Source organism: Gastrolobium bilobum, unplaced genomic scaffold (assembly GCF_033153095.1).
Source record: "Gastrolobium bilobum isolate Gb01-03AN ecotype WA unplaced genomic scaffold, APGP_CSIRO_Gbil_v1 utg53966, whole genome shotgun sequence".
Classification (NCBI taxonomy): Eukaryota; Viridiplantae; Streptophyta; class Magnoliopsida; order Fabales; family Fabaceae; genus Gastrolobium; species Gastrolobium bilobum.
This window is the reverse complement of record NW_026896101.1, coordinates 72,969-195,949: the sequence shown is the minus strand read 5'-3', so window position 1 is coordinate 195,949 and position 122,981 is coordinate 72,969. Positions and strand designations below refer to the sequence as shown.

At 34.5% G+C, this 122,981-nt stretch overlaps 12 protein-coding genes across 16 annotated transcripts; 6 read left to right on the top strand and 6 right to left on the bottom strand.

Moving 5' to 3' along the window:
* Window positions 1-8,489: 8,489 nt before the first annotated feature.
* Window positions 8,490-12,121, bottom strand: LOC133297785 (trihelix transcription factor GT-1-like). Its single transcript, XM_061496984.1, has 5 exons — window positions 11,574-12,121; window positions 11,229-11,360; window positions 10,626-10,850; window positions 8,918-9,108; window positions 8,490-8,646 (listed from the first exon to the last, which is right to left on the bottom strand). Exons 1-5 carry the CDS (start codon window positions 12,031-12,033, stop codon window positions 8,590-8,592), a joined length of 1,065 nt encoding a protein of 354 aa, XP_061352968.1. The 5' UTR covers window positions 12,034-12,121; the 3' UTR covers window positions 8,490-8,589.
* A 224-nt stretch (window positions 12,122-12,345) lies between these two features.
* LOC133297783 (uncharacterized) lies at window positions 12,346-14,361 on the top strand. The gene is made up of 2 exons (XM_061496978.1): window positions 12,346-12,451; window positions 13,264-14,361. Exon 2 carries the CDS (start codon window positions 13,292-13,294, stop codon window positions 14,249-14,251), a length of 960 nt encoding a protein of 319 aa, XP_061352962.1. The 5' UTR covers window positions 12,346-12,451; window positions 13,264-13,291; the 3' UTR covers window positions 14,252-14,361.
* A 2,663-nt stretch (window positions 14,362-17,024) lies between these two features.
* On the bottom strand, window positions 17,025-20,833 carry LOC133297770 (F-box protein SKIP14). The gene is made up of 2 exons (XM_061496965.1): window positions 19,061-20,833; window positions 17,025-18,191 (listed from the first exon to the last, which is right to left on the bottom strand). The coding sequence occupies exons 1-2, from the start codon at window positions 20,030-20,032 to the stop codon at window positions 17,658-17,660; spliced, it is 1,506 nt and encodes a 501-aa protein (XP_061352949.1). The 5' UTR covers window positions 20,033-20,833; the 3' UTR covers window positions 17,025-17,657.
* A 2,366-nt stretch (window positions 20,834-23,199) lies between these two features.
* Window positions 23,200-25,030, top strand: LOC133297778 (uncharacterized). The gene is made up of 4 exons (XM_061496973.1): window positions 23,200-23,707; window positions 23,816-23,844; window positions 23,903-24,543; window positions 24,595-25,030. Exons 1-4 carry the CDS (start codon window positions 23,200-23,202, stop codon window positions 25,028-25,030), a joined length of 1,614 nt encoding a protein of 537 aa, XP_061352957.1.
* A 4,791-nt stretch (window positions 25,031-29,821) lies between these two features.
* LOC133297780 (uncharacterized) lies at window positions 29,822-36,533 on the bottom strand. Its single transcript, XM_061496975.1, has 6 exons — window positions 36,350-36,533; window positions 36,094-36,230; window positions 34,586-34,938; window positions 31,731-31,827; window positions 31,357-31,638; window positions 29,822-31,192 (listed from the first exon to the last, which is right to left on the bottom strand). The coding sequence occupies exons 1-6, from the start codon at window positions 36,483-36,485 to the stop codon at window positions 30,194-30,196; spliced, it is 2,004 nt and encodes a 667-aa protein (XP_061352959.1). The 5' UTR covers window positions 36,486-36,533; the 3' UTR covers window positions 29,822-30,193.
* An 11,196-nt stretch (window positions 36,534-47,729) lies between these two features.
* On the top strand, window positions 47,730-49,052 carry LOC133297777 (stemmadenine O-acetyltransferase-like). The gene has a single exon (XM_061496972.1). The coding sequence runs from the start codon at window positions 47,730-47,732 to the stop codon at window positions 49,050-49,052; it is 1,323 nt and encodes a 440-aa protein (XP_061352956.1).
* A 9,612-nt stretch (window positions 49,053-58,664) lies between these two features.
* LOC133297776 (stemmadenine O-acetyltransferase-like) lies at window positions 58,665-60,023 on the top strand. The gene has a single exon (XM_061496971.1). It carries the CDS (start codon window positions 58,665-58,667, stop codon window positions 60,021-60,023), a length of 1,359 nt encoding a protein of 452 aa, XP_061352955.1.
* Window positions 60,024-69,733: 9,710 nt separating this feature from the next.
* Window positions 69,734-71,089, top strand: LOC133297775 (stemmadenine O-acetyltransferase-like). The gene has a single exon (XM_061496969.1). The coding sequence runs from the start codon at window positions 69,734-69,736 to the stop codon at window positions 71,087-71,089; it is 1,356 nt and encodes a 451-aa protein (XP_061352953.1).
* A 2,769-nt stretch (window positions 71,090-73,858) lies between these two features.
* LOC133297784 (two-component response regulator ARR11-like) lies at window positions 73,859-78,199 on the bottom strand. Of its 4 annotated transcripts, XM_061496983.1 has the most exons (7): window positions 78,084-78,199; window positions 77,844-77,927; window positions 77,587-77,749; window positions 76,286-76,438; window positions 75,784-76,170; window positions 75,510-75,586; window positions 73,859-75,133 (listed from the first exon to the last, which is right to left on the bottom strand). In XM_061496983.1, the coding sequence occupies exons 3-7, from the start codon at window positions 77,744-77,746 to the stop codon at window positions 74,135-74,137; spliced, it is 1,776 nt and encodes a 591-aa protein (XP_061352967.1). In that variant the 5' UTR covers window positions 77,747-77,749; window positions 77,844-77,927; window positions 78,084-78,199; the 3' UTR covers window positions 73,859-74,134. The 4 variants fall into 4 exon arrangements, with proteins under 4 accessions (XP_061352967.1, XP_061352966.1, XP_061352963.1 ...); XM_061496982.1 differs by having other exon boundaries at window positions 77,587-77,927; XM_061496979.1 differs by having other exon boundaries at window positions 77,844-78,196.
* A 5,512-nt stretch (window positions 78,200-83,711) lies between these two features.
* Window positions 83,712-92,421, top strand: LOC133297781 (E3 ubiquitin-protein ligase AIRP2-like). 2 transcript variants are annotated; one of them, XM_061496977.1, is made up of 6 exons: window positions 83,712-83,754; window positions 90,509-90,563; window positions 90,968-91,130; window positions 91,294-91,360; window positions 91,513-91,753; window positions 91,865-92,421. In XM_061496977.1, exons 1-6 carry the CDS (start codon window positions 83,712-83,714, stop codon window positions 92,073-92,075), a joined length of 780 nt encoding a protein of 259 aa, XP_061352961.1. In that variant the 3' UTR covers window positions 92,076-92,421. The 2 variants fall into 2 exon arrangements, with proteins under 2 accessions (XP_061352961.1, XP_061352960.1); XM_061496976.1 differs by lacking the exon at window positions 83,712-83,754 and having other exon boundaries at window positions 90,221-90,563; window positions 91,865-92,416.
* A 9,667-nt stretch (window positions 92,422-102,088) lies between these two features.
* Window positions 102,089-102,613, bottom strand: LOC133297774 (agamous-like MADS-box protein AGL29). Its single transcript, XM_061496968.1, has one exon. The coding sequence runs from the start codon at window positions 102,611-102,613 to the stop codon at window positions 102,089-102,091; it is 525 nt and encodes a 174-aa protein (XP_061352952.1).
* A 14,596-nt stretch (window positions 102,614-117,209) lies between these two features.
* On the bottom strand, window positions 117,210-117,749 carry LOC133297772 (agamous-like MADS-box protein AGL29). Its single transcript, XM_061496967.1, has one exon. The coding sequence runs from the start codon at window positions 117,747-117,749 to the stop codon at window positions 117,210-117,212; it is 540 nt and encodes a 179-aa protein (XP_061352951.1).
* Between the last annotated feature and the right edge of the window lie 5,232 nt (window positions 117,750-122,981).

Below are 122,981 nucleotides of genomic sequence, written 5' to 3'. Positions count from 1 at the left end.
ATGCCCACATCTGCTTCGGCTCGGTTGGTCTGTACTACCTTATTGTCTGAGAAGATGAGAAGGGTAGGTTCTGAAGGTACCAACAATGAGGCTCTGGTTGCTAGGGAGGAGTGATGACAAATCAAAGTCTGGTCACAGAGGGAGATCGAGGGGACGATCAAAGTCCCGTGATAAATCTGATAAATCTGAAATGAGGTGCTGGAGGTGCAAAAAGGTTGGACATCTGAGAAGGAATTGCAGAAGTAAAGGCCTGCAAGGGAAGCTGAGGGGGTTCTGGACTTGATACACAGCGACGTGTTTGGCCCCACACCTGTAGCATCACATGGAAAATCAAGGTATTATGTTTCTTTTACTGATGATTTTTCAAGATATGTGTGGTTATATTTCTTGCGCAGCAAGGATGAAGTGTTCGATAAATTCTGCGAGTTCAAGGCTTTGGTGGAAAATCAATTTGATCAAAAAATCAAGGTGCTGAGAACTGACAATGGAGGGGAGTTCTGTTCAACAAAATTTGACCAGTTTTGTGCGAGCAATGGGATTGTAAGACAGAAGACTACGCCCTACTCACCTCAACAGAATGGGGTGGCAGAAAGGTTGAATCGATCTCTCATGGAGAAAGCACGGAGTATGCTGAGCGGTGCAGGCTTGGCAACTGAGTTTTGGGCAGAGGCAGTGGCTACTGCTTGTTATCTGAAGAACAGATCTCCTACATCAGCTTTGAAGGAGAAGACTCTGTATGAAGCACTGTTTAAAAAAAGGCCAGACGTATCTCATATCAGAGTGTTTGGCTGTGAAGCTTATATGCACGTACCCAAGGAGAAAAGAAACAAGCTTGACAGTAAATCTGAAAAGTGTATCTTTATTGGGTACAAGGATGGCGTCAAAGGTTATAAGTTGTGGAATCCGGATACTAGAAGTGTAACTTACAGCAGAGACGTTGTATTCAGAGAATCTAAGTTGAATCAGATTTTTCCTGAAGCTCCTGAAAAGTCACAGACGGTGGAGTTGGATGTGGGTTTGAAAGAGGATACAATAAACTCACAGATTGAATTGGAAAATTTGAATTCTGAAGCTGCTAAATATAATGAGGTAGAGGATGAATTTTCTGAAACTGAGGCTGAGGTTGAAGCACCAGTGCTGAGGAGATCCACGAGGGAAAGAAGACCATCTGAGAGGTATACACCTGAAAATTATATCATGTGTGCTAGTGATGATGTTTGTGCATTTAGTATTACAGGTGATGATCCGAGCACTGTAAAACATGCGAGGAGCTCGGAGGATGCCAAACAGTGGGAGGAAGCTATGAAAGAAGAGATGAAGTCTCTGATGAAAAACCAAACTTGGAGTTTGGTGAATCTACCTGCAGACCGAAAAGCAATTGGTTGCAAGTGGGTGTTCAAGAAGAAGGTTGGTGCCAATGGGGAGATTGAACGCTACAAGGCTCGATTGGTTGCAAAGGGATATTCACAGACAGAAGGGGTTGATCATGGTGAGGTATTTTCACCTGTTGCAAAGTTAAATTCCATAAGACTGGTTTTGTCTGTAGCAGCTGCATATGACCTAGAGGTGGAGCAGCTGGATGTGAAGACAGCTTTTCTTCATGGTGATTTGGAGGAGGTTATTTTCATGAAGCAACCAGAGGGGTTCATTGCAAGAGGCAAAGAGGAGCTAGTCTGCAAGCTGAATAAATCTCTGTATGGCCTGAAGCAGTCCCCAAGGATGTGGTACATGAAGTTCGACACTTATGTGCTGAAGCTTGGCTTTGACCGTTGTGATGCTGATCACTGTGTTTATGTGAAAAGGTTAGAAGGTGACTTTGTTATTCTAACTTTGTATGTTGACGACATGTTACTCGTTGGAAACAGTTTGAAAATGATCAGCACTATTAAAGGACTGCTAGCAAAGCAGTTTGAAATGAAAGATCTAGGCACTGCAAATGTGATCTTGGGTATGCAGATTAAGAGGGAGCGTGACAAACGAAGATTATGGTTAAGTCAGCAGAAGTACATAGAAGATGTTCTGAAGAAATTCAAGATGACTGACTGCAAGTCTGTGTTGACTCCCATGTCTACTGGTTCTAAGTTATCGGCTGACCAGTGTCCCAAGACTGAAGAAGAAAAAGAAGAGATGGCGTCAGTTCCTTATGCTAGTGCAGTAGGGAGTCTGATGTATGCCATGATTTGTACTCGACCTGATATTGCTCAAGCAGTGGGAGTATTGAGCAGGTATATGTCCAAGCCAGGAAATGAGCATTGGACGGCTGTGAAGCGTGTGTTCCGCTATCTTCGTGGTACGTCTGACCTTGGGTTATGCTATGAAGGCGTGAAGGGCTCAAGGGGACAGACATTGTTAGAGCTGAGATGCTTTGTGGATGCTGATTGGGGAGGTGACATTGATAGTAGAAGATCTACAAGTGGATATGTTGTTTCTTCATTTGGCGGAGCTATCAGTTGGATGAGTAAGAGGCAGAGCACTGTTGCTTTATCTTCTACAGAGGCTGAGTACATGGCCTTGACACATGCTGTTAAGGAAGCTATTTGGTTACAGAGGTTGTGTAAAGAGCTTGGTTTTGCACAAGGAGAGATGATCGTTGGGTGTGACAGTCAGAGCGCCATTTTCTTGGCTAAGAACCCAAGTTTCCATGCGAGGACCAAGCATATCGGCATACAGTACCACTTCATCAGAGAGAAGATTGAAGACAAGGTTGTATTGCTGGAGAAGGTTGACACAAAGGTCAACAATGCTGATTTTCTGACCAAGGCAGTGACTTCGGAGAAGTTTGAATGGTGTACAGATGCTTTGGAATTGAAGAAACATGTGAAGCATTCACCAAGTGGGAGAATGTTGGGTATGGCTCATACTTCACATGATGATGTTGGCCCTAATTGTCGGGGTCAGCAGAAAGGCAACTGGGGTCCCGCTAGGTAATGTTTAGGCCTCTGTTTCTATTGTAATTTTCTTAGCAGTTTGGGCTTGGGCCCATGAATAGCTGCTGTTAGGGTTTCTTGTAATCCTATTTATATTTGCCTTGTAAACCGAGAGACTTGTAACGAGTGGCGGTGAGGTGAATATAGTACAGACAAGCTGGACGTAGCCTATATTGGGTGAACCAGGGTAAATCATCGTGTCAATCTCTCTACTCTTATCTCTTTTTTTGTTTTCTCGATTCTGTGTGATTGTCGATTTCCAACACATCCAACGTTTATAGAAGCGATAATGACTTAAAAATATAATGGTTTTAGGTTTAAATTGTTAAATTGGAGCATTGGAGCAATTGTTAAGTTAGAAGAAATTAAAGCGATAAGTGAGGAGCACTCATTTAATGAAAATCTCCCTAAAGCTATCTTCCAACCAATTTTTAGGATCTAAGATGATGGATTTGGATCTCGTGTTATAATATAAGTTGTATATCTCTCTTTTATCTTTCCAATGAGACCAAGATCATATCAATTGGACGAGTATAGCTCAAGTTATGCCCAAAATACGAAACCATATTTTTGATGTCAAATTTGCTCGTGAATTTGCTCATTTGAGCGAGCAGCGTCGTAAAAAAGGACCCATGGACTTCCTGCGATTAAAAGACTTAACCTAGGGTTTTCTATTCATTCTTGGACGACTTGGGAGGCAGAACACGAGCCCGGGGGAGAGGAGAATGCAGAGGAACGGTCAAGGCTTCATCGTGGAGACCTGTTACTTCGTTCTTTTATGTTTCTCTTTAGTTTCTTTTCTATTTTTTTAGTTCTCCTAACTATGTCAGGTTAGGTTTCTTTGTGGTTAGGGTAGATAGAACCAATGAATTTTTAATGTTTTCTATTCCTTTTCTGTAATTAATGGTTGATTCTATGTTATGCAATTAATTTATTTTTCACTCCTAGTTTGTTTATGATCTGGCAATTATGAATGAACACATGAGTCTTGCATAACAATAGGGATATTGGTGTAGGATTCTGATTGATTGATTGCTGAATTTTGTATGATCTAGGGGTAGACTTATAAATCTATGACTTGTTAATTCTCATTCTTAATGCTTGTTTTAGGAGAAATCACTAAGGGATTAGAATTTTGAATAAAGTAAAGAGTTAAATTACCAAGGGATTGAGATTTAATCACTAAAAAGAGAATTGTCAATAACATGAATTAAGTATCAGTTGTAGGAAATAGTAGAATCATTAGGAGGAAATTGGAGAAATTGAATCCATAGCTATGCCTTTGCATAATTAATTTCAATCCATTCTTGATTGCGTTCTTGAATTCTTGTTTCCGTTTTTTTTATCTTATTAGTTGATTGTTAATTTAAAATTTTGTTTTATTAATTTTGAATTATATTCTCAAAACTTTTTAGGTCGATCTTACTTCGATCGTATAGATATGTTATTGCTCGATACATCAATAGGAAGCGATACTTTACTCTTTACTTTGTTATTTGTATACCGATATACTTGTCGTGATCTCGTAACAATATTCATTTAGCTAGAGTCCTGAAAAGTAAATAGAATATTGGAGGATTCATTCAAAATTGCTACGGTAGGGAATCTTGTAACCTTTGTAGGGGAATTGTTCAATAGTAGCAAGATTCAGAATATTAGTAAGGAATACTATTTTTCAGAATGAAAGGTTTCTAGTTGTGTTACGCTGAAGGGTAATCGAAACTAGCATCTATTTTAGATCCTATTTCAATGGAAGCAGCAATGCAAATTGCTAAATCACTTACTCCTTGTGATCAAATGGCCAAGATCGAGTTATTTGAAATTAAATCTAATAATGAGATCTTGTCAGTCAATTCTGCCACAAACATTTTTTTAAAGGATAGAATGGTTCTTATTAAATTTGTTTGTTCCTTATTTAGAGTAAAATTATATAGAACCAGTTTGCGTTTATCAAAATTATATAAATTATTTTACGTTGTTAAAAAATTATAAGAACCATTTTTCAGTCAATGTCTGATAGATACATAATTGTTGTACTAAATTTGGTTTTGAAACAATAAAAAATGCAAAAAAGAAGACGACATTATTACTGTGCTGATGAAAGCATTGTTACAATGCAAGACCTGGACAAAGACATTAACCAGTGCAACACGGGTTACCAAATGAGAAATAGAATTCTCATCAATTAGAATCCAATAGCACATGTGACCACTTAGACGAATGACAAAGTCAATTCATCCACGTGGAGGGAAGATGAGGCATACTTACTCAGTAGAATCCAAAAAGTTATTTATTAGAGATACCCATGTAAATTACACGTCCTATTCGGTTCAAGATTCTTATGAAAAAATGACAGAGAATGAAACGATACAAGTGAGAAAGACAGAGGTTGTGGAATGTCGACCATGAAGTGTCATAATGTCGACATAATGACATTAGGCTGAAAAATTAGCCCTATCTTTTAGACTTTTGCACCCTAACCCTATTCTAATTGTCTGGGAGCCTAGCCTCGAGAGGGAGGACCACGGTTCTATAACCTAGGTGCTTCCAAATTCTATTCACATAAAGTCTCATCACTTACAACTTTCTTTCTTAACAAAAACATATGAAGGATATGTTATTTTTAACACTTCTAATTTAGGCAGGGATCAGAGATTTACTGAGGCATTGATGACCCACCAAACCAGACCGATTACTCAGAAGGGCATTCAAACTCGTTCACGTGGAATGCGTAAAAGTTTCGTTCAAATAAAAAATATTAGACGACCAATTTTTTTTTAATCAAGATTTTCATAAAATGATGAGTTTACATACGTTTAAATTTTAAATAGATGGATAGTTTTTACAACTTTATTTCAGCTAATGAAAATTCTTATGTTTAGTTTAATTTTGTCAAAATTATAATCGATAGATTCCTTTAACCAATTGATCGAAGTTCATATTAGCTCAGAACTTATACTTCGATAGCTTATCTCTAACACATTAACAGGATATTAGTATATAAATTGTATAAAACTATAGGATTTAATTTTTATCCAATGCTGGTGTAAAAACTTTTTATATAATTATTTGTGAAGCTACATTAATAAAATTTTAAATTATTCACAAGAATGTTTGAAATTTTAATTAACTTTTATTATAGCTAAATAATTTCATGTCCACTCTAACCGTGACTTGAGTTCGATTTCCGGATTGATATTCTTCGGACCTTGCAAGTAGGGGATGAAACTGAAAAGAGCCAGACCGGTCTACAGAGGTCTACGGCTCAGCTTACATTAGGTCAAATCTGATCTAATATATTTCGTAAAATAGGCCGGACTCGGGTCTTGAAAAAAGTTTATTTAATAAATCGATCGTAGGCCCACTTTCACAAGGCCTGACCTATAAGTCTACAGACCGGTCAATATTGTACTATTTACAAATTGTTTGCCAACTTATGTAACGTTGGAATTGTATTTGTAGGGGAGAGAACATGAAGAGAAATTTTTGGCTATTACAAACATCATGATGTGTTTGTTGGATTCGTTTAGTTATTTTAATTTACATAGTATAGATTGGTTTGTTGGATCTGAAGAAATATATGTTATTTAATTTGGGCATTTTGCTTTTAAGAGTGACTTAAAAGCAGATTGTGATAAGCTGTTGTTGTGATTTATGGTTCTGTTTGGATATTGAAATTGTGATTTTTGTTTTAACAACATAATTTGAGTTTTTTTGTTAAGTTGATTCATGTTTTACTTGGAAGTTAAAAATTAATAGGCTAACGGGACATGACAGGCCATTTATTTTTTATAAATGAGACAGACCAGACTAATAGTTAGACTCGTGCTATACTATCGAGCAAGGTCAAATTAGAATATTTTGTCATAGGCTTGAACTTTTTAAGGCAAAGCTCGACCCATCTCAACCCAGTTTCACCCCTATTTGCAAAGAACATGGTTTCCCTTGATCTGAATTTTTTACTTACTAAAAAAATGTTTTTAGTTACATGCCAACGGATCATTATATAAAAGTGTAGAAAAAAAAATCAAATTAATTGTAGATTAAAAATAAAGAAAAGATAATAAAACTTGTGACTTACTGTTGGATATTTAATTATATTTTGGATATAGACTGCATCTTCAACCCTCTTCTTGTGTTTGGTAATTAAACTCGTGAATTAATAACTCTTTGCCTTAAAATGTCAAAAAAAATTCCAGCGGAAAAAGTAATTTTGAAGAGACACATTGCTAAGAGATGTTTTATGCAATACAAATAATTTAAACTTGTAAGGATATTATTAAGAGGAACATTTTTTTTTTTTTTGAAGAGAGGAACAATTTCAGTATCCCAAACAAGATTACTGTTTCACGTGAAAGCATAAAATTACCTAAACAAATACCCCCCAAAAAAGTTCTAAGAGTGCGTTTGGATTGCTTTTAAAAAAAGTTATTTTTATGTCCTACTTATTTTAAAAGTACTTTTTATTAAAGTTACAACTATTTAGATTTTTAAAAAAATATTTATTTTTTGAATTGCTTTTTTGATAAGTTAAAATTTTTAGTTTTTGAAATAAGTAAGTTTTTAACTTTTTTTTACGTCTTCTGCTTTTTTTAGAAGCAGTATCCAAACGCACTTTAAAATAAAAGTGTTTTTTTTTTTAAAAAAAAGTAATTTCTGACTGAAAAAAAAATCATCCAAACAGGCATTAAGACTTTTACTTTTTGAGCTACGTTAAGGATTTCAAATGGTGGTTAGGTAGAAGGTACAAATGGGATATGCATTAGTGGTTCTGTATGCAGAGGAAGGTACATTTAGGGTTTAAAATGGTCGTAGGGTATGTTTAAGGATTGATAAGTGTTTTCAATTTGAGGTATATTTTGGGTTGAAGAATCTGTTGCAAGCTACAAACTCAACCTCCTGGCATGCTCGATGACCTTTTAAGCCACGTAATAGGGATTTGTTAGTTCTAACAAATTGCTAATTGACACAACTTTGTCGTCTAACTTTCAATAAGTTAAGAAATCAAAATGAAAGAAAAAAAAGTTATAAGATCAAATAAGACATCGGTGTCAAATTTTAAATTTGACACCGATATCATTTTAAATTTGACACCTCATCTAAGAGCCGCTAAAACAATGGCACATGCTTACAAATCAGAATCATTAATCTTTTTTAATCTAACGACTCTCAGATGAAGTGTTAAAAGATCCTACCCCATATATATATATATATATATATATATATATATATATATATAATTAAATAATTGTTATCATTTGGAAGAAAAAAAAACTAAATATAAACATTAAATTGACTTGTGAGCTAATGAATCAAACATGTAAGAACTTAAGCTTATTTATCAAATGAGACAAAAGTTTTAATTAATTTTTTTTCCAAATATTCCAATCGGTTCATTGCTTCGCAACTAATCTGATTCGGGAGAGGTCCAGAATTAAAGCTTTAAACCCCTCCCAAAGGTGGAAAATTTTAATTAATTTAATTGTTAATGAACCACGCTATGAGTTGACTCGGCTTATTGTGAGTCATAGCTAAGACAGCATGTAAAAACAAAAAGGTTACTGTCCCGATACACTGCATAGAAGTAAATATAAAATGTTATGACCACAATACTATATAAAAAATCTAGAGAAATAATATGATCTCATTGCCAAAATCATATTTACAGACATGTAGATGTCGAGGCAACTGATTGGAGCACACGGCCTCGTCCATTTTCCTATCATAAAACATTTGAAGCATTACAAAAACTAAACAAGATACAGATCCAGGTTAGTGCCCCAAATATGTCAAAAAATTTAGACAGTCCCTTCCACTTCACTTGGCATTTTAAGCAAATAAATTAAGATTTTTTCTTTTTTTAATAGACTGCAAGTTTGAACCTATGACCTTTAAATTACCAAAACCCAAAACTCCTGGTCACTAACCCAATACTATGGCTTGCAAATAGCTAAAGATTGATCATACAGTGTTACCTCTACTCAACTCACCCCTCGGTATATAGCACCAGGTCGAAGATCATCCATATTATCAACATTTCTATAGCCATCAAATTCCCTTAGACAAGTCCAACCCCGGCGGGTTAGAAAATCACGATAATCATCTTCAGTGTAAAAGATCTCTTCAGTATGCACAGGGATATGGTCAGGCTCATCATAGAGGCATACTTTAATGGTCATTCCTGCAATGATAGTTATATGTTACTGCGAGGATACGTTTCTATTATGAAAGGAAGGGAAGATCTAATTTTAATCATAATAATATTTTGGTTAAAATACAGTTTACCCCAAAATTTAAAGGGTTCCACAAACTCAATGCACAAAATTAAAAACTCTACACTGAAACTCCCAGAACTTTTATAGTAAATAGTAAAATGAAATCATTAACTACTCAGTTGAGTAAGACAGAATAAGCCTATGAATCTCGTGTCCACCTCATCTGCTCTGTTTCATCTCGTAAAAGCAGAGTTCATCAAGCATGGAGCAGAACCTCAAGACGCAGTAGCCATCGGACCAGGCTCAATTGTGTATCATTACTTGATATTGTGTAATGCAAGGAATTTTAGGTTGTAGAAGCTTTCATGTGACTGCAGATGGGTATTTTTACAAACAGAGATTTAAGGACATCATGAAACTCTTTATAATTCAGTTCAATGAAAATTTAGTGCATTAATCTTCCTCCCCCTGTGATCATAGCATTTCTCTCCACTCTATTTTTGTCGAAGCCATCATAAATTGGTTGTTGCCACATGAATCATGATAGCTCAAGTCCATTCCCTATCCTTTCTCAACTTCGGCTGTTCATGAGCTAACCCAGTGAAGCACATTGCAAGTGGCAAAGATGAAAATGGAAAGAGAAAGAGGTAGGATTTCTTTACTTTCCATAAAGATGATAAATTGAGAAGAAGGGAATAATAAGAGTGGGATTGGGATCTCTGCTTTAGCCACAGTATTCCTTTCTCCTTTCCAAGATTATGAGCACGGATCATGTCTGCTACTGACACTTTTGACTGAGGTTTAAAAGTTCCAGTTTGACTAAGAGGATTTAATGTAAAGTTTTAAAGTTTACATATCAAGCTCAAAAACACCATAAATTCAAGAGCGTAAAATGTAGTCTACCCTAAAATTTTATGGCCATTCAATCTATCAGTGATTATTCCAATCCCAATATTGTTTAATACTTTAAAAAAGTTTTACAGGATGAACATCTTAGATTTGAGTATGAACCGAACTATTAACAACCAACCCCAAACCATAGGGATGACCAGAAGGAGTTTTCTTTTCTTTTCTTTTTTTCTTACTAACCATTTCTGTTGATAAGGCTTACTCGTTAGCCATTAGAATTATACAGTGACAGGTGAGGCTCCACGGGTTGTTGCAAAGTTAAAAGTCTCAATTCTCAAACAACGGAAATAAAAAAAAAAACTTTACACACTTCCAATGCACTTATCTGAGCTCATTTTTCCACTGAAAATAACATCAACAGCGATAGGTTTCCAACTTTCCATCAATAGCTCTCCCTCACATCGCTACCTTTGCGTGTGCACAAGTAAAATGAAAATGCACTACCTAGCACAAATGCTTATGAATCTTTGAGTCAATGAATGTCTGACAAGCATTTAAAACCAGCTTTTGCCAACAAATTTAAGTTTGCACAAATTCAAGCAGTCGCAAGAAGAATAAACCGAGTTTAAATTACCTTCATCAAGGTGAAGAGTGTAATTTCCTAAAGGCATGTCACGGTCAAAACTTCTGATTATCTGGTCTTCATCCTCCAACCAAAATGTACGTTTCGTCCTCAACCTAAAAGCAGCCCTAATTGCCTCCTTGATGGCTTCTGAAGCACCATCAATACCTATCTTTCTCGTATAATCGCCCCATTTGACTGATATAACCCTTCCGCAACAAGACTGACCTTCCTCACCTGCCAAAATAGAAAGACGGGAAATCACAAAATTAGAAAATAATTAAGCTAAAGAAAAAGGGGGAAGAAACTATTTCTTTTTTTGCATACTCTTTTGGGGGGTGAAACAGCTAAATTTATAATACTTTTCAGAAGAAGAAAAAACCTCCAGTGACTCAAGCTACAAAACTTGTGTATAAAACATTATCACTTATAAAAAACAAAAACAACATGATTAGTCAAAAAGGTGTTAGTCATTGAGAAATCCTGTCATATACACAAATTGAGCACACTTGATCCGACACAATACTAAAATTCTCTTTTTCTCTGTCATTTTCCCTTACCTCCAAGGTAATCGAACAAACATCAAAATAAGAAACTTCACATAACTCATCTTACCATTTACAGTAGTTTCTCTCCAATTCCATGAAGGAACCCCACTAGCTGCGACAGCATCAGCTGTGGTAATGTCAAGAGGATGTCTGTCATGATCCAAACTTCTCTCGAGGTTGAGAGTTGGTCTTCCAGTAGCTGAATGACAGGAATTCGAGTATCATGACAATTACTAGTATGGGAACAATGAATGGGGAAAAATTCATAAGACATAACAAATATAAATCTAACTCAATCCCTTCCAATAAACACTCTCCATCTCCTGAATTGGTAATTGCTAAATAAATACATCTTCAATTATCTAATTACACAAAAATCCAATGAGTTGGTAGTTAAAATAAATCAACATACCTTGAACAGGCCCAAAAGAGAGGCTGGTATCCTCAATAGCTTTATCTGGGAAGTGCAAAAAAGAATCAAGTTTGGTGTTGTAGTGAAGGGACTTGGTCCTCTCGCTGAGTATGTCGTCAATGTCGTTGTAATAACAAGACATCTTGGCGGAACCATTTCCGAGAATGTCGGTGTCGGAGTCATGGTGTTTGGCTTTCTTAAACTCCTTGAGGAGGTTCCTCCACTTGTCGGTGCACATGGTCGGGGATCGATCGAAACCCTTGTCGCGCATCTTGCATGAAATGTGTTCCCAAAGGTGCTTGTTGGACTTGGAAGCGTTGAAAAGCGCGTCCATCTCACGACGGAGGCCAATGAGAGTGTGCGTCTCTTCCTGCACCCATGTCTCCGCTCTTTTCTTCGTCGCCCTTATCTCTTCCTCACCGCCGCTACTCTCACACACTCCCATCATCGTCATCATCATCTTTACAAAATCTATTACACTATGCCCCGCGCTTTTTCTCACATCTTCATTATTTGATTTCAATTCACAATTTCAATGTCAAATTTTTTCCACTCGAACCACAAACGGAGCGTCACGCATAAGCTTCTTTATTATTATTTATTTTTTTATTTATTTATTTTTCTTTAACTTTTGTGGATAATTCAGCGGCCCAGCCCAAATTGAGAAAAAAGGCTTTAACGTTGGCCCAAATAAAGAATGAGAAAGACGTATTCGATTTGGGCCTATTGCTGTTTCTACTTTATAGTTTCTTTTCTTGTTTTCTTTCTCTTCATTTTATCGCTATGGCTAATATGACTTTTGGGTTTTTGTTGTAGCGTTTCTCAGCTGAAATGAACTCAACACAGTCTTAGGATTTCTGAACCTCGATTTGCCGCAGGTTTTTTTTTTTTTTCTTTTAATGTTTGGTTAGGTTAGCATCCACGGATATTGTGTTGGATTTTTTGTATTTATTTTATTTTATTTTTTGCAAAAGAGAAATAGATTATTATTATTGTTGTTGCTGCTCGTTCCGTTTCTGATTTTTCTGTGGTTAGGGAGGTTGGGTTCTCTCCATTATCTTGTTTCTGCTTTTTTATATTTATTTATTTTTAAAAAATGATGGGTGGAATGGAATGGAATAAAATTGTTGTATTATTATAGAGAGGAGTTTTCATTTCTTATGAAGTGTTAGGGAAATTAGTAAATAATAGATTTCATTCCTCTATATTTTAAATAGTCCGAACAATTGTAATTGATGTTATTCATTTTATTTTCCTTGGTTCCATTCCTTTTCATAAATTCAAACATATAAGTGAATTTGGAGAATATAATATACCTGCATTGTTAAATTATATATAAAAAAGAGTACTTTTTTTATTAGTTTAAATAGCGCGAGATACCTAGCAAACATGTTCTTGTAGAGTACTTCATTTTTATGATTGTGCTCAAGGTTAACAAAACAGTGCATTTAGATGACCAGAAGCAAATGCATTTTTTGTGTGGCAAGCTTTGGCATTTTTCTTTTGTTGTATGAGTATGAGTATGAGTATGACAACAGCAGATTGTGCTTCCTTGTACCAAATGTTCCCACAATTTATACACTTCTGTATTGTTGTTCCTCCAAGTTCTTCTATTAATTGCATATTCTAAAGAAATATCTTTTAACATACTTTACTAACTCATTGGCTATTACCACCTGATTTCTTGTAGATACTTCCTCTTGAGGAATTGGGAATGAATGGAGATGACAATCTCAGCAACAAGCAATTCCTGCATGATTAGATTCAGTGGCATTCTCCAGAAAGGATTAGTATCACCATCTCCCAGGAGAAAGTATGGAAAAGGATTTTTAAGAAATCTTTCCATATGTGCCTCACCATCAATATCTTCTACAATTGACCCTATCATTGTTCAGTCCCCCTCATTTACAGTACTTGCCTCCCAAGTTTCAGTCTCTGATGTGCCACAACGTTCAGATGAGTGGTTTGCCCTTAGAAGGGACAAGCTGACTACAAGCACATTCAGTACTGCATTGGGGTTTTGGAAAGGGAGCCGTCGCGTTGAGTTGTGGCACGAGAAAGTGTTTGCGTTAGAGGCACAAATCACGGAAGCTTCTCAAAGAAATGCAATGTCATGGGGAATGCTCAATGAAGCAGCAGCTATAGATCAGTATAAAAAAATCACAGGTAGTGAGGTGAGCTTTATGGGGTTTGCGGTTCATTCGAACGAGCGTTATGGTTGGCTTGGTGCTTCCCCTGACGGTCTTCTTGGGTGCTTCCCAGAAGGTGGGATATTGGAAGTCAAGTGTCCTTATAACAAGGGCAAGCCTGAGACAGGTTTGCCATGGTCAACCATGCCTTTCTATTACATGCCTCAGGTGCAGGGCCAAATGGAGATATTGGACTGTGAATGGGTTGATTTGTATTGCTGGACACCAAATGGTAGCACTATATTTCGTGTGGTCAGGGAACGTGCTTATTGGGACTTGTTACATGGGATTTTGAGAGAGTTTTGGTGGGAAAATGTGATTCCGGCTAGGGAAGCTCTGGTATTGGGATGTGAAGAACAGGTGAACTCGTTTAAGCCTTCATTTAGACACGAGAAGACAGGTTTAGCAATTGCTAAAAGCATTAAGTTAGCTAGTCAAACAAAGCTATTATGCAGAGAAACTGCAGGTCATGTTGAATTTTTTAGCTGATTGGAGTTCACAAGTTGTAGGTTAAGCAACTGATTCAACATTGTAATATTGATTCTGTATAACATTTTCATGTCCAATTATGTGTTATTTGCTTGAAAAAAATGTTAAAAATTAAGCTCTCTTCTCTCTTTCATTCTTTACTTTTTCCTTTCTTTTATTTTTGAGTAAATAAATGACAACAATAAAATAAAAAATAATAAAAATGAAATAGGACCGAATCAAAATGGAGTGTTTGCAGTATCATTTGTATAACACCACTTTAAGAAGCATACGAGGAAAGATGAAACCCATCATTTGTTGAACCTATATCTTGCAAGGTGACTTAGTCAAGTAGGTGTTATTAGCCACACAAGATGAACCAATGAAAAGAGTAATTTACCTTTCTTGTCTGCTAGAAACAAAGCTATTTAAAGCAGCATTAGGTTTAATTTGAAATGGTTTAGCCAAATGAGACCATCAAATTTAACTAATCTTTTACCCCAAATACTTGTTGATTCGGTTAAAAGAAAATAATCCACATCCTACCTACGAAGGTTAAAATAAGTAACTGATCAGTTATGATATAATTCTAGAGTCCTTCATTCAAAACTTCTCTTAAAGAAAATATGGATTCTGAAGGGCAATCCTGGGCTGATCAATGGGATAGCAACCCAGAGACCCAGGGACAGCATCAGACAAAGACAAGAAAGGGAAGAATGGGTCATCCAAGAGCAAGTTAGGGAAGGCTGTTCTAAGCTTCAAATGGATAAAAGACCTCCGCAAGAAAACTCAGAAATGATGGGCATCATCATTGTATTTGTTGAAATAACCCATACACCTAATGCCTTATGATTTTGGGTTTGACTGTGGTGTTCTAAGCTCACTTAATGTCGTTGTTCACTTAGCCAATGGTTGGCGGTCTCTCTCCGCTATAAACTTCCCTGCACGGCCCAACAGTATTGACCATATAAGAAGCTTCTGGGTCTTGGAGATTAAGAACACAATATCATTATCATTTTCCTTTATGAAACTTGCCCGTTAAATATAATAAATCCCACCCTCATTTTCTTTAGTTTGCTGCCAAAATTTACTACAATCCTGTGCGTTTCTTAATTTATATGTTTTTTCTCCATGCAAGTATTAAACAAAGATTCATTCTTAAATCGCAAAATGTTACACTATGTTTTGTTTTTAAGTAGGCCAGTGGATAAATAAATAAATAAATAATGGCTTCTTGTATCTCTTTCTTTTGGTCATTGTTTCTTTTGACCATTCCTTAGTATCACGCTATGGATGGCTCTTTGCCTTACACCAGCGAGAATATTATGCTCCAGAAAAGTTTACAACCAAGCCAAGGCAATGAAAACGTAATTTAAGGTTTTTGAATGACTTTGACTACACCTTTTCATTTATGTTATACCTTAGTTTCTCCTTTTTCCCGAGCAACAGAAAGCAACTAGCTTAACAGCCTATTTTCCTCCTATACAAGTCTTCATATGCTTGAAGCAAAATAACATCTTCCGATATTTAACCGAGCAGCGAAGAATAACTTTCTTAGGAGGCCAGTTTAAGCTGAATGGCCAACAAGACATCCATGTTTTGGGGTAACAAACTGCCGTAGCTCAAGCTTGCAGGCAGTAGCTAAAATAAATCAATATTATTAAAATCGGCCTGATCAAGGAACTGGATCATTGGTTCAGTTAGTGAATCATTGGTTGAATCGCATGACCCCAATTATTATATGTAATTCTATAATTTATATTAAAAATTAATAAACATACTCAAATATTTAAAAAAGGAGTGATAAAAATTCAAATATTTTAATGTAAAAAATAACAAATCATACATTATTATCCAATAAAGGATCAAACAAAAATATAATGATCGTGATACGGGGTTTCAAGTTCAGTAAACGACATCTCTAGTTATAAATCAAATCAAAATTTTCTGCATAGAGCATAATTGAGATAATATTAGTGTTACATGTACATAACATATGTAAGTCAATAAGTAAAAAAATACTTAAATATCTCCATTATAATTTTTGTTTGAAAAATCTTTTTTTGGAATTTTTTTTGGATCGAGCCGAGTCACCTGATAACCGACTGGATCACCGGTTTTCACCAAAATTGACTGGGTCGTACCGGGTCACACCAGTTCTGATGCATGATTGGTCCGTTGCTTTACTCGGACCGATCATATGACTGATTTACTGATTCTCAAGTCAACCCTTCCGGCCGATCCGGTTTTATTAAAATTGGCTAAAACTATTCATTGCGACGGTGCATCAAACTCAACAATTCTTTTTGTTTTTAAATAAATTTTTATGCACTCGTCTTAGGCAAAAGGAAGAGCTAATGGCCGAGTGTTATATTGTAAACTCTTTAGCTCGTAATTGATCCAAACATTGGAGCCGCTGTTTAGCATCATGTCCTCAAGCAGCTACACGTATTTGGCCAATGTATTCTAGTAAGGCCAGATCAGAATGATGAGTATATAATCTTAAAAACCTGTGATTTTATCGGCATTAAAAGAGACAAGACTAAAAGTAGGTCTGTTTCATTAATGGAAACCACTTCAAGCCAAAAAATTGGGATGGTCCGTATTTTAATTACTTACGCAAAACATTTTTCTCCGTTAAAATACATTATTCTTTCAGATCCCCTCTATTGTGAGGTAAGATAAATAAACATTAAACATAAATCAGGATAAATTTCGATTTCAAGGCGCAAGGCTGTCATTTTAGAAGAAATTACAGACAGTCAGTAGAAAAAAAGTACTCATTTTAAGCTCCACCGTCCACCATCAATGAATTTCACCTCACACAAACTAAAAATAGCATAAGCATGGATTTCAAGACATCGTAATATTGGGCTATTCCCCTTAAACTACCAAAAAAAGACATCGAAATACCCCTTTATTTATTATCTCTTGTCCAAGGATGGCAAAGAAGAATAAACAGGGTACATACACCACATCATGTCAAGTGTGAATTATCAATACAGCTAATGAAAAAGTAACCGCAAGTCTAAAGATCAGATAATTCAAACTGGTCTTGCATCAGAGCTATCACAAATATTATCAGAATGTGACCCAAACAAGAAAGGTCGCACTGCAAAGCATAGCGCTCCAACTGCAGCCCTCATAATCAGAGAGTGCCACGTAAATGTAAACCCATTGCAACAATGCAATAGGTGATCGATATGATCGATAACCATGGCAATTGGTTCCAGCACGTTACTCCAGTAGTTGCAGAAACACAAAAATGAAGTCATTTTCCACTTTATCTTTAACAAGAAAATCCACATTGAATGCACCCCATTTCCGAGACCAAATACACAGACAGCACCCAACAGTTCATATGACTCCATAGGGGACTTTATTCATCATAAGAACTTCCATAAGATACTATGAAAACAAAGCCCGTCTAACTCTCTTCATGGAGAACAACTGACTTGGCTGGCCCAACCTTTCTATCCGTCCTTTCCAAACATTTGACTAGCTGCTTAGAACAAGATGAGCAAAGCAATTCCAGGCAGAATGTTTCCTCATATTCACTGTCATTGATGCAGTGTCCACACTGACTACACCGGGGAATGCAAAGAGTGCATGCCCTGCACACCTGAGCAGGGTGCCCCACCCCTTGACAACCCTCTGCTGGACAATCATATACAAGCCTTAAATTCTGGCATCTTGGACATACTTCAATATCTATGGCTCGATCATCATCAAGGGACAGATATAAGTTTCCCCTGCAATAGAAGTGTGGTTTGGGAGAATGCTGCAGCAGCTGGCTATCAGGACCCAACAAGAGCTTCAGTTCTTCATAATGCTTTTGTGTAACACCGTAAAGGCCACCAATGTGCAAATGCTTTACCCCTTGGCTACCCATAGAGTTGTAAGCTTTTAAAATACCCACAATACCTTCAATACTTAGTCTTGTACATCCAGGAACACTCAACTGCATAGTTTAACGAAAAACATTACTTAGTTACTTGTCAAAAATATGGATGGAAAATAACACTGAATTTTGGTTAAGTATTCGATGCTCAGAGAGCAGTTAATACAATAATAGATGTCAAAGTCAGGGATTATTAAGCAGACCACCACTAAATCCCATGGTATATGAAACTACCACAAATAAAAAAACTAACTTTAAGGTGCCAAGATCTGTCAAATGCACAAGAATTATTTAATTTGAAATGCATCTAAACAGAAAGAGCTTGCATACATCAAAGTCGACAGTTGAACAATTAATTTTCCTCAACTTGATCTATAATCGATTAATGGATACAAATGGCAATACAATAGAATATGAGTTTTAATTAATTTGTACAAAAATAAAGCATTTCCTAAACCTACGTCCATATAGGCATCTAACGATAATGCAAATACGTCCATATGGGTTTTAATTATTTTGGACAAATACTGTCAGGTCTTGAAATCAGCAATGCAAATACACAGTTAAAGTCAAGAATATGGGTTTTAATTATTTTGGACAAAAATGAAGCATTTCCTTCAACTACGTCCATATAGGCATCAACGATAATTGAAAAAGAATCCTAGAGCCAGATAAAGAATAGCACTGAATTGACCTCTGTAATAGAAGACAGAAGAAGAAAATTCAGGACATAAATACTTACAATGATAGAAACGACCACTGTTCTAAGCAGAATTTGTGGACTTCTAAGTTATAAAAAAGTGCCAACTCATGATGTTTGAAATAAATTGCATCACCAATTTACCATTTAATCAAAATAAAACAAATGAACTATAACATATTTAGATTCTAATTTGAAGTCCACAAATATAAAATGCTAGCATGCTCACCTTGATTAACTTGGGATTGACTTCAAGAACACGCTTCAGACCATCATCGGTTATCCTAGTACACTCCACCAGGCTCAAACACTGAAGATTACCTTGAGCTCTATTGGTTAGTTGCAATAGCGCGTCATCAGTAATCTTCTCATTTAAAGGCTGGTCAATGTGGATACTTCTCCACAAAAGTGGATCACCTCGAACAGTAGAATGCAGAGATTTGCATACTCTTTCAACAACAAGAAGATCAGACAAGCCCAGATAACTAAGAGAAAAACTTAAAGCAGGATGAGGAGCAAGTTCATCTCCTCCAAGGGGATTCAAATCATCCATGTTCGTGTCACCTGACACGCTAGCAATTGCCACATCTTTATAGTGGAGGTTGTAATCCAACACATCATCCACATTACAAGCAGAACCAAAACCAGAATTACAGGATCCAAAATTAAAATTACAGGATGCAGCTCCAACTTCTTTCTGAGAACACTCACCAAATCCACCAAATTCGCTCGTCCAATGCAACTTCTTCTCCTCACCACACACGTTTCCCTTGCTCCCAGGGAAGGTGTGGAACCTCATAGCATTATTCCAAATAAAATTCAACCCAGCAAACAGCTGGTAATTCTCACCATTCGCCCCTAGCTCATCGCTTCTGTATCCACCATAATCAACCTCCAAATCCTCAAGCCATCCGGTGATGGCCGTAAAGGTAGTGCTGATATCCATGCCAAAGGGATCCGAAGGCAAAAGATCAAGAATGTCCTTGGAGACAGAATCCTGGGTGGCAGCACTATCACATCTATCTCCTCCATAATCAAAGCAATTCTCAACATCATGCCATCCCTTACCAAACCCATCAACGCCACCCTTCTCTTGAATACCCTCCACCCGGTACCCATTCCTCATCCTAATCGGCGAAACCAAATTTTCCTCAGACAGACCCCCTCCAAAAATCGGTCGATGCGAGAAATTCAACGCCATCTAATGTAGTCAATCTATATACAAACACCCCCAACTCAATCAATCAAACAAACCCTAATTTCCTTTGGGGTTTCTTTTCAAAACTACAACTTTTTTGGTTTTTCGGTTCTTAGGAGGAGAAAAAAAATATGAAACGGAAGAAAAGAAGAAAAAAAAGGCGTGGAAGAGATCAAACAAGAAAACCCTCGATTTCGGATGGCAAACTAAAACAACGCACCAAAAACTTCACAGAGTCTCTTGCGAAGAACCAATAATAATAATTTTAACAAAAAAAAACAGCTAGAATGGAATCAGAGGACGAAAAATAGAATCAAATTTATCCTCAGAATGAAAGAAAATAAAACGAAATTTCTACTCTTTTTTTGTTTGTGTTTCTTTTTTCCTTTTTTTTTTTTGGTTTTTTCTTGTCAACCAGACAGACCTGAGGATTCAAAGGGATAATAAAAAAGAAAAAAAAAAAAACGTGATAACAAGAGAGAAGATGGAAAGGGATCAGAATAAAAGAATAATAGCGTTCGGTAAAACAAAAAGAAGAAACGAATGAAGATGAATTACCAGAGGATGAAAAGAAACCCTAATTTTCTCCGACGAAAAGGAAAAAAAAGGAGAGAATGAGTCTTTGGAATAAAATCGGAATCGTGAGAGAGAGAGAGAGAGAGAGAGAGAGAATGAGTTCTGATTTGAAGAGAAAATGGAAACAAAATCGGAGGGAATTGCGTTTTTTCACCCTCGGGTGGGTTTGGTTGGTGCCGATGCCGATCGAGTTCGCGGAAACAATATAGAAAGAGAGAATAATCAGAAATATTATATAAATAAAAAATAAAAGAGTAATAAATAAATGAATGAATTTTGGGAGAAAATAAAATTAAAATTAAAATTAAAATAGATAGAGAGAGAGAGACAGAGAGTAACGGTGAATTGTCGAATGTAATAAGGGGAGATTGAGAAGGGAGTGGAGGATGTGACACGTGGTGACATTAGAAAAGAGTGTTAATACAGTTTCTACGCATCTAGAATTCTACATGTATTCTATTGTGTTGTATTCTATGTGCTACGTTTTAGCTTCTCCTACTCTCTCGCCTTTTTTTTTATAATTATTCTCTCGCTCTTTAATATTTGTATTCCTACTCTCTTTATTTTTTATGAAATCTGTATTCCTACTCTTAAAACCAATAACATTTCATTGATTTTTTTTAGAGTAAATACCATTTTTAGTCCCTGGCAATATCCACGTAGTCTTTTTCAGTCCCTAGCAATAAAAAAGGGACAAATTGATCCCTGAAATAACAAAAAAGGGGTCACGTTGATCCTTCTGTTAACTCCTGCGTAACGGCCAAACTAACGGTGCCATGTGGCACGTTAGTTTGGTGACGCGACTTGGATGTTTGACAGCGTGGAAGAAGAGACGACGATGTTTTGTTGCAGATGGGTTGAGAGCTTTTCAAATTAGCGGACGACGTCGTTTCTTGCGTTGAGACTACTCATCAACTACACTGGAAATTACCGTAGTTAGACATCCATATTTCACTTAAGTTTTTCAACTTGCAAGGAACCCCATGGTTTACCTCCGAAGCTTCGTTGAACGGTGAGCATTGTCAAAGACGGTGGTTTCTGGTAAGACAATCGAGCGTGGACAGTGAAGGATTTGGAACGGCTGGTTCTTTGGTGGTTAAGGAAAGTTCGATTGTGGGTGTTGTCTTACATGCACTAAGGTACGTGTTGTCAGAAATCCTTCCATATATGTGGTCTCCCCTCACTACATGTTGTGTATTTTATGTTGGATATGGTCCCCCATGTGTGGTCTATTGTTTGTTTATTTGGTTAGGGTTTGCAAAAAACAAACCATTTTATGTCTGTGGTCCCGGTTTGAAAAGTTTTTTGGCATTTTTTAGTGCTTTGTGGACCCTGATGTTAGTCCCTATATTGCATGCATATTTTGTAAAGGTGACATTTTTTTGCAATTTACTACCCTGTATGTTTACATGCCAGTGTTGAGTTATATATGCAAATTCATATTGTTGTTAAAATCTGATTGGTTGTTAACGTTGTGAAGTAAATGTCATGTGGTATGTTTTTTTTTTACAGATGGATGAATATATAGTGATAAGGTATCATCATGGGGGTGTGTTAATCAGAGATGATGAATGGGTCCTAACCTATGCAAATGGCAAAGTAGTTGATTTACCTGAGATGGATGCTGACTTTGTCAACCTGCGTGACCTTGATACTCTGTTCAAGGGTTATGGGTATGAGACTTGTAAGGAGATGTTGTGGCTTATGCCAAACGCAATGGATTTAGACGTAGGTTTATGGCCTCTGAGTACGGACTCTGATATTGTGGAGATGGTTAAGGCTGCATTAAGTAATGAGAACTTCATAGAAATATATTTTAAAGATTGCATTGCAATCCCTGATATTATTGTACCTGCACCTGTGGAAGGCAGTGATGGGGATGAGGATAATCAGCGAGAGTCATTTGGAAGTGGATCTGATCACATTTCCTTAGGTGATGAATATGATAGTGGAAATGGTGATGGGTTTTCTACTGACTTAGATGATAGTGTGGAGGATGAGCCATATAAGCCTCCTCCACCAGGGTATGAAGAATAAACAGAGAGTGAAGAGGAGTTAGAGTGTATAGGTAAGGCTACTGGAAAAAAAAGTGTAACAAGAAGAAAAAAAAGGTTGTTGAGGAGGTGGCAGGGGAAGATACAATGGAAGAGGAGGAGAAGAAAATGTCTTTCGAGGAGGATGGGTATGGGTATAACTCTGAAGAGTTGAACACTCCTCCTTCAAGTGGTGCTGAGGAGGTTGAAAGGGTTGTCAATCCAAAGTTTAATGTGGATGAGGTGTTTGGTCATGTACACTTAGAGCTGGGGATGGAGTTTGTGAGTTTGCAACACTTTAAAAATGTTGTCAAAGACTACAATATTAGTCTAGGAAGACAATTCAAGTGGGTGAAGAATGACAAAGTCAGAGCCTGAGCCAAGTGTAGTAATGAAGAATGTGATTGGATGATTTTTTGCGCTTAGAACAACAAAATGGCCGTTTTCCAAGTAAAAACTTTTAATGACTCCCACACTTGCTGCAGACTTTTCAGAAATAAGAGGGCAAGTAGGGATTGGGTTGCAAATAAGTTAGAAAAAAGGCTAATGACACAACCGAACATGGCAAGGGCTGAGGCCTATGAACATATGAAAGAGGAGTATAAGGTCCATGTCCATTTAAAGAAAGTGACCAAGGCACTTCATAAAGCCAAGGCCAGAATTGAAGGGTGTGAAAAAGAGCAATATGCAAAATTGAGAGACTACTTAGGAGAGCTTTTGAGAAGCAATCCAGGCTCTACTTGTCAAATGCAAGTCATACCACAACCTGATCCACAAGCCCCACCCATATTTTCTAAGTTGTACATTTGTTTTGATGCATGTAAGAGAGGGTTCAAAGCTGGCTACAGGCCCTTAATTGGTCTGGATGGATGTTTTTTAAAAGGATATTATGGAGGACAATTGTTAAGTGCAGTTGGGGAGGATGCGAACAAGAGCTTCTATGTCATCGCATATGCAGTGGTGGATAGTGAAACAAAAGAGAACTGGAAATGGTTTTTAACCCTTTTTACAAGAAGACATTGGCAACCATTAAGTGTATGGGTGGAATTTTATTTCAGATCAACAGAAGGTTTGTATTGCTTATTCAATTGATCTTACTTTATTTTTTCCTCTGTTTTTTTGACAATGTTCCTTATATTAGCCATGGTTTTTTTGGTTCTTTGGTGTCTGTGTGCAGAGGTTGATTCCAGCACTTTAAGAGGTGATGTCTGGTGCACATCATCGTTTTTGTGTGCAACATGTCTGGAAGAACTTTATAAAACAGTGGAAAGACAAGGCAATCAGAGGCATTGTCTGGGAGTGTTCAAGATGCAACATTGTCCCCCAGTTCCAGAAGTCAATGACACGTTTGAAAGGGATGAATGAGGAAGCATGGAAGTACTTGGACAACATTGATCCCTCAAGTTGGGTAAAAGCTTATTTCAGCCACTGGCCTAAATGTGATAACATCACAAACAACATGGAAGAGATATGGAATGTCAAGATTGTTGGGTATAGGTCCAAACCAATAATAACTCTCTTAGAGGAATTGAGGTGCTACATTATGAGGAGGATGGCAGCACATCAAAGGGTTTTAGGAACTATCAGGGGTAAAATACCTCCTGCTCAACAAAAGAAACTAGATCAAAGAAAGGTTCTGAGAAATTCATGGACACCAACTTGGACAGGAAATCTGCAGGAAGATATGTATGAAGTTAGTGGGAGGGGTGAGAGAGTTGGAGTTAATTTAACAACACATACTTGTGCATGCAATGCATGGCAGTTGATTGGACTTCCATGTGAGCATGCAATAACAGCCATTTGTCACAAAAATGAACCACCTGAGAACTATGTCCATCAATGGCTTAAAGTGGATGCATTGCATGCCATTTATGCACACACCTTGAACCTAGTAAATTCAGACAAGTATTGACCTTCATCTGATGAACCCAAACCTCTTCCTCCAAAACTGGAAAGGCAAATTGGGCGTCCCAAGAAACACAGGAAGAAAGACCCAACTGAAGAGCAAGGGAGCAGTACAAAGAAAGTGAAAAGGACATATGCAGCCAAGTATCCTAAATGTGGTCAGACTGGACACTATGCAAAGAGCTCTAAGGGACCACCAACTTCCAACAAAGGTAACAGACAAGCAAGACCAGAATCTGTAAAGATTGGATCCAGCTCAGTAGATGAAATCTCATTAAGTCAAGGAGGCCCTGCAGCACTTGGTAGTTCTCAGCCACATGAAGGCAACTTGAGAGGAAGCAACCCACCTCCATCAAATCCACAACAGGCAAATGAAATGTTGAGTGAGGAGACAATGAATACAACAACCAGTGGCACACGAAGCAGATTTTTGGCCTTCATGACAACACCTTGTTTTAGGCCACCAAGGTCTGCCTCAAGAAAATGACCTGCTGCTGTATATGACCTGGGAGTAGTGCATGAGCCAACTGACAAGGACTGCATATAATGTGACTGACTTTTTTTGTAAATTTTGGCCATTATGTTTTTGGAGGCCTTATATAGTCAATGTTTTTTTTTGTGAATTCTGGCATATTGTATTTAGAGGCCTTTCTTTTGATTCCTGGCGGTTGGCTTTATTTTGTAATGCACTACTGACATCCATGTCTTGAAATATAATGAAACTTAAATCATGTTCCAGCTATTATGTGTCACAGGGTAGACGAATGTTTAAGTTTACCATTTTTTATGTTTTTTAACTGAGATATGTAATTGTAGTTCTTGGACATCCATGTCTTCTGGTTTAACAAATTTGACAGCACTCCTGTATCTGATGTAATGCACTTTTGTTTTGTAAATTTGGACTACATACAAAACCAATCTTATCATGTGCCTATTTTTCTCTGGTTAGGGACCAATAAGGGCCCCGTGCTTTTTGTCAGGGACCAAAAAGGTCACAGGGTAGTATCATGTTCCAGCTAGTATGTTAGTGGATGATTGATGAATGTTTAAGTTTACCATTTTTTATGTTTTTAAATTGAGATATGTAATTGTAGTTCTTGGACATCCATGTCTTCTGTTTTAACAAATTGGAAAGCACTCTTGTATCTGTACATTCTGCACATCTGTTTTGTAAACTTGGAATGCATAGAAAATCAATGAAGTCATGTGCCTATTTTTCTCTGGTTAGGGACCAATAAGGGCCCGTGCTTTTTGTCAGGGACCAAAAAGGTCCTCGTGCAATTTGTCAGGGACCAAAATGGCCCTCGTGTTTTGGCATGATTGACAAATCTAATGTCCAACATGGAACTTGTGTAACAATTTCTTGATTTAGGCATCTATAACTGTACATTCTGGTTTGTGATACAATGCAGCAAACTGACATATTCATTCCATGCCTAAGTATGCAATATACCATATTACAACAAAAATAGCATTGAGATGGCATTGAATACACAAATATATGATGCAATCATACATAAAGGAATACATTGAAAGCTTCTTTATTATTAATCCAGAAATGTATGATGCAGACAGATTCCAACCAACACAGAATAGGCCATATAATACATCCTTCTTCATTAATTTGGATAACAAGATTACTGAGTACTCATTACACTATTGAAGAAAAAATACATTGGGGTAACTTATTTTTACTGTTACAACACTAACAACAAACATAGATGATCACACCTACACAAGCAGCTCCTAAGACCCTAGCTGACCTACCAACATTCCTAATTTGTTTGTCTATCCTATCTAACTCCTCCACCATCTTCAGGTATAGGTCATTCAGCTTTCTTTCCTGCTCATGAAGCTTAATTTCTTGCTCACTAATCTTCACATCTTGCTTTCTCATCATCATGTCCACATACTTCAACTTGAAATTAATTTCAGCAACATCCAACTCCACATTGTGAATTCTTGCATCTTCCAGCTCCATCCGTTCATTACAGATGTCATCTACCCATCTAAAACAATCACAAAACGGCTTCTTCTCCTGCCAAGAAAACAAACCACGATTAGCAAGTGTTTCAACTTAATAAAGGGGCAGATTACACATGTATACCTTGAAATTAGGACACCCAAGGAAAGCCCTGTTTGGATTTCTCTCAGTTTTGGAGGTATAGACAATACTTTGTCTCCCACATTTGCACCTACGATCGGCAGTCCTTGTCAGTGTTCTTCCCCCTATTGAAGTACTCCTACTTGATCCCCCTATGCCAAAAGAAAGACTCATCTTCTCCTACGCCCCAGCAAATCCGGTAGATGTCTTCCACTGTCGTCGATTTTCAGTCATCAACGTCGGGAGAATTTGGGGGCTTATTTCTGTTTAGGGTTCATTTAATCAATTTGGGGGATTTTGGTGTTTACGGTTCGATTGAGCATTTTGGGCGATTTTCATCTTCAGGGTTCATTCTCAACGCAAGAAACGACGTCGTCCGCTAATTTGGAAAGCTCTCAACCCATTTGCAACAAAACGTTGTTGTCTCTTCTTCCACGTTGTCAAACGTCCAAGCCGCGTCAGCATACTAACGTGCCACATGGGCACCATTAGTTTGGCCGTTACGCGGGAGTTAACAGAAGGATCAACGTGACCCCTTTTTGTTATTTCAGGGACCAATTTGTCCCTTTTTATTGCTAGGGATTTAAAAAGACTTCGTGGATATTGTTAGGGACTGAAAATGATATTTACTCTTTTTTTAATTATTTTAACAAGTCATATTTTACATCACTAAAAGACTTTTAAAATAAATAATAAATAATAAGATATGAGGAAATAAAGAAATTAGTCTTAATAGATACTCTAACCTATAAAAAAAAAATACGCTTAAAATTATAATAGATATTTTTTACAGTTAAAAAATATTCAACAAATTTGTAAATTCTTATATAAAAACTTTAAACAACTAATATTAAAATAAAAATAAAAAGGAAAAGTATTTTTATTTTTTCTACAGAACAAATTTCTCTGTCACACTCACATAAAAGTGGATAGGTCCCATTATAAAAGAAATTAATAATACCTACTCATTTTTATGGGAATGTGACAGAGATATTATTTTTGCTATAAAAACAAAAATATTAAATCCTAAATAAAATAATATTTTCAATAACAGATTCAACACTCTGTCTATTTCTGTTTCTGGTTCCGTCCAGTACATGGTGTTTGTTTAAGTTAGAACTATGATATCAGAAAGTGTTAGGATAGCTTCATGGTTGAGACTGGAGTGGGTGTGCAAATAATGTGCAATTAATGGTACAGCTAAAAAAATGGGTGAACTATATGGTATTGGAGTTGATTAGTTTTTAGTATACCTTCTCCGCCAATAGTGTCATTTGCTGAGTTTTAATTTTCCAACCCAATTGTGGAAAGTCCTACCAGTTTCTAAATAAATTCTATTACACTTTTATTTATTCCCTTTTCAATGTCAAATTTTAAATTTGATAGTTGATCGGTAATTATAGAAATTTTATGATTAATCATGTATTTAATTTTTTAAAACAGCTAATTAATTAAGTGGATTCATATACATTTTTTTTTCAAAACATATTGTTTAGATAAATTCGATTTTAAACAAATTGTACATTCAATAATTAATTTTAGATGAATGTCCAACAATTTTTTTTTTGTGACTGCGTGTTTAAAACATCTTTATTAAATATAAATATTTAAAACAAACTCTTTTAGAAAATTATTAAAACATTATTTTTAACTCTAAAATACCCAACAGAAACACACACAAAAAACTTATTATATTGATCTCCAGAAAAAATGAAACTAATTATATTTATGGGTTTTATAATTCTCATTTAACATGAGAATTGCAATTTTCCTACGCACCCTTTGATTTCCGTGCTGACATGGATTCTACATATAATTTTTTCTAACACATGGGTCCCACATGCTTTTTATCTCTACAACATGAAATTTCAATTCTCCTTCAACATAAGAATTATAAAACCCTATATTTATAGTTCATTATGTTTTCGGTAAAACACTTTTGGATTAGCAAATACGTCGGCCAACACTTGGATCAACTTTTTTTATAACCTTTTTATTATTAAATAATAACTACACCTGATTAAGTAAGACAAATTAAATGTCATCCCAAAAGCGTGGGATGTGGATAATGACAGGCAAGCGCCATAGAAATCAGCTTTTATTTTATACTTTTCCGTGGGTTTATATGTCCTTTTGTTGTTAAGCAGTTTTTTTTTCTTCTTCTTCTTTTTTAACATTTTTCTTCTTCTTTGATTGTAAGAGATTTGAGACCAATACAAAAAATTGTCAACTTCTGATTTAAAGATCTCATCTCATTAGTTTCAATGTCATGTCAATATAATCTATATGAAATAATGTACTGGCATATTTATTAAAACGTAATATGGTGTTTGTGGCTTTTTTTTTATAAAGAAAATCAATAATAAAAATGTTAACAAATAAGATGTTATTGACTATGAATTACTCGTTACCAGAGAAATAAAGACAAAAAAAACGAGTATATTGAGTGTCTTGTTTGAATTTCGATTATATTTGCTGCAAGGACAATGACATTTGCTTTTATTTATTTATTTTTAACATCATTTCCTTACTCTCTTTTTTTTCCGCACTCCATAAAAAAATCCACGCGTATAGCGTGTCTCCTGTTTAAAATTTATATTGGTGTAATTTTTTTTTAGTACATTATTGGTGTAAATTTTATATATAAATAGATAATGCTACGCTTAAAAAAAAAATTAAAAAAATCAATACAATGTAGTTTTTTTTATCTGCTTGATAGAATTTTGATAACTTAATCTGTCAAAAATTTTGAAAAAACAAAATTACGATTGCCTAAGCAGTCTCCCTAAAAAATGTCCGGTAAGTAATGCGGTCGGATTTGCCAACCGTAAGATTATTTTATTGAATGTATGAAATTCATGGTGGGCTCGTGAAACTTACAATAAGAAGCATCTTTCTATTTATTTCATTTGGTACAAGAGAAAGAACAAGAGAAATTGCACCATGGCTGAATTGCACATCACATACATAAAATTTATGTGCGTGTCTTAAAGTTATACAATAAGAGCTACATGAATTGGATATAGACAAATCATGCACAAAATATACGTTGATAGCGATGAGACTAAAGATGTATTACGAAGAGATAAATTTGATAAACTACTGATACAGTATGATCCTAAGGTGCATTAATCCATGACTAAAAATTTAAACCTTTTAATAACGATTGTAATAGTCAGAATTCATCGATGATTTATCAGTATCAATATAGTTAGATAATAAATATAAAAAAAATTAACACCTATAATATACTTGACCAATTGGAAAAAGACCACAGCCAAAAACAAAAGGAACCATAGGCATTAAGCAACAAAAACAGGTGATCGATTTCCGTGAATCTCCAGAACTTATAAACTACGAATGACAAACTTGCACAACACTCAGCAGTCAGCACCCCTAACAGATATACTCATTTGCTAGAACCAAAACTGACGGTTTTGAAATTGAAACCACGAATTTTAGATGGACCCTTGGCTTAGTCACTAAAAGCAGCATTAACAAATTGTCCGGAATAAAAAATGTTAATAAAAGTACCATAAAACCTGGTCAATTCCTAGACTTCTTTCTCGACTTGGATGATGAAGGCTTGTTTTGCTCAGAAACTGCATTCTGCGTAGCTCCTTTGGAGGCAGTTGACTGGTTTGATTTAGGATTTGAATTGCTGGAAGAGGCAACAGCATCATGCTTTTCTCTAACTACAGCACCCTGAGAACCTCTCACCTGAGCAGCTCTTTTGTCCTTCCTCTTAGGCCTATAAGTTGATCTCTCCCGCTTGGGAAGCCACCTCTCTGGATCTGGGGGAGGACCTGGTTTTGCAGGGTCAAACCCTTTAGGATACCTTGGCTTTCTCTTTCTCTTTTTCTTAGCTTTTGTCTTATTCTTTCCTTCCTCGTAAGTTTCAGTTACACCAACTTGAGGAGGAGCGTCAACTTGTTTCACTCCAGAAGTACGTTCCAAGCTGTCCACATCAATTCCCTTCAAACCAGGTAAGGTCTTCAGTTGCTTTTCATAAAGCTCTGCCTTAACAACATCCAAGCGAGCAACTGTTGTTACCAACCCAACTAGTGCTTCTATGCTTCCTTGGCTTTTAACGAGCTCCTCATAGAGTTGAGCAGCATCCTCTTCCCTGCCATGCCTCAGCTTGAATGAAGCAGCCTCTTGCATTATAATATTAAGCTTATTGTCCTCAGTCATAGCATTGGACCACCATTTGGTTGCAGAGTCAAGCACAGCAGCTGCTCCGTCAACGTCAGCAGCTCGCTCTTTTAAAGACACAAGCGTGGCAACAGTAGCAGGCATGTGTTGGATATCCGATATCTTAACCAGAGAATCAGCTGCAATATGTGGGTGGCCAGCAGCAGCAGCCACCTGAGCCCTGGCTAACCAAACAACCTTGGACTTCTCAGGGAACTTACCAGCAAACTGTGCTAGTATTTCCTCAGCCCTTCCAGCTTTGTTCTCTCTAACCAAGAGGGCAGCTTGTAGCAATACTGGTATCACACTTTCAGGAAACATGTTTGGCAATTCAGAAACAAGTTCTCGGGCCTACAAATTTTGAAAACACAGAAATCATCATCGGCATGCTCCCTTGCCAAGTTTCCAAGAAAAGAACTAATGACACATTGCCAAATTTCAAAGAAAAGAACTAATGACACATAATGGACAATTCAAGAAGTAGAATGACAACAAGAGAAAGAAAGATGAAAGACCTGATCCATTTTATTGGCATGAAGAAGCAAAAGGACCCTGTTTGCATATATTGCTTCCCTTTCCTTTGCTGAAAGTTTCAAATCCAGTCCCCGAGCAAGCCGAAAGTTCTGTGTCTCTTTCTCTTTTAGCCGATCAAGTTTCCTTAGGCTATCAGAAACATCTTTTGGACCTTTCAATGAAACAAGATTGTTCACTGCCACTGCAATTGATGATTCATCGGCCATATCTCGTTTAATAATATCTGTATAAGCTTCAATAGCATCTTGCTTACGCCCAAGAAGCTGTTCATATATGATTAATTAATATTTCTCGCACTTAAAAAAGTAATATTTGGTTGAAGGAGAAATAAATTTTGAGAAATCAGAACTTTTACCTGCTGGACATAGGCCAATTGTACAGCTATAGGAGACAATTCAATTTCTATCTCATCATCGGCCAAGTTATCTTCCATCAGGATCTCTTGACCAATCCTGATCCAAATATATGAATAAACATGAGTATATGCCACTTCAGGGACAGTATCCAGGGTAATAAGTTTAGGGTTTAATACGTTATAAGTTATTAAGTAAAGACCACTGACTGATAAGCAAAACAAACAATAAAATTAAAGCAATATTTAATTGAAATAATCAACTATGAAATTCAGATTGTGCTTCATTTACTGTGCCTAATAAAATATGCCACTAAATTTGGTGCACAACTCTAGCAGATAGCTTCATGCATTGCAGTTGCACAAGGCCCTCGAAATAGACTCAATAAACATATTGTCAATGTAGTCTTTGCATATCTAGATACAGGGGAAATCAGTTTTTGTCCAGAAATTTGGCTAAACCTCCACATGTTTCTTATTTTATATTCCTTGTAATATAGAAACAGCACAGCATTCACTGTGGTCACACAATTCCAACACCATGCACACACCATCTTAGGATCCTAACAACTGTTAGGAAATCTCATTAAGTGTCAACAGAAAGATATCCAGCCACACTCAATAAACCAGTTCTGGCTGTCATGTGAACAAGATTGTGATCATCTTACGAGTGAACCTCATTAGTGCCATACCTATACTCCTATAGCTTACCTGAGTGTATTCTGCCCCACCATGTTCTAATTTCTAAAGATCTAAACAGGTTTAAAACAGGACAAGATACCATAGATGACATATTTTTCTAATGTGTAACAGAACTTATACTCATTCAAGCAGACATACAGAGTACCAAAAATGGGAAGAACAGCCAATAAGTGATTGCACCAGAAAATACAAACCACAACACACAGAATATATGATAAATGTGTTAAGCCATAAGGGGAGTCCAAAACGCAAACAAAAAGGAAATTAACAGATGAAATATGAACATGGAAACACAAGAATTTGATTCGGCAGGTCCACATGACTACATACACTCCAGAGAATAAAACAACTTCCCTAAAGGGCAAGAGCAAACCCCAGTGCACAAAGGCTACCCAACTTTATGAGGGTAGATGAGAGGGTCAATTTAAGAAGCTTTAACCTTGCATTTTTATAAAGAGGTTGTTTTCTAGAATCAAATGCAAGAACTTCCGGTCACAAAGGAGCACCCTTATTACTGCTTCAAGGTTCGCCCTCTCAAATAAAACAATTTCACGAGGGAAAAAATAGTAAAAGAATAATCACTAAGTTTAAAACCAAACCCAAACCCAAAGACCCTTGTACAACCTCTCTCATAACCCAAAGAACTCCTCTCTCTCTCACATAATCACTAGGCCATTGGTTTAATTGATAACCCAAACTCCTCAGCCTCAAGGTTTTCTGATAGATTTCCCAAATCTTGTAGATTTTCAAAGATCCTTCAGAATTTAGATTCTCTCAAATCCTTTAGATTTCCTAAATCACCAAGGATGCTTAATAAGGATGAACATAAATAAAACCAATCCTTATCAGAATACATGAGCCAATTTCCCAACAAATCTCAACATTGGCGAATGTCATGCCATCTTTGAAATTTATAACAGCTCCACCTTAAGCCAAGTCAAATGCCAACCTCCATGAACACCATTAAGAACTTTTATTTGTCAAAAATCACAAACAAGAAAAAAAATATTTATGGCTTCTACACATGCACCAACTACAAATAACCTGAATCAACCATAACCATGACTCCACCTGATTTGAACATCTCAATCAATGAACATGTGTAGCCCCACAAGATCTGTTCATCCTCAACACTATCTATCATATTTTTTGGCTTCCCATCCTTCAATGCTTTTGACAAGCCTCAGTAGTATGTCCTTCACACTCCCCCTTGAACAGAAGCCTTTTCTCAAGTATTCATCAGTCAACCACCTTTTCCTAAGCACCAAGCCCACTTTTTCAGAAGCCAAGTCTTGACTATTGTGTTACCACTCTTCCCCACACCAAGCCACATGGCTTGTAATGCAGTTCATCAGCTACCATTTCTCCAATACTCGTCCAAGATGAACCATCAGCTTTGATGTCTTGTTAGGGTCAAATGTATTGAGAAACACCAGCGATATCTGACTCCAATGAACTTAATGAGAAACCACACCAGAGAAGCTAACACCACATCTCAACCTAATACCATGAGATATTAGATTCATGGATCCCTCCATCTCATACGGTCCTTTATATATTATTTTCAAATGTGGGACTTAGATAGGATACTCACACCCTACATTCCAATCACACTTCCGAGACCTCGAACATGAGAAAGACTAACACCTGATTCAGCAAGGGACTCAAGGGCTCCTCTTTCTCTCTGGAAGATGCTAATATTCTACAGTAGAATATAAGTCCCCAACCTTCAAAATGAAGGATCAAAAGTCTACTATCCAAAACCCACACAAATGGAGGCCAATGACCTCAGACCCTTAACAGGGGAATTGAGAAATTCTCGTCATGCTCTTTAATTCATGAATTTATGTTCCTGTGAACTCCGACCATAAAGGGCCTATTACTATTGTTCAAAGGTCAAATGATTTAAGTTTGTACCATAACTCACAAGTACATAAAATTCATATACAAAAGCTATATAAAATATTTTTCTAAAGATACTAATATGCTTATTTAATGCCATCTCAAACCATACTCAAGAAGTGCAGTAGATAAAATTACACACCACAGAGATTTAAAAAAATGATGGTTATTCTATAATGTTACATATTCCTGATGAAACTGTTGAGGTTAATTTGCTCAATATCATGATTTCCACAATCAAAATAGGATATCACCTTCGGCCCGACAATAAGAGTTGTTCTGCATCTGTGTACTTCTTCCTTTCAATTAAAGAACAAGCAGTATTGTATGCCAATTCATAGCTGCTAGTTGCTTTAACCCGAAGTGAATCCAGCATTCCTGGCACTTCAGATGACCTCCCAGCCATAACTAGGGCAGCAACAGTATTTATTTCCAAGCTATCAAGCTTGGATTTTTGGAGCTTCTGGTAGATATCGATGCAAGCATCCATTTTCCCAAGACGATACAAAATCTGAGACTCCAATAGCATACTTTCATCACTTCTCTCTTGTCTTTTCAAAGACCCCAAAGCTTCATCCAACTTGTTATGTTTGTATAAGCAGTATGCCTATTTAGAAACAGCAAAGTAAAAAGGAACAATCAATGGTAAGCATATACATGTTCCATTAGATCATGTACAAAGCAATTGCATGATGAACTCTAACAAAGTTCACTGTGAAATATGTAAATGCTCAACAGCATGAAACTTTCAAAACAATGGGGTCTGCATAGTTTTCTTTTAAAAACAATGTAGCCTGTATGTGGACTTGGACTTACAGAAAAAATATAAACAAATTATACTGACACGATGACATATTGATACAACTAACACAACCAACTTAAGTTGCCCAAGGAAATGAAAAACATGTACATCCAACGAGAACATACACAAAAAATAAACAAATTACCTAAAATTCTATCTACCTTTTTCTTCAGTTTGAAGTTCAGTTATTTGTAATCTCAATCATCTAACAATCCAAATAACACACCCAGGTTGGAAAAAGTGGTTGATAAATTAAAGTCCAACGTATAGCAGCAGAAAACTTCCAAGTTCATAAACAAGTCAAAAATTGAAAGTTAGGACTACGAAGATTTCATAATAACTTAATAAGTACTTGAATCTTTGATCCTGAGGTATGTAGCCTACAGCTCTTTCCTGCCTTCTTCGGATGAATCTCTTGCGGTCACAATGTTCACTCTTACAATCGCACTAAGGATAATCTGCACTGCCACTCCTTTTTCTCCCTCTATTTCGACTGTAAACCGCTTTTCTACTCCAGTAACTTAAATCCTCATTCCTCAGTTCCTAAAATGCTTCTTGCCTTTTCCATCCAGTATCCAGAAAATCAACCTTTCTTGCAACCAGAATAGTTCCAAAACTTGTTTCTTCAACTTAGATTGACCCAGCAGGAAGAATGGTAATAAGGTAGATAATTATAGAATTCACCAGAAAAAGAAAAGGAAAATCCTTGGAATAATAATACTCACACATGTAACTTGAAACAAAAGTGGCAAATTGTTCTGCAAAGCCAGGACAGGGGTTCAATTCTAGGGCAACCTATGGTAAGGGATATGTAATCCTACTATAAATCCTCAGTGAGATTGATGGTCTCTCCTAACCAGGGATAATCTAAACTTCAATTAATAAAAAATAAAATAAAAATACACTGTCTTAATTTTTTCAGCCGAAAATAAAAATAAAAAACGATATTCACGGACGGACCTTAAGGAAATGAAAATCATCGGGCGGCGTCCGAGAAGATTGAATGGCGGATAGTGCATCGTCGAAGCGTTCATGTTTGATAAGAGCCACGACCTTGCATCGGAGCGCGTCTTCATCGCCAGGTGCAACTGCGAGAACTGCGATGCGAACAATTTTGGGATGAAAAACAAAGGAATATTAAGGGATACATATATATGTAAATATAGATAAGAAGAAATAAAAGGGATTTAAGAAGAAGAGTGTGAAATAGACGGACTCTGATCTGTGAGTTTGACGGCATTGTCGAAAGCGGAAGCCTGAATGTGTCTGTTGAGTGTGGAGAAGAGATCTTCGAGGGGAGGAGGAGGCGCAGGCTGCGACCCCGACGACCCGAGTTTAGGCTTCGGAGCCATTAGGTTTCATGTAAATCAATCTCTTTGTATCAATTGACTTGTATTTGTGCTGTGTGGCTCCTAACGAGGTTGGAAATAACCAAAAAATAAAAAAATGAGAGTGAATCGTCTAATGTATTAGTTAATACACGCGGGAGGATTTTAATTATTTATGAGCAAATCATCCATTTTTTTTTATATGCGATTCATGTTTCTATGTCCTACTAGGATCATACTATTAAACAATTTTTTTTATATATAAACTTGTTGTAAATAATAGTTTAGAATAGTAGTATAGAAGTCTCATATTATGTATATCTCTTTGTATTTTCTTTCTAAGTTATATAATAGACTCTCCGCTGTGTAGTTGAGACACGAATTACTTATAAATCTCATTGTTCCTGATATTCAACATAGTATCTAGAGCCTAACAAGATTCACATTTTTCCGGTAGACCCACTGTCAATCGAGTAAAAATCTTTCCATAAACTGTCACCGTCATCGGTTTTCGGCCACTGTCTGCCACCACTGTCCTCCACCTGAAAAGTTTTCTGGCAACCGTTTTGATCAAAAAGTACATCAACGAACTCAGAAGAAGCCGATCTACCCAACGTCGCAAGACCCACCATCATCAGAGGTTGCCAGCGCCGTGGACCACTGTTTGATCGCCGTTGACCGCCACCACCAATCACTTTTCAGGCACTTTTTTCGGCGAGCCACCCACAGTTGTGATCGTCACAAGGAGACGGTTTTTTCCATCCAAGGCCCGCACCCAAATTTCCACTGACGCACCCTCACGCGCGTGAAACATACTTGCGACTTCCATCGTAGGGATCGCCCTCTCCTTCCGAGTTCAAATCAATCCTTACCTTGTGGTTTCGAGTCCGTTGCGGCCCTTCTGAAGCATTTATCCTCTTTCCATTACTGTTCTCGACATCTTTGTTTCAGCGAATTGTTCTTGATCCATGGCTGATTCTAGCTCATTTATCCTTCCTCAAGATATTTCTCGGCTCAAGATCCCTGGTTCCACTGCTACTGTTGTGCATACAAGTAATAGCTTTGTTGGTTTCACTCAAAGTTCATCATTTGGTCATTGGATTCTTGATTCTGGTGCCTCTGATCATATTTCTGGTAATAAATCTTTGTTTTCCTCTCTTTCTACCCCTGGTTATTTTCCTGCTGACACTATGGCTATTGGTTCCCAGGTTCATTCTCATGGGATTGGAACAATACATCTCTTTCCCTCCATTTCTATTGATAATGTGCTCTATGTCCCTGGTTCACCCTTTAATCTCATTTCCATTAGCCGTTTAATACGTTCTCTTGATTGTCTCATTTATTTTACCTAAAATTCTGTTGTTTTACAGGATCGAAATTCGAGGAGGACAATTGGCGGCGAATTTGAGTCCAACGGCCTTTACCTGCTCTCCAGCTCCTCTCATGCTCATTCTGTATTAGATTCTCCACTCACTATTCACGCTCAGTTGGGTCATCCTAGTCTTACAAAGCTCCAGAAGATGGTGTCACGTTTGTCCAAGCTGTCTACTTTGCAATGTGAATCATGTCAATTCGAGAAACATACTCACAATTATTTTCCTAATAGAGTCAATCGCCGTGCCTCCTCTCCTTTTAGTTTGGTTCACTCTGATGTTTGGGGACCCAGTCGTACTGAATCAACTCGGGGTTATAGATATTTTGTTACCTTTATTGACGATTATTCTTGAAACACTTGATTATTTTTACTGGAAAATCGCTATGAGTTGTTCTCCATATTTCAGAAGTTTTATCATGAAATTCTTACTCAATTTGGTATTCCTATCCGCACTTTTCGTAGTGATAATGCTCGTGAGTATCAGTCTCAACCATTTCAATCATTCATGGCCTCTCACGGCATTCTTCACCACACATAATGTGCGCACACCCCCCCAACAAAACGGGGTTGCTGAAAGAAAAGATCATCATCTTATTTAAACAGCTCAGACACTCTTAATTCATGGGAATGTTCCTACCAATTTTTGGGATGATGTTGTTCTCACCGCATGTTATCTCATTAATCGCATGTCTTCCTCTGTCCTTGGTAACCAGGTACCGTACTCTATCTTGTTTTCCTATTAGCCTTTACATTTCTTATCCCTTCGTATTTTTGGTTCTACTTGTTTTGTCCATGAACTCGGTCCCAATCGTGACAAGTTGTCTGCCAAATCCCACAAATGTGTGTTCCTCGGTTACACCCGGACACAAAAAGGTTATCGGTGTTACTCTCCTAGTCTTTGTCGCTCTTTTGTCTAGGCGGATGTTACTTTCTTTGAGTCTGTGCCATTTTTTGGCTCCACCTCCATTTTCGATGACTCTATTGATACTCAGTTACCTTTGCTCTTTGTTCCAATTCAATATGTTCCGGCACCAGATTCCACACCACCACCGCCTACTGTCAATTCTACATATGTCTCAGCACCAGATCCTTCTCTCCAGGTTTATCACCATTGGTCACATCCAACCATACCCCAAGACATTGATGAGGTTCCTATGGACTCAGATCTGCCATCATCAACTCATGTGGCTTTGGTCCCGCCCTCCGACATTGACCTACCCATTGCTCTCCGAAAAGGTACTCGTAATATTCGTCTTCCACCCAGGTATTCAATAAATATGAGTTATCATTGCCTTTCTCCATCACATTTTGCTTGTTGTTCTTCTTTGTCTTCTATATCTGTTCCTAAGACTACAGGTGAGGCATTATCCCATCCCGGATGACGACAGGCTATGATTGAAGAGATGTGTGCACTTCATGGCAGTGATACTTGGGATCTGGTTCCTCTTCCCTCTGGAAAATCTATTGTTGGATGTAGATGGATATTTTCTGTTAAGGTTGGTCCTGATGGACAAGTGGATCGTCTCAAAGCACGTTTGGTGGCCAAGGGATACACTCAGGTGTTTGGTGAAGATTATCAGGATACATTTTTCCCTGTGGCAAAAATGGCGTCTGTTCGCCTCTTTATTACTATGGCTGCTATCCGTCACTGGCCCCTTTATTAATTGGATGTCAAAAATGCTTTCCTCAATGGTGATCTTGCGGAAGAAGTTTATATGGAGCAACCTCCTGGATTTGTTGCTCAGGGGGAGTCCAGTCTAGTTTGTCGACTCCGCAAATCCTTGTATGGTCTCAAACAGTCTCTACGAGCTTGGTTTGAGAGGTTTAACACCATTGTCCAACAATTTGGTATGACTCGGATCACTCAACCTTTTATCGCCACTCAGACTCTGGATTCATTTATTTGATGGTATATGTTGATGACATTGTCATTACAGGTGATGACCATCAAGGCATTACTCAGTTAAAACAACATCTCAGTCATCATTTTCACACAAAGAATCTCGGAAGACTACAATATTTCTTGAGAATTGAAGTGGCTCAATCCAAGGATGGTATTGTGATATCTCAGAGGAAATATGCTATGGACATTCTAGAGGAGACAACTTTGTTGAATGCTAAGCTCGTCGATACCCCTATGGATCCAAATGTCAAGCTTATGCCAAATCAGGGGGAGCTATTTTCAGATCCAGAACGGTATAGAAGATTGGTTGGGAAGCTAAATTATCTTACAGTTACTCAACCAGACATCTCATTTGCAGTCAGTGTAGTAAGTCAGTTCTTGAATTCTCCTTGTGAAGATCATTGGAAAACAGTGATCCGTATCCTCAAGTACATCAAGAATGCTCCAGGTAAAGGTCTCCTCTATAAAAACAAAGGTCATACCAGAGTTGAGGGATACTCAGATGCTGATTGGGCAGGTTCCCCCAGTGATAGAAGATCCACATCTGGGTATTGTGTATTCCTTGGAGGTAACTTGGTTTCTTGGAAAAGCAAGAAACAAAGTGTAGTTGCCAGATCAAGTGCTGAAGCTGAATATCGCTCCATGGCCACAACCACTTGTGAACTTATCTGGTTAAAACAACTATTGAAGGAACTCAAATTTGGAGACATTGGCACATCATCTCTAATTTACGATAATCAAGCTGCTTTACATATTGCTTCCAATCCAGTGTTTCATGAAAAGACCAAGCACATTGAGATAGATTGTCATTTTATTAGAGAAAAAGTCCTCTCTGGAGATATAGTCATTAGTTTTGTTAACTCAACTAATCAATTAGCTAATGTTTTCACTAAGTCTTTGAGAGGGCCTAGGATAGATCACTTATGTAACAAGCTTGGTGCATATGATCTATATGCTCCAATTTGAGGGAGAGTATTGTAAATAATAGTTTAGAATAGTAGTATAGAAGTCTCATATCATATATAACTCTTTATATTTTCTTTCTTTTAAGTTATATAATAGACTTTCTGCTGTAATTGAGACACACAGATTATTTATAAATCTCCTTGTTCATTATATTCAACAAAACTATAAGTATTCTCTTGGAGAACAATTTTAATCGAGCTAAGAATTTCTATGTCATGCTAATGCTTCCACAATTTTTTTTTTTTTTTTTGCATTCCTATGGACTTAAACCCAAACCTTACTTAATGCCGAATCAAGCACCTGTCATTTGAATCAACCCCAAATTGGTCTACTAAGCAAGGTTTTAACTTACTATAATAACTTTTGTTCTTACACGGGTGTGTTGTGTCCCATACAATGATACCATGTTAATAAACAAGTACAACGTTGGTGTTCTGGATCAAAGGCATATGCAGCTCACCTAACCGCCATTAACCTGAAGGTTCAACTGCAAGTTTGCAAAGAGGTGAACATGCCTTTCAAAACTTTCTTAAGTTGATACTGTAACAATATCCATTTCTAATGATCATAAACAAGAAAAAAAAAATTTGCCCTTGAAAAGTTACAGCTCAATGCTCTCTTAGTTTCTCTCTGAGTTGGGGCTCAGAGGTCAGGTGCATGATTTATCTTTAGGCAAAAGGGTCTTCCCTAATTTTCTGTGAGGATGATGTTTCAGAACAAGCGTTTCTTCTTTGATGCTTTGGTTAATGCTTACGGCTATTCTCTCAATTATTATCTGGGAATGGCCATGGGTAATACCTATTATTGGTGTTTCTATTTGTGCAGCTTCTTTGGGTCTGTTTATGTATTGACTTGAAATGGATTTTAGTTATGTTTACGGGTTCCTTTTAAAGCGTTGCCTAGTTTTAGGTATGTTCCCAACTCTGAGAAGCAAAGCGTATTTATCAGAAAACTGGATTTGTGTTGTGCAGTGTTTGACTTCACCGACTCAACAGAGAATATAAAGGAAAAAGAAATCAAAAAATTGACATTGCCTGAGCTGGTGGAATATGCTACTTCTGTGAATGGGAAATTTAATGAAACTGTTATGCAAGAAGTTATCCAGATGATATCTGCAAACTTATTCAGGTCACTTAATTGTTGGGATATTCAAGTGTGATGAGTCCCGCATTGGTTGGTAATGGGCTAAGTGAAGAGTATATAAATGGAAGTTGAGACATGGTGTCAGATCTACTTGCTACAGTTGATGTAGCTTGGCCCATATTATTCATTCATCACTGTAGAATTTGTTTGTTTTATCTAATAATTGTAATTCACTAAACAGATGGATACTGATAATATTTTAGATTGCTAAACTTGAAGGGCTAGTTAATTTTTTCATTGTTGTGTTAGTGTTGTGATAGCAAGGCATGTTAGCAAGGTCAAAATTTATTCTATTTGTCGGTTAGATTAGATGCAGTCTGTAGAGGGGTAATGAGGATAAAGGAATAGTAACCAAAGTGTCACCTTTTTTTTTAATTTTTTACCCAAATACTATGCGCGAATAGTATTTTTTACCGGATTGTCATGTATTGAAGTTCGCTAGGATTGGTAGCGAACTTGGTTAGCCTATGATTTCTGACACGTGATATACTTTTGCAGAAAAAGCTGACTGGACTAAGTAAGCTATCAATGATAGTGAACTTCGTACATGTACACTAATATGAATGTGACTTGTGGCCTAACCAAATTTGCTACCAGTCATAACGAATGCATGACAATCTGATAAAAAATATTTGTTTGCACGACATTTGAATAAAAAATTGTAAAAAATGTGGCACTTTAGTTATTGTTGCGAGGATAAAAGGGATGAAATAAACCAAGATTGGTAATTACCTCAATTTTTACTAATTATTAAGCCTTGTGGAAAGTGAGAACTTCCCTAGATAATAGGACTAAGGGCATTATTGATATAAGGTGAAGTAGTGGTGGCCTGTTGTTCTATACGTACACAAGATTTTCATCTGTTCAACGTATATTGGACTGTACTTGGGGAATTTGGAAGTAAAGAAACAAAAGGAAATTCTAGAAATGGAGTGTCAAGTTAGGATGTGATTAATTTGGAACATTTTCTATATCTAACTAAATATTTTAAGGGAGTGAATCCTATTATGGGTAACTTACGGGTTGAACAGCATGCAAGCTACGGACTTAACACCAAGTTGCCATTCTCCTTGTCAATTGACACGTGTATGTCAACAATTTTTTATTATTATTATTATACAAGTGTGATTAAATATATAACCTAATACAACCTGTCTAAATTACTTACCACTAGATTAAATGTAGTGGCTTAGTATGCCAAAAGCTTTAGGAGAAATGAAGGAATAGTGACCAAAGTGCCATTGTTGGCAAAAAAAAAATACCAAAATGCCACGCCAACAGTAAATTTTGCCAAAATGTCACGTGACATATTTCGCTACACTGTGTAGCGAAATATGTGTGCAAATAATTCGCTACACAGTGTAGCGAAATATGCCACGTCAGAATGCACAGAACCCAAAATGCCACATGTCAGACAGGGAGAATTTCGTTACACTGGGTAGCGAAATTCTCCTTGTTTGACACGTGGCATTTTTTGGTTTTGACGTGGCATATTTTGCTACACCGTGTAGCGAATTATTTGCACACATATTTCGCTACACAATGTAGCGAAATCTGTCACGTGACATGTTGATAAAATTTACTGTTAACATGACATTTTTGTATTTTTTTTTGCCAGTGACAAAATGATCAGTGTTCCAGAAATGAATGTTTGTCGCTCGTTTCAGTGTAGAGTTGATGCTTCCCTTGAGGAATTAGCATTGATTTGATGGCTTTTAAGTGGGAATGGTATTTTTTGGTTTGACAATAAGTTTTAAAGAAGACAGATCGAGATATATCATAAGCTACAATAAGGGTGTAGACTGTAGGCATATGAACCCCCAATGAAGATCACTAGGAAGAATCAAAACCAAAACTTTTGAGGGAGTTCCATCCTAGCAGTTGAAGTAATACTTATTTTTTTTGGTAACAAGTTGAAGTTATACTTATTGGCTACTTAATAAAGTTTAATAGGTGCCTAAAAGAATAGGCTAAATTAGAATTTGACTCTTTTAAAAAAATCTTTGTTTGGTAGTTAATTTTCGTGTGTTACTAGTATTCTACTATTTTTCTTTGGAGTTAGATGATAGTTTTGTTATATTTAATCTTCTGTGACATTGTTAAGTGTTAAATAACCTACATGGATTGTTTCCGAAAAAAATAAACCAAAGTCTTAAATAATATATATATATATATGATAAAATTATTTTTGCAGCCGCTTTACGTACAACAACGACATGTATATTGTTATGATTCCCCATATTTAATGCTTTCATATTTTGTATGGTTATAATTTCCCGCATTTAATGCTTTCAAGTATATATATGACAAGTATTTAATTACTGCACGTACAACAACAGAAATGTAAACTTATATATATATATACGTAATTTTTTTTGTAAGTCCTCAAACTGATTATTAAATTTTTTTATTATATTGTTAATAAGATAGCTAAGTGGCAACTACTCCAAATTTCCAAGCATCAGCGAATTTTGTTCTGCTAGATTTTTATTCATTATGTGGTCCATAAAATAAAAAAACTTATGGACTGGCTTGTTAGTGTTATAATGCATAAGCATCATCGTGTTTTGCCCTTTATTATTACAGAGCTTTCACTGAGCTAAATTCTTATTTTAAATTGAACCTTAAATTTTATTTATTTATTTTAACATATCAGCAGTCCAAGTGATAACTACTCCAATTTTCTAATCATCAGCAATTTTGTTTTTGCTCAATTTTAATTCATTATGTGGTCCACGAAAGTATTTAAAATTTGAGTGTATTAGTGCAATAATTCATATGTATAATCGAGATTTTCGTCTTATAATAAATTAAGAAGATTAACAATTTCATGCGAAGATTATCCTCGGATCGGGCAGACAATTTTATGCAGTGCGTACTGCCCATTATTATTATTATTCGGTAAACATTATTATTTTATTTTTAGTTTTTAGTTTTCCTTACTTTGTGTTTAAACCCAAATTTTATTCGATGAACGATAAAAATTGAACTCTACATCACTTGGTTATAAATTTTTATATCATATTCACACTACTAATTCTCCAAAAAATTTAAAACCATGGAAAAGAGGTTCATAAATTATTTTATTATATCTCTTAATAGATTTATTGCCTGTCACCATACTAGAGTACATGTTCCAGCAACCGAGGATTCTTTGAAGAGATTTTTTGCCATTTGAAAAAGGCAATACTTAAGCAAGAAGGATACATAAAATAAGATATTCATTTGTCAATTACGTATCATCGATAGTAACTTAAATAAAGGACAGTACTAAATGTATTCATTTGACATGGTTGTTTCTAAAAAAATCGTAGTTGTTAGATAATCATTTGATATTTTAAACCTTATTATTTTTCCTTATTTTGAAATGAACAAATAAAATAAGTAAACTAACATTTAGTTAAAAGTGTACTGCAATGTTGAACCATTAGGAATATTGGACTATCGTAATTATTATTTTTAAGAAATTGATGTATTATTTTTATTTTATGTTTAAAATTTTATTAAATAATAATAATAATAATAATATATTTTTATTTTCTTCACGGAATTATAAAAACTAGAAATATGATAAAAGCATTATGAAATTTTTATAATTATAATGGAAAAAAATAAGCAATCAATCAAATTTTTATAGATTTTGCATTCTTCTATTACTAAAATTCTATATATATTAACATTAGTTTATATGAGGTAAGGTTTTTTTTTAATGGGAGATATTATACTTACTACTTCTTTTTCTTACTACCTCTTACTATCAAATCTTAACCGTTGATTTTCGCTAATCTAACGATTATAATTTATTGAAAATTAATAATTAATTAATAAGTATGACCCAATAAATTATAACCATTAGATTGACGAAAATCAACGGTTAAGATTTGATAATAAAAGATAATAAAAAAAAGAGATAGTAAATATAATCTCTCTACTTTTTAATACACATAATCACTTCATCAATTTATTTAATTATGATATAAGATAATTTATGCATATCATTATCTTGTTAGATTTTTTATTAATATCTTTTATTGAAATGTTGTTTTACTAAATCGATTTCTTAACTATTGAATTAAAGTTGTTTTGCCCAATCTTTACACGATAAAGTGACTCTCTTGAGCTCATGCTCTTCACAATACACAGAAAAATTGAAGTATTTTATGGTGCGGCTATATGATGGTTGGTCGTGACTTTTTTTTTTTTTTTTTAATATTTCTACTAATTGGATCATCATTCGGATTCAGTGGCGGAACAGTAAGCAAAAATCAGGCAGTGCCAAAAAAAAAAAATTAATACATAAAACGGAACAGGGAACAGTGACAGCATCACCAAAAATTAAAAATATTCTTTATTATTATTTTTTATTTTTATTATTGCTTTAAAAAATAAAAAAGGAAAAACAACAGAAAGTGACAAAATCCCAGTAAAGCTTTACAGTGCCAATGTGACCGAGTGACCTTTGCCCACCTACCATATTTTCTCCCAAACCAAAGTCTTGTGCTTTTCACGTACCCATTTACTCATTTGCTCCACTCTCTCATCTTCGTATTCTCTCGCCACTTTCAGCCGGTGCCAATGTTGCTCTGCCATTATTACCCACAACAAGCTTCCATCCAGAAAACTCTTCATTTTTTTCCATCCAGAAAACTCTTCATTTTTTAAAATCAGCTAGTGCTAAGGCACTTGCTGGTTTCAACGTGACTCCGCCACTGTTCAAATTAGTTCGGTTTAAGCATTGTCGAATCCTAAAGCATGGATGGCTCTCCGAAAACTGTTTTTTCCATTTGCAGAACTTGAATCATGGCTATTTAAACTGTTAAATGAAAGGTCAGGATTGATTTTATATTTTCAACACTTTTTTCATGCTAGAGTATTGTCCATTTTATATAGGTACATTTAAAAACTTGAACTGTTAAGGACCAAACTTTTGAGAACTTAAGCTATATTATATAAAGGTTCATAATTTGTTTTATCGAATGATGGCATGATGTCTTGAAACGATAACTTCATGCATATTACTCAAATCCCTCGTTACTAAACTAATTCTAATGGCTCATAATTTGTTTTATATATGTAGCATCATTAGAATATAATTCCAAGTTTTTATCATATAACGGTGACATTGAAATTCCAACCAATAAATTTATGAGAGAAAGTGTGTATCATTTTGAAGAACGTAAAATTATGTCATTTTAAGTGAGAGAAAGAGATAAATCATGGGAGAGAGAATGCGCGGGAAAAATTTAAAAAATGTAGGTCCCACCTCTTAGTGAGAGTGAAAAGATATAAGATGTGTCATTTAAAATGACACACAATTTTTCTTAAATTTATGTAAACTATTAAAATCTCTCATCACTAGTCCATTTTTTCGGGCTTAATCATAGTTATTTTCAAACACCTATAAAAATAATTTTTTTCTTCAAAATTATCGAAGTTAATTGGAATATAGCGAAAAGGTTCTTGATTAATTTAAGGGTTTAAATTTTCTACAATTGCTGTAGAAAAAGTGGGTTTGTCACTCTCACAAATAAAAGAGTGGGTCCCATAAAAATAATAGTGGGTCCCATGCAATAGAGTTTGTTTATAAAAATTTAACTATGTATTTCGAAAAATATATTTGACTGTGTATTCGTTCCAAAAAGTATATCATATGCAACAGCGTAAATATTTTTTCCTTAATTTAATGGTAAAAATTGACTAACTAATCTTTTAAATTCTGCTTCAAACACATCTTGTGAGTTGTGACCCATGGAAAAGCTTTTTCATTTGTTGATTAATTTGGTATTTTGATGGCGTTTCAAATGTATATATATAGAGATAGGCAATGAACGAGTGATAACACACTAATCACAAAGGAAAGATATCAGCAAGAGAGTGAAACATGGAAATGGAATTAATATCCAGAGAATTCATCAAACCCTCTACACCTACACCTTCTCACCACAGAATCCATCCCCTCTCTTTCATAGATCATATAGTTGCTCGTAACTACGTGCCAGTAGTTTACTTCTACACAAACGAGGGCTCTGAAAATGATGATAATAACCAAGGATCCAAAATATCAATGCTCAAGAAATCCTTATCTGAAGTTCTATCCATATACTACCTTCTTGCTGGTAGGTTCAGAGATAAAACTTCCATTGATTGCAACGACCAAGGGGTGTTATTGCTGGTCACAAGGATCAGAAGCAAGCTATCTGAGATCCTCCACAACCCCATTAATGAAGCAATATTGAACCCTTTGTTCCCAGATGAATTGCAGTGGAAGGACATGGGTTCAAGTGCAAGTATAGTTGCCATTCAAATCAACTCTTTCGAATGTGGAGGAATAGCTATCAGCGTGTGTATGTCTCACAAAGTTGGTGATGCTTCCGCTCTTTTCAACTTTGTCAATGACTGGGCCATCATGAACCGAAAATCTAGTGATGAAGAAGGAGAGTTATTAATACCCTCCCCTGTGCTTGATGCTGGAGCTTCATTATTCCCACATGGGGATTTACCAGATTTACCTGAAACTCTGTTTATGTTACGAAACACTGTATGCAGAAGGGTTGTGTTTGAAGCCTCGAAGATCGAGTCCCTCAAGGCAATGGTTTCATCTCACAATAAGGTGGAAAACCCTTCACGTGTTGAAGTTGTTATTGCACTAATTTACAAGCGTGCAGTTTCTGCTTTGAGATTAAATAACAACACACTTTTGCGAGTTGCTGCAAACCTCCGCAGAAGAATGGTTCCTCCACTTCCTGATAAGTCTATAGGTAACTGGGTTTGGTCCTTTCCTGTGTCCTGTGACACAGGGGAAGCAGAGTTGCATGATTTGGTGAGCAAAATGAGAGAAGGGTTATCAGAGTTTTGTGACAAAAATGTGAAAAACTTTGGGGATTTTTCATTTGTGTGTGAGTTCTTAAAACAAGCTACTTCTTTACCAAAACCAAAAGAAACAAGTTCAAATGCTTCTAACCAGGTGAAGCCTTTAGCTATGTTTTTCTTTGCGAGCTGGTGTAGGCTCCCAACCTATGAAGTGGACTTTGGGTGGGGTAAGCCAATATGGGTGACAAGTATTGGTTCTCCAGTGAAGAATAGTGTAGTTTTGATGGATACAAAAGATGGGAATGGGATTGTAGCGCTTGTGAATATGGATGAGCAAGACTTGGCCATATTTGAACGTGATGTGGAGCTCCTTCAATATGCATCTCTTAATTAGTTTTAAGGATTTTCTCCTTGATCATGCTCGCTCGCTCTCTCTCTCTCTGTCTTTTCTTCCTTCGACGAAGAAAGTGTTTGTAAAATGAGGAGCAGTAAGTAGTCTGTACTCCTCTCAACAATAAATGCTTGTTTCAATATCTTACATGTCAGTTGGAAATTTAAAATGGATGCGTTGCTTTTATTGTTATGAATTTCATTGAGTTAGCGGCGCTAAACAATTGAAGGGACAAATAACACAACATGATGATGGATGCTTTGCTTTTAATCAAGGATGTGAAATAAACTTGTTTTGTGTAAAAAATTTCATGTAAGTCAACATTTTTCTTGAAATTTTTAGAGACTGAAATATTCTTATGAAATTGCTTTGTATTTAAATGCGATGCTTTGAAAACCCATTATGTTTTGAAGATTTAAGAAGAGAAACTTAAGGTTTTGTATAATATATTTACAAACAAAAAGTTTGCCTGTATAGAGGCAAATGTTATATTTACAAATTTTTTGTTTATAAACTTTTACAAATTACACTAAGTATGACCGGTCATATACTAATCAAGAGTGTATGACCGGTCATACTTAGTGTAATTTGTAAAAAAAGTTTGTAAACGGATCTTTTCACATATATATTAGGAGTATTTATCAATCGATTCAAACCGCGATGACCGAATCGAAAAACTGAAAACCAAAAATTCAAAAAAAAAAAAAACAGCATATTTTAATTGGATTGGATCAGTTTTCGATTTGATTGGTGAAAACCGATCAAATCTAAACTGATCCAATGTATCTTGTATTTATTATTTATTATTCTGCATATTTATTAAAATTGGTTCTGGTCCATTCATTTTTTCAATGATTTAGGAGAGTTTATAGAAGAATTTGTAAAGACAGAGATAGGTAATTTACTTTATTCTACTTGTATATTTTTTTTAATACAAGATGAGGGTTGAACGCCCAGAAGAAAGAAAAAAGAAGAAAAGAAAAAACTACAAAACAAAAATGAACTAAATAGGAGCTGTAGGAACTCCTATATTATCTAAGGCTAAAAGCCTTTCTAACTGAGAAGGAATAGAAGTATACTGACAGAAAACAACATCTTGGATAATAGCCTCATGAGCAAGCCAATCAGCACAGGTATTAGCTTCTCTTAGGGTATGTTGGAAACAAACCCTCCAATCTCTATTCAGCCAGGATATTATACTCTTCATTAGATGGGATTCAGGACGTCTAGGATCAGGATTATGAAAATGATTGACAATGGACAAGTTATCTCCCTCCACAATAAGATTAGATACCCCTGCATTCCAAGCAAATTCTAAGCCTTTAAAAAAACTTCAAATTTCAGCTTCCATGGGATCACAAGAACCAATTTTATATGAAAAGGCACCTAAACAGGAACCTAACGTATCCCGAAGGATACCACCGCAACCAGCCTTTCGACCATTATCTTGACAAGCACCATCAACATTTAACTTAATCGATCCTTGGTTAGGAGCAATCCATTTAACACAGCTACGATTCAAGCTTTCAGCAATGTGATAGGTATCATGGACATCAGAACGCCATTTGAACGATTTTGAACATTCATAAATCACTCTAAATGGCTCATGAGGATACCTAAAGTTGGGATCATGCACCCCTTTATTTCTCCAACTCCATAATAACCAGCAACCAACAAAGAATAAATCATTCCAATTCTTTATGTCATTACTGGTACCCTAATTCTCTAAAACATTCCTACGAAACTAATCATTGAAATCAAGCTGAAAAAATAACTGGTTCTTGAACGATTAACACACCTGGACCAAACAGCTTTGGCTATATCACAATCTCGCAGAACATGAAGATGAGATTCAGAGCTATTCCTGCAACCTTATTGCTCTTTGAAGAGAATCCGTAAGACCTAACGGCGATGATCTACGTTTAACAAAAATTATCAGACTGTGTCCAAGAACTGATCCTACTTTTAGTGGAAAGCTTTTCACGAGCTGAGGTCCACATGAAAGTTTTCACCCTTTGAGGCCCCTTCCAATTCCAAATCCTTTTCCAAAGAAGATCCCTTGGAAATGAATGGGAGTTAATGATGGAATGGTAAGCAGATTTAACAATGGAGTGCTGCCCAGGATGAATATTCCAAATAAGACTATCCTCTTCCTCTACCCTTCCTGGAGGCAAAATCGCTTGAATTTTAGAGATAACATCCTCATCTAGAAATTGACTAAGATGATCCAACTCCCAGCACATATTCAAAGGAGACATATAATCAAAAACTTTTTTTTCCAGCTCTTCTACATTAGGCAAACTCCGAGCCAAATCAATAAGAGAATCATTGGCATTAATCCACTTATATGTCCAGAATAAAATATTATTCCCCGATCCAATCTCCCACTTCATATTCTTGAGAAAATCACTCCAAATATATCCGAGGCTCTTCCAAAGACTTGAATCAAAGTTCTTAACTACAATATTCCTACGCAGGTCCATGTTACGGCCATACTTAGCCACCAAAATTTTGATCCAAAGCGAATCCTTATCATTGATGATCTGCCAAGCCAATTTATACATAAATGCCATATTATGGGAATATAAATTTCGAAGACCCAGTCCCCCTATTGCCTTAGGCTTACACATGTCTTCCCACGCTACTAAATGCAATTTACGATCATTATTATTATCACCCCAAATAAATCCACGCTCCAATTTCTCAATCTCCTTACAAATGGTCTTAGGGAGTAACCCATGTTGCATGTTGAAAATAGGAATGGCTGAAATAACAGAATCTGCTAACGTAACACGACCAGCAAAGGACAAGCACTGACTATTCCAGCCATTAAGCCTATTATGCACCTTATCCAGAATGTTAGAATAATGGTTGATAGTTGTTCTGCCATGCTTCATTCTCGACCCTAAATATCTCCCAATCTGTTTTTCCTGCTTGAAGCCACAAATATGAGAAATAGCATCTGCCTTTGATTGAGGAGTGTTCCTAGAGAAATAAATCAGTGACTTGGCAGCATTCACATTTTGCCCTGAAATTACACCAAACAATTGGAGACAATTCATAATAATCCTAATTTGCTCTTCATCAGCTTCAGCAAATAGGACTAAGTCATCAGCAAACATGAGATGAAAGATTAGAGGACCTCGTCTTCCTGCCTTGATGGGTTTCCATTTCCTATCATTTACCAAATCTGCAATTATATGAGAGAGTTTTTCTATGCAAAGAACAAAGAGGTAAGGAGATGTAAGGAGAGATTGGATCACCTTGACAAATACCTCTAGACGCATGGAAACTATCAGTTTTTGCCTCATTCCACAAGATATTAAATTCCGTAGAAGAGACGCACTCAGAAATTAAGTTAACCATATGCTGAGGAATCTCAATTTCCTCTAAAACCTTCCGGATGAATTGCCAATTAAGCCTATCATAGGCTTTCTCCAGATCAATTTTAAGGGACATATAACATTTATTCCCTTTCATACGATGCATAGAATGAATTAACTCTTGAGCAACTATTATATTATCCTGTATCTGTCTACCAGGCACAAAACTTACCTGGTTGGGGGATACCAACTTAGCTATAAGAGGCTTCAAGCGGTTAACAATAACCTTACTAATCACTTTATAAATAGTATTATCCAGAGAAATTGGTCTCAATTGACTTATCAATTCAGGTTTATGAATCTTCGGAATGAGAACCTCCAGAGTTTTATTAATCTCCTTAACCAAAGCAGGGAACTGCATATAACGAATAACGTCTTCCGTCACTGACTTACCAACTACCTCCCAATTTTTATGAAAAAAGCACAGATGATAGCCATCTTCGCCAGGAGCTTTGTTTCCTTTCATCATAAACATAACATTTTTAACCTCCTTAGGAACCTCTGGCTTTTGAAGTAACTCAATTTCCATGGCTTCAAGTTTCGACCACCTATTGTGAGTAGTGCCAAATTCTCTCGCTCCTATCCTTTAGAAATAGATTACGATAATAATTTTGCACCAAGTCTTTCAAAGTATCTTCATTTCTCACCCAACGCCCATTATTATCTTTCAGTTCCACTATTTTATTTTTCCTTCGCCTGCTAACTGTTTTAGAATGGTAATATTTAGTGTTTCTATCACCATCCTCCACCCACTTTGTCCGAGCCTTCTGAAACCACAACTCTTCTTCCTGATCCAGCACTTTGTCTAATTGCCCTTGTAATTTCTTCTGCAATTTCTCCAATCTGAAGCAAGGATGAGCTATTAGTCTTTGTTGCACCCCATTTATTCTGGCCATCAAATTCTTCTTTTTATTGAAAACATTCCCATAGACCTCCTTATTCCACACCTTAAGAGCCGAAGTAAGATACTGAAAATTATCTACTGTCTTGAGACTCGAATGCCAATTCTCCTTAAAGAAAGGAAAAAACTTATCATGATCTTGCCAACCAGGGAAAAATCTAAAAGGACGATCGTCCCACTCCTTATCAGAATTATCCATAAGTTACTAACAATATTTTATTATAATTATTAATATTCTCCAAATATAGAAGTTGATGATAATTCTGGTCTGATTAAAAGTTGATGATGTAAGTTGCTATTTTTTAATTTCAATTGTTCATATATTTATTTTAAATTTGTTGCTACTTGAACCCTCTGTTAATATTTTGTTTTCATAAAAGTTGATATCTTGCTTGTTGTTTTGAAAATCACGAAATAAGCATCGAATAAGCTGAAAAAATAAAGTATGAAAGAGAAAGATGGTGACTTACAATTTTAGATATTATTGATAATAAACTATCTTGTTTTAATTTTTTTTATTATTCATTATTATATTTTAATTCTTTATGAATTTTAAAACTTATTTTAAAAGAATAAATAATATAACCCAGCAGAGTAATAGTGGAATAGGCAGGGGAACATTGAGAAGCCATCTTGCCCCAAACTTCCAACTTTTTTATTTATACACTATTACATATAAGTCGGTGGTCCCCTGAATATAACACAATTCCAAATGGCGCTTTAGTAAAATAAAAATCCCTACCAATTCTCAATTAACATAAAGGGTAGCTAACCAAAATAACATTAAAAATATCATAATTAATTGTCTTATATTCAATTATATTAATTATGAGTGTATCTAATATAAATAGCATGTTCGTTGTAAATTGAACTTATCTCATTTTGTATGCTTATATTATATAAATGTTAGATTTTCTTTTACTTAAGTATTTGAAGAGATATATCTAGTTTTTAATCTATGTTGTTGAAGAGAGAGGTGAATAATCACCAAGAGATTTGAATCCATACAACGAAAATGCTATAATTAAATCTACAATTAAAGTGCAAGAAGAAATAAGGAACGAACTCGCAGGATATATAAAAGAGATGTCAATATGTAGATAAATTCGAGCCCAACAGATATTGTCTCTTTAAGACAATTGGTTCCCTCTATTGATGTCGAAGGTTGATGAACAATAGTCTCCCAAGATAGAACAGATTACGTCTCAAGAATGATGATATTATCAATCAAGAGCCCGGACGAACACAACTTAATGTCTGACGAATCACACTATCTAATACTAGGGTATGGATGCACAATACATAGAAAAAGAAAACTCAACTAAAATTTTGACTCTCTATATATTTATAGAAAACGTAAGGTCATGATTCAAAATACATCTTTTCGTCGACGAAACAACATATTCGTTCGACACAAGAAGACATATCAGTTCAACATGAAAAGACACATTCGTTCGACACGAAAAGACACATCAGTTCGACTTGAAAAGATACATTCGTTTGACACGAAAAAACACATCAATTCGACATGAAAAGACACGTCCTTTTGACGAAAAAAAGACACCTTTTTAGATCACACTTCTTATTCATAACCCATGAGATTTAGAACCAAAAATCCAACAATCACCCTTAGAATTAAAATTGTAAATCTATCCTGAGTGGAATGATATAATATTACTGTAAAATAGCTAAGTTCAATTCTTAATATAAATCCCGCAAGTTTGCACTGCTCAATGCTGTCAATAGTGCCAAAACAGGCGCAAACCTAGTGCTCTCATTTAACACTGGCTTGACCGGACCGGCTAAATAATTCATAATTTAAAGGGTTTAGTGTATGTCATTTAAAAGGATACAAGTTGTGTCCTTTTAGTAATTTACACACAGTACGACCGGTCGTACTCTGTGTAATTTTAAAAAGTTATTTTTTTTTTTCACTTTACACGTCAGTGATGTGACTGGGAAGAGAAAAAAAAAACAACTTTTCAATTTTATACAAAGTACGATCGGTCGTACTTTGTGTAAAACACCTAAAATGACACAAGCTTTTGTCATTCAAAAAGATATTTCTTTTTCCGTAATTTAAACTATGGGTTTAGTGTGTGTCATTTAAAAGGACACAAGTTGTGTCCTTTTAGTGATTTACACAGAGTACGACCGGTCGTACTGTAATTCTGAAAAGTTATTTTTTTTTCAATTTACACGTCAGCGATGTGACTTGGAAGAGAGATTTTTTTTTTTTTTCAGTTTTACACAAAGTACGACCGGTCATACTTTGTGTAAAACACCTAAAATGACACAAGCTTGTGTCATTCAAAATGATACTTCTTTTTCCCTTAAACTATTCATCCAATTACTTTCATTTGGATCAGAAGAAATAAATTAAGTAAACTTTTGTGTCACATAAATTATATATATAGTGTCACGTATTTTAAAAATTATCCAAATTCTTCATTAGCTAGGTCTTTTTCTTTTCTTCAAGTATTTTTTTTTCTTATATGTTAATAATTAATAAAATGTCAAGTGATTATTCTTATGGCCAAAAAAAAAATTAAATTCTTTTTTATTGTGTACTTAACATTTTTATTTAACGACTCTCAATCTTCTGTTAAAATAGATTTCTGATTTTTGTAAGAATAATTTTTTTTCTCTATATTTCAAAATGTGTAATTAAAATAAATAAACTTTCTGACAATTTTTTCAAGTTAATTTAGCATATGATCAATCAACAACTTTTGGATAATGTGCGTGTTGATTTGTCACCACATTAAGGCGAATATTCCACTGATGATTTGTTGATTATTTAGTTTTTAACTTCTTTGCCATGCGAACATCATGACTTTTAAAATTTAAAGTAAAATCTTATTAGTAACTTACTATTGGACATAATGTGGGTGACGTGGTTAAAAACAAAAGCAGCATAAGGCATGTGCGTTTGGTAGAGGAAAATTTTTTTTTATCGGAAAAACTTAATTACTAGGAATATGATAGGGAATAAAGTTAGATAGAAAAGTTTAAAAAAAGTTGTTTGATTGACCAAAATATTACCAGACAAATTTATTTAAATTTTCAGAGTCCATGTTTGGTTAAATATAAAATATTGATAGGAAAAAAAGGTTGAAATGACAAAAATAACCCTTTAAATTTTTTGAACCAATCATGGGGGGCCCTGACTGAAATTTGAAGTGTGATGATTGAGGCATGACGACATTATAATAGGTTGAAGAAGAGAGTATTATGGTCAATTTTTTTGTTGTCTTTTATCCCTTTAGTCATCATCTAAGTCACAATACCACATTGGAAGTGGTTTTATTGAACAATGATTTTTGTTGCATTTTACATACAAATGTCAAAGCACAGGGAAATGTGTTTCATGCCAAAATCTTGCAATATTTTGAACCAAACGTGGGCAACAAAGAATACCTATTTCTGATGCCTATGTATCTTCTAAAAAGACCTCTGCCAAACACTACCTAAAAGAATTGTTTGTTGTTGTATCATTATTTATTGTTGAATCAATACCTATTTATTTTTTGTAACATATTTGTTTTTTCTTTCATGTTTTTTTTTTTCTTTTGCCTTTGTAAGGTGCTGTTCAATGTGTTGGATAGTATTGAGCACAAGAACTTTTGACTCATTTTTTGAACGTTTCTATTTGGTAAGACAATATGCATATCATCACTGTTGTTATTATATGGATTGCTGTATATGAAGATATCTTATTATTGATTGAGCGCATCCATGACTGGTAATAATTGTTCTGGATAATATTGAGCGCAAGAACTTTTCCTCATTTTTTGATGATTTCTCTTTGGTAGGACAATTTGCATCTCATATTCTCATCACTTTTGATGTTGTATGCATTGTTGTATATGAAAATAATCAATTATAGAGTACATAACTATTTTTTATTTGCATAAAATACTGGCACGGTTCTTTCTTTTAACGATTAACCAACGATAGACACCGACAAAATTTTTGATCTTTTTTCTCCGTGCATCACACAGTTACTACACTGGTAATTATTTAAAAGTGTAACCGTTAGGTTAATCCTGATAAGTGTCTTCTCCTGCTACTTTCAGTTCATTTCCATGTCATTTTTTTTTAAAGGTGGGCCCGCCACTTTTTATTACTGTTAGATCAAATTTGGATCAATGTGATCAGATGTTTCTTTAACCTTCTTCTAAATTTTTATAGTAGTGGTACAGAGTTTTTATTAGAAAAACTTCATAAGGATTCAAATACAACATCAACATCATTATTAACACTTTTATTCCAAATTAATTAGAGTTGGTGGTAGATAAATCCAAATAAAAAGTATCAAAAGATGAGAAGAAAAAAAAAGATAAAAATAATCATAAGGATTCAAATGAGTGGATAAAATTTTCACGGTCTATTTTCATTATTACTAATCATTTTTTTATTAATATTTATTATCAGGATAATTTTTTGTTAAATTTAATTTCCGAACTCTGAAAGATAAGTTCTTTAGCTTAATAACACATAAAGTTGAGTCACTTGAGTGGCTTGAAATCAAGCTATACTTTATATTTAGGAAAATTGATTTGTTTTAATAGCTGGGTGGTCGCCGCTGCTATTAGTAGGTCAGTTGTCCTTGTTATCAACATATAATCACGATAAAGGTTAAACACACGACAACAATTTCACCCCATAGATTATGAGTTGTCCTCATCTTGTTTTGTAATATATACCAGAAAGATTCTTGGATTATTGGTACAAGTATAAATACAAAAGTTCATAAAGTAAAATTGAAACATCTAATTAATTAATGATCTATCTTCCAAAAAAAAATTAAATATCATACAATACCAGCGTACAATAATATAGGAATTGTGCAATGTTTGAGGCACCAAATTAGATAATAAATGGAGATTTAGAAACAGATTTTGAAAGTTGGGGGGACCATGGCTCCCTTAGATACCACCTGCTTTCTGATTCTGTACTCCATCCTTTCGAATATATCCTGACTAATAAAAACAAAACTAAATAGTCAAACAGGAAACGTTAATTTGGTCTTTCATATATTTTTTGAAGTAGGATAGTTTAACATCAGTGTCAAATCTGGCAGCTGTTAGATCAAAAAAGATCAACGACTCTGATTTGCAAGCATGTGACACCATTCATATGACACCTACCTCATATTTTATACATGTGCTTTTTAATGTTTAAAAGAAATATTAATTCAATACCTTAATATGTATATTTTACATGATAAAAGACAAAAAAGAGAAAGGAATTACGAGGATTGATTAGATGTGTATATAACAACATTCCCTGAGTAAGAAAGGATGATCAATAGAATTAGAGGTAATCATGGAAATGGAATTAATATCTAGAGAAACCATCAAACCCTCTGCATCCACCCCTCCTTCCCTCACTAATTATCCTCTCTCCCTGATAGATAATATCGTTGCTCCAAATTCAGTGCCATTACTTCACTTTTATCCAAACAAAAGCTGTGAACATGATTCTTATGATGCCCCAGGCCAAGTTTATGACCAAGGATCCAAAATATTAATGCTCAAGAAATCCTTATCTAAAGTTTTACACATATACTACCCAGTTGCTGGTAGGTTGAAAGATAAACGTTCCATTGACTGCAACGACCAAGGGGTGTCATTGCTTGTCACCAGGTTCAAATGCAAGCTATTTGTGGTTGCTCAGAACCCCAGTGAAGCATTGCTGAACCCTTTATTCCCTGATGAGTTGAATTGGAAGGACATGGGTTCAAGTTCAAGTTTAGTGGCTATTCAAATCAACTGTTTTGAATGTGGGGGAATGGCAATCAGTGTGTGTATGTCTCACAAGGTTGGTGATATTTCCACTCTCTTCAACTTCATCAATGACTGGGCCAACTTGAACAGATTTGAAGAAGGAGAATTAACTTTCCCAGTGTTTGATGTAGGAGCTTCAATGTTCCCACAAGGGGACTTGCCAGTTTTACCAGAATTTGTGTTTGTGAAACAGAACACAGCATGCAGAAGGCTTGTGTTTGATGGGTCGAAGATTGAGTCCCTTAAGGCTATTGTATCATCCCACCAGGTGGAAAATCCTACGCGTGTTGAAGTTGTTATTGCACTTATTTACAAGTGTGCTGTTTCTGCTTTGAGACTAAATAACAACACACCTTTGCTTGTTACTATCAACCTCCGCAGAAGAATGGTTCCTCCACTTCCTGACAAGTCTATTGGAAACTTGGTTTGGAGCTTCAGCGCTTCCAACCAATGCATGGAACACGAGAGGGAAATGGAATTACATGATTCGGTAAGCAAAATGAGAGAAGGGTTATCTGAGTTTTGTGACAAAAATGTGAAAAACTTTGGGGATTTTTCATTTGTGTATGAGTTCCTAAAAAAAGTTACTTCTTTCCTAGAGAAGAAAAAACAAGCAAGTTCAACTTCAGTGTCCCCTGATAAGGAGAAGGAAAGTTCATTCTTTTTTGCCAGCTGGTGCAGATTCCCAATTTATGAAGCGGATTTTGGGTGGGGCAAGCCAATATGGGTGACAACTAGTGGCTGCTCCGCGAGGAATAGCATAATTTTAATGGACACAAGAGATGGGGATGGGATTGAAGCGCTTGTGTTCATGGAAGAGAAAGACATGGTCATGTTTGAGCGTGATGTGGAGCTTCTTCAATATGCCTCTCTTAGTCCAAACCGATGGACATGCTAATGGGCTACCTCTAACTCAAACAGAGTTACAGAGGCCATGTTTACATTGTTTATTTGCTGGCAATATGTCTTTAAGTCATGTACCAAATTTAAGAAATAAATAAGAACTTAAATAAAAATTTGATCTGTTAAATCAGAGAAATACTAAAGCATTATTTTTAGAATTTGTTATTACTGGTACTTGTGACTTGTGATCTTGCAATACACTGTTTCAGCTAAAATAATGCTGTGAAAGGGATGTTATTCGGCAATCAGTAGGAAGGATATTAATTAAAATATGATGTAAATAAAGCTTAACAGATAGAGAGATTAGGGCTCTGTTTGATTTCTGTTGGTTTTTTAATTTTAAAAACAAAACAAAAAATAAAAAATTTGTTTGATATGAGTTTTTTGTATTTGCTATTCTAAATATATCTGTTCTTTAATTTTTAAAACAAAAAATAGAAAATACCTCTTACTCTTAAAAGTGATAAAAATGCGGAGAACAACATTTAATTAAGGGATTTGCATTTATCATTTAACATGACACAAGAAAGTTTCCTACACATATAACATTTTGTGGAGCCTACATTTTTTGAAGCAAAAAAAAAACTACGGCACACAAAATAATTCTCTATAACATTACACAATCACTTTTCCTACAACATAATTCTTATAAAACCCTTTTATTAATGACATTATGGTAATTATAATCAAACAGATTTTTTTTTATTTTTTTTTACATAACAGTTTTTATAAATTGTTTTATAAAATAATTTTAAAAACAAAAATACAATCAAACACACACTAGATTTTCATTCACATTATCTAGCAAAGTTGTACTGAATAGCGTACATGTTTCAACTTTAAAGTTTACAAGGATGATATTTTTTTTTTTTTTTTTTTGTATATACAAGGATGATAATCTGAATGAACTGATCCCAACCCAAACTAGCATACTTACTTTAATGACGTGACAGCTAAACTAAATAATACTAGCGGAGGGTTGATCCCAAAGACCAAAACTGATCCAAAAATAAATAAAGGGATAAATAAATCTCATGTAGTAGGAATAAAGTTTTTCTCATGTTAGTAAGAGCTTGATTTCTGTGTTAATATTTTTTTTATAAATTAATGGGCCCACTTAGTTGTATGTATAGGAAAAAAGCTCCTCTCATCAGGGCGGACCTACATGGGGGGCGTGCATGGGCGGCCGCCCCCCTCTAAAATCTGAAAAAAAATGTCTACATCTCCAAAAAATACGTAGTATATTTCATTTTTCATAACTGGTGGGTTACTTTAGCAAGACTAGTATTGTGTGCCCTTTGGATCTGAAATGAGTTGCATTGATTTCATCTTGTTGATGATGGATACAATCTTTTTGTTCAAAGCTTTCGACTTCACTTTCTAAGTTTCCTTCTTTTGCTTCATTTGATACCAAAAATCTATTAGCATGAGAAAGAAACTTGATACCCATTTTCCTGTTGTGAGTATTTTCACTTTCTCTTTGTAAAGTTGTGATCTTTTTGTAGTTTCATGCTGTTCGAATGCTCAAAAACCAATAGAAAGTGAAAGAAAAAAAATGGGTATAAAATAATTATAGTTTGCAATAATTTTTGGAATTTATTTGTTTAGCTTTATGGTGCTTGATAACTGAAGTATATGGGTCTGTAGTGATGTGGGCATTATGGAACTTTATGATGTTAGTTTTAGGTTCTCGCCTAATTTGGGGTTCTACAAGCTTCCCCCTCTTTTTGGATTTATTTTAGCTATTTGATTATATTTGTTATTAAAATTATTTAATGGTTGCATCTCTTGAGACTGTTGTACATGTTTTTTGGTTTAAGATTGTGATTCTCTTACTTTTCATTGTTGACATGGCAGATGGCAATAAAGTAATTTATGTTAAATTTGTCAATTTAGTATACTTGTTAAATTATATTTTATTTAAAATTCTATAAGTCGGATTTGTTAAATTTTCGCCCCCTTCATATAATTATCTGGGTCCGCCACTACCTCTCATATTGCATAAGAAAATGCAACCCCGTAAATAAATTAAACTTTTTTTCTAATTAAATTTGTTGTTCGTGGGTTGGCTCGTGTCACGCGCTTGCCCTTCCAATTACTAGTTATCACATCAGTCCAGTCCTTCCCTAGGCAAAGGCCCCATAAATATGTCATCAACAAATGGATGTTTTTAGCTGAGCCCATAAATATAATGCTTAATACTGGGCCCCATTTCAATCTTGTGAAACTGAGAATGAAATTAAGTGCGTTTTGTCCATGGGAGAATTCTTTTTCCTATAGGTTTACGGGAGAAATATTTTTTATCCGGAAGAAAAGTTTTATGAGAATATGATGAGAAATTTTTGTTACGGGGTAAGTAACGAGAAGGTGTTTGGTGGCTCAAAATTTTGTCGAAAAACTTGGGATTCATTTTACTAAGCTCTATTTGGTTGATTGTAAAAAAATGATGACAATATTAACCGAAATTACGAAACTGTCCATGAATTTGAATATTGTTGAAATTGGTATGTCAAATTTTATACATTCATCCTCATTCTCTTTCTCTCTCAAAGCAGCAAAATTGTAACTTGTTGAAGTGGTGTGAAGGTCGAATATGCTACTCCTCTTCTTAGTAAAGTCTGTTCCTTGGTTTCTTCTATTTGCTGTGATAATCTGGAATGCTTGGTTTTGGAGGAATAGCAAGGTTCATGGTACAGATATTACTTGGTCTGCTTACAAAGCTGAGACCATTTATACTCACATCCGTGAGATTTCCCAATCTTGGACTCTTGCTAATGGTACTATCTTGAGAAAAACTCAGCATTTTATTCCTGTTTGTTGGATTCCTCCGGAGCCAGGTTGGATTAAAATTAATACGGATGGAGCGGCTAGAAATGCTGGTGGTGGGGCTGCTTGTGGAGTTATTATACGAGATGATTCAGGCCGATGGTTACATGGTGTGGCTTATCATATAGGGCAGTGTTCAGCTTTTGTAGCTGAACTATGGGGTATCCTAAAAGGTCTTCAAGCTGCTTGGGATGGTGGTTGGAGAGGATGTATTTTAGAAAGTGATTATAGTTCGGTTATCACTTTGCTCACCAATAGTGGAGGCGCAGCTCGAGAGTCTCGTCTGGTGGCTCATATTCGAGCATGGTTACAGAAGGACTGGGATGTTCACCTGATTCATGCTTTTCGAGAGAGCAATGGCTGTGCTGACTGGCTCTCTAAGTATCCCTTAGACAATTATTTAGAGAATAATGTGTGTATTTTTTTTACCCCCTCCTGGTATTTGGCCTTTGTATTTGGCTGATTTTTCTTCGGTTTGTTTTTTTCGTAAAGTTGTTTTGAATTGATCTTCTAGGGTTTTTTCCCCTAGATTACCAAAAAAAAAAAAGTCTGCCAAATGAGAAAGCAGATCAACAATAATCATTCTAAGACAATATCAGGTGGTGGTTACAAAGGACACCTTCGTTATCCAACACCTACCAGCCACACCGTGGACTGCCAGGCGAGGAAGAGCTTCAACCGATTGTCCTTCAGATGAACATGTGTTAAAACTTTTCCCCGTTGGTGTTTTATCGCACAAAGCCATCGTTGTGTTCAACATTTGATTTTCAAATATTTTCATTGCTCATGAACAGATGTTTATGTGTTCAAATGCATACATCTATTGATTTACTCATTATCATGATTTTTATTAGTATTGCTGGAGTTGGTTATCAAGTTAGTTGGCACACACCCCATAGCTTGCTCCTGCTGCACGAAAATGAGGCATTGAACGAAGAAGGACTGATGAACCGGGGCTCAGAAGAATTTTTTGGTCTTCATAAAATGTTAAAACTTTCCCCACCAATGAAAGTTTTTTTTTTTTTTTTTTCAGTAACTGAAGGTATCCCCACCCCCTTCGGGGGTGAGACTAATTCCAAACCGAGCACCGTAGGATCCTTGCGGGGGCGGCTCTACCCAATCTTTTTTTTCATATTCAGGGCTCGAACTCGAAACCACTGGTTAAGGGAACACAGCCTCCGGACCAACTGTGCCAAAGGGTTTGGGTAACAGAAGTTTTTTTTACCATGTTCTCAATGGTAAAATTGTATAACATGTGGATGTGGAAAATAATTTGACGGGAAGAAAATTTTCCAATCTTGTTTTTAAATTTCCACCTACCAAACATGGCTAAATATTTTATCCAACTCCACTTTCTAGGGAATTTTTTTTTTTTTCATCCTACCAAACGGCCCCTAAAAGAATTGTTTGTTTGCTAGATAATTATTTGATATTTTAAGCCATTATTTTTCTTTAAAGTATAAGTAAACTAATACTTGTTTAAAAGTGTAACGGTTACCTTCAATAAAAGTGTAACAGTTACCTTCAATCCTAAAGTACGCAATACATTAGTTTGAGTGAATCAATGCAAAATTTTAAGTTAATCCTAATTTTACATTAATCCGTCTAAAAAGTTTCTTTGTTTTACTTCGTTTGGTTGAGGAATTTTTTTTTGAATACTAGGGAAATGTAATTACTAAAGAAATAGTTGGAAAGTGAGTTTAGTAGGAAAATGTAAAAAAAGTTGTTTGGTTGACCGAAATATTACCAGAGAAATTTATTTAAATTTGAAAAATCTATGTTCAGGAGAAACTTCGCACCTGTTTTTTCACTTCTCCAGTTATCTCAAAATACCACATCTCAAGTGGTATTCTGCAACAGTGAATTTCATCCAAAAATCAACACAAAAGTCATTTCTCCTTCTATTCTATTTGCCTAGTATTTTTTTAAAAAACTTGAACCAAACGTGGTATTTTCCAATATCCACTTACACTTTCCGATCAATCCCAAAATAAATCTTCAACCAAACACTGGCTTTTTGACCCTTTTGCCCCTCATTAATTAATTAATAACCAATTTGCCCCTGATCCAGAACTATCCACCAACCTGCCCCCTTTTAGTCGACTACCTTTCTTTTTTAGTCGAGCAAATGGTCAAAATTCAGAAAGTGGACTACACCAAATTTAGTCGACTAAAAAATCATCTTAATCGACTACATTTTTGGGATATTTAGTCGACTAAGGCACGACAATGTGGTCATCTGGGGCAACATAAGGAACCTCAACCTGGGGCATACCACTGAACTCCCACACACCCGATCTTGTGTTCTTAGTAATCTTGCACTGCTCCAATAGACGCTTTCCGAACTTGCAATTATAGCCCGTGGTCTTCTTCAACAGCTCAATCTCCATGGGAACACCAAAGTGAACCAATATCCTCTGTACCAGACGTATGGAAGATGACCCTTATGTTTGGCCTTAAACATAAACCAACAGATATAGTGCCTCCAGTTCACCATCTGAGCATGTCGGATAGCCCACATAATGGGAATGTCATGTTCCAACACCCTGGAATGATTAAAAGATCGCGGAAACAGAACGTGGGCGAGGACATAGTGCAGTATACGAGACTCCACAGAAAGCAACCCCACCGTATAGTGCAAGTGTTCCCCACGGACTCTTCTCTGCTCCTGCACGGCATCCTCTCGTACATATCCTGGAAGTACTACACCACTATCAGCGTCATACGCCACAGTTTGAGAAGAGTCAAAATCATAGCCGAGTATCTCCAACCATGCAGGTGCCGTCATGATGATCTCTATTCCACAGACCCTCGACTTCAGCTCGCCCTGTACGTAGCTGAGGTTATGGTAGAAGGCCCGCACCATAAGCTCTGAATACGGACATAAGGTCTCGGCCAACACCCTCAGATGTGCCGCATCCAACACCCCCATAATTTCAAATCCCTCCTTATCAAAAGAGGTTGTATCCAAAGATTTTGGAGCACATAACGGCCGGTTCAAATGGTCACGTACGAATGAAGCGTGGATGGCAGGGTCGTCCTCAAACAGATACCCATACGGGAGGTCAACAGTATCAGGCTCTTCGTCTTGTGGCCTTGACGAAGAAGGCCGCTCTTGCCTATGCTTGGTGCGTCTCTCAAGTGACTCATTGCCCTCATCGCTTGGTCTTCTGCGGCCCGTCATTTGTTTAGGGTACCTACAATGAAACATGTCAGCATTTAACTATATGAAACATGTCATGATGGTAATGAAAACTTGCAACATAAGGGCTGTAAACCAAAAGCAAACTTTTCCCACATACAAACTTTTCAAACAAAAAAATTCACACAATGCAAAAAAATAAACCTTAGTAGATTAGGGTTACAAAACCTAAAACAAACGCTTTGATTAGGGTTCAAAAATTCGGACAGCAAACAAATAAAAAAAATTCCAAAACCTAAAACACAATGCAAGTTAAGAAACCTTACCTATCCTTGAGATTTCACGATTTGGACCGTATTTTGGTGCAATCCACACGCCTGAGGGAAGGGTTTGGGGCGTTCTTCAGCTGCTCCTGCGGATTTGGGGTGTGGGCCGCCTCCTTAGTCGATTAGGTTTCCTACCCCCCTCTGCCGAATGGGGGTTTTTTTAAAAACAAATCCGTCGATATTTAGTCGACTAAATATCGTGCCTTAGTCGACTAAATATCCCAAAAATGTAGTCGATTAAGATGATTTTTTAGTCGACTAAATTTGGTGTAGTCCACTTTCTGAATTTTGACCATTTGCTCCACTAAAAAAGCAAGGTAGTCGACTAAAAGGGGACAGGTTGGTGGATAGTTCTGGATCAGGGGCAAATTGGTTATTAATTAATTAATGAGGGGCAAAAGGGTCAAAAAGCCACCAAACACTACCTAAGGGTTAAATAGTAACTGAAAATAAAATTGTCTCCAATAAACACAAAATAACAGTGTTATTAAACCCGGCCCGGGCATCGACCCGGTCAGGGTACTGGGTTACTGGGTTACTAGGTCACTGGTCGGACCGGTGGGTCACTGGTAGGACCGGTTGACCCGGATATATATATATATATGTATATATATATATGTATGTATATATAAATATATATATAAATATGAACATATAAATTTAATTATATTCTCCATATCTAAAATGAATTAAATAAGGTTCATTAAATAAGCTAAAAAACATGAAGCATAAATAAATAAAAATGCATACTATTACTATGTCAATTTAAATTGCAGTTCATAATCCGTATAAACATACCTCTTAAAGACATTGAACTCATATTTTTCAAATTCAACTACATTAAAAATGACATATGTCACAATCTCTTAATTTATTATTCCGCAAATTGCTTCAGTATTGGAAGCTGAAATTTGAGGTCATTGTAGAAGAGTATACTAGCAAATAAAATTACAAAAAAAAATTAAAATGAGTTCTACATTTTTTTGACAAGCTGAAACAATTTTGTTTTTTTGTTTTTTTTTTTAAATGCATGACCCAACCGGGTCACTGGGTTACCGGTTTTGACCAGATTTGACCGGGTCGATGCATGACCGGTCCAATGCTTGAACCGAACCGGTCTGGTGACTGGGTCGGGCCGGGTTTTACAACAATGCAAAATAATGTTATTTATTGGTTGGAAGATTAAAAAATTATAATAATAAAAATAATATAATCCTAGAATAAATTAGAATTACAAAAATATTATTTATTCGATTTCAAAATGATATCATTTTGAACTCACTAGAAATAAGTTATACTGAAAATACATTAAACCCTTAATTTAAATCAATAACAAATTCAGGCCTTGTTTAATAAAGGTTGAAGAAGATGAATTGGAACAATCATAAACTAGTGACACCACGATCTTTGCGATTACAGCAATACCGCTCATGTATAGCCTTAATAACATAAACAATTAGCTTGATTCAGTCAATAAGAAATAGAGTTATTCATATTTAAAAAAAAAAAAAAAACCCATAGCAATTCCAACTCTAGAAAAATCAATACAAACATTTTTTCGTTATATTTTTATTTAGTTTTATGATTAGGCAAAGTATCGATTCCAACCATTGACATATAGGATTCACATGGAATTGTAGATCACTAGCACTAGAAGCAACGATTATTGTGTAAACAATTATCTGATTTAAGACACTCTAAAAAGAAGTAATCCAAGTTGACGTACATGGGATTGACAAACAGAGCTTTGTACGTACGTATATGCATACCAGAAAGGCTCTTGTTTTATCGGAGAACAGTGACTCATTTGTCAATTTTTTTTAAAAAAATTGCTCAACCGTTAAAGTTTTTCAAAATATCATGCGTGTAAATTCCCCACATCAAATATTGAACTTTGTTTGCTAACGTGTCATATTTATGGTGGCCGCCTAATTTGTTACTAGTATTAGCGAACTAAGTGATAAAAATGTCTGTCTCCTTTGAACAAAAGTAGAACACTGTGTTAGCGTCTCCCAAATTCATTGTATCTTTTAGCGAACTATGAGTGAGAATGACAGACACACGGCACATATTTCTGCTTTTTATCATTAAATTGCTTTTGCTATTCAACATCATCTTCATTTATTTTATGGCAAACGCTTTTAGTACTTTCATATTTTATATTATATTTTTTATTTCACATTAAATACCAAACACATTTGACATTCTCTCTTATAGTTCGCTAGAGGGTACAACGAATTTGGGAAAGGCTATCACGTGTCCTACTTTTGTTTAGATCACCTAATTAGCTAGTATCAGTAGCAAACTGGGTTGTCATATCAGCAAACGAAGTTCACAATCTGCTATAGCAAACTTGTATGCGTGACATTTTGAAAAAATTTACTGTTCGCATGACAGTTGAATAATTTTTTTGTAAAAATGTGACAAAATGGTTACTATTCCTTTTATTGGTTGGTGCTAGTAAATAAATATGTGGTTTTTAGGCTTCAAGTCTTCTTTCAGGAACATTTATTCAGTGCTACATTCACGTTTAGTGTATTTTTCACTCACAATATGACATGTGTCTTATTTTTATCAAATTGTTAATAAATAATTTATTTTAAAATTGGATGAAAAAGTAATTTAACAAAAAGTAAAACATCGTGTCATATTATGAATGGAAAATCCATCGAAAATTCAATATATCCAAGATCCTGAAGATATTCTCCTGTTTCAGCTGAGAGATAGATTCCTTGGCACCACTCTTCCACATCTTGCTTGGCACGTCCAAAGGTGTCTAAGCTGAAATGTACAAAAGTGGCATAAAGTATTCTCTTGAGTTCGGTCAATAAGGACAAAACAGGATGCTCTCTATCAGTCAAACCCCCCTTTTGAGTTCACATTGACACAAATAATAATTCTATTTTCTCAACATTTTTTAAATATCTCTCTTACTTATGATATGAAGAAAATATTAAATTTCTCCCGTTGTCATAATTACCATTAATTTAGATCAAATTTGAATCAATGAAATCAGATTTTTCTTTCACCTTTTTCTAAATTTTTATAGTAGTTGTAGAGTTTTTATTAGAAAAACTTCATAAGGATTCAAATACAATATCAACATCAACATCATTATTAACATGTTAATAATAATGTTGTTTGGAGTTGGTGGTAGATGAATCTAAATAAAAAATACAATAAAGATAAAAAATAAAAATAAAAATAATCATGATTCAAATAAGTGGATAAAATTTTTTAGAGGAGAAATAACGAAACTCAATTAATACTAGAGGGTTGGGTACAAAGTTGGGCGATAAAGACTAGAAGGTTGGGCGATAAATACTAGAGTGTAAGTTTTGAGAGGAAGTTAATATAGTTAATACGCATCAAAATTGTAGGGATAACAGAGAATTTTTAAGAGAGGAAACAATGGAAATGAAATTAATATCTAGAGAAACCATCAAACCCTCTGTACCCACTCCACCTCACCTCAGAATTTATCCACTCTCATTCATAGATCACATCGTTTTTCGTAATTATGTGCCAACAGTTTTCTTTTACTCCCCAAACGAGTGCCATGAATGTGATGATGATCCTCAACTTTGTGACCAAACATCCAAAATATCATCTCTCAAAAAATCCTTATCTGAAGTTCTATCTAGATACTACCCTTTTGCAGGAAGGTTCAGAGATCAACTTTCCATTGATTGCAACGACGAAGGGGTGTCATTGCTGGTCACAAGGATCAGAATAAAGCTATCAGAGATCCTTCAGAACCCCAAAGAAGCATTTCTGAACCCTTTATTCCCTGATGAATTGCAATGGAAGGATATGAGTTCAAGTGCAAGTTTAGTAGCCGTTCAAATCAACTCTTTTGCATGTGGTGGCATGGCAATCAGTGTGTGTATGTGTCACAAAGTTGGTGATGCTTCCACACTCTTCAACTTCGTCAATGACTGGGCCACCATGAATCGAGATAACTCTCATGAAGCAGAGTTATTATTACCTTACCCTGCACTTGATGCAGGAGTTTCAATATTCCCACAAGGTGACTTACCTGTTTTCCCAGAAGTTTTGTTTGTGAAAGACAACACTGTATGCAGAAGGTTTGTGTTCAAAGCTTCGAAGATTGAGTCCCTCAAAGCCATGGTATCATCACACAAGGTGAAAAATCCAACGCGTGTTGATGTTGTCACTGCACTGGTTTACAAGTGTGCAGTTTCTGCTTTGGGGTTAACTTTCAAGACAACATCGTTCCGCATTGCTGTTAACCTTCGCAAGAGAATGGTTCCTCCACCGCATGAGAAGTGCGTTGGGAACATGGTTTGGTTCGTGTTTGTGTTTAACCCTTTCATTGGAAAGAGGGAAACAGAACTACATGACTTGGTGAGCAAAGTGAAACAAGGGTTATCTGAGTTTTGTGAAATATGTGCTAAAAAGTTTGGAGGGAAGGACTTGTCGTTTATCTCTGAGTGTCTAAAACAAGCTACCTCAGGTCCTTCAGAGCCTTGTGATTCTGATGAGGAGACTCAAACTTTGTTTTGTTATGCAAGCTGGTGCAGATTCCCAATGTACGTGGCAGATTTTGGGTGGGGGAAACCAATATGGGTGACAACTAGTGGTTGCCCTGTGAGGAATAGCATAGTTTTGATGGATACAAGAGATGGGGATGGGATTGAAGCGCTTGTGAACATGGAAGAGCATGACATGGTCATGTTTGAGCGTGATGTGGAGCTTCTTCAATATGCCTCTCTTAAAGAAGAAATATCGAGTCTGCTAAGTTAGAGAAATCATGTGATTTATGCAATTGTTGTCTATGTAGTTTCTTGGTTATGTATGCTCCAGACTATCTCACTTGATTGTTTACTTAAATTTGCTTAAATAATGCTCCAGTATATGTCGTTATAAGAGCTACACATGCTGAAGAGTTAACATTGGTTGATTTTGATCCTCAAGAAAAAGTGAGATATTTTTATGATTAATGAAAAGTTAACTATTGGTATTAGGATCAAATCCTTACACATTTATAACAAATTATGTATTTGTTAAAATTTACTTTTCTTAAAAAAATTTCATTTACTGGTGAGATATTTCACTTCTTTTTTTTCTAAAATCAACCGCTCACTTTAAAATAGTTAAATCCGATGTCCTTTAGTAGCAATTTATTTTGGCAAGACCCAGGTTTCACCTTATGCCTTTTGGGCTTAGCAAGAGGCTCTATTAAGTATTAAAAGGGCCAATGGAGGGAATCAGAAATAGAAATAGGGGTGTTCATCAATCGATCAAAGAATTGAAAAATCGATAACCGAATAAATTAAAAATTGAAAAGCTGAAAACCGAAAAAAAAAAACTCGCAAACTTTAATTAAATTGGATCGGTTTTCAAATTGGTTGATGAAGAGTAATTCCAAACTTCTGACCAATTTTTGCTTTTATTAAATCGAGGTGGTAACATGTTATTAGCATTAGAGACAGTTGGTGGAGTAGAAACAAGATGCTCTGTTGTCTTTAAGGTCAAAAATTCATCTTGATTATACATTGATTACATTCTAGTGTTTCGCTTGAATTTAAATAAGAATGAGATTTACATGAGAAAGATGAATTTTATTCGGGTAAATATAAACAATTTATGCAGTGTGCAACTCAAGAGTATACTGTTGTGAATAGTTGAGATACATAACAATTAAAATGTAGAGTCCCTGCAATATAAATATAGTGCACAAAGTAGTTGAAGAGTTGGGTCATGATTAACTTGGTCAGGCTTTATTCACTCCAAGAGATATTGGGCTTGATGGTTTGACGCATCCAACCTGTACAATCCAAAAAGGTTGAATTTTGAAAATAATTTTGTTTGGGACTTTAGATATAATAAAAATTATGACTAACTTGTTAAGAAATTTAAAATAAAAAAAAATCAAATGAAAAAATATTTAATGTCTTAAATACTTTAAAATATTTAATAATTTACTATTCAAATAAATAAAATGATTTAAGAAAAATATTTAATGAAAATTAAGATTTAATAGTAATTATTTTTATTTTGAGCTTTGTTAAGTGGTTGCTAGCTCACTTAAATAGCCAATTTTTTTTAAAAAGATTTTGGATCTTTGGACTTAAGATGCTCTGTTAAAAATAGGGATGACAATTTCCAACACGACCCGCTAACACAAGATGAACACGACACGAAAAATATGCGTTCGGATTGATCCGATTTCAAATTTGTGTCATGCTTGAGTTGACAAAAACTGACTCAAAAAAATTTATGTTGTATCGCGTGTTAACTTGCAAACCCTAAATTGACCCACAATAATTTTTGTATAGCTAATTTGTGTTCTGTCGTGTCTTAAATAGGTTATTCATGTCTTATCGTGTTGTGTTGACCCACATAATAAGTAACACAATTTGGGGTTGACAGGTTATTTATGTCGTGTCGTGAGAGGTTCTCTTATCTCTCATGTTATACTAGAACACCCATCAATTTTTTAGCTATCTTTTTTTTTTTTTGTTAAATAGTGAGCCCCACTAAAACATGTGTCAGGAAGCAAAAATTTTCTCCTACATCAGGAGAAAAATAAGCCCCTTGAGTTAAACATGATTTTTGACTGAAAAATGAAGCATGATTTTTAAATTATGCAAAAGTTAGTAGTTAAATGAAATATAATTTTTGAATGATGTTACATATGATAGGGAAGACAATTTTTAAAACTTAATTTTTAAAAATTTATTTAGTGAGGATATAATTTTTAATATTTTAAAAAAATTTGAAAGTCATTAATGTATTTTAATATATTTTATTTAAAATTATAACTTTTAAATTTTTTAATAATTTAAAATAAGAAATAATGTTTAAATAAGTAAAAAAATAGTTTAAAAATCAATTTTAAAATATCATATGAAATTTTATTAAAGGGTCTTTTCGGCTATTCATATCATATCATGACATTATATGATTCGTCCCAAATATTGGATAGGATAACATTTTTCTCTCAGATAAGATACGAGCTTATGAGACTCATATCATATCCTACTCTTATCCAACCCTTTTATCCTATTCATTTTTTTTTATCTTTTCGTTTCCACCAAAGAAGCCCTAAAAGGGATTAACCATCAGTTAATTAGCTGATCAAAGAGCATAAGACTGTAGTATGAAGTTGGCAACATTTTTATCTTTCAAAACGGATCTGAAGAATAGTAAATTCGTTTATGTCCCTAACATTTTTAAGTTAGTAGGAAAAGAAAAGGCTATAATGTGCTTCATGCATACCAAGTTTACTCACACACCTGTACTTGTTTAGCAATGCATATCTACCCACAGTAAAATGTAAATGCAAATGGAAATTTTTCAGTTCTTTCTTTTCTTTTTTTAAATTATGTCTAGGCTTCAATAAGTTTTGTCCAAGGATTGTTGGAGTATTTCGAAGTCTGAACAAAATATGTAACTAAACTAGGTTTCAGCTGGTCATGCAAAGGTGATGCGGACGTATATAAAAAATCTTTAGTTGCATTACTCTGCATGGATAAAATTACCTTTGTGATTCAACTCTTTGCTGTGAACTATTGTGGGCTTACAAACACAAGAAAATGCTTCTCCCAATATTCAGTTTGATAATATTAAAAATGGAAGCAAGCTTATTAATAAGCTTAATGTTTGTCATCACACATCACCCACTTTTATATATGCTTCAACATCAAAATCCTTGCCGATTGGAAAAGGAATACCCCAACCCCTTAAAGTTGAAATTCTTGAAAAAAAAGGTTTAGTAATACTAAATGGTCCTTTCATGCTTGGAGTTGAATTTTTTGTTCATGATGCAGAAAAGGGCAGGACAGATCATGCTATGAATAGACTCTGATCTACTACTGAATAATCTGATGCATCATGTAAATAAGTAGGAACTTCACCAATGAGCCTTGGATCATAATACTCTGACATCTCTATATTTTGCAGGCCGAAGTTGGTATTATAGCATTCACCTTGTAGCAAAAAGAAATGCAAGTCCTCCTCCAAAGGTGCAGAAGCTACCACACCACCACCACCTAAAAGTAGGTTTCTTTGGTAAAATTCCAGATCAGAAATGCAACTGAGATTTAATCCCTGTGTTTTCAAGCCTAAATTTGAAGTGAAAATGGGCTCAGAAGATTGATCATTCACTATAAGGCTTTTGGACTGAATAGGAAAGATATCAACTGCAGATCCTATTGAACTCACAGGACTGTCATAATCACTTTTGTAATCAGCATAAAAAGGTTTGGTTTTTAAACAGGCAGCAACCTCTTCTTCTGTTATAGAGGGATTGGTGTTGATTGAAGCAAATGATTGTGATTGATTAACCTGAATGTGATGCTGCGTGCCATGTAATGGCAACTGGCTTAAGCTATCCTCTAATGGAACAAGTGTCTTTTGTTCTTCTTTGAGTGGCCTTTTTGGAACTTCACTCCAAGAGAACTGTGTTGGTATGATGCAATCAAATACTGCATGGTTTGCTTCTGAATCTACAGGTGTAAAAGGGTGATTAAGGCCCATCTGTGAACTCTTTCGTTTCTTAGGGTCTGGAATGTCACAAATCAAAGCTCTTCTTTTTTCTGTTGTAGTCTCTGACACAATTTTTTTGAGATCACCTTCATGACTTGTAGCATCATGCTGAAGTTGTAAGGTTCCATCTGAGTAGCTGAAGCTGTCAATTGCAACATCATTTTGTTGCTTGTTTGTAGAGTTCAGAAAACTAAAACTTCCTGGATCTTTTGAAGGTGAATCTGAATGCTTTGTTCCACTTGAGGAAGATCTCTGATCATTTTCCTTTTGCAACCTACTCAAGTAGAGCCGGTATTTCTGTAGGATAAAATTATCTCATTAGGAACCCCCTAAACTTAGACCATCACAGAATAGCTTTTTATCTCCAGCTTTTCTTTTTATCCCATTTAATTTTATGAGCTATGCTGTAATATTTCTGAGAAACGTGTGTAAAGATCAATGGATTGGTTGGTAAGTTTTAGAGTGAACCTCCATTATGATTCTAGGTATAACAGAAACAGCATATCAACATGATCACTCATGTAACACGAAGTATTAAGAAACCAAGATTTTCATTTGAAAAAATAATGTATATATGATACAAATTTCCTACTAGACAGTAACTAATGATAAAAGTTAAAGGACTGTTAATATAGTATCACCTTCGAAATGCATAAGAGCAAATCATATATACCTGCAAGTGACTAGCAACATTTTCTCTACTCAGCCATGGAACATTCATCAAATCTAGAATTTTCTTGGGACCAACTTCTGCCAAACAGAAATTATATGTTATATTCTTTTATCTAAAAGATATGATGGTTCATATAATATTAACAAAAAAGAGTATGCTTGGCAATTGCAATTTTTGTTCATTGACGTAATGCTAGATTATGCCTACCAAATAGATTTTGTTGAAGTCATAATTCAAAACAACACTTTGTAGAGAATGTTGGTAAAGAACTTACTATCAAATCCAATCTGATTCACTGCTTTAACAAACTTCTGATGAAGATCCACAGACCAAACTACTCTAGCTTTCTTTGTAGAAGATTGATCTCCAAATTCTTTGTCATCATGTTTGTTATCTACATCTTTCCTTTTCTTCATTGAGGTCATTTCTTCTAAAGCAAACAGGTTACCATCATCAGACTGATCTGATCCACTTCTCATTAAGTGAATGCCTTCAAAACTCTCATGACCTTCAAAATCTCTTGCCTCGTGAATCCTTTTTCTGAAGACGTGTTGCCATATATTTCGCAGTTCTTTCATCCTTATAGGCTTTAGGAGATAATCACATGCTCCATGTTGAACACCTTTCATCACCCTGCTTGTTTCTCCATCAACAGACATCACTGCACAGCATTGCCAAGTGTGGCTAGTCAGAACAAGGACTTTAAGTCAATGTGATCAAAAGGTAACAATGATATCATTTGAAGAAAAAGAATACATCAATAAAAGAGAACTGACTAATGACAGGAAGATCCATCTCAAGTCCAACATGCTCAAGAAGTTTGAAACCATCCATGTCAGGCATGTTCACATCACTGATCACTATGTCATATGCATCTTTCCTTTCACGAAGCTTTTTTAGAGCCTCTGATGCTAAACAGCATGTAGTCACTGAAGCACATAACAGAAAAGAGTCAGAAGAACATAAGGAATCTCAGTCATAACATGAGCAAACATAAGAGACACGAGATCTACTTGCTTCCCAAATTTTCTAATTTAATGAAAATTTGCTTATATGAACAGAATAAAAAAAATAAATTATAAAGAATACAAGGAGGATTGGAATTTTGAAGCCACTAAAGATGTCAACTGAACAATAGGCATAAAAGGCCTCGACCTTAGCCACAATTTGCTGAATTCAAGCTTTTACAAGCCACTAAAGATTGTTGCTTATAAATTCAGTTACTTGCTCCTATATTCTTGTAAGAACTAATTTCGGATGCCCACTACTAATGCACAACTATCCTCTCACTCACATTAATGTTGAGACATGTTATCACTTATCATTGGAAGTGAGAAAGGAGGCAGCACCAAAAAATTACATATTAGTTCCAAAGATACCATAAACAAAGCCTCGAAACAGTAAATTCTGAAGCTACAAGCATGATTGAAAGATAAGAAAGAATCAAATTCAGGCACTTCCTTTTGCCCCTCTCTAGCTTTTCTATAGAGGCAGTCTGTTACTTTACTGGGGAGCCATCTCTTGCCGAAGCCTCATGGCAACAGAGACCTGAAGTTTGATTATAACCATGCTCAAACTAGTAAGTTTCATAATCCGAACTTCCCAGCAATTCAATTTTTTTTTTATTTTTCCTTTTCTTAAAAAATGAAAAAGCTTCCTACTTTGAGAAACACGTAAATTTAAAATCATCAAGAAATAACTCAAATTGACCAAAAACCAAAAGGGAAAAATGCTGCAAAAACGAATGCAATCAACATCTTATATAACTCGAAAGAAACTTTTTTTTTTGTTTCTTCTTATATTTTTCAAAAAAAAAAAAAGAAGAAGAAATTTTACTCATTCGTTAAAATCATGAAACCATCAGAATATGACTCAACATGAGTATATCCCAAGACACACTAAAAATTCAGAACAATTAAACTAAAAATAAGAAACCCATTTCAGAAGATAGACTAGAGCAACAGCCACAATCACAGTATGAATTTCAAAGTCCTTTAATGCAACAAATTAATACCACATAACAGAAGTGGCAGAGCAGAAGAAGAAAGGGGTAACAGTGATGATGAGCAGAACAAACCTTCATAAAAGCACTTTTTGAGCATCTTTTCAAGGATCCTCAACCATGTTGGGTCATCATCAACAACGAGAACTCGCAAACCTGCTGGAAAAGCATCTAGGCGTGGAGAAGGGAAGCAACCATTATCCATGTTGTTAGAGAGAAGTGATCTATGGATCATTTTCTGTGAGTTTCAAGAAAAAAAATGGGGTTGGTTTGTTTGGCTTTTAAGGTAATGGGAGAAAAAGAGAGAGAGAGAGAGAGAGAAGAGCACTAACGAATATTAACGGCCCCAGTAGCGCACGTTAGTATATGTCCCCTTTTGGTTATGTTCCTCCAATACCTCTGTGGTGAAGAGAATACTATACTAGGAACAGCCAAGTTGTTTTTGAAGTTTAAGAATAAAAGACAAATAAATACATGATGAGAATGAGATGAAATTTGATCAAAAGTTGGAAACTTTAATGAACAATGGTAATGGGAATTAGAGGAAAACAATTGGGTTGGTTTAGCTTTACCATGTTCAGATTGATAAAAGGAGAAAAGTGAGATGAGAAGACTGATAAAAGAAAATGTTCGTTTTTGCGAAATGGTGTGAAAATAAATAGTGTTTCTATTATCTACTTTGGGTTTCTGCAAACTGTAATGCATATTATAATTTCCAAGTGGAGGTTTATATTTTACAATCGCAGATTGGTTTCAGTTTCCTTTTTATATTGTTGATGAGGTTGAAGTGGGAAGATATACGGCTAATATAGCTTGAGCAAGAACAAACCAAGAATCAAACCTTCTTTTTTGGGGGGGAAAAAAGGTGATGAGATAGGAATTTATGAACAATAAAGGGGACAAGAAATATACATAAAGAGGACATGATCACATGACCTCTAATTTGTCTGCTTAAGATAATATCTTTTGTTTATGGAAATGAAAAATAAGAAGAAGATGGAACCTTTTGTGGAAAGGCACGTGGAATGCATTTGAGAGATAAGAGAATATGGGAAGACAAGCCAAGACAATCTCAACTTTTGCAAGTTGGATCCCAAATTAACAGTATCAGTTTTTTTTTTTTTTTTTTGATAAACACAGTATCAGTTTATTTATGATTCTTTGTTTTAACTTCATCAACCGATCCAAACTGATTTAAACCGCGGTGGCCGAACCAAGAAACCGATAACCGAATAAATCGAAAATAAAAAAAAATCCGCAAATTTTAATTGGATTGGATCGATTTTCGAATTGTTTGATGAAAACTGATCCAATATATTAATTCCCCTCTACCTACTTGAGCATTTCCATAATCATAGTCCAAAAAATTCTAAACCCAAGACCTAATAACTCATCAACTAAACCCAAAAAAAAACCTAGCCACATCGACTATCGCCTAATCAAAATTTCATCTGTGTAGAGTTTCATATCTCATTGCCAAAAAAAACTATATTATCGTTTAATGATGCTTCAGTATTTAAAAAAAAACTTTACAAAGCTAATATATACAAAAGATATGTTATTTGCACAATAACCATGAAATAAATTTTAGGCTTTTTAAAAAACCAAAAACTGATCCAATCTAAACCGAAAAAAATTGGATTGGATCGGATCGGATTTGAAAAAAAAAAACCAAACTGAATGGATGATTACATGATCAAACTGGAGGGATTGAATCAAATAATTTTTGCTTCCAAAACTGACCTAATCCAGACCGCGAATATCTCTAATTTTAACGAACACTTACAAAAGTGTTTTGTAGTTATTATTTAGGAAAGGTTATTAAAATGATTTTCAAAAAATGTATGACTTATTTTAGGTTTTTGTTAGAAACTACAAATTAAAGATGAAAATAAGACTCTACGATAATTTAAAATAAAAAATTCAAGTAGTTGTTATGTTTTTATAATATTGTCCAATTATATTAGCTTTAGTTAGTGAGCGTTGTATTTCTTATGTGGCTGGTGATCAGCACCTTTTCTTGTAGATAGAAATAAATGGACCTTATCAGTTTTTTCAAAAAAAATAAAAAATTAAGTTGAGCACGTTTTACGAACTGAGACTAACACGAGATGAGTATATTTATGCAATAGAAGAATTAATTTTGCCTTAGTTAATTTTCAAAATTCTAGAAGTCCAAATCCTACTGGGGTAAAGCTGGACAGGAGAAAGGATTCCTGACATCATCACATCTTCTTTTTTTCTTTTTTCATAGGATCACATCTTCAGTTTTATCATTTTATTAAAAATTTATAAATAAATATTTATGAAAGGTTGAAATTAAATTGTATAAGTCATTGAATATAGTTTTTCTATATTATAATTTTAATTATAATATTTAATAATACTGTGATTTAAATAATGTTTTCTAAGTAAGAAAATCAATTTTATTAAAATATTTTAAATCATTTTTAAATTGATAATATAATCATTTTATGGAATAATTTTAGGGTTTAATATTTCTCCTATAAGTTGAAAATAACAATATCGTACAAATACAAGGAAATTAATTAAGTTCTTTTTTTTCTTTTTTCATAGGATCACATTTTTTTTATGTATGTTGGTTTTTTAAACAAATAATTAAAAATAGAATAATTAAGTACTGATTAAAAATAGAATATTTTCTTAGTTTAATAATTTTTAATTTCAAATACGTTATATTTATGCAAACGTAATCAGACAAACTAGCAAATGGAGAGCACCTGCTTAACTCCGATTAATTTGCTTGGAAGTCTCTTCTCAGTCAATGTGCTTACGCCATGCATCCATTACCTTTTTTTTCCTCATTTGTTCTTCTAATAAAATTATATATAATATTTGATTTTGAGTCCCCAAATTTCAGTAACTTCAATCCAAAATCCTTAAAATAATAGACGTGGGGGGCGTGAAAATCCTTTGTTTATTGTCTGATGCTCAGTGAGTCCTTACAATTCAAAGCAACTTCACGTACTTGGAAATGTTTATTTTAGCGTTAACGGTGCAATTTTGTACGACATATATGTCTTAAAAAGTAAAAACCCAGCCTTTTGAGGTTTTGGACCCCAGAACATTGCTTTTCCAACATGTAAATGATGGACCCCCAACAACAACAAAAAAATAAAAAATAAAATAAGGCATTCTAATTCTTACAAAGACAAAACACACCCAAACGCAGAGGGACAAAACATCACAGTCAGGTCAAGACTCAAATTAATACCCCAAGCTGTCTCCGCACCATTGGTGCGTGTTTTCTCCGCTTTGTTACTAAATAATAATTTTATAAATTCCAGTGGGTGGTACACTTTGTAGCGGATAGTGTTATAGAAATATAATTTAAATCAATGAAGGATTGAAGGTTCGTCATTTGTTTAACACCGTATTAGATTCTATGTAATTTTTTTTTTTTTTTTATAACATCAAGTTTAAGTGGGATTAGACACCGGTATTTCACTAGAGTCAGGAAAGACTCCCAACCTCTTTGAGAATTTTTGGGAGAAATTATATATCACCCACCAACAAAGTCCTCACATCGGCTAACGGGGTTTGAATCCACGCCGGGTATGGATCAAACCCTTAGCCAAGTGTACCACCTTTGTTGGCAGAATCTATGTAATCTTCTTTTCAAAAAAAAAAAAAAATAGTCTATGTAATCATAAATTCACGAGTTCAATTCTTATCGACCTCGTATTTTAGTGAAGTTAAGTTAGTATAAGATAAAAAAAATAAAAATTCATGCAATAATTACGCTTTTAAAAAGTAAAAAAAGAATTTGAGGCAAAACTTTTACGCTTTAAACTTTGGTGGGGGATTAATCTTACCTTAGCTCTTATTTAATATACATTTGTTTTATGAAGAGCTTGCTTTGGGTTCATATTCAGAGGGCAAGCTAATTGGAAATCGTTGAGTGGCAAGTTTAAAAATTAATAATAACTTATCAATCTAATTATGTAAATAAAAAAAATTGACTAAATGGGGATTAGCACAGTAGAAGAAAAGGGACTCCAATGCAGATTCCAAACTAAGCAAAGAGCCAAACCTTTTATAACTATCTTTATTTGTAAAATTAAAAATATACAATATACTAATCAAAGGGGTTGGTTCAAGTTCAAGTGGTAGATTCCGCGAAATTTAATCACCACGATGAAAAATAGTGACCATTGACCATTACATAAATACTATGCTTTAACTGTGAAACAGAAGACCAATAACACATTTTTAAATTTAGGTTAAAAAAATTGAAATCGGAACTCACCATAGATTATTAGTATATATAAATGGAGGTTGCACTAAATAAAAGAAGGTCGGGAACGCTTAAAACAAACCAATATCAAAATGAATAGGTATCGAATTAATATCCCATCATATCATAATCAATAGACCCATTATGTGCTCCATAATGACATAAGATTACTCAATCAATGTAAATTATAACCTACAATTTTATTATATACCCACTAGAAAAAATATTGAAAAAGAAAGTGTTACAACTTACAACTATTGCATACCAATCTAGGGATGGATAGGTGGCTAATCATGTTCATTGATAGAGGCCACGATTCCTCTACCAATATAACATTTGAAGGCCGCGATAGCTCCATTTGCAGCGCATAACAAGCCTAAAAGGTGGCATCTTCTTTAAACCTCTTTTAAACAATGATTTAATTAAACCAAATACTTCTTAATTAAGTTCCATAACCAACAGCAGCAAGACATGCGCACTTCTTGCTCTCTCTTTTTCCCTTTCTTTTCCCATTTATTCTCTTTCATTTTTTTACTATAGTAAATGTTCAAAGGAATGAGAGTTGTTTATCACATTTCAAGGTCCAAATATAGCATAAACCTTGAAGTTTATACAAAAATTTCAAAGCATAACATTTTTGTCAACGTTTTTTAATCTTATTAGTTAACCTAACTCTTAATTATTCACCCTTTCTTCTCTTTTTGTCCGGAGAAAAGCTTGTTTTGGAGGTTTCGCTTTAGGTTTAGGGCTAAAGATATATTATACTTTTGTGGAGTGGGAAAGAAGTGTATAAGTAAGCAAAAATTGAATGACCCTAAAAAGGAAATTCCCACTAAGAAGTTCTTTATGATAAGGAGAGAATTATTTACATAAAGACAAGGTGTTAATGCCGCGGATGATTGGCAACTCACAAAATAGAAAGTGGATCAACTCCATGCAACTTCTGCTAAGTGGAGTATAACTTTTTATTAGTTTAATGCAAAGTTAACAAAATGTTTATGTCTTATTCTCCCTCTATATATGATGCTTCATCAGTTGCTCTTTACCTGTATTTTTTATATTTTTTTATGTTTAGTTCTCATTGTGAAGGTTTAACTATTCTGTCAGTAACTGAAAGAATATGCTGAATAATGCAATAAGCGACTTGAATTGAGAGAATCTGCTTGGTGTCTAAATCTAATCATTAATTTGAGCTACTTGCTTTTGTCACATATTTTTGTGGCACTTGTGTTGTGCCATAAAGCATATGTTATATCCGTAGGGTGGGGTTGTGTTGTGTAACAAGTTTAGTATGTACTAGTATGTAGGCTGTTTTGTGTTTACTGAAGCACTGTGATCCAATCACTTATTATTTGAGCCATTTACTTTTTCGCCTGAAAAAGTGGTGTACTAATGGACCTAATTAAGATCCAACATGCACAGAACTATTATTGGGTCTTTCCTAAGAAGTGAAGAACTCCTTCTGTTAAACATAATCTTCCTTTCGGTTCTGCTCTATTGACAAATTTGGTTTGGATTAAAATATTTGCACAAAGTGAGTACGGGTTAAACACAGACATAGTTTATTAAAATTGGAGTTTGAAAATAGAGAAAGAGAGAGAAAGAACAGTATCTCAATAAATTGTTAAAAAGTCAATTTGTGCAATACATATCATGTATTAATTTGTATAACTAATTAACAACCAATGGGTTGAGGTAATAATTGTAGTCTCAATTGGATTTGCAAGAGGTTTACACTATTGCGATTTGGAATGGAATAGATCATTACCGTTTACGATTATTTCTTATAGTGCACATCATAGATGATGATGCTCCACAAATCGGTGTCCTCTGTGTTACAGCACGAACAGATCTCTATGTTTTTTGGCAAACCTTCCAAATTATCCTTCGAGGAAGAAGGAAAAGTGTGTGAGCACATTTTTCAGATCTTAGCTTACCTCTCATGTTCAATGAGATAGAGGTTAATGACTTGAGTGATAGTATTTATATGGGTACCAAAAAATTCCCTAGCCCTAAGCTCTTTTGGGCTCTAGGCTTCTTAAGCTCTTCTCATACTTTTAGCCCAATTGGGCTTAAATAAAAGAGCACAAATCCAACATTCTCCCACTTGCTCTTTTGGGTAGAAACTTGAGGTTCAAAACCCAAGATCATGTAACCTACAAGTCATCATTAATTGAAAATCACATAATCCCTTGTCTCAAGCTAGCCTAGGGATCTACCATTTTTTATTAATCAAGTCTTCTAATAATCAACAAATAATTATCTAATTTGGTGATACTCTACTAAAAGTCCGAACTTGAATTCCAAGATTAATAACACATTTATAACAAGAATATGCATTGTCCCTTTGTAGAATGTCAATAATTGAATGATGAGTTTTCTGTTACTCAATCAATTATTTTTTCCCTTGACTATGATAGTTTCTCTAATGGATTACATGCACTGGCCAGTGTCTTCAATATCCAAGTACTGAAACATATCAAGGGACATATCCTACAAATTTAACATTGTTTATCTCATAAATACCGATACACAAATAATCTCACTCCCAAAATACCAAGTTATTAGTCGTCAATAGATCGAGTCTCACATGTTGGTAAATCAAAGAATGAAAACTATTTGATTACCTATTTAAAATAAACTCAAGATTAAGAGCAATCACATAACTATAATTAATTGAATATTTGATACCTTATGACAGAAAAATAACCTTAATCAAATCTCTCATTGATCCTTTCAATGTGAATGTATATGTTAATTCACACCAATATTTTACAATGATTATGACAAAACTATTTTATAAAACATTGCAGCCAAAATAATGTGTCCAACTTTATTTAATAGTTGTGAACCAATTCATCAATCGTGTGAACCTATGATCATGTCCTCCATGAACATACAAATGATCATATATTCCACAATTGATCTGGACCTTAATGTTTATAAATTGTGTGCACAAAACAATGAACAAAACCTCATTTGTAAAATTCAAAAAATGATTACATTATTTCATTGTCTTACTCCAAGAGCACAATGAACACAATATCTTCTACTCGCTTAATGCAAGTCTGGGATTCTCCTAAGACCCAAAGAAGTAACATGCTTCTCGAACACAAATTCAAGCAAACTCTTAGTGATTGGATCTGCAAGATCCACCTCCAATGCTATCAGTTTAATGTGAACTTCATAGCTCGAGGTTAATTTTCTTGAGTCAATATTGTTGTGCAATTTGTAATCAAATAATAATCACACAAATACGCAAATACATGTGTCACAAATAATAAAGGGATGCATGAGTCTAAGTATCGGGGTGGGGAGTTGCACTCATGCACTCCCTTTTTGTAACTAAAAAAAAAATCTAAACCTAAACTAGCTAAATTAAGCAGAGGACTTAATCAGCAGACACTTATCAGAAAAGAACAACAAACAATGGAAATCCAAGATTCAAAATAACAATTACTGAAAACACAACAAATATGTATCAAACACAATCAGTAGTCATGTATCAGCACGCCTACCAACAAATAAAATAGCAAAACACAAAAAAAAAAAAAAAACAACAGAAACCAACAAACTTCTGTAGTTACAATATTTGGATATAAGACAGATAATACCAGAAAATTAAATTTAAGTGAAAAAATAAATGGTAGCAAATCATATTATTCAACCCATCAGTCCTGTACCAAAATAACACACTAAAATCATATTACCATGGCTTACATTACACATAAAGATTTCAATTCACATTTTTCTTCAATTTAAAGTCAGCAATTAAAAGTGTTAAGTCTATTTTTGGAGACGTATCACTATGCAACCTTCTTGATTCTCACTTATGTCTAACTGCATAATACCTACTTTAAAAGCTAAAAGGAATTACAATAATATAAGAAAATCTTTATTTTTAATTCTTTTGATTGTAGATTTACAAATGTAGGTATCCCTCCTACCAAGAATTCATCACAGAAATTTGGTTCCTTTCATTGGATATTGAGAAGTAGAATATCAACATATTCTGGTTTACGAGTATATAAATAATGGCACTAAACGGGACCACATACACGGTCTAATGGTTGATCGCATGCCCTTGTATTCATTTATTTACTTAGTAGTAAAACTCATGTCAAAATATATATTTTTTATGTTATAACAGTATTTTGTATAGTGTGTTATTGACTAGTGACAATTAGAGCTGGCAAAAAAGACTCGGTTCGACAAGCCGACCTGTCCCATCTGTCAAACGAAGTGAGGTGAGTTGGTTCGTTATTTTGACGGATTGATGCAGAGCAAGGCAAATTGATTCATTTTATAGCGGATTGATGGAGGGGGAGGTCGTTCAGCCACCTCCAATGACAATGTACCTATGAATGTTATAACAATGAAATTATAATCTTCTACGTCCATATTTGGTTAGTTACTCGAGTGAAGTTTTTTTTTTTTTTTTTAATCTTGTAATTGTAAACTAGAATGGAAAAGGATTTCCTTTTTTTTAGATATAAGGATATATCATTTGTCTTGGGGGGGTTTATGATCCAAAAGAAGTAATACATGTGCTACCCAATGGGTGCAGCTCAGTTGGTAACTTGGCGCTGAGTTAGTGGGGTTGAATATGTGTTCAATTCCCGCTGAATGCATTCTTGGGGAGGGGGCTGAACCTTTAGCCATCACTGTTCCCCCGCACTCCAGATTAGTCTCATAGCCGGCTCAAAGAGTCGAAGCTCGTGGGGATACCGGAGGGAGCCAACTCGTCTCAAAGAGATAATTAGAGTTGGGTAACTCAAAAAAAAAAAAAAAGTAATACATGTGCTTTATCAAATGCACTTGACAATTAAAATTTGAGATTGTGTGAAATAAAATTGCAACACGGAGCACAATCCAAGAATTGCAAATTCACCGAATCGGAAAGGCCTGGCCCGACACAACTTGATGGCCTAACGCAGCCCATGTTTTCATCTCTTGTGTTGGGTTGTTAGATTGAGTCAGCCCAGTGAAGCCTTACATAGTTACATTACATGCACCATTTTATTTTTAATAGGTTAAAACTAAAAATTGACATGGTGGCTACGGAGAATAAATTGAAACAAGACTGATAAATCCGCATCAATTCCCATAATCTATAGCTAGAACAATCTGTGATAGGGTTGATTGACAACATAGATGTTGGCTTGAAAACGCCATGAATAATATTGTAGAGTATTTGTGATCCAAAACCTTCATAGGTAGATTTGATCGTGTTTTAATGGATTGTGAATATCTGAGCCCCTAATCATTATAAAAGTATAAGGAGAATAATAATGTTTATAATAATTAATGTCAGTTGGTCTAAAGTATTCAATAATTTTCCTCAAACAGGTAGTGATGACATTGTTTTCTGTTGAGCACCCACCCATATCTGACTCACACAAGGAAATCAGGATAAGATAAATAACTTTGAAAAAAAATGTCTAATATTTCTTCAAATTCAACTCATTTGCAAAAACTCATTCAACTTTGGAAAATATTTAATGGACTTTTATAATACTTTAAATCTTCATCTAATGTGCTATATGGGATTAAATGATAGTAGATAAGTGGGATGAGAGTATGTGTTTGATCCTCTACAATACTGTCTTTGAAAAGAATATAAAACTTAAATCTCGAAATCCATTCCGAATCAAATTAATCACAAAACGATCAACTGAGTGAAATATAACAACAACAAAAAAGTGTGCTACTTGAGAAATAGATTACTGATAGTTTGACTCCAATAAAAAAGTAGAGGCAGGTTTAATTCCCTCTCCCGTTAGCAATATGCTAAAAAACAACTAATCCCTCCCGTTAGCAATATGCTAAAAAACAACTAATCCAATGTGTGTGTGTCTAAATTATGCTAGGAATTATGATAAGACAATAATCCAAAACAAATTCTATAAAGAATACTTCTTATTTTGGCAATCATGATAACAAAACCAACTAGTGTTCTTCTTCCATTTTTTAACAAGAACTCTATTAATTGATAAAGAAATATAAAATAATAATATTTTTTTGAAAATTAAAATAATTAATTTAAGTTTTTGAATTAAAACAATTTTTTATATGATATTAGGATGAAGTGATAATGACTTCAATTGTCACCATCTTATTTTATGAATAAATAATTAAAGTTATAGATTTTCTTATTACAATTAGATGGATCTGTGTGTCATCTATTTTTCAAACTCATAATCTCGTGTAGAAAGATATACAGTAAAGAAGGAAGAGCGATATTTATCACCAGGCTTATTTCTCTTACAATTTGTTTGGTTATTATTGAATTAATTTAAAATTAATGATATATTTTTTTTAACCATTAACTTTAAATTAATCCGTTGATAATTAAATATGTAATAAGAATGATAAGTCTAAAATTTATATTAAGTATAATTTTTTTCATTAGAAAAATATAAAATTAATAATATAACTCACATTAAATTAAAATAATTATTTATATAATACCTTATTACCTTAGCGGCAGCCCCAACACGATATGATATGATGGGGAGAGAGAAAGCAATAAGGATAGGACAAATGAAATTGCTAAGGAGGTGTTTGGCTTGCAGCTTTTTAGAAGAAACTTATGCAAATGTAAGGATTCTTGAAATGAGATGTTTGGTTTAGGGTATTTAGTGAGAAAGCTATTCATCCAATTTGGATGAGTTTTTAGAAATTGGAACGGAATGATAGGTTTATTTACTGTTGAGAAAGTGTTTTGGGAGGTGGGTTTTTGTTAAAAAGCTGGGTAATCTCACTGTTCACTCAAATTTTTCACTATATATTACCTCAAACCAAACATACATTTCTTAAAAGTTACCTAATTTTCTTAGTAACGTTTTTTTCCTAACTATTTTTTTAACATTTTTCTATCTATCTCACTTTATCTCACTTTCTTACCATTTTTCTAGTATTCAATAAAAATTTCCTCAATCAAACGCTCCCTAAGAGATTTCGTATGCATTTGATTTGATATTATTTTTTTAATACAAATGCATTTGATTTTTTAATGAGTCGGAAATGTAAGCTTTTATGTAGGAATCCTCACCATTTGAATTTTGTGGATTTAACATGGCTGCCTATGACTCTTGTAATGACGTAGTTTAGTATGAAGCTATAAGTGCTTTTGAAAATTTTAAAAGAAATAAAGTTGTTGTACTTCTACTATTAATTATAACTTGGAGCGTAAGTAGCAGTAATATCAAAGCAAAGTCACACCTTTGAAAAAAAATATAAGTAACTGAATTCAAGTAAAATAAATGTTTATTTTGATTCTTTAAAAAAATTAGGTCAATTACTTTAATCATTTAAAAAAGCAACATCATTTTTAACCTCTCAAATTATAACATTAAAGTAATCTTTTTATACATAAATCCTGAAATTAATAGATTAAATTGAGAAACTAAATTAATAATTTTTTTAATAATTAAATAATTTAACCGATATTATATTTGAATACTATATTGATAATAATTTTTAAAATAATTAAATTAATGTCGTTCTCCATCTTTTAAAACTAAATTAATAATACTTGTTTTTCAAGAATTAAATTAATATCAACCTAATTTTATATAAATCCAATTACGATAGAGATTTGAATATCTGAGTAAATTTGTAATACGAGATGCATTCATTAGAAATTCCGTTGCTAGTAATTGTTTCGTGTTAAACAGTACTTTTTTTTAAAGAAAATACCCACCCATATATATATATATATATATATATATATATATTTATTTTTTTTATTTTTTTTAAATTGTAGAAGATTCTAAAATATTATTGATTAAGTCAAGACACATTCATTGTACATTTTTATTTTTATTTTGATAAATTCAATGCCAGGAATCTATGATAAGACAATGATCTAAAACAAAGTTTATAAGGGAAATGCCCCCTTTTTTTTTAGGGACAAGGAAACCTACTAATACCTTACTACATTAGCAATAGCCACAATATTATATGACGAGGAGAGAGAAAGCAACAACTAAAAGAGCAGCCTTAAATTAAGAGTAAATACATTTTTTTCGATTCTCAATAAATTGTTCGACTATCACTTTAGTACCTAATAAATAAAAAAGTTATTTTTGGTTCTTACAAAATTTTAAAATGGACTCATTTTAGTTTTTTTGAGAAATTAATATGAATTTTTTTTGAATTTGTAAGGGATCACAATTTTAACTAAATGAGTCTATTTTAAATTTTTTATGGATCACGAATAGTCTTTTTATTTATTAGGGAACTAAAGCGAGTATTGTGAAATTTGTGGAGACAAAAAAAAAATATTTACTCTTAAATTAATTTCCAAAAAACCGTAGTTATCGTGTTGTCTCGTCACTCGTCTCGGCCTCATCATCTCATATGACTCATTATTCCACATAGTCATAAAAAAGACCGAAACGCAACATACATAACAAGACATCATCGTCGTTCAGCATTCAATATTTTTCTCTATTATTCCTTCTCTAACCTCACCCAACACCACAACAAAGACAAGAAGCTGCAAAGTTTGAACAAACGACCAAAACAAAAAAGCAAGGCCCTTTCCCTTTTTTCCTCATCCTCATCGATTGGATTAAGATTAGCCTTCCAAACCCACAAAAACCATAAGATACTGAGACACGAGTTGGGAAGTGAAGAGTTTTTCTCTTCTCTTTCTGACCCTTTTTATTTTTTTCTGCGTTGAAGACAGAGGGAGGAAGATGGAGATGATGCCATACCAGCTTTCTCGGTTACCTTATCAAGATTCCCTCAAACTTCTGGAGGCTGATATACAGCATGCCAATGCTTTGTCAGTTTCCTTTTTCTTCACCCCTTCACTTTTTTTTTTTTTTTTCCTTTCTTCTTATATGTATTTTTTATTATTTTATTATTACGAAAATTGAGAACGATGAAAAAAAAAAGGGTGTTCTTTGTAAAGAACGAGTTTTGACTTGATTAAAGGCTTTCTTGATAAGTATCTGTCTGCTACTGGTTGAGATTGATCATCTTTGATTGTTTTCTAGTGGAAGTTAAAGTAGGGACTTTTATTCATCTTTATTGAATTTGTGAGTCAGAAACTGGAATTTGGTGATTAATTTGATTGTTAGATTCTTTAATTTGGGACTATGTATTACTTTTTCTTTTCTTTTCTTATTTGCTTTCTGTTGTGGTGTGCCCTCTCTGAATTTCAATACCGGGTCTTTTGCTCTATAGGGCTGCTGCAATTCCCAGAGCCAAGGGTGGGACTCTTCTCCAAATGAAATTGGTTTACAATCACTTGGCTCCTCTCTTTCTATTGTTGCTTCAGTGGATGGATTGTTCTTGTACATGCTTTCTTCACAGATATCTCGACCTCTTCCACATAGTTGTATACAAGGTGAGTTACTGGATGGATGGATAGGTCTTCCATATCTCTAATTCTTGTAATAAGCTGTTAATTCAAGCAAATTGGTTTTGTCCTTTTTACTGTTTTTGCCAATGCTTTTAATTGATACTTGTTTTTCTATTATTGTTGTTGTTGCTCTCTTATTTTACCAAAGGTACACAATGATGGTAGATCAAACATGACTTCTCATGGAAGAAAGGCAACCATCCGGGACTTTTATGGTGCGTGAATCTTTTGACTTTAAAAAAGAACCTTTTTTATTTTAGTTATTTAACCTCCCCACAAAAGAAAAAAAAAAAGTTTGTTCATTTTGTGGCTGCCTTTATTACAGAATGTTTCTCACTGTTTTTTGCGGTGAAAATTTGAACTTTAGCCGTTATACTACCATCTCTCCAGCGGCTTCATGGTAGCTTGGAGAAGTTGGAGATTTGTAAGAAAGGTCACTCTGGCTTAGAAGGTTCAAGTTATGGTCAGAAGATGATTGAAGGAGATGGGAAAATATTCAATGTCGATTTGGAGAGAGAAGATGAATGTGGAATATGCTTAGAGCCATGCACCAAAATAGTTTTGCCTAATTGCTGTCATGCCATGTGTATTAAATGCTACCGCAAGTGGTAATCAGTAATCACATTATATATAATGCCCATTTAGTAACCTTACTCTACTACATGTGCAACTTGGTTTATCTTTTGTAACACTTTAATTTTGATCTTTCCAATATGCAGGAATACACGGTCAGAGTCTTGTCCTTTTTGCCGTGGTAGCTTAAGGAGAGTTAATTCTGAGGATCTATGGGTTCTCACTTGTAATGAAGATGTTGTTGATGCTGAAACAGTTTCCAAGGAGGACTTGTTACGTTTCTATCTTTATATCAACAGCCTACCTAAAGATCACCCAGATGCACTTTTCTTAATGTATTATGAATATCTGATTTGATTTTTTACTAAATAAGGAGAAAAATGTACAGATAGGGAATTTCGGACTGCAAGTGTGAATAGAGTCTGGTAAGAAATATCTCTGATCATGTCAACCACAGTCCACAGCTATGCTAAGATGAATTTATGGAATTTTAGCTCAGAATAAGAACCCTGTTGGTCTGTCATATATCTATCTCCATTTTAGACAATATAGAGTACTATTACAATTAACTTAGAAGCCCTTGTTTGAGTTCTAGTAGCTGAAGTTTTCTAAGAAACTAATTCAGATATAAGGATCCATATATATTATCCTAAGTCTACCTGGATGTTACTTCTTGAGAAGAATGATACTGACAGTATAAATCCATGGGAACAGTTATTTTATTTGCACATCAAAATGTGTGTATCATTTTTATACTGGTTAATGATAACTGAATTATTAAGTAACAAGGTATATACATTGATTAACGGACTATTATAACTTGTTTTCAGGTTATATTAACAGATTATTACTTCGTTAAACTTTGTTAATTAATAGATAGAAAACAGTGTATAAGTAACATTTTGGAAATGCTACAAGTTTGCACAACCGCAAGAAAAATAAAAAAAAACAACTAATCTGCAGAATCATTGACTTATATGTAATTATGATAATTATATATATGTACACATTTTCGTGTTAATCTAAGCTGCACAAATTCGAAGATAAATTTGATTGTGTAGACAAACAGAGTCTATATTTTTAAAGGAGATTACTTTTCACATTCAATAGAAGAGAAGTTTTATCTTCTATCTCCTAGTGACACAAATGAAATGGAGTGCACTAACTTAAAAAAAAAAAAAAAAGGGAATGATGTTATTCGATGTAAAGTATGATATGAGATAACTATTTCATATAACATGATAATATAATTTTCCCCTTTTAAATATATTAAGGGAGTATTTGGTAGAGAAAAAAAACAATTATCTGAAAATCACAATTCTTGGAAATATGGTGAAAAAGTAAGTTTATCACGAATGTTAATAAAAAATTGTTTAGTAAGTGAAAAGGTAAATTTATCAGGAATATTACTAAAAAGTTGTTTGGTAGGTTAAAATATTCACGAAAATATTGGATTAATTTTTTGATGCTATGTTTGATTGCTTGTAAAATATTATTGGAAATATGGATTGAGGTTAATTATGTCTCAAAAAAAGTATCAAATATTTTCATCACATGATATTCTCAAAATACCATCCATTTGATGGTATTTTAAGATAAAAAATTTCTTCATAAACATGAATTCCGAGAATCCAACTTTCCCTAAAAAAAAGTTTATAATTCTCGTGTCAAACGTTTTGGGAACTCGGTTCCCTCAGATCGGCTCAGGGGCCTTTGTGCGGAAGTCAATCAACAAGATACTGATTTCGGATCTTGGCAATACCTCGGCCTAAACTTCACCAGGTCATGCAGCGCAGCGGAAAAATCAAAACGAAAACAGGAGAGAGAGAGAGAGAAGAAGAACACAACCAGATTTAACGTGAGAAAACCTTCTCCAATGAAGAAGTAAAAACCCACGGGACCTAGTCCAGATCAAAAATCCACTATGAAAATAATGGTTACAACGAATCAAATACACCAATGTGGTGGTTAACTCAACCTCTCCAACAATGGTGATAATCAAACTACCCTAGAGATGTTTCACTCAAACTCTCTCTAGAGATCTCTCAAATGCAAAGCATAAAGTTTTACTCAAACAATCAAATAATTTTTCTCTCAAAATTTGTTCTCTCAAAATCTGACCTAGCCTCCACCCTCAACTAATGAATATATAGGGGAGGTGAGAACTAGGGTTAGGGTTTTTAGGAAACCCCTCAATGGACTTGGGCTTAGCATTGAAGGAGGAAGCCCAACAAATCTCCCCCTCCGACTTCAATGCGTCGGCTTCAGCATCAACCCAGCTCCTTCACAGCAGTCTTCAAATTTTCTTGCTGGAACCGGCTTTGTCATCATGTCGGACCAATTTTGGTCAGTGTGCACCTTGACGAGTTCGAGCTCTCCACCTTCCACCACATCCCGGATCCAGTGATACCTCACATCAATATGCGTAGTGCGGGAGTGATAGGTCCAATTCTTCGCAAGATGGATTGCGCTTTGATTGTCACAACCCAGCTCATACTTGTCTTGATCATGGCCGAGTTCCATGAGGAACCTCTTCATCCACAGCATTTCTTTGCTTGCCTCAGTAGCGGCAATGTACTCAGCCTCAGTTGTAGATAGTGCAACACATTTCTTAAGTCTTGATTTCCAAGAGACAGCTCCTCCGGCAAATCTCATCAAATATCCTGTAATCGACTTCCTCGAGTCGGCGTCTCCCCCTAAATCAGAATCCGAGTAGCCTTGCAACTCGGCTTTGCCTTCTCCAAAACAGAGACATAAGTCGGTTGTACCTCGGAGGTACTTGAAGATCCACTTCACTGCTTCCCAGTGCTCTTTGCCGGGGTTTGACAAATACTGGCTTACCATTCCAACAGCATACGCCAAGTCGGGTCTAGTGCAAACCATTGCATACATCAAGCTTCCGACGGCGGATTGGTAAGGGACCTTCATCATCTCATTTTTGTCTTCTTCAGATCTCGGACATTGCTTTCTGTTCAGCTTTATGTGTCCGGCTAGGGGGGTGCTCACTGTTTTGGCTTTGTCCATGCTGAATCTCTTCAGAATCTTCTCAATATATTTCTCTTGACTCAGCCACAGTAGCTTCTTCTGTCTATCTCAGATAATCTTTATTCCGAGAATCTGCTTTGCAGGGCCGAGGTCCTTCATTGCGAAGGACGAGCTCAATGCCTTTTTCAGGGCGACTATCCTCGATTTGTCTTTCCCTACAATAAACATGTCGTCAACATATAACAACAAGATCAGAAAGTCTCCGGCCTCATACCTCTTCACAAATACGCAGTGGTCGGCATCTGTCTTTTCAAACTTATGATCAGTCATAAATGATTCAAACTTCTTGTACCACTGCCGAGGTGCTTGCTTCAAGCCATAGAGGCTCTTTTTCAACCGACATACCAAGTCTTCTTGGTCTGGAGCTTGGAATCCTTCAGGTTGCTCCATATATATTTATTCTTCTAAATCACCGTGAAGAAATGCCGTCTTCACGTCCATTTGTTCTACCTCGAGGTCCATCGAAGCCGCCATGGCTAACACGGTTCGGACCGAGGTCATTTTCACAACAGGAGAAAAAATCTCCTCAAAATCAACTTCTTTCTTCTGATTGCAGCCTTTCACTAAAATCCGGGCTTTGTATCTCGGCTTTTGCCCGTTCTCTTCATTCTTAATCTTGTAGACCCATTTGTTTTTCAGAGCTCGTCTTCCTTTTGGCAACTCGGTCAGCTCATAAGTCTGATTCTTGTGCAGAGACTTCATCTCGTCTTGCATTGCCTTTTTCCATTCTTCTTTCTCTGAGCACGTCACAGCCTCATCATAACTCTGAGGCTCACCGTCTTCAGCAACAACGGTGTATTCATCAGATGGGTATCTTGTAGAGGGTCTTCTTTCTTGAGTTGGATATCTCGGCTGTTCTTCAGCTTGAGAACCCGATTCATCATTCTCATCCTGGATCTCATCATCAACTCGGACCTCAATGTCTTGGTCATCTTCAGCTTGTTGCTGATCATCATCTTCTTCATTTTCTCCCCCTGCTTCAGCTCGGACAGGAGGGATGGGTTCTTCACGTCTGACAGTAACCCGAACTTTGGGCTTCGAGATGTCATGAATGTTCTCATGCTCATGCAAGATCACATCTCGGCTTCTCACGATCTTCATATTGATTGGATCCCAAAGTCGGAACCCGAACTCACATCTCGGCGAACCAAGATAGATGCATTCTTTTGTCTTCGCATCGAGTTTGGCCCTTTCATCTTTAGGGATATGCACGAAAGCTCGGCATCCAAACACCTTCAATTGACTGTAGGACGCTTTCCGACCTGTCCAGACTTCTTCTAGAATTTCTCCTTCAAGTGGCCGTGATGGTGAGAGGTTGATCAAGTCAACAACTGTTTTGACGGCTTCTCCCCAGAATGATTTCGGCAATCCGGCATTGGATAACAAGCTTCGGACCTTCTCTTCAATAGTTCTGTTCATCCGCTCAGCCAGTCCATTCAGCTGAGGTGTCTTTGGGGCGTCTTCTCAAGTCGAATCCCGGCCGCTCTGCAGTATGCATCAAATGGGCCACAATACTCACCACCCTTATCAGATCGGACCACCTTCAATTTCTTTCCAGTCTCCCTTTCAACCATAGCATGAAATTCTTTAAAGGATTGGAATACCTGGTCTTTAGACTTCAACAAATACACCCACACTTTGCGGGAATGGTCATCTATAAATGAAACAAAGTACTGAGCTCCTCCAAGGGATCTTTCCGACATGGAGCAGACATCAGTATGGACGAGGTCAAGAATATACTTGCGTCATCTAGGTTGATCCGGTCTCACAAAAGAAACTCGGTGCTGCTTTCCAGCTAGGCAATGCGTGCAACTCTCCAACGCTTGGCCTTTCAACCCGGTCAGTAATCCTTTCTTGTTCAGGATCTGGAGCCCTTTCTCGCTCATGTGGCCGAGGCGCTTGTGCCATAGCTCCAAGCTAGATTCATCTCGGACAGAATTGGCTTCTCCGCCATTGATCTTTCCTTGCATCACGTACAAGGAGCCTTCCTTCTTACCTCGGGCCACGACCAAGCTTCCCTTGGCCAGCTTCCATCTAACACTGCCGAAGTAGTTCACTAACCCGGCATCATCAAGTTTGCCTACCGAGATTAGGTTCAAACGCATGTCAGGAACATGCCTCACATCCTTCAACACAAGTCGGCACCCGACATCCGTGGTCAGAGTTACATCACTGACACCAACAATCTTGCTGGTCACTTGATTTCCCATCTTCACGACTCCAAAATCACCACCTCGGTAAGAGGAGAAAAAACCTTTGTGTTGAGTAACGTGCAAGGAGGCACCGGAGTCAACAATCCAGGTGCAGTCATCATATGCAACATTCAAATAATTATCCTCACCTAGGAGGAATATATTGGCATCAGGGTTTGCAGCCACCGCAGTGGTGCTCTTGTCTTCCCTCTTCTTGGGAATAATCTGATCCGGCTTCACAGAGACGTTCTTCTCATCATTTTGCAGGGTCCAACAGTCTGGCTTCTTATGGCCTGTCTTTCCACTGTAAAAGCACTTCAACTCGTATTTCGGCTTTGACCGACCTCTGGACTTATCTCGTCTATCACGACCTCTACCTCGGCTTTTGCTTCTACCGCGGGAGTCAGATTTCCCTTTGTTCTCAGCAACGTTGGCCTCAGACGTACTCAAAGTACCTCGTTCTCTTCTCCTGGATTCTTCGCCCAGGAGGCTGTCTGTCACGACATCCATCTTCAATTTTCCATCTGGAGTCGAGTTATTCAGGGTCACCACCAGAGTATCCCAGCTTTCTGGCAGCGAGCTCAACAGCAGCAATGCCTGCAATTCTTCATCGATTTTCATATCAGCCTTTGACAGCTGATTCACAATACCTTTGTAGGTGTTCAGGTGTTCAATCATGCTCATGTCGTCCTTGTATTCAAGCTTAACAAGTCGGCGAACCAGGTGTGCTTTGTTCCTGGGAGTCTTCTTCTGAATCATGGACTCTAGCATCGTCCACAACTCATACGCGTTCGTGAATTCGGACACGTGTTCAAATAAGCTTTTATCAATATATTTCCTGATCGTGGCTACCGTCTTCCGACTCAGGATCTCCCACTCCTTATCAGTTTTGCCTGCCGGTCTCTCATCAAGGATAATGGGCTCATGCAGATCTTTGCAGTAGAGATGATCTTCCATCATCGGTCTCCAATAAGTGAAGTTGTCTGCGGTCAACTTGAACATATCTCCATCATGAGTTATGCCACTGGTCTCCATCTCGTCTCCCTCAGAACCCGTCGAACTCGGGCTCTGATACCACTGTTGGGAACTCGGTTCCCTCAGATCGGCTCAGGGGCCTTTGTGCGGAAGTCAATCAACAAGATCCTGATTTCGGATCTCGGCAATACCTCGGCCTGAACTTCACCAGGTCATGCAGCGCAGCGGAAAAATCAAAACGAAAACAGGAGAGAGAGAAGAAGAACACAACCAGATTTAACGTAGGAAAACCTTCTCCAATGAAGAAGTAAAAACCCACAGGACCTAGTCCAGATCAAAAATCCACTATGAAAATAATGGTTACAACGAATCAAATACACCAATGTGGTGGTTAACTCAACCTCTCCAACAATGGTGATAATCAAACTACCCTAGAGATGTTTCACTCAAACTCTCTCTAGAGATCCCTCAAATGCAAAGCATAAAGCTTTACTCAATTAATCAAATAATTTTTCTCTCAAAATTTGTTCTCTCAAAATCTGACCTAGTCTCCACCCTCAACTAATGAATATATAGAGGAGGTGAGAACTAGAGTTAGGATTTTTAGGAAACCCCTCAATAGACTTGAGCTTAGCATTGAAGGAGGAAGCCCAACAAAACGTAAGTAAATCACTTTCTCATAATTTTAAAAAAAATTCTCCTACCATCCCTTAATGTTTGTACAGCATCACCAATTGACTCCTAGTTTGGCTTCTTTGGAGAGAGTAAAAAGTGACAATGAATCTAGACTTATATTTTCGTAATCACAATGCGATTTTTTACAATTTCTTTCACCTAACCTGGGGGTAAAATCACCTACCCGTTATTTTTGTGGATACACAAACCCAAACACCTGCCATTTTTGTTCCTTCCCCATAACCATAATTAATTATTTCATTTAAGGACTGATAGCTTCGACTATTTTAACAAGTGATGTTGACATCTAGACATCTAATATTAACTTGCTCTCTAATTTTATGGCCTCAATTTGAACTATTTCTCCAAAATGAGTGTTATATGATGGCCCATACCAGCCGTAGAGCGCGTTCCGTGGAGTTTATTTTAATATATTTGACATGCTGTGACTCTCTTGATCTTAGTAATTAGTATTGTTATTTGTCATCGAGACAACCGTTGTGTTTATTTTTGAACAAACATGCCTATGTTTCGAGCTAGGACAGTTTTTTTTTGGCTGTCACTACCCTACTCCATTGTGTCATTTGAATGTTTAGGTCTTTCGGGAAAATTTGACGATGGAGGAAAGTGGTTCAGCTGTGAAGGTATGGGCAAAAGAGAATAAATAATTATTCATGAAGTAATAAATATAATACACTAGAGCTGGATAATAAAAGCTTTGGCCTGCAGGCTAAACTGTTTTTAGACAACTCATTTTGCAGGTCAATTGAAAAGTAAGAGTAGAAATTTGATTTATTTTTAACCCCTGAATTAAACGTATAAACCTTGACAACATGAGTTAGCTCTGGACACAATGTGACTTCAATAAAAAAATAAAATAAAATCCTAACTCTTTAATGGAGTGAAAAAATAAAATAAACGGAACCTTGAACGAAAATAAATTAAACCGTTTAAACGGGTGTGTCCCTTGTTAGAAAAGATAATGATAATGTTATATTACAATTTAAATCATTAAAGAGGTCCTTATTTAATAGTTTAAATTTTTGGATTGAATTGGTTTTTTATAAAATAAATCATCGAGAGAGAGGAGATAATCTGTGTTAGAGAAATCACTTTCACAATGCATATAGTTTCATAAAATACACATAAGAAATCGAAACATGCAATAACTTAAAATTAAAGAGTATAGTACGAAAATATGTGAAAGTAATAAGAAAAAATTCGAGCTTAGTGTTAGAAACTGTCTCCTTAAGACAATATTGTCCTCTCTATGGTGCTCAAGATTTATGGATAATTGTCTCTCGGGATAGAACGAATTATCTCTATTCTTGTAAAGGCACGTCTACATAAAATAGCATTATTAAACTCAACAAATGCCTTATCAACTGCACTAATATAATGGAATGCAAATCAAAGAAGAAAAAACTAAACTTCTCTCTAAAATTCTAAATTGTTTATCTATTTATAGAAACTGTTGGGTCACGTTGAAAAGACACATTTATTCAAGGATGAAACAACATATCTGTTCATCGATAAAACGACACATCGTTCATCGATAAAATGACACATCGTTTCAAATCAAATTTCTTATTCATAAAAATAATTAATTTAAATTAATTCCAACATCCCTTCCAAGTATGAATTCAAATTGGTTAATGTCTTCTGCCTCATAATTTGGACTTGGAATCTTAGTAGGAGATGAGATTTTGCCGCCGAAGCTAAAGAAGGGGTTGAGCATCAGGTTAACAAGTCAGTCCATTTACAGTGAGGCTAAGACCACTTAAAACTCCAACTTGGTTTGGCCTATCTTATGGTAGATTCTTCACTTTTCAAACTAAAGTAAAACGAATCAACCTCTATTCTATTCCCACCATTAACAGCAAAGTGAGAATTGATGATGGAGATCAACATATCTATATTTATAAAATATATCTTAAAAGCACTTATAAATGACTGTTAAGAAATATGCAATATTCTTTGTTAATAATATTCCTGAATGAATAAAATTCTCCAAATTCATCTTCTTCTTCTTTTGGTACATAAATTCATCTTATTTAATAATATAGAGTTCTCTCTTTTTTAGAGTAAAATCATTTCTTAATAGGGATTTGTAATTGTTATGTTACAGCAAATTCATTGGATCATGCTATAGAGACATCGAAAACTGTGTAGCAAATATTTTGATTTTTGATTTTTTTTAAAAGCAATGGGACCCACCAATGTTGTCTGTGCAGGAAAATGAAATTGATTCCTGTTACATGACATTTCGAAATCCCTTCTTAATATACTCCCTCTTATTCTTATATCATATATATGGTTTCATTATAAAAAATAAAAATAACACATATCTTTTTTTATTTATTTTTTTAACATTTTTTCAATATTGTCCAAAACATAACGTTTGAATTTCTTGTTTATTATTTACTCCTTTTAAAATATCTATTCATAATGAGAATATTGTCAAATTTGGGTATCGTATTTAAAATAATTAATCGACAATTCACTTATATATATTAAATTAAAATATACATTTTTTAGAGTGCCTAATTTCTTGGCTTACTTGACATATGTCCTTCTTAAATTTCTCGCATCAAACTTGATTAATCTTATTAGTATTATCCTTAATTAATTATATTTTAAATTATTTTAGCATTATCTTGATAAATTATATTTTGTTTACTTGAATTTTAGGCTATTATATTTTGTATTTCTTATTACTTATTTTTCATATTGATCAATGTTTTTTTTATGCTGACACATGTTGCTTTTCTTATTTGATTTATTCTTATTTATTCTTGCTTAATTCACTATACCAACATTTTTTTTATGTACACATAGCATCTCTCAGGTCGATATTTTACTAGACTTTTCAACACAATAAAATATTTTATTCACTTCTCATTTTATATGAAAGGAATTAGTGTAAATAATACAATATCATTAACCGATATAATAATGATGTAAATTTTTTTGAATACAAATAATAGAATTATTTGTATCAAGAGAAGTATTTATGATAATATTTGTAATTTCTACTAACTTTTTTTTTATTTTCGTAAATGTCTGAAACTCAATATAATAAAACTCTTTATGATTATCTAAGAGTGACAAGGGCAATAAGGTTTCAAGGGCACTTCTGTTATTTTATCTTCATTCACACTATTTAGGAGAGACAAGAGCAATTGGATTACCGAGTTAGTGTCACTAAGGAGATATCATTAATCAATATAACAATGATGTGAAAACTTTTGCGTGCAAATAATAGAATTAATATTTGTCATGATATTTTCAATTTCTACTAAAAAATAGTTTATTTTGATTTTCTCCTGAATTTCTGAAATTCAAAACAACAATAAAATAGTCTATTCATCACTGATACTATTTTCTCTCCCTTCTATTTAAGAGGAATAAGGGCAACACAGCTCAAGATTAACAAATACTTAAACGTAAGATGTAAATACAATTTGTATACTAAAAAAGACATCACATTTTTCTTCTTTTCTTTTTAGCAACATGGTTTTTTATTCCCTCTACAGGTTGTTGTCCAAGGAGTAGCATAGATTCTGATGCTTCAATTTCACTAAGACGCTTGTTTACATCATACTTGAACTCAACAAGAGAACTATGCAAATCTTCAAGTTGAGAGTGTTGGGCCACTTTGTATTGATTTAGGGCCTCATTAAAGACCTCACCCTTTTTTTCATCCTCACGAACCATGTCCATCACCTCTGCAAGTTGTTGGTTTAGCAACTTCGGAAGAGGGTTTTCTTGTGCATCATTTGATTTGGGCTCTTGTTGAAGAAACTTGGCTGCAATAGCATCAACACTTGGGTGCCCAAATGAGTAAGGCTTATTCCCAGGGGAGAATACAACAATAGCAACTTCAGCCCCACATAAAATGGATAACTCATTTGCTTTCTTGAATAGACCTGTTCGACGCTTTGAGAATGTGACTTGCCTCGTGTTGGTGTCCTTCACCATCGTAATCTCAATTTTTCGACGACCCATTATTCCTTCACTGAGTAATTACTAAAAGAGAAGCAAAAGATTAGAAAAAGATGGACTATGTGCTATCCCCCACTCCCTTATTATATAGATACACTCAAAAGAGATTCATTGTTTCTAATATTGAATTTACAATCTCCTATTGTTTTCAGTTATGGACATTGTTTTCAATGATATGGATATGCTTCAATGTATTTCCAATTTTACAAAATTTGCTCTTATGAATATTTTTTGGCTTTTTTTTTTTTTTTTTAATTCAATGGTACTAACATTTTAAGATTTATCGGAAAACAATAAGCCTAGATTCAATGGGACTAGATATCATTGGAAATATCGAAAGGGTTTGTTACTGTTTGGGCACAACACCGACTCCTCTTACTTTCCAAAGTCACCAAAAATGTACCTTTGGTTGTTAACTTGGGATTATACCAATTCTTGCTAAAACAAATACCTTGTACAAATTGTCTTTTATCTTTCAAAATGATACATTTAATAGAAAAGTGTTAACCTTAGACCTTATGGTTACTTATATGTTTATTGGATCAGATCAACACAGTTGGATTCCAACTATGTTGACCCGAGTAATTTATAAAATATAAACATTAGGTGAGAATTATTTTTTATTCAATCTAATTCGAACTCTTTCATTATAGTTTATATATATATATATATATATATATATATATATGTGTATATTTAATTGTTAGACCCAATTTAATTAAATCACTCACAATTTATATTTTCCATGTAAAATAAAACTATATCAATTTTTTAATCTTTTTTTTTTTTTTTAAAAACTTCGATATAAAACGATATATTTTAGTAAATATGTTTAAAAGATACTAATCTAATTGACTGTGGTAGATTTGCATTAATAAAGTATTTCATTTCAAGCCAGCTAAATTCAAATGGACTAATTTTCTATATATATATATTTATTAAATAAATGTCTATTTTAGTTGACTAAAAATAGAAATGTTATAAAAAAATTTAAAAAGACGATATTAATGACCATTAATTATTATTTAAGCACCAACTTAATGATATCTATATATGAAACAAAATGAGTACTGCCGACCTGTCTCATTTTTTTTATAATTGTTTTTCTTTTATTCTCGCAATATAATTTTTTCTTTAATTTTACTTGGGTATATCAGCTCCAATTAATTTGATATGAAAATAATATTATTATTTCGTAGAAATAATTGTTTTAGAAAAAAAATATCACGCAATTATACTTCGTTTTCAAATGTTTCTCATTTCCCTTCAAAGGTTGTCTTTTCTTTTTAAACACTTTAAAAACAAAAAAAATTAAAAGATACAAATTAAGAACTGGGAAATTTTTGTGTGTTCCCAGATCAAAATCTTGTCTTGGTTCAAAATTTGCAAACAATAACATTAAATCATCCCAAACCCTGTCTCTGCTTTGTTCTAAGGTAATTTCTCGAATTCATTTTCAGGATTTTGATTGTTAAGTGTATTTGATTGGATTTACTTCTATTGACCCTTGACTGTTATTCAATTGAACCGTGTAAAGTTTTAAACTTTATAGATAATGATGCATTTGGGTGTTGGTGCGGAATTTTTGTTTGATGGGAAAGCCCATTTCTCATATGGGTTTATAGTCAGAGGTAATTTGATACATGCTTTTACATCTTCCAATATATATCAGGTATGTGTTAGATATGGTACTGCCTTCCCAGATTTTGTTGAGAGTGTACACAACTTCATTGCTGAGAAACTTCCTCAATTGTCCAAATTTTTCCAGGCAGTAACATCCTGCGGTTTTGGTAGATGCGTTGTGAGGTAATCTGAAAGATGGATCTTGAAGGCAAAAAGATTTGGGAGGGGTAACGTGGCCTGTTGATTGTTTGTTTTTCTATTTTTCTTGATAATGCGAATGTGCAAGATAACTGCCTATCTTCAGAATAGTTGAATTGGAAGCTTTTGGTTTACCCTGGGGCATACATAACATAATCATTTACAGAATGCAAGCAATAATTCTTTTATGATTCCTATTAATTATTAAATAATGTTATTTCTCCAATTTCTGTACCACAGAACTTTCTTGATTTCTTGATTCACTGTTTATTATAGCCTTACGTTTTCAGAGAATTTTGCGGGGTTTATAGTCAGTGATATAGCAAATGGAGCTTAATGGAGCTTTGTGATCATGAGATGATCATTAATAAAAATCCCGCTGAAGTCTTGCTCTAACATTTGCTCTTTTGACCAGTGTTACCTTGCTCGAACAGGCTAGTTTGACCCGGAACTCACTGGATCAGTTACTTGACCGATTCGAATCAAGTGTTGGACTAACCATACATCAGACACTATGAACATCGGTTCAAATTTGTCAGATTTTATCAAAACAAATGATCCGATCGGGTCATCAAAACCGGCAGGTCATACACTTTTATTAAATATATATACATATATATTGGTAAATGCCTTATTATACATGGTTAGTTGATGATATTTGGTAAAGGAATTATATGTGCTTACTTGATACTTGAATTTTCTTTTTCTTTGTTAATTTCTTTTACAATATATTATATTTGGTTACCATATATGATTCTTTTTTTTATCCCTACAAAAACTACATATGTTTATAGCCGTGCATAACAATTTTTTATATGCATTTGAGTATTTTTATATATAAAATATAAGTTTTCATGTACTAACATGGGTCATGCGTTGGTTGAACCAGTGATCCAGTACCTTGACTGGGTCAATGGTCGGGTCGGATCTGATAAAATTGCTATTGACAATAGGTCATTGATGACTAAATAAAATTAATGCTTAGGTTCTATAATGTACGTTAGTCAATTTCATTGATTTATTTTGTTAAACTAGTGCTTATATTCCCTTTTCTAATTATTATTTGCATATGGGTTAAGCAAGTATGATGCATTGCTCTTTGTTTTCTAGTAAAAACTTCAACATGATTCAGTTGGTTGTCATGATTGAAGTTTGGTAAGTCTTTTCCCACAACCAACACTTAGTGCTGACTAGGGATATGCATGGAGTGGTTCGGTTCAATTTTTGTTAAAAATCGAATCGAACCAATTTTAATCAGTTTGTTTTTCAAATTGAATTAGTTTTCTTTTTTAAAATCAGTTCCAAAACATGTTTATGGTTCATAATCGATTTTGATTCAAAATTTAATTTTAAACCTGTTTTGATTTAAACCGATTTTATTTGCCCAAACAAGTTCATGATGCACCCTCAAACGTTTGGATCAAGGAAACGAGAAACACGTGTTTGCTTGGAAGAATATTCAATGCCAAAAAAGAAGAAAGAAAGAAAGGAAAAAATCTACCATACATCGCTATCAAAAAGTTCATTGCAAAATTAAAATATTGTACATCATTCATACAACCTATATTTATTCAAAAAAAAATCAAATTAAAGAGATTGCAGATCTGTAAGGAAGAAAACAATGAATAATGAAAAACCTCCCCTCTCTCTTGTTATATATTTGCAACAAGTATTAAGATGAATATCATGAATACAAATGAAATCAGAGTACCCTAGATGCAATAAATCGAAGAAAAGTGCAAGACAAAGACCTAAAATCAAATGTGAAAGAGAACATAAATAAGGAGGAGTATTTAAATACCTGTTTTATATAGGCGTAGCGAGATAATATGCAAAAATGCCTAAAGTGAGTTTATTACAATATCAGAATCTAACGAAAAATATGACAGAGTTACGGAAGCGAGGCTTATAAATGTTGTGCTCATAAATCAAAAAATTGGAGTTAGGGTTCAAAGCAAATATAAAAGCGGTTTAAGACCAGAAAAAATGAATATCTAATTGTTTTTACGGATTGGTTAATAGCCGTTTTAGAAAATAAAATATAGTTTAATATAAAACCAAAAAAATGATTTTTTAAATATGAATCGATTTGATTATCAACCAGTTTAGTCTTTTTTTGGATATTTTGAACATCCCTAGTGCTGACAATAGATATTAGACTAATTTCTTTATCTTTTAAAAACTACTCTTAGTGCTAACATTTCCTATATAGTAATTTTGTTCAAGTAACATAACTATGTTACTTTTTTTGGAAGATATTTGATTCTTGCTATTATTAATTCATTATTACACAATGAGATGTATTTTCTTTGGTAGTCTTATTATTTTTCTCTCTTGGGTGGGGGGGTTATTACGAGTATATCCAATTTCAAATGGTGCACTCCCGATAACTCAGCTATTATATCACGCGCTTCAAGTAATTAATGTACAAGCTAATGCGTTTAGCTTAGTTAACTTTTGTCCTTAGTCAATTAGTTTGCTGAAACTACTTTCTGTTAGTTAGTTCAGCTTTGTATAGCTCAACTAGTAGCTTTTCAGTCATAGTTTTTGTCTTTATATACTCTCTCACGTAACCTCTCATTCATTCATAATATGAAATTAAAATAGAAAGATGCGACATTTTCTCTTGTAAGATGGTATTAGATTAAAACTTGTTATCTAATTTTTCATGGTCATTCTTGTTTCATTAAACAGCTCCATACATGGAGTATTATTGGTATAGCTGAAGCATCAATGTACTCTATGTGATAATCACTTTAAGTATAGGCCACACCAAAAATAAGATCGAGCTTCCTTCTTCCTTGTCTTTGAAAACAGCTTCAACATCTTCTATTTCAGATTTCATTTGATGGCATTATAGATTAGGCCACTTGTCAAATAGTAACTTACAAAATAACTCTTCCAAGTTTCCTTTTATTCCAAAGGATCAAGTATCACCATGTGAGCAACATCGCTTGCCTTTATCTCAAAGTTCCAAAATATTCAAATTTTTACATAGTGACATTTATTGGTCCATTTTCTATTCCCTCTATGCATGGTCATCGCTACTTTTTGACATTAATCGATGACTTTTCATGCTATACACAGCTTTTTCTTCTAAACACTAAAGTTGAAGCGTTCACCCAACTAGTTATCAATCATGTGTAGACTCAATTTCATATCACACCACAAAAGTCCGCAGCGATAATGGCCCATAATTCACCATGCTTGATTTTTATCTTAATAAAGGCATAATTCACCAAATCAGTAGTGTAGAAGCTCCTCAACAAAATAGTATCGTTGAACGAAAATATCAGCACATCCTTAATGTTGCACGAGCCTTATTATTTCACGCGAAATTACCTCAGTTCTTCTAGTGTTTTATTGTGTTACATGTTGTTCATATTATTAACCAACTGGTGATACCCTTGCTAAGAACAAGTGCTCATATGAGATTTTATTTGGCATCCCTCCCTCTTTTATTCACCTACAGGATTTGGTTGTCTGTCGTATGCTTCTTCTTTTTTGAGAATTCTTACAAAATTTTCTCAAAGACCCCATAAATGCATCTTTCTAGGCTACCAACAGGACTTAAGGTTTTATTCTCCTTGGCCTTCAGTCCAAGAACATATTCCTTTCTTGAAATGTAATATTTTTTGTACTTATATTTCCTTTCCATGAAACCAACCCACCTTCCTTTCCTATTTTACCTCATCCTTCCACTACTACACCTACACATGACCTATTAGACCCTCATTCGCCTACTGCTCAGCCTCCTACAATACCAAATAATACCACTGCTCCATTGAATATTCCCACCATTCCAGATAACACCATTGCTCCATCAATTGTACCTGAAACTCCCACCAGATGCTCAACACATACCAAAAGAGCACAAACATACTTAAGTGATTATCATTGTGGTTCTTCGTCATCAGAATACCAATCTTCCTTCAACACTTTTCCTTAGGATTGTTATCCTATATCTCAGTTTCTTTCATATTAGTCTTGTTCCTGTTTATATCGTAGTTTCTGTTTTGATATTTCTACTAACAAAGAACCTAGTTCCTATGCCCAAGCTTCCAAGTTTCCTTGTTGGCAGAAAGCAAAGACTGATGAACTAGTTGCTCTGGAGTTAAACCACACATGGATTCCATAGACCTCCACCCTATAAACACCATATTGGGTGCAAATGGATTTACAAAATGAAACATCGTGTTAAGGCACGTCTTGTTGCCAAAGGTTATACCCAAATGGAGGGTATCGACTATCTTGACACTTTTTCACCGAGTGCCAAACTAACTAGTGTATGTGTTCTTATCTCTATAGCATCTGCCAAGGGCTGGTATTTGGAGCAACTAGACATAAATATTGCCTTTTTACGTGGTGACCTTCATGAAGATGTGTACATGACATTGCCTCCTAGTTTCTATTGTGATTCACCTCACGAGGTTTGCAAGCTTCAAAAGTCATTGTATGGGCTCAAGCAGGCTAGTCATTAATGGTACTCAAAGCTCACATTAGCTCTTACATCCCTCGACTATGTCCAATCTAATGCAGACTTTTCTTTGTTCCTGCTTAAGACATCCAACTCTTTTACTGCACTCTTGATATACGTGGATGATATCGTCCTTGCTGGTGAATCTCTCATTAAAATCCAACGGGTAAAGTGATTCCTTGATGATTTATATCGTATAAAAGATCTTGGGCAACTTTGTTTCTTCTTGGACCTAGAAATTTCATGCTCGTCTTCTCGTGTTGTTGTTAATCAACGCAAATACACACTTTAACTCTTATCTGATGCTGGTTTACTTGCCTACAAGCCTACCTCTACTCCCATGGATGCTTCCACCAAGCTTTCTGTGATCAAGGTGAACCCTTTATAGATACTTCATCTTATCATTATCTTGTTGGTCGTTTTCTTTATTTGAAAACTACAAGGCCTGATATTAGCTTTGCTATCCAACATCTAAGTCAGTATATTTTCAAGCCAACTGTTGTTCACACTACTACCTCAACCAGGTTCCTTGATTCCTCAATGGTTCTCCTAGGAAAGGATATTTCTTTCCATCGTCTAACCAGCGACAATTGTCCGGCTTTGCTAACTCTGATTGGGCCTATTGCCTAGACACTCGCAAATTAGTTAGTGGGCTTTATGTGTTCCTTGGCTCTTCTTTAGTATAACAACGATCCAAGAAGTAGACTATCGTGTCCAGGTCTTCTTCCAAGGCTGAATATTGAGCCCTTGCAAGCCTGTCATGCGAGATACAGTGGATGTATTTCTTGTTACAGTATCTAAGCATTCCTTATTCTAAGCTTGCTCAGGTTTATTGCGAAAAACTTTAACTATTTATCTTACTCAAAATCTGGCATTCCGTAAGAGGTCTAAACACATTGAGATAGACTTCCATATAACAAGATAAAATCCAGAAAGGCCTCATTAACCTCCTCCCGATATCTTCTTCATCCTAGTTAGCAAATGTTTTTACTAAGGCTCTCCATCTTGCTCCTTTTACAAATTTGGTTAGCAAGCTGGGCCTTCATGATGTTCATGCTCCAGCTTATAGGGGGTATTACGAGTATATCCAATTTCAAATGGTGCCACTCTTGATGAGTCTGCTTTAATATAATGTGCTTCAAATAAATATACAAACTAATGTAGTTGGCTTAGTTAACTTTTGTCGTTAGACATTTAGATTGCTGAAACTACTTTATGTTAGTTAGTTCGGCTTTGTATAGCTTAGTTAGTAGCCTTTTGGTCATATTTTTTGTCTTTATATACTCTCTCATGTAACCTTGTTAAGAATGTGGCTTCCATACTCAAGATGGGGGTGAATTGAGTATTACAAGATTTTCGCAAAAGCCCTCTTCTAGTTTCTAAATAATCATTTCAAGCAAACTTTGATATGTGAAAAGCCAATCAATACATTCAAATAATTCATAATATATAATATATCACAATTATAAAACTTATACTAGCACATACAAGATATTAAAGAAGCAATTAAAGTGCTAGAAATAAAGAGTTTAAAGTTTAGAGAATTGCAAACACAATATATCATGGTTTGGTCACCACCACTAGTGACCTACATCCAGACTGAAGTCGCTTGATCAACTCTTTCACCAATGGTCAAGCTTCACGGGTGCTTGACAAACCTTTACAATCTTCCAAGACTTCGGGTTCTTGGATACCTTACAATCTCCAAGTTTACGGGTACTTGACAACCTTATAATTCACTCCAAATTTACTTAGGTATTTCGCTACCTCTCAAATAATGGGTCTCACAACCCTTTTAACTCAAGAATACAAGAAGGAAAATGTTTGGAAATGAATATACACTCTCAAAGAGTGGATATACAACTTGAAGCACTATGGGTATATGAATTTTCAAGATATGAGCTCAGATATGTTTGATATTTGAAAGATATGAAAGAATATACAAATGATAGTGTAGAAGCTCTCAAAGCATGCTTAATATGTGTAGGAATGATGCCCAATGCGTTTTAGAGTCATTGGGAATGCATATATAGTGTTTACATTGAAAACTAGCCGTTTATAGTCATTATATGCATTCTGTCACAGTGGTAATCAATTACCAAATGGTGGGTAATTGATTACTGCTTGGTCGAACCGAGAGTTGCTCGGGAATATTTCTTTCAGAGAGCAAGAGTGTAGAGTAGTAATCAGGATTGCCAACAGGAGCAATCTACTCTGACTAAGAGCAACCCTCTGCAACTATACGCAAGCGTACGTGTCAAGCAATATAGGGTATTATAGCCCCAGATTTATCGTCCTCAGGGAGCAGTTGTGAAGTAAGAAGCGCTAGAGGAAACTTAATTTGTAAAATGAAGCAATAAAAGAAATCACTATTCTCAGCTAAGCTTCACAAAGAGCAATCTATGGGCAGCTAGTTAAACAATGTTAACCATTCTGAACCAGATGAGAGCAGTGAATGACTTAGCATGGTCATCAAATAAAAAGGCATCAATTGAAGTAACTTTAAGAGCAGTCAACGAAATGAAAGTAAGAGCATCAGCTAGTAAAACACAGTTCAGTTATCGTGAGGAAAAGGTTGTGAGAGGAATTGAGTTAAGATTAATTTCAGAAATAAAAAGATCAAGTAGGTGTTACGGGTTCCATGTTTTCATCCCTTTGGTTAACCTTGCCTGGTAGCATATTTTACAAGTGGATTTTGCTCATTCCCTTGTTTTGCTATAGGTAAGCAGAGGGTAAGGCCTTACTCTCCACATTACTCCATAGTACTTGGAGTTATATGCAAGGAAACCATGCTGCCTTCTCAAAAGAGCATGGATTCACATGGCAGTGCTCCCCATTCCAGGTGTTTCTCCCTCCTTTCTTCAGGCTAAACTACCCCAGGATTTTGAGAATGCTCCACACGCCTTTGTCAGTGTTTCATCAACCGAGTGGTCCCGGGATGAGGTTGCCAGCCCAAAGGGTTTCACAAAATCAATAAATTAAACCAAAGAGCAACTCAAAATTCATTTATAAAATATGTGTTCCTTACAAAGCTATCCTAAGACAAAAGGGATTACTTCTATGGAACCCTCACCTACTTAGAGGAAGTTAGCTTCTAGTGAGCATTTTTACAAAGAAATAAGAAAACAAAGAGACAACCAGTCCTAGGATGGGTGCTGATTCTCCTCTTTATGAGGATTGCTTGTTCCTTTTATAGGGTTCTTCATTTGATCTCCATTGTTCCTTTCATCAAGGGTCGTGTTTTGTCTAAATCCTCTCCAATGGTAGCTTCGCTTCTTGCCAGCTTGCCTTAAAATGGAAGTGGTCCCCCTTGCTTTTGGCTCCCTTTGTGAGTAGGAGTATCGGATTCAGGGTGGCACCTCCACTCCTTTTGCTGTAGCTGACGTGGCGGCTCCCCATTGCTCAGCTTCTTTGTTTTCGTACTGTAGCAGAGGCAGCACCTCCACCTTCTCTGCTGTAGCTGACGTGGCAGCTCCCCATTGCTTCTTTTGACTGCTGTTGTACTATAGCAGACTTCTTTTTCCTTTCTGCGCAACACTCATTCTTCTCTCTTTATTTTGTGGTTCCTTTTGATGGGCCTTAGGTATCCTGAACAAAACAAACTAACCCAATAGTCATATGTGAAAAAGATAATGTTAAATTGCTCCAGGTTTACCTTAATTCTCACTTTCGGCATTGCTCTGGTCCACTATTCAAAAAAGTTGCTCTATATGAAAAGAAGAAGGTTAAAGGGCATGATTTATAACCAAAACATGGGTTTTGTGGAACAATTTGCACTTAATGGGTCTCAACTCTTGAGGACTATCAATTACCATACGCTGGTAATTGATTCCCAACTTCACAACAAGAATACTGTTTCATATTTTGGGCATAACTTGAGTTATACTTGTTGGATTGATGTGATCTTAGTCTCGTTGGAAACATAAAAAAAAGATCTACAAATTTTATGAAGAACACAAAATCCAAATCCATCATCTTGGATACGAAAAATTGCATGGAAGGAAGCAGCAAAATTATACAACAAATTTTAAGTTCAAATGTGTTCTAGCTTGCTTCCAACCATTTTTTATGAAAGATCTTGACTTGATAAATTTGTTTTGAATTTATAAAACATGTTAAGGACCTTTTTCATGGGTTTTTCAAATTTCTTTCAAGTATATAAAAGTTATGATTATGCAATTCGAAAAACACGTTTACTTTGATAAAAACTTTGAGCTCATGCAATGCAATCTACCATATACCCTCACATATATTCTAAGTCCTAAAGATATATTCTAAACATGATTTTAGACTTAGTTTCATGTCTTGTGTCTTGGAACTTGACTTGAGTTTGATGCTTTGACTTGTTGGATATGACAATGCTTGACACTTTGTTGGTTTTGATCATTTTTCACCATGATTATGATATTGTGATTCTCTTAGATGTTGTCTATGATTTGTTGTCTTTAATCTTGGTGTTGCTATTCTAATTATTCCTTGTTGCTCTTGATCCAATGATCTAGCAACTTTGACATGTCATTACTCTTCTTGTGTGGCTACATCATACATCTTCAATATCCACATATGATTGATGCTTTTTGCTCTTGATTAATACTCTTCTCTTTTTGTTGTTGCCACTATGTAATCATCAAAACGTATATTGTATCTACAAACCTCTCATTCATTCAAAATATATTTTCACAAATTTACAATAGAAAGATGCCACGTTTTTTCTAGTAAGAGAGGGGTAAACATTGTAAAAAATAGAATGAGATGGTTAGGTGAAACCATAGATATGCTCTTGAGTCTTGATGAATCCTTTGACTTGCAAAACTATTTTAACTTGTTTCCATGAGAGTGTATTATCTTTAGTATTCTCGTATTATTTTTTGGATACAAAAATATGGAAAAAATATATTTCTATTTTTGTTAAAGAAAAATTTTATTTGTCACACTCACATAAAAGTGAGTGGGTCCCACTAATCATTTTTCTCTCTTCTCTTTAAAATGGGGCCCACTCTCTTTTATATGAATGCGGCAAATAAATTTTTTCTGCAGTAAAAGCAGAAACATTAATCCCAAAAATAAATATTATCAAACTGGAAAGAGGATAAACAAAATCCTCCCAAGGAAATCACAATGCTGAAAGAGAACAAACAGAAAAAATCCAAATAAGAAACCACAAAATAAAAACAACCATATGACAAAACTGAAAAAGGGCTCACCGCAGCTGCCCAAAATGCTAAGTAAAAATAGTATGGGCCATAATGGGGTTCTTTTTTTTTTTTTTTGGTAGATAGCCATGATGGGGTTTAAATTGGCACAGGTGCATGTTTAAATCTTTATAATCTTTTATACTTAATTTAATATGAAAGTTGTGTAAATGCTCTATGACTTCCTAGTATATCTAAAATAACTTCCTTTTTAAAAAATGAGGAATCCAAAAAAATATAGGCTAAAATATAACTTGCATCCTTAAACTTCACCTTGTGCTTTTAATTGTTTCAATTAACCCCTTATACTTTGTGATTGAATCAAATCAACATCTCTGTTAAAATTTTCACAAACGGTGTTAAATCTCACATGCCCAAACCCCAATTAGTTCAAGCAAAGGAGAAACAGGAAGTAAAAGGGGAAGCTAAGAAATCAGAAATCAAGAACCTAAAGAAATAAGAGCGAAGAACAATGGAAAATGGAAATTGTGACGATGATCGGGTTCATTCGCTTGGCGAATTGTGTTATCTTTGGGGCATGAGCCTTTTAAGATGGACTTATTGAGCACACTAATCAGAAACGAAGTGGTTGTCTTGATGAGATTATGGATAATATAATGAAAAATAGAAACTAGACTTCAAAGGATTTCTCTTCAGTTATTCTAAATCCCAAAAAATCAAAAGCCTTATCAGAAAAAGTCTTCACCCCTAATTACATTACTGCTATTACTTATGAGCATCTACTTGTTGGGTCAGCAACAATGTCCGTCACTTTGTCTTCCATTGTATATTTGGTTGCTAGGCATCCAGAAGTTTAGGAAAATCTACTTGAAGAGATTGATGGGTTTGGTCTTGTAGATCACACACCCACTTCTCAAGGTCTTCATGAAAATTTTCTTTATCTTGATCAGATTAGTTGAACTCAAAGAACTCAGTCAAGTTTGAAGTTGCAAGAGCCTAACATATAGCTAGAACACAATTGTCGGGCGAACGAACCCAATCAATGCCATGATTTCCACTTTCCATTGTTCTTCACTCTTATTTCTCTAAGTTCTCGATCTCTGATTTCTTAGTTTCTCCCTTTTTATTCCTATTTCTCCTTTACTTGAACCAATTAGGGTTTGGGCATATGAGATTTAACACTGTTTGTGAAAATTTTAACAGAGATGTTGATTTGATACAATCACAAAGTATAGGGGGTTAATTGAAACAATTAAAAGCACATGGTGGTAATTTGAAACATGGTCAAAGTTCAAGGGGCTAATTCATATTTTAGCCAAATATATATACAACAATAAACTTTGGTTGTGAGTATTTTTCTTTTATTCTGAATAATCTTTTACTTTTTTCTTTTCTGAAATCTGGAATTAACAATTCGCTCAAATGTAACGGGATGTAAGTATGTGCTTTAAGGTAGGGGTGTTCATCAACCTGCGATGACCGAACCAAAAATTCGATAAACGAATTAATCGAGAACCGAAAAAAAATCACATATTTTAATGGATTGGTTTTCGGTTTGATTGGTAAAAATCAATCCAATGTATTATGTATATATTATTTTTGAAATTCCACTAATGCCTTTTTTCCTAATTCAATAACCTTTACTCGATTACTCCCTTAGTTTTAAATCCTAGAGTATAGACTATTCCTAAATTCACACCCACCTATGTCTCTCCTTCTCTGTCTGAAGAGCCCACTTTCATTCCAAAATCCAGAGGCTTCCTCCACCGCGCTGTTGCCGCCCGGGAAGTATGGAAGAGAAAGATCGTGACTTAGAATCTAGTTGTTTTGTAGACTTGGAATCTTGCATATTATTGATAGCAAACTACCTTGTTTTAGTTTTTTATTGTGTATTACTTTATTTTAACTCGTCATGAGTTTTAAGACTTGTTTTAATTTGAAAACTCGAATTTTTAAGTGGTTTATAACTTTGTATGGTTTCATTTTAATATAGCTAGTGATTTGTATGGCTGAAATTTTAGGTTTTTCGAAAAATCAAAAACCGATCCAATACAAATCAAATAAAATTGGATCGATTTTGAAAAAAAATTCAAACAAAGGGATTGGATCAAATGATTTTTGCTTTAAAACTGATCCAATTCAGATCGCGAACACCCTTACTTTAAAGGTTCTTCAAGACAAAACTTTTTTGGATTGACACATAATTACTTAAGAGGTAGATATATATAAAAATTAAAAATTTCCCTTACTTTTATTTATCATGTCAAGTTTTGTTAGAGAAGTTCTTTCCTTAATTGAAAAAGAAAAAAGATTTTTTCGTACCCGAATCTTACATTATTGTTATACTCGTTAATGATATTCTAATTATTAGTTATTAACACGTGCGGATTGATTAACAATTTTTTCTAAAAGTTAATAACATTCTAGAATCATTTAACCATTCAGTGCTCCTTGTTGATCAACAATAAGACATTATTAATTATTGTACCAAGTCTAAAGATTTTGGTGTGCAAATATCCAAACTCTTCAAAACTAGAAAAATATTTATCATAATATTTCAATTCTTTACTTAAATTTTTTTTTTTTACCTACTCTCAAATTTATCACGTTCAACATAATAAAATAATTTATTCATCATTATTATTATTTACTTTTCACCTAAAATAGGATGGGAAAGGACAACAAGCACAACTAAAAAAATGTCATTTTCTGTCGAAAACTTTCGACGGAATACGTTGTCGGTAAAAAATTATGTCATTGATTTTGACGCAATATTTTTCGTCGATAATTTCCGTAAAAAATTGAGACTTTTCTAATAGTAAGGATTTCAAAGTTTAAATGACTTAATATAAATAATAAGACATTATTGACCGGAGTAACAATGTTGTAAAAATTTTGGGGTCGAAAATAACAAAACTATTTGAAACGAGAAATATTTATCATAACATTTCTAATTTTCACTGGAAAGAGATTATGTTTATTTTTGCATAAATTTCTAAAATTCAAAACACAATAAAATACTTTATTCATCTCACTATTTTCTCTCCCTTCTTGCTCAAACTAAGAGAAAAATGACAGCACAATTTGAAGGTGAAGAAAATACATGCTCATGCTCAAGGTAATACACTTGTTTTCATGCTAAAGTGCATCAATTTTTTCTTCTTTTCTTTTTGGCAACAAGATTTTCTATCCCCTCCACAGGCTCTTGTGCAAGGAGTAGCATAGATTCCAATGCTTCAAATTCACTAAGACGCTTGTTTACATGATACTTGAACTCTTTTAGTGAACTAGAAAATTCTTGAAGCTCAGAGAGTTGGGTCAGTTGGTATTTATCTAAGGCCTTTTGGACCTCACCCTTATTCTCATCCTCACGCACCAAGTCCATCACATCAGCATATTCTTTGTTTAGCTTGCCCAAGTTAACACCTTCGGAAGAGGGGTTGCCTTGGATCACATCACCTGATTTGGGCTCTTGTTGAAAAAAATTGTTCGCAACAGCATCAACACCTGGGTGCCCAAATGAGTAAGGCTTATTCCCAGGAGAGAATACAACAATAGCAACCTCAGCCCCACACAAAATGGATAACTCATTTGCTTTCTTGAATAGACCTGTTCGACGCTTTGAGAATGTGACTTGCCTCGTGTTGGTGTCCTTCACCATTGCAATCTCAATTTTTCGACGACCCATTATTACTAAAAGAAAAAAAAAACACAAAGATTAGAAAGAGGGGTTATTGTAAAAGACACGGGCTATATGGTTTCCCCACACCCCTATTATATACACACACTCGGAAGAGATTCGTTGTTTCTAATATTGAATTTAAAAATCTCTGTGATTTTCATTAATGGACATTGTTTTCAATGATATGGAAGTGTTTCAATATCTTCCCACTTTTACAAAAGTGCTCTTTTTTATTTTATTTTTAAATTAAATGAAACTAACATATTTAGATTTATTGGAGGACAAGAAATCTATTTTTCTTTTTTTTAATTCAATGGTACTAACAAATTTAGATTTATTGGAAAACAAGAAATCCAAATCCCATCTTTACATCATGGGAAAAAACATTTATGCTTTTAATAAAGAAAATATTTTTTTTATCACACTCACATAAAAATAAATAAGTCTCATTATAAATATAAGAGAGAGACAAATAATAAAACTCACTCACTTTTATATGAATGTAGCAGATAAATATTTTTTTACAGTAAAAAACAAAAATGTTAATTATAAATATAGAAAAGTTTTGCCACGACCCTCTGTCACTTTCCCAAGTCACCTAAAATGAGTGGACGCGCTCGTATTAAATTTTTACAAGATTTGGTAATATCAAATTTTGGTGAGAGTATCTATCTTCATTAATATTGACAAATTTTAATTGGATTCAGCTTATTTACTGTCTAAAAAAAAGAATTAGACATAATTTTAACATTACTATAACAAGTGAATTTTTATTTTTTTTTGGTAAAGTAACAAGTGAAATTTTAATATGAGATTACCACTCCTATTACTTTTGGGTTGTTGTATTGGAATAAGAATAACCACATACATATAGCTTCTAAAATGAATATATTGTACAAATTATTCAATAAATGGATTCGTTTTTTCTACAGTCAATGTAGATAAATTATTTACATTGAACTCAAAATGATATCGTTTTGAGGCGAAAATCAAGGTATTTTTGTAATTATAATTTATTTCAGAGTTATAATAGTCTTTTTCATTATAATTTTTTAATTTTTTAATTCAAAACGACGTTGTTTTGGGAGCAAATGTAGATAACTTATCTATATTCACTGTAGAAACATTAAAGCCTTCAATAAATATGTGTTAACCTTAAACCGTATGTTTATCTATAATGTTTATTGGATTAGGTGAAAATAATCTAACTATGTTGACCTGATTAATTAACAAAATATAAACTTTAGGTGAGATTTTTTTCGTTCAGTCTAATTTGAACTTTTAATTCAAGTTTTTATATTTTTTTTTAATTGATGGACCCAATTTAATTTTATCGCTCAAAATTTATATTTTTTGATCCAGAACAAAATTGTATAATTTTTTAATCATGTTTCAAAAAAAATCGATATAAAAAAATATGATTTTAGTAATATTTTAAAAAGATGCCAATCAAATTAAATTGGATTGATTTGCATTAATAATTTTTTTTCATTTCAAGCAAGCTAAATCAAACAGACGAATTTTATATAATTTTTTATTAAATAAATGTCTATTTTAGTTTACTAAATATAAAAATTTATAATTTTTTTAAAAAAGACAACATTAATGATCATTAATTATCATTTAAACATTAATTCAATCTTATTTGTAAATCAAATATTAATAGGTGTATTCTTCAAAAATTCCCATAGTTTCGGATAAAAAAAATTCATTACGACATAAAAATTTATAAGTGAAAAAGTAATAAACTAAAACTAATAACCATAGGAAAAAGATTAGTATAAAAAATGAAGGGTAAATTCTTCGAGGCAGATTATATTTACAATTTTTTTAAATAAATATTTATAAATTTTTACTTATAATTTCTTATAATTATTTTATCATTAGATTAAAATTAAATCATTGACTATTATTAATGTTATTATATTATTAATAATTTAATTTTAATTTAATAATAACAAAAATGATAAATAGATTTTTTTCTAAAAATATTTTTCTACTCAATTTTTTTATATATATTTTTTATTTTATACATATCTACATTTTCTAATTGATTATTTGTTTTTCCTTTATTTAATTTTAAATTTATTTGGATACGGTATTACATGTTAACATTAATATGAAAAAAAGTGTAATATTTAATAGGGAGGGTCATACTTATTACTAAAGAAATTTACTATCTTTACAACTAATTTAATCACCGTCGGATCAGAATTAAATCTAATAGCTCACAATCAATCTTTATAATCTTAAATTTTTTATCCTTTTATTCTCTCTCACTTTCACATTTTCTCTAGATTGATAACACTCTTTCCATCCTCTCTCTCTATGTCTTCCAATTGCACATGACCAAGTAGTGAACGACGTTTTGGATTACAACGATATTTTTGTTTTTATTTTATGAGCAATATAGCATCATGAGTTTCCCATATTTTAGTGGAAGGAACAGGATGACCAGAATTTGTGTTATAGAAATGAATTCTCGTTTTCATCGTACAAGAAAAATAATAAATAGCTGAATTCCTTTAAAAATTCTTTTATTTTCTTTGTAGACTTTTTTTTTTTTTTGGTACATTGCCAGGAGGTATTCCCATTCAACTTTCTCCGGGCACCATGCCCTCGGGGTACGGCCTGTTTGGGCTAGCCCCTCATTGTAACAGTGGGTGCACTAAGCTTTGCAACCGGAGAAAGGACGAGACTAATATCCAACCGAAGATTTTTTGGCTTATCCTCTGGCCCCCAAAGATTTTCCAAGAAACTGCTTGAGACAGGGTTTGATCCCTGCACCAAGTAATCCCATGGGAGCTCAGCTGCCAACTGAGCTACCCTTGGGGGTTTCTTTGTAGACTTTAACCTCGAATGCGCAAGTTCTAGGGTTTTTTGACCTCTTTACTCTTCATTAATTAATTAATAACCATTTTGCCCCTTATTCAAAATTATCTACCAATTTGTCCCTCTTTAATCGATTAAATTGAATATTTAATCGATTAAATGATCAAAACTGACAAAAATGGTTGACTCAGAGATTTAATCGATTAAATCTCCCTATTTAATCGATTAAATCTCCTTGAGTTTGAAACCAACAAATTCACGTCTTGATGGCTGGTGGTAGCCACTGGGCCTGAAATTTTTCTTGTAGTTCAACACGTTTCAGAATGCTTCATCAAGCTGCAGAGCCCCAATGAAGAATCAAACGGAATCTGCTATTTAGCACCTTGGGATATTCTTATGCTGTCTACACACTACATCTAGAAGGGCCTCCTCTTCAAGAAACCTTCATCACCACATAACCAACAAGATTTCATCCATAATCTGTTGGATAAGCTCAAGCACTCCCTTTCTCTCGCCCTTATCCATTTCTATCCATTGGTTGGTCGCCTAGTTACCCACAAAACCCAAGACCCTCCCTCTCATGCTATTTTCGTTGATTGCAGTAACAGTCCCGGTGCTAGATTTATCTATGCAACCATGATGGTCATACCATGCCCTTGTTGACCATCCAAGTCACTAAATTAGTTGATGTTGTTTTCTTAGGTTGCTCCATGAACATGGTATGAGATTTTTTCAAACTCAAGGAGATTTAATCGATTAAATCTCGAGTCAACTATTTTTACCGATTTTGGCCATTTAATCGATTAAATATTCAAGTTAATCGATTAAATATTCAAGTTAATCAATTAAAGAAGAGCAGATTGGTAGATAGTTTTGAATAAGGGGCAAAACGATTATTAATTAATTAATGAGGTGCAAAAGGATTAAAAAGCCCAAGTTCTAGCCATAAACATCGACCATGTACCGCGCACATTAGCCGCCACTAGTGTTCCAATTCTAAACTGCGCTTGTCCAGTTCCTGCTCGCTCGTTACTCTATAAGAAGCCTTCCCTCTATCCAAAATTTGTTTCGTCTATTTGGTACAAATGAAATCGCTCCCCTAAACTTTTATGCCAATCAGTTATGGTTTCCTTGCAAGTTTTGAAACCCACCAATCTTCACTTTCACTTTCTCAATCCAATTTTCCCATTAGTTGGACATGTAATTCCCGCTCTCAATTGAAAGAACTAGATAGAGTATTGTCAAACCTAAAGAGAAGTAAAGGTGAGAGAGAATAAAATCGTAAAAAATAGGATTTTAGGGAATGTATTGGATTATGATTTTAAAAGATTATTTTTTGATAAAAAATCTTATGAATTTTAAAAGACTATATATAATTGAAGTGACTCTAAAAGATTTTTATTACAATCAAAATTTTATAAGATTAGATCTTAAAGTATTTTAATAAAATTAAGGGAAAACTTCATTTTCACCCATTGTGGTTTTGTGATTTATCATTTGACCCCGTGGTTTTAAACTTATCACTTAAATTCATTGCGCTTAAATAATTTATCATTTAACCACCCGTGGTTTCATATTTTCACTTAGACTCCTTATGGTTAAAAATATTTTCACTTAGACCCTTGTGGTTTAAAAATAAAAATTTAAAAAAATAAATAAGAGGAAAATAAATTTTCCCTCTTTTTTATTTTATATCCTCACCTAAAGCATTTAAGGTTTAAAAACTAAAAACAAATTCTAAAAAAAATTCACTTATTTTTATCAAGAAAATAAATTCAAATCATATATTTTTATTTTATCTATTTAACGAAAGTAAATATCTTATTTTGATAGTACATATTTAATTTATCATAAATAATATATTTTAATTTCATCTTAAATAATCTTTTTAATTTCAAATATATTTTTAAAATAAAAAAATTAAGATAATTTATAAATTAATTTCAGAATAGATAACTTAAAATATATTTCAAACCCTAAATGCAATACATGAGGATATAAAATAAAAAAGAGAGAAAATTTATTTGAAATATGTTTTTAAAATGTTTATTTTTTAAACTACAAGGGGTTTAAGTGAAAAAATTTGTAACCACAAGGGGTCTAAGTAAAAATTTTAAACCATAGAGGGTTAAATGATAAATTATTTCAGCACAGTGAGTGTAAGTGATATGTTTAAAATCACGGGGGTCAAATGATAAATCACAAAACCACAATGGGTGAAAATGAAGTTTTCCCTAGAATTAATAAGATTTGAAAGGACAATATAAATTTATAAGATTTTAAAAAATCATATGAATTTTTAACAAGCAATCAAAATTACAAGAGTCAATAAAAAACAAAGAAATGTAATGATATTAATAAAAAATAAAATAAAACCTAATATAATTTTCTCAATTAGTAATTTCA

What these genes read in the sequence shown, in the direction of transcription:
- LOC133297785 (XM_061496984.1), bottom strand. Translation starts at nt 12,033, where the DNA reads ATGATGATGACGATGATGGGAGTGTGTGAGAGTAGCGGCGGTGAGGAA. An exon ending in GAGAGAAACTACTGTAAATG is followed by an intron (nt 10,851 to 11,228) that starts GTAAGATGAGTT and finishes CTATTTTGGCAG; the next exon opens with GTGAGGAAGGTCAGTCTTGT. An exon ending in CACTCTTCACCTTGATGAAG is followed by an intron (nt 9,109 to 10,625) that starts GTAATTTAAACT and finishes CTATCATTGCAG; the next exon opens with GAATGACCATTAAAGTATGC.
- LOC133297783 (XM_061496978.1), top strand. Translation starts at nt 13,292, where the DNA reads ATGGAGATGACAATCTCAGCAACAAGCAATTCCTGCATGATTAGATTC.
- LOC133297770 (XM_061496965.1), bottom strand. Translation starts at nt 20,032, where the DNA reads ATGGCGTTGAATTTCTCGCATCGACCGATTTTTGGAGGGGGTCTGTCT. An exon ending in TCAATCCCAAGTTAATCAAG is followed by an intron (nt 18,192 to 19,060) that starts GTGAGCATGCTA and finishes TAAACTATGCAG; the next exon opens with TTGAGTGTTCCTGGATGTAC.
- LOC133297778 (XM_061496973.1), top strand. Translation starts at nt 23,200, where the DNA reads ATGGCAAGGGCTGAGGCCTATGAACATATGAAAGAGGAGTATAAGGTC. An exon ending in CCAGCACTTTAAGAGGTGAT is followed by an intron (nt 23,845 to 23,902) that starts GTCTGGTGCACA and finishes TTTATAAAACAG; the next exon opens with TGGAAAGACAAGGCAATCAG. An exon ending in AACCTAGTAAATTCAGACAA is followed by an intron (nt 24,544 to 24,594) that starts GTATTGACCTTC and finishes AAAACTGGAAAG; the next exon opens with GCAAATTGGGCGTCCCAAGA.
- LOC133297780 (XM_061496975.1), bottom strand. Translation starts at nt 36,485, where the DNA reads ATGGCTCCGAAGCCTAAACTCGGGTCGTCGGGGTCGCAGCCTGCGCCT. An exon ending in CGTCAAACTCACAGATCAGA is followed by an intron (nt 36,231 to 36,349) that starts GTCCGTCTATTT and finishes TTCGCATCGCAG; the next exon opens with TTCTCGCAGTTGCACCTGGC. An exon ending in ATGCCAATAAAATGGATCAG is followed by an intron (nt 31,193 to 31,356) that starts GTCTTTCATCTT and finishes CAAAATTTGTAG; the next exon opens with GCCCGAGAACTTGTTTCTGA.
- LOC133297777 (XM_061496972.1), top strand. Translation starts at nt 47,730, where the DNA reads ATGGAAATGGAATTAATATCCAGAGAATTCATCAAACCCTCTACACCT.
- LOC133297776 (XM_061496971.1), top strand. Translation starts at nt 58,665, where the DNA reads ATGGAAATGGAATTAATATCTAGAGAAACCATCAAACCCTCTGCATCC.
- LOC133297775 (XM_061496969.1), top strand. Translation starts at nt 69,734, where the DNA reads ATGGAAATGAAATTAATATCTAGAGAAACCATCAAACCCTCTGTACCC.
- LOC133297784 (XM_061496982.1), bottom strand. Translation starts at nt 77,746, where the DNA reads ATGATCCATAGATCACTTCTCTCTAACAACATGGATAATGGTTGCTTC. An exon ending in CAAAAAGTGCTTTTATGAAG is followed by an intron (nt 76,439 to 77,586) that starts GTTTGTTCTGCT and finishes TATGTGCTTCAG; the next exon opens with TGACTACATGCTGTTTAGCA. An exon ending in GAATCAGATTGGATTTGATA is followed by an intron (nt 75,587 to 75,783) that starts GTAAGTTCTTTA and finishes TCTGTTTGGCAG; the next exon opens with AAGTTGGTCCCAAGAAAATT.
- LOC133297781 (XM_061496977.1), top strand. Translation starts at nt 83,712, where the DNA reads ATGTTCAATGAGATAGAGGTTAATGACTTGAGTGATAGTATTT. An exon ending in ATACAGCATGCCAATGCTTT is followed by an intron (nt 90,564 to 90,967) that starts GTCAGTTTCCTT and finishes TTTGCTCTATAG; the next exon opens with GGCTGCTGCAATTCCCAGAG. An exon ending in AACCATCCGGGACTTTTATG is followed by an intron (nt 91,361 to 91,512) that starts GTGCGTGAATCT and finishes TTTGAACTTTAG; the next exon opens with CCGTTATACTACCATCTCTC.
- LOC133297774 (XM_061496968.1), bottom strand. Translation starts at nt 102,613, where the DNA reads ATGGGTCGTCGAAAAATTGAGATTACGATGGTGAAGGACACCAACACG.
- LOC133297772 (XM_061496967.1), bottom strand. Translation starts at nt 117,749, where the DNA reads ATGGGTCGTCGAAAAATTGAGATTGCAATGGTGAAGGACACCAACACG.